Below are 144,179 nucleotides of genomic sequence, written 5' to 3' on the forward strand. Positions count from 1 at the left end.
TTCTTCTAGCCACGTTAAGCAGATTAAGTTTTAGGGTAGGAAAATGCAGACCAAACACTTTCAGCCTCTTAAATGAAGCTGTGCTAACACGATTTTTTGGAGGCTAGGGGTTTGTATGCCATCTGTCCAGCCATTGTCAACAGGCAGTGCTCTACATGCATCAAGAAAGAACTGAGTATTAAAGCATGAGATTTAGCCTGGGTAATCCTATTTGAAGTTCTTTTGAAGTTCTAGTGTCCAATTCACATGCATAAGTTAGGGGAAACTTCGGGGGTTTAACAGCTGCACAAGCTAAAACAATCCTAAACCAGAAAAATGCAGTTTGCTTGTTGACAGCTCTGCAGCTAATCCTCTTACTTAACAGATTGCTCAGAAAAGTAGATTTTGTCAGTGTCTGGGTTTAATGAGTGCTCTTTTCCTCTGTACAAGTGTCTCTCTCTTGCTGTAGATGTTGTGGATGCTCAACAGACCATCTAAAAGTCATGGTCTAGTTAGGGCAACTGCATTTGAAAATGTTGGCACAAGTGACTAGCTCAGAAGCATGTAAAATCTCACGGCAGAGGAGGGAAATGAGCACAGATTTCCAAGTGCTTTGCCTCCTGCTTTTGGGATAGAGTCCTTCCCCTCTTGAAATAAAACAAATGGTCTGAACTATTCACATCCTTTCTGTTTCCAGCCAAGTCTTGGTCAGCGTTTTTCAACCAGTTATTTTTTATCTAAACCATTCTACTCTACCTTATTCTTCCCCATTTTAATGTAAAATCTTTTTTCCATCCTTTTCACCATGCCAAAACCTCTTCTTTAGCTTTCAGCCAAGCGCTTTTCTGCTGTTGTCTCATACCCATCTCTATAGCTCAAAGACTGGACTCTTCTGTTATCCAAGTCTCCAATTGCTGTTCTGATCTTCAATTTTTCCAAACAGATCCACCCTAAACTCATTATAATTTTCTAAATCACTGGTATTTATGACTAAAGCTCTAAATGGACAGGTTTTAATTCCACCTCTTGCTGTTTTCCTCAATTAAATTTCATTTTCAGTGATGAAGAGGAAAGGTGCCAAGTTTTATGGCAGTTCATGTCACCTACTAATTTGAACCTGTCAAGTGTAGCACCACATGTTGACATAGATGTACCCCTGGGAAACTATTTGTCTGCTTATGTACTGAAGAGAAGACAAACAATAATGAAACCTATACTGTTGTCGAAGAGCTGTCATGGAAGTTCATCTATTAATTGTTTCCTTCCAGTACCTTCTGGAAAGCACTTTATTTTTTGCCAGACAAAACAACTAATGGGCTCCTGGATGGAAACAATTTCCTGATATCTGTACAGAAAGACCCTGATTACAAACATTCATATTCAAATATCACTATATTAAGGGCAACCATGTGAATGGAAAGTGCAATGAAGTATAAAACAGGTATCCAGGTTGTTTCCTATTTTTTGACCTCTCCAACTAACCAAAAGCCTCCTTATATTAACTTTTCCAAGAACATTGCTTAAGATAGCCATGAGTTATGGAAGGAGATACAGGCAGGCCAGACAAAAAGAAAGGAATGTCAGGGCAGCTTTCCTTCAGTGCTTGTTTCTCCTGAGTATAAAGGCAACTGTGGGAGTTAGTCCAGCAAATATGATTGTTCAGAGCAGCTACTGAGGAAAAGCCATAAAACATCTGACTACACCAAAAGCTGCAGCAAAGGTTTCCTTTTCAATCAAAATAATTAGTAGCAAAAGAAAAGCCCCAAGCCATTGCAGCGCAAAGTTTTTCATCTACCTTAATTACTTTCCATGGGGAAGACATTAGAAATCCAAATGGTCCTTGTCAGAGGGATACAGAATGATGGTGCAAGAGCCCCAGGCAGCGACATGTGAATGGTTATTCAAACACAGACTGATAAAGTGAGATGGGGCTTTTTGTCTCAAGCATTTTTCTTTGCTGTAGGTAGGTATGTGCTGTTGGATTTCACCCATGCACAGCCTTGGCATCTGCTTTCTGCAACAGGCAGGTTGTAATGAATTGAATTGGTACCTAAGAACTGAAACTTTCACTTTAAACAAAGTGTAAGCCCATCATCATTTCCAGAAGCTATACCTCGAAGAAAATGAGCCATTGAAATACATATTCTGATGAGGAGAAAATCCATCAATTTTCTGAAAATCTCCAAGGTGGTTATGAGCACCATGTATGAAACATTGAATTTGGCTTGTTTCGTGCTGTTCGAAAAGGGAAAAGCTCTTTGTAATTCCCAGTGATCCAAACATGCCTTTTCCTGAAAAGCATATTTTACTGCATAATGACAAGGGGTCATTGGAATGGCTTCACTGTCACAGTCAGAGCACATTGGAAGGGAAATCTTTCAAATGCAATTAAAATATCAAAGTTACTTAGAGTGAGTTTATAGCTTTCCAGAGCCAAGTAACTAAGGGACAGCAGGGATGGGATAGGATTACTTCACTGTGTTGCATCTAAATTGAGGAACTGTGGCTGTTCAAAGCAGAGGAGGGCAACGGAGAGCGTGGGATAATAAGAAACTGGTAGCTAAATCAGAGAAAATAGTTTAACATGAACTTTCAAAAGTGTCTGTGATGTCCCTTTTAATGGGGCCACCTGAGAGCGAAGCAGAGGCCAGAGGCAATCCTTGTGTCCTCTGTTTCCATGGGGCACTTACACACAAAAGTCAGGGAAGTGATATTTATTAATGCATTCTGTCTCCCTTGAACAGTGAGGTTATAGTACAGAGAAAGCTGCTGCTTATCCATTTCAAGTTGTAGAAGTAGTTAAGGTTACAGAACTGCCTCCCATGAACTATGAACATTGAGCTGGAGATGAGCTGAAATCTCTTAAGACCAGAAGAGAATTCTCCTAGAGTAAATGAGCCACTGCAGAAAATCTGTGGTACAAACCAAAGCCCTAATCCACATCTTGAATGATTGTTTTTATAATGATGCTTTCAAGAGATTGAGGAGAGCCTAAAAGCTTTAACTCTGCCATCAAGCCCTACTATGACCCCCCTTCTTTTACTTATTTTTTCCTGATAAAGAACGAAATCACTTATATTTCCTATGAACAATAGTTTAGACACATCCATCTGTTTATTGGCTTTGATGTACTTAAGTAAAAAAAAGAAACAAAGAAGCACCCAGAAACCCTATTCATAATAAGCCTACAACCATCTGTAGGTTATTTTTGTGTGCTTTGCTAATGATTCTGTTTATTTAGTAGACCAAAATATCTCCTTGCAGAGATTGTGTGTGTCTGTGTCTGAGGGCTGTGAAGATGGCAAACAACTTCTCTGACACAGGATGCTGTACAAGCATCAACATAAAATATGTCTCTCATTTATATCACTCTTTGGAACCATTGCACGTTGCAGCTATAAAGCAACTCATGCATTCTTATGCCACAAATTTTAACAAGTAAATGGATTATGAAATACTTATAGTTCTGAATCTATGTGCACCAGTTTATAAAATCCTTTAGCCAAGCACTTCTGTACCTGTTTGTGTCAATTTTGGCTCCTATCAGACTTCACCTTTAAATTAAAGATACCCTGATAATCTTCTCTATGTCAAGAATTAAACTGTATGATCAGTAAGTGCTAATTAAAACACAGTTTCCTCCTTGTTTTGGTACTTCTATGACTCTCTACTTCTGGTTTAATATCTCTGCAGGCTGTTGCTCTGTGAAAGGACAAACTGCTGGTTTTAATTTCTTGAAGAATAGAAGTGAACAGTGAAAATAAGTAAGTTTTAAGTAAGTAAAGATGCTAGTTTAAAATATGCCTGTTTCCTACAAAGACAGATACTGTGAACAGGAGCTGAGCTGGTGTGAGGAAGTCACCTGTTTTGGGATTATCAGTGAGCTGGTTTTAAGGTAATGGAAAGAGGCAACACCTGAAAACAGATAAATAGGAGAAATGACATCCCTGTAAAACAGGAGCCTGTGATTGGGCTCCAGGAAGCTGCTTCTATTGGGTTTGGCTTAGACCTCTTCAGATGGAGACAGCAGGAAACCTTGATAGTAGTAAGTATGGTCCATTCTTTCATAAAACACAGTATAACATGCTCTGTTCCACCACTCCATGGTTTTGATCATTTTTTCTCTGCTTGAACACTTCTTGTTGGTTTATTTTACAGTTCTCTTTATCAGTCTAATTTCCTCCCCAGGCTATTTTGGTCTGATGTACATTCTGCTATTTCATCATCTCTTTTCAGTCTTTCAAGTACATATGATTTCTCTGTAATTTTAATCTCATTCAGCAGCTATTTTTCCTTTCATGTATCCCCTCTTCCTTCTTTAATGAGATATTTTTAATGGTCATTTTAAGGTTTTCAGTTCAGATCCCCCTCCCTTTTCTTTGCACTCTACCAAGCATTCTTTTGCCCATGTGACTTTTTTCTCACCCCCAATTCTAGCATCTCACTTTTCTTCCCCCTGCATTGTGTGATTAATTTTGGTTTGTCTATACCTAGTTAATTTTAGTGCAATGAAACTCCCATATCTTCCATTATACACCATGACCATCTTAGGTAGAAACTGCATACAACAACTTAAAAGTTGTTTTGAATTCCACCTTGTTTGTCTATACTCTGTCCTTATATTTAGCCTATGCCATGATTAACAAGGAAGACATCAAAGTATCCTTCAGCTAGGAAATAGTTCTCCTCATACTCTTAAATCATGTTTCACTTCTGTGTCTCTCAACCTTACAGATAATCATGAAAAGACACTTGTGTGGCAACTCATTCAGGCTGTTTGTGAGATTAAGATTCTAAATTATCCTGGAGGGAGTTGAAGGAAGGTGAAACAAACTGGAAATTGTAGACAAATATTCAAGTGTATTTCTCAAGAATCAAAGGAAAAATGATGGTAAATGGGTTATGCTGCTCCCTACTGAATAACCACCCATATGTTGTCCACAGAGCAGTGGCTGTTGTCTACCTCATTTCAGCAAGGCTTTTGACACTGCCTGCCATTACATCCTCCTAGGTAAACACAGTGTGGATGAGTGGAAAGTGAGATGGATTAAGAACTGCCTGAATAGCAGAGCTTAGAGGGTTTTCATCAGTGGTGCAGAGTCCAAATGGAGGCCTGTAGCTAGTGGTGTTGCCCAGGGGTCAGTATTGGGTCCAATCTTGTTCAGCTTCCTCATCAATGAGCTGAATGAAGGGACAGAGTGTAACCATCAGCTGGGTTGCTGTTGATACAGAGCTCAGAGGAGTGACTGATACATCTGAAGACACTGCTGCCATTCAGTAAGACCTGGACAGGCTAGAGAGCTGGGTGGGGAGGAACCTGATGAAGTTCAGCAAAAGTTAAGTGTGGTCAAGTGGACAAGTTAACCATGAGCCAGCAGTGTGTCCTTGTGGCCAAGGGGGACAATGGTATCCTGGGGTGCACTGGTAGAACTGTGGCCAGCAGGTAGAGGGAGGTGATCCTCTCCCTCTAATCTGCCCTAGTGAGGCTGGATCTGGAGTTCTGTATTCAGTTCTGGGCTGCCCAGTTCAAGAAAGACAAGGAACTACTGGAGATGGTTTAGTGAAGTGATACAAAGATCCCTCAGAGGAAAGGCTGAGAGAGCTGGGCCTGTTTAGCCTGGAGAAGAGATGACTGAGAGTGGATCTGTGCAATGTGCTCTAGATGAAGCTGGTTAGCACAGGGGTTGGACTGGATGATGTCCAGAGGTGCCTTCCAACCACACCATTCTGTGCTTCTGTGAAAGTACCCCCACAACAATTTTGAGCTTTAATTGTCAGAAAAGAAAGATGGATTCTTATCTACTGGTCGACATGCAATGTGTGTTGGTTTGTTATGTGGTGCACAGCATACGAATATTTGTCAAGGAGAGCAAACATAGCAGTTCTCATCACTATATAGTTGGTGCACAAGAGTCTTGAGTTTAGTCAGAACTGAACAATGCACAGTTTCACTTCCAGCATGATGTTCCCTGTTGAGGCTGATCTTCTGCTAAACCAATTCTCCCTGACTCAGACTGTAATGTATCAATGCTTCACATTTTAGAGAGGTTAATGTAGAGTAAATACTCCAGAAAATTAGTAACAGTGGAAGAATCTCCACCAGCAAAATGAAAACTTTCTATAGTTGCTGCTCATTTATTTATGGGCAGGTCAATATTATAATTACAGTTCAGGCCAGGAGTGAACTTTTGGAGCAAATCAGAATTATCCCCCCCCTCCTACTTTTAAGTTTATCTTCTGGAGTGGTCTTGAAGTTCACAACTGTATTCTTTATGAATAAGAGAAATCAGAAGATGCACTAATACCACTAATAGATATTCAGTTTATTGGACCAGACCAGTCTAAAGCACTTAATGAAGTATGTAGAGTGAGAGCATCAGAACCTCAGACCAAACATTCGGTTCTGGTGACCATCTCCCACTTCACAACAACACTCACTGATGAAAACAGATCCTGTGCAAAAAAAAGCTGCATTCAACCTGAATCAGATACTGAGCTTACCAGTGAAAGGTGTTCTTTAGTCTTCCTGCTTTGCAGATATGAATTTGTACATGGTCAGTGTCTTGCATAACTTGCTGGGCAGCATGGGACAGTCATGTAAAGAACAGTTTCCAGCAGAAGCTATTTCCTGAGCAGCACGGTTTCCTATACAAAATAGTGGCTGTGAACTCTCATAGCCTGGGCTTTAAGCCTCCATACTGTGTTAGTTATCATCTTAAGATATGTACTAGGCACAAGGCTTCATGCCTGTTCTTCATCTGGCCTGTCCAGGCTGCGTGAGTGTGTGGAGCTTCTCCAAGGAACTTTGAACATTCCTTTCCAATTATCCCAAAGGCTCAAGCAAGTATGTTGTGTACTTCCTGTATCTGATCTGGGTAATAAGTATTTGGCTCAGGAAAGGGCTCAAAATTCCATTTAAATGATTGCAGACACTCACCCAGGGAAGCTGTGAATGCTCCATCCCTGGCAGTGTTCAAGGCCAGGTTCGGCAGAGCCTTGGGTGCCATGGTTTAGTGTGAGATGTCCCTGCCCATGGCAGGAGGCTGGAACTAGATGATCTTAAGGTCCTTTCCAACCCAAACTATTTTATGATTAAAGACCCTCCAGTGAAGTCATTAACTAAAGTTGAAATGCAAGAAATATTTTGATCCAAAGATGACAAAAACTAGAGGAGTCTGCAAGTGTTTTTTTGACATTTTTATAAATCGCTATCTGCCCTTTGGGTGATATCTTTGAAAAACCAATCTGACATATCTTCAGGAGTTAGGCAAGAAGGACTGGTGGGGCCATCTGCTCACCATTCCACAGCAAACTACAACATCCCCATGGCCTCCTCTGCCTTTGAGCTCTGCTGCTGGGAAGGTCGGTTGGCTATTGGGAATTTGCCAAAGCTTTGCAGTCCTCACTGAAATGATAACACATACAGGGCATTGCTCTTGTGGTTGGATTGCACCTTTAAGTTCCCATCACAGCAGTTCTGGAGTTTTAAGAGTCAGTACCTGAAAAAGTCATTCTCTGGCTTTAGAGCTACATAATCCCCAATGAATCTGTAATTCAGGGAATTGTATTGTAAAAAATATACTAAATTTCATAATGATATGATGAAAGAGGAAGCTTAAGTAATAAATTCCTATGGGTAACCTGTTTTACATTCAGTACTTCAAAGCACAGTATATTAACTTATGTCTTGTGTGCTCCTGGGACCTGCATAAATAATAACAATAATAGGTATTAAGGGAAACTATGGTAGTAAAGGTCATGTGTGTCTGAAATTAAAAGGTAATACATCAGCCTGCAGAGCAAGACAGTGTTTAAAGGCTGAAAGAATACATTGTTTTAAGAAAATTGCCCTGGAAGAAATGACAAAAATTAATCATTTTTGAATAAACCAGTGATATTTATAATACATCTTGTATGTAGGAAAGCTTGTAGCCTGCTCAAATGTTACAATAGTCACAGTGTTTGGATCTAGCTTGAGACTGATGGAGTAAGGATGCCTGTAGCCAGTGCTTTGTGGTGTGGGTCCTGATTTCTGGATGCAGATGATTATCATATTTTTTCCTGTTTACCAAATGAGACTTTCTCAGCTCTTTTATGTATATTCACAAGCTTATCTAAAGTGCTCTAGAGTCAATGGAAGTGTTCAGTAAGCATCAGATGAGACTCACTCAATGAGTCCTCAACTGTATTTGGGCATTTAATTCTTAGTGGGGCTTATTCTGCAAGCCAGACTTGGAAAATCAGCCTCATTTAAAACAGTTACTGCTTAACTCTCAGCTGAGACTCTAAAGTTCAACGTTGTATGCTTACATAGAATCATAGAATAGTTAGGGTTGGAAAGGACCTTAAGATAATCCAGTTCCAACCCCCCTGCCATGGGCAGGGACACCTCACACTAAACCATATCACCCAAGGCTTCATCTAACCTGGCCTTGAACACTACCAGGGATGGAGCATTCACAACCTCCCTGGACAACCCATTCCAGTGCCTCACCACCCTCACAGTAAAGAATTTCTTCCTTATATCCAATCTAAACATCTGCTGTTTAAGTTTCAACCCATAGGCTTTTAGATACCAAGCACAACTATACTTACTGCTAGTTTGCTAGTGCTGTCAAAGCCATGTAAAGAAATGAGCTCTGCAGTCAAGAAGCAGAAGAAATTCAGAGCACCCTGTGCTTTATGAGCACTTCTAAGCCCACTCATCAGTATAGTGCTATTGACATCCACAACCCACCAGACATGAAAGCACTTTTGAGAAAAGCTATAGCTGTGAGGACAAGGTTAATTGTCTCAGTTAAGCATCATGCTAATAGATACCACATTAGACTTAGGAGGGGCGGAAATGTATGTGTTTTGTTCCTTTCTGCTACATAATTCAATATGCAATTTCTGTCACTTCTCAATGTCATTTTTCAGCCCTTGCTGTCTGTGTCAATCTGAATGCAAGTTTTTTATGTGGTTGTCTTCAAAGATTGATTATGTTAGAAGTGTTGGAGTTTTTTCCCCTCTCTGGGGGAAATGTGCTGGTCAATGTTTACTTCTGTAGTGAATATATATTGGGTGTTTCTGTTAAGCAGAATGCCACCAGAGATATTATTGGCATGAGCTTTGTTAATTAGAAAATGCATTGAATGTTGACCTGGCTGACAAATTCTATTGACTCCTAATGTGATCGGAAGCAAGACATTTCATTAAGTACTAACAGTTAATGATTTGAATAATTGGCCTGAGAGAGGAAAAGAGATCAGTGTTGATACACAGAGAACTACACTGGTACTAGCTCTGTTAGAATGCCGTGGCGAAGATTCTTGTGTAACAGAAGATGTCCCTGTCTGCTTGTAACGTGAAAATATTTTGGAATATTGTGAACATTTTACTTTTAAATTTCAAATTTTGTCTGAACAGACAGGTTTGGGAGCTGTGTTAGGAAATCCCAGTTCCTTTTCCTTAACTAGCTGTGGCTCTAACTCACACCAGGGAAGCTTTTAGATGTGATCTAAAACTACATAGTAGAAATGAAGGTGACAGATAACACTCCCAGGTTACCACAGGCTGTCAGTAATTAGTATGACTCCTACGATTAAAAATCATAGCCCCAGCATCATGGCTTTGTCCTCATAAGTTTTGTCCTGCTGTAAATTTGAAGTTGTGCAGCTCCATCCAGCTCACCCATAGGTTTGTCCATTGCATGACTTGTCCTTGCTTGATCTCCATTCTTCTGCAGAATTTCACTGAATCTGGGGGTGAGCATGGAAGTATCTAGTCCAGAGCAAGATGCTGTACAAGGGGATAGCTACAGGGTCAGTGAGCTTCCAGAGAGATTTCTGCTTTGTTCATGGGGTGTCACATCTGGTTATGAACTAGGAAGTGCCACTGGTGAGAAAGTACAGAGAACACAGGACTGGAAGCAGAATTACTTGCTCATTTTATTATGTCCTTCTACTTGATAGTTGGGTTGTATCATAGGAAAGATGGGATGGGTTTCATTATTAGTAGCTGGTTTGGGATTGTTTTATGGCAAATTCTTTCTTACAGTCTGGTGTTCTTTATTAGCAATACTTCTGTGTAGTTGTTCATACAAGAGCCATTCTGGAGAGCTGAGATCCATAACTACCTCTGAGTAATTTTCTGCATGAATGATGTTGTGTAATTGATTATAGCTGCATGGGATATTGCTAAGAACCAGTCAGGATCTTCACAAGTTTCACTTCTCTGCATTAAACACTTGCATACTGAGCAGTGAACGTCGATTTTGTTATAATATCTCATTTTAGATTGTTCACAATCTTACACAATGTAATACTATGCTGATTGGAATCCCTTAACCTTTAAGTATAGTTTTCACTGGTTTTGTCTAGTTTATTATTCTTTTTAATGATTTTATATATTATTGGTTTGCAGTCCCTGCATACTCAGAAATACACAACTGAAGAACACTTGTATTAGTTTAATCTGCCAAGCATAAAAAGCTGATTAAAAAAAAATGTGTTTATTACAGTCCAAAAGTCTTATCAATTATTAAACCAATCCAAATATTTCTGCTTTACAGTGAAATCAGCAGAGCTTAAGTTATGCTTTTATAACTCTATTAAATTGGAGGTTATTATTCTTGTGAAAAAAGGTATTAACTAAGACAATTTGCAATGGAGTCCAAGAAGTAACCAACATCTGCAAGAAGCTATAAATACAGGCTTCCAGGCTGAATAAAAAGGGAGCCAGTTTGGAAACCTTCAAAACTAAGGGGCACATTGAGGTACCCAGGAGGTTTGGTAGACAGCAGGCTCAAGCCTTGCCGTGCTGCTCTGAAGTGGGTTTCTCTCTGTGTGTGACTTTGCTTCTGCAGAGGAAGGAAAAAGGCCAGCCCACCTGGTGTTTCTGAAGAAGGTGAGAGGCCAGACTAACAGAGCACACAGATATGCATATGGATTTCCCACTAAAATAGTGAACAAATCTCACTAGCTTCCTCTTTCCCACAAGCTCTCTTAATTCTTCTTCATTCTATTCACTCTCCTTTTCAGATAGCGCTGCAGGAATTTTTCCACCTTCTTCCCCTGTCTCCAAATACCTTTCCCTGCTCTCTCATATCCCCAGATCCCTCCGTTCTCTGAAACCAGCTTGTATGGTTGGGTTAGATCTATGCTTTTGCCCAGCTGCCTCCCTGCCTCTTGGGACAGACAGTGACTGATCTCCACCTTCCATATCTCCATGGCGTTCTAACAAGGTCTCTGTTCTCTCCAGCCACTGGATTTCCTGCTCTCTCTTCTGTCACCTATTCAGACATGAGTTTCCTTGTCCTGTCACAAGCAACAGGAAAGATAACTGACCAAGAGTACATCAGCTGGTTTGGCTGGCTTGGCTTCTTGAGGAAAGAGAGAAAATTTGGCCTATAAGTTTCAAGGCAGATAAAGAGTCCACAAGGCAAAGAGGTGGTAGCAGATAAAAGGAAATTAATGAATGCCTTTAGGGAATAACTAGGAGTCTTGAGGAAAAAGGCATCAAAGATCCAGCTGGTCACCACCAAACTGTGGAAGAAAATCTTCTCTGTGGAAAAAGGATTACATGAGGAATGATAATTGCTGTTACTTAGGCAAAAGCTTAATTTCTTCAGGTGGGGTGAGAGAGGATACATAGGGAGAAAAAAGGGGTTTACCATCATCCTAAAGATGAAAACAAGAATAGCAACATTCAGTGACCATATGTTGGAGGATTCATTATTTATAATGTTCTTGAGACAAAATGTAGAATAGTTCATGTTCTTCATTCACCCCTGTAATTTGAAGCAATGGGAATAAGCTTCCTTTTCCAATATGTTCAGGCTGTGCTAAGAAAAGTTAATGCTTCTGTAAAAGAATCTAGTAGAGCTGCATGATCATATGTTTTGCTTAAGTATGGGAAATAACAAATCATGCTGCGAATGCATAAGGGTAAGCAAATGCTGACCTACAATAAATCATCTTTCCAAACGGAATGCTTAGATAACAAGCATATGAATATACTAATATGGAGCCTACTATTTAATGGATGGATTTAGTTTGATTTTATGCAGCCCAAGGAAGAGGAGTAAATATCTGCTACCAAATTCTAGGTCATTATTGCATCCTTCTCTGACACATAGTTAGAGAAACTATGCACAGGAGTCAATGGCAACAACCTGTTTTGCTTTGCTGGAAATGTCTAACAACTTTGCTGTGTGGCAGCTGACAGCATCCTTTGGCTCACTGAACACATCGAGTCAATAAAAGCTGAGTAAGAGCTAAAACTGGTTTATATTGCTTGAGTGACTTTGTCTTAAACCATTTATGTTTTTTCTCTTCTTGAACCATCCCAGGATTGTTATATCAGTTACTCTTTAAAACATAAGTTAGTTCATGCAATTAAGGACTCCTTTCAAACAGTGAATGCATTCAAAGTACTTAGCCTACCCAAAACCCCATGCAGCTACTATTTTCAAGTGCTGTTAATTATTTGCTATGGTCAGTGTCCTGTGACCCTTGTGAAGGACATGAACAATTCACTTTTGTGTGTCTTGAAAATATTTTACTTGTTTTAGTCTGTCTAGCTCTAATAATTAACTCTTATCTACAGAATGCAGTCAGGACATACAATCTGTAAGTGAAGTATTTCATAGGAAACTGCCCTGGAACGAGCTGAGGCTGCACAAGTCCTACTTGTCAATGTGAAAAGATTCAGCCTAGGTTAGACTGTTGTGCTGAGTGGGTAGCTAGTGGGATGAGAAAATGAGGGGAGGGAGCTATAGTTAGATATAAAGTGACATATTTTGTCTAGTTTGATAAGAGACAGGTGGAGGTTTGTTGGATTAGGAAAATCAGGAAAGCTTAAAGGAAGCTTTGGCAGAGAGTATTAAGAGATGGGTAGCTGGGAGACTTGCAGACACTATAGATGAGGTCGTTACTCCTTGCCATGCTATAGGCTTGGTGAATAATCGGGGTGATTGCCCCATCTCAGTCCCTGTAGCTTAGGTCACCTTGCTCCTTAGCTCTCTTTATTCAGAGGAAGTCAGGAAAGACTTAGACTGAGCATCAGTGGAGCACATATAGCTTCTGGAAGGGCTGAGGAAAGCTAAGGGTTATGGTAGAGTGAATTTCTCATGTTTCTGGAGTGCACTAGCATTTTCCTATGCCGATTTACAGTCCTGGGATGTTGTAAGAGTTTTGTGTTATCCTGGTGCATGTCTAAACATTCAGGAAATTGCTGACACTCAGCATCTCACAGAGTCCAGTCCTACTGCTTGTAAGGTCAACATGTGACTGCTGTGGGAATGTCCCTTCAAGCCTCAGGCTTTTAAAAGGATGAGGTTTGCTACCATAAAACCGGTTATTTATCAAAGTGTAACACACTGGAAAAGCAATATGCTCCAGTATTTATTTTCACCAAACAAAAATCAAACAGTTCTAGAAGTTACTGAAAGGAAATAAGGGATTTAAAATATATTCTTCTTGGGTTATTAAATTACAGTAAAAACATTAGTCCTGCACAGATTGTTATTTTATTATTAGCTTAACATCACCAGTTAATAAGGGCTTCCAAGGAACATTCATGCAGCTATCACATATTTTGTTAGGCTACACACACCCATGGATAACAGATGCAATCAAAATGCTGCCAAAACCACAGCCTTGGCAACAAACCTTTGTAAGTGTCTATCAGAGCTCCAACAGCAAGTTTCTTTTGGTAGTGGAAAATAGTTTTAACTTTACTCGTATGGATATTTGTTACTCATTAACCCTAATTTTGCCCATAGCATCTAGGTAGGAAGTTTTCTGTCCTAATGATTTACTGTTCTTGCAGTACCATCCTGTCCTCTTACACATTTCAGGAAGGTGTATGTTTGACATATGCCACTGATAAGGAGGAGATGAGATGTATAGAAAAGGAATAAGTATCTAAATGATGGTAGTCCTCTAGCCAAATTATCATGCTAACTTTAAAATCTTTTTATAACCTCTTGAGGCTACAGTTTGTTTCAACAGCAGCAGTATCAGATTTCAAAATATACTGTCCACTTCTGCAAAATAAAGTTTTAGCAGCTTTCTATCAATATGTTTTTAGCCTTAAACTAAAGCATAGTTTAATCTTCTTTTATTTGATTTTAGGCAGGTTAAAACTCCTAGTGGAAAAGATATGAATTAATTAAGCAGAGCTATCTTTATTTGCTCCTTGGGACTGCTTCAGTAGATATCAAAGAGCTCCTTTCATTATTTAAAGAAAGGATAATCCCAATGAACTGGTTAACATTTACTCTGCTTTTTAATAGCACAGAATGGCACTGGTACAACATACCTGGAAAACAATGCCTGCTAGCTGCAGCTACTACTCGTCTGCTACCATTTGAGCATGGTGAAGTCCCCTGACACAAACTGTATAAAGAAATGTTAGTGGTAGTAAATCCCCATGGTCAGTAGAATAAAGAAAATGCCTAAGCACTAAAAAGGAGTTTACAACATTGCATCTTGGTTTGAATCTAAACTGTTTCAGAAATCCAAATCTGTTTGGTGTTCAGAATGGACTTCTCTTGAATATTCAAATTGAGATGAAATCACAGTGGGTACAAATTCAAGATAGGTACACATCTCCCATGGCTTTTAGCCAATGATTTGAATGACATTTTCACCTGTTACTCTTTTTCCTGATGATGTCCCTTCTGCAAAGAAGTTCATGAGTTTGCACTGGTGTTTATGGATGATGTCCTGCAAATACCTCGTTCTACCCTTTAGCAGCATTTGCAAATGTTTTCAGAAACAAGTTTCCTGGAGACCACTCAGAACCTGCTAGACATCATGGTATGAAATGAGAGGGTTTACATTCACACTCTTTGTATGTAAATTATTCTAAGTCACAACATGAGTATGTGTTGTCTTCAGTTTGTAGAATCCTTCTCCCATCTCTATCAGTGCTTCCAGCACAACGCTGAGACAGCACGGAGTGGAGAAGCTAACATCAATGTCCATATTCTCAATACAGTGCCATTCAGAAGGAACAGAATAGATTGGTTTTGAAAAACTTCAACCAAGCAATTTAATAAAGAAGCCTGTGCTGCTTGGGGATGTGCAACTGTTCTTTTGGTGAAAGGTTATGAAGCATTTCTAGAGAATGCAAAGGTTGGAACTAGATAATCTTAAGGTCCTTTCAAACTCTATTCTATGATTGTTGCTCATCCCTTATAAAATAAAATGGAGTGTTTTGGAATTGGCAGGTTAGAGAGCTGTTCCTTGAACTGTACCATCTATATGCAGGAGAGGAGATGGTGAGAGATGGGGGCTTCATATGTTCACTCCTACGCAGAGTGTGCGTTACTGTTCGCAGATAATTTATTACGTTCCCTGTTTGCACAGACCTTGAATAAGAGAAACTGTAGGCTCTCGGTGTTACCTGTGCCATTGCCTTGTAAGTATTTACTGCTCTCAGTGCAGGAGTGGGGGCCTGGAGATTGAGGCCACTGCCTGCTTTGATCCTCAGAAGTGCCAGAGGACAAACTGCGAAGGCAGACAGCCTGGAGTGGTTGTCATTAATTACCTACTGGCTGTGAATGTGTGGTCTGGTAGTGACAAGGAGAGGAACTCTCAGCCAGTTCACCTGAATTACCCCCTTGCAAATAATGTTTGGAGACTTCCAGCAGGTCATTTCAGAGAGAAAAAGAGGTTTTTTTTTTTGTTTTTCTTGAGATTCTTGTTATAATTAAATAAGTTTCTTCCTAATGTTCTTCCTAATTTAAATTGGCTCTTATGTCTTTAATGATGTGTGTGCCACACGGCCAGGACTACAAAATTGTGCTCTCCAGATTGGCAGATGCTTCTCATAATGAACCTAGTTTTTAGCCAAAGAAGGAAGCCAACAGTTTTCAGACTTGTGTACTGAAGACCTATAAATAAACACCATGTCAGGACAGTCTGTTTTCCAAAGGCAGGAAGCAAAACCTGTATCTTTAAATGTGACGGAAAATTAGGTCACTTGAACTCAGGAATCAGGTGTGGATTCGAGCACCTAACTAAGCAAATCAGCCTGAACAACTGCTCTTTCAGTTGGTAACAAAGGGCAGAGGAAAAGGTAACACAGCAACAGAATCAGTCGAGTGTACGTCTCAGCAGCACTGTGGTCAGTGTGGGACCATGCTCCTCACTTGTGAGGTTTCCTCATGCTGCAGTTGGTGTCAGGGCTCACAGTCCTGAGCTATACAAACTATGAAGGTCTTACCAGAGACCTTTGAAATGAAAAGCAGCAGTTCTGAATAGTTTCTTCCTCCATATTTGAAGTTCAGCAAATTACACAGACCAGGCACTAATACACTGTTGTGAAGTTTATGCTTGATTTTGTTTGAAAATCGCAACAAAAAGCATTGTTCATCAGTGGAATTTCTATTAGCATATTAAAGCAAACTCAGTGAGGTATAGCAATGTATTTTGATTTAAGTCAACTTAGTTTCTTAACCAGAATTCTGTATTCTACCAACAATGTATCTGAGTGGATTTTTATTGAGGGATTGCAACTGGGGAGCAACTACTCCTCAGGAATAGTAATAAATGCAAATGAAGAGCAAAACATCTCCAAGAATCTGGAAATGAGTCAGTTTTCTGAGATGATTAAAATACACAGTAGGAATCTTAGTTTTATTTATTGGTTTTGGAGGAATTTCAGATCTCCATCTATAAGAGAAGGGGCTTGCAAGGTTTTGGTGCTGGCTGTTGACAGTTCTTAGCACTTGCTCTAATTTATTCCTCAATGTAACACTATTTCAGCAGTCTGAGGAGAGAACTGGGTTCTTGGAAGGAAACTGGGATGTTTCAACTGAGTTAGCCACAAAGACATGTTGAGATGCTTTCCAGCTCTGTGTGAAAGTTAAAATACCTTGCACAACTTAAGTGAAGATAACGGCAGTTTCTGCAGTAGTGAGGATGCTCATATACCTTAAGAGAGACAGTGAAGAGGGACATTTTGATAAACTGATCTGTACTTTAGAGCAAATGTCAGGAGTTAGGTAAGTCTTGTCTAAAAATATAATCCAGTTGATGATTTTTAAGAATTTATAAATACAAACATGAGTGTCAAGACTGACATTTCACAGGGAATTCTTTTAGAAAAATAAGAAAGTTTGGGAACACTGAAAGTAACAGGACAATTTCTTCTCAAGTTTCTTCTCTATGTCACAACAGTGAAAAATCCAGGTTTTTTACCTAAAGGGGGTTAGAGGACTGTAACTGTTAGAGGACTTCATTTAACACCATAAACCCTGCCTAGGGAGAAGAGAGGATGTCTCACTGAGCAAATATCCTTGAAAGAGATTTGCTTTCTAGGCAAAAAAAGAGTATTTTTAAAGACATCCCAAGCTTCCTAAGCTTGTATTTCTTATAGCTTTCCAGTAGTACCTAGTGATCCCTAATCAAGAAGGCTATAGATATCAAAGTGTCTATAAAGACTACCTCAGCCCCAAAAATGCTATTCACCTGGCAGAGTTGAGGCATTTTCAGATATGTTCTGATGTGAAAATGTGATGGCTGACTTCTGGGGAAATATACTGCAATTAATAATTGAGGGTTGGAACTAGATGATCTTGAATGTCCCTTCCAACCCAAATAGTTCTATGATTCTATGACTAATATTGGAGTCAAGCCTAGGGCAGCACCCTTTGCTCTCCTTCCCACTCTAAGGGAATGATTTAACATGATTTAGCAAGTATCTTCACTTGTGAGAAGTCCACGAGAGGCTGTGGTTAAGAAAGATTGGTTTTCAGTTTTTGCACAAGCTGGAATCTTAAACTTTTCATCCCTCAAACCCAAGCAATTTCTGTCTGCCCAAAATGCCACTATCGTTTCTCTTTTCCACTTTCACAATAATCATCTAATTTATACTTCATATCTAACTTGGTATAGTTGCATTCAATTTCAGCAAAGGAGCATAATCTTGCAGTATGTAAGCATCAATTCATCAAATTCTCTCTGGCTGGAAAGACTTATTATATACATTTTTATTACAACAGTAAGAAAGAAATTGCAGGGTACTGTTACAGTGAGCTGCAGCTTGTTTCCTCTGTCTAATCATTTTGGTAAGACAGTTTCTTCCTACAACTCCACTTCTTGCAGCCTTTAGGGGCTGCAGAATTAAGGCATGCTTTTTAACCAACAGTAAGAACAAGTATGTTTTGGTGTTGTTTTTTTTTCATAATAGATGGTATTATAATAAGTAATATGTTTTCAGTACTCTCTTTAAAAACACATCAGTTTTATTAGTCCAAATTGACTGAGAATGAAACTACTCAGCATGCCTCTGGAATTTGCAGCACATTACTATATATCCTATCTATGACCTGAAAAGTTGATTGTTCTTTGATTAATCCCCTCAGTTTAGTTTTATAATGTAGATCAGTTTAGATGCATCTGTCACCCCCACTGTATCATTGATTAATTCCTCTTACAAGCTGCTTGTGCAGCTGGTACTGCTATCCTAGTATTAGGCAATAGCAGGATGTATAAGAGTGGGACAACAAATGAACACACATTTGCTGTGCTAGGAGCTAGAAGCCTGAATTCCTTAAAGTCCACAGAGACACTTGACAACTGTCAGAGACCTGCCACTGATTACATTAGATATTAGTAGGTCACATTTTGGTTATTATCTTTCATGCATTCTGGTGAATATATGCAATCATGCTAAGCCAAAAAAACTGTTGTGTCATGCCTCATGCTGATTGCATCCTTTTTCTACAGCCAGGCCAGACTTTTTTATTAAACCTCGTCACTTTGCATATACCTCAGATACAAAGTTAATTGTCAGAAGTTTGAAATTATTGGCATAAGTTCTGACTTTTGGGAAACTTACGGTAATAACAGGTGCTAATCTAAATGTTATATTTTTCAATGTAATGAAATGGAGAAATTGGTTAAGATTAATCAAAGATACTGTTTAATCCAGAGGGGAGCCTTTACCATTAGTGCTTTGGGCAATATTAGAATGAGATTTTTCTGTAACAGTTCATGCCCTGAAGGCTCTCTTATCTCCATCATTTCCTAGAACACTCTTTTCTGAGGTGCTGAGAAGACAGTTGTTTAGTTTGCATTCAGAACAGAGTCTGGTGTCTCCATCATTACGACTAATTATCCAGTTTTTAGCCTCAGGGCTAAGAAGTCCTGTGGCTTGAGAGGGTACCAAAGCAGATCCCCTCATCCCACATGGACCATAAACATGAGCTACAAACAGGAGATATCTGGGGACTCTGGTACTTCTCCTTAAAAGAAATAAGCTATTTCAAAGACCCAGTTAACAATTTCTTTAACAACAAAGTTGTCTGTGGAACAGAGAAAATGAATTGGAAATCATGAATATAAAACTAACATTTTTGCAGCATGTGTTGTGAAATGTACAAACAGAATATATTTTTAAACACAACAAAAAGAGACTTTAAATACCCAAACTTTTTAACTCTCAAGTGTTAAATAGTAACAGATGGCTAGTCCAGAAAACAGAACTTTTGCCCAAATGATTTACACTGATTACACAGGAAAATAGTCACTTGCTGACTTTATGGGTAAAATATAGCAGGGAAAACAACAGATATATTTAACCTAGCTTTTTAGATACCTTTGATTTATCACTACTAGATGTGACTGAAACCTCATTCTTTAGTCCTTTCTCTGTTCCTTTTCTTTCCATTTCTACTTCACTTCCAATTTCTGGTCTTTCTTTCCCTACTCTCTGACTTCTGGAAAAGATGAGATATATAAAAACATGAGAGCAATAGAGCATAACAAAACCCAAGTCAAGCAAATTGTCAAGCTAATTTCTAAACCTTTTTTTCTCAGCCATGAACTTGTGGGGATACATTTTTAATCTACTCAGAGCTGTTTGTTAATTAGAAGATGTCATTGCCTTTGAGGACTCCAGGTGGTACAATGAAAACTCCAAGACTCATCACATGCTTCTAGACGGCTTTGAAAACATCCCTACAGTGACCAAATGGATTAAAATATGTAAAAATAGAATAGCTACAAGGGGGTTCAATTGTTTAATCAAAGAGATGAATAGGAATTACAAATGTATGAGCAACCGCCTCTGGGAAAGGCTACGGTAAATATAGCAGAGCATTACATGCAAATCTGCTGACAAAATCCACTTTCCTGTAAGAGACAGGTCATCTCACGGGTGTAATCCATCATCTTCATAAAGGATGTAGGGTTGAACTTCTATATAGTTCATTTCCAAAATGAAATCTACATTTTCAATCTCAGCTCATGCCACCTTAGTAATTAGTTCCAGCATCTATTTGTGCCAGTCACTGCCAGTGTGATTTTTGCTAATTAAAACCCAGTCATTCCAAGGGAAAATTAAAAATTTAAATGCCTTCAAGTTTCACACCAGTTGCTGATGTGGAAATTTGGAAGCTCTGTTTGAAAAGGCAAAAATCTTTCACTGAAACAATTGGTTGTACTGTTATATTGCTCTTGCACTCTTTCAGCAGCGTAACAAGGTTGGGGTTACTCAATACAATAAGGTTATTTAATATGATAAATATCAACATGGAGGCTGAATTTCAGTAAGCCACAAGCAAAGGAACCAAATGCTGCTTCCAGGCAGCATCCCTTCCAATGAGAGAATGATTAGCCAAATGCATGTGGCACCACGCAGTTTGTGCGCAGCATCGACTCCGCTCTCATGGTATATGCAAAAAACCAGAAGAGCTAGAACAGCCTGTTTGCTTTCACGTGCCTTTTGCAGCTGTTTCTTCTCATAGCACCTGCTTTCTTCACTGCTATTAAGAAAGAAAAAAATGGATTAAATTCCTCCTTGCAGTGAATCCACTGATGTGAGCTCACATTACAAAACTTCATGGTTTTCAAAGGCAAAGTTATAGCAAGCATTGAGAAGGGGTTCTGTGTCACGTTAAGGCTTTGTGAAAAAGCCAGAATTCTCATACTTTATTAATGAGGATTTTCTTTTGACAGATGTACTTTCTATCCCGGTAGCTGCAAGTGCCTTCAGTGTTACTGTTATGGGAAACACCTGGGCTGGTTACAGCTAAACAGTGCTTTTCAAAGGAAAGTCGATCAGAAGTCCACAATCTATCAGTTAATGAGGAGTATTTGCTATGCAGCCTCCTACTGTTTGTGAATCCTTTTGAGGGAACACAGACAGGGCATCAGACTGGGACAACAGAGACTCACACTGTTCCTTGCTGCACCACCAGTTTATTGGATGACTTGGATGTGCCTCTTCATCTTCCTGTGTGAGTTTTTCCTGCAGCAAAATAAGCGTCATGATACTTCTTTCTTCCAGAAGGTGAGGAATGTCAAATGCACTACAACACATACATATCCTTATTACAATTATAAGATAAATCTTTTCTCTTTAAAGCAGATGACCATTGCTTTCTCTTTCTGTGAACACCTTTGCCAGGTCACTAGCACTGAGGGACACAGCAGCAAACACTTAAAAGGCCTAATTGCCACTGCCGTTACCGCAGTGAGGAATTGCAATTAGCCAGGAAAAAGCTTTCAGAACCCAGGATACCACTGAGTTTTGCTCAGTAAAAGCTTCTTTATGTAACTGAAAAACACAGTGTATGGGTAGCACAATTTTTCTATTCCTGCTTCATAGCTACTTACAGATAAACCCATCATCTTCCCACCCCCACATATTTACTAGTATTTTGTGATCTATCTGCAATCTGACAGTGTTGCCTCTTACTAAAACTTGTTGTAAACAAAAGAGTCTCAGACAGTGACTCACTGAACTGAACAGATACTGAAACACTGAAAATCGGATTGCTTTCAAGCTAATCAAAGATGCAACAACTCATATTGCCCAGTGGCCCTTCTGGGGACTGAGGAGATCAACACAAAAGGTGCAGGGAGGAAAGTTGTTGACTGTTAAGAGTAATGTAGTTGAACTTGAAATGAAATGAGGAATGCACTTAATTATACAATCCCAATGGTAATACCTGAAATAATCAGGTTTCTATTGGTTTCTTATTCCTCCTTGCCACTATCCCTGCTTAACTTCTAATCTTGCTAAAATAATTGTTATTCTGTCCAACATTTAATGCATAAATAAGAATATGAAGAGGGCTGGAACAATGTAAATATGTGCAGTGCCTGCATAATTAAGTCTCATCTATAGCAAAAAGTACTTTCCTGTGAGTCATTGGTCCTTCCATATTTTAAAACCTGGAAAATAAAGCAAAACTTGAAGAAATTGGATATCATTTAAAGGGAAAAATGGCTATAGATTTTTTTTTTATATAATTTTCTTTGTAAATGAGCAATTGTCCCTTAGTAAATTATAGCACGAATAGATTTCAAGGCCAGATTGGACAGGGCCTGAGCAACCTGATCTAGTGGGAGGTTTCCCTGCCTGTGACAGGGGGTTTGGAACTGGATGAGGTTTAAGTTCCCTTCCAACCCAAGCCATTCCATGATTCTATGATTCTATTGATTAGACATGCTTGTCAATACCATGTGAAAATCAAGCCCTGAGATTATTTGTTTTTAAATTGCTTTAGAAAAAATACAAAATATTATGGACAACAAGATTATGATTGAAAACAGGCTTTCTTCCCTAAAATTGTGTAAGCAATCATGACTGTTTGCCATGCAAGCCATCTGCATCTACCCAATCTGTTGACTTTAGATATCAATCAGCATTTCTACACTCTGGAAACTCAGGGGACTTAAAAGTCTTCTAGAATTTAAGATTTCATACTTAAAACAATTTTGACAAATACAAAACCTTATAGGTCTATGTCTGCCTAATTTCTATATGTGTTCAATAATATTGCATGTATAGCATGCAAAGAAGGTTCTTATATTCAAGCCAAATAAGAGGAAAATTAACTTCTTATATGTTCTCTCTTTCTAGAAGGTTCCTTCTGTCTTGTAGATGGAAGACAAACTACCTTGGCCACCTTTCCCCTTCCAGAGAGAAAGCAACTCTTGTTGTAGTGAAGAAATAATGGAGTGAATAGTCTTTGCACCTGATCTCTTTAAGTGGTAACCTCAGCACCCATGGGTAAGTAAGCCTTGAGAGGTTGATTGCTATGGACAGGAGGATTGCAGCTCCCATTACACTGAAAATGGCCCTGCAAGGGCTCTCACATTTTATATTTAACAAAACCAGTTCTTTATTAGAAAGCCTTAAAAATTCAGAATACTCACATTTTTGAAGCAAAAGAAACTTAAATGTAGACTGTGCTTTTAACCTGTTGAAATGCAAGGCAGAAGTTTTAAGCAGTACATGCTAACACTTTAAAGAGGCATTCTACAGAAAATTAGGAAGTTAGATATAGGAGCTTATGGGTTTATTGGAGAAATTATTTGTTAAGAGGTTAAGCATTTTTTGGTATCAAAACCAAGAATATTTTGCAAATATCAGCACTCTGACTTCAAATCTCCCTTGGTTTTAACATTGCATAACTCGCACTAAATATTTTTTCTATATATATTTCCTCCTCTGAAGCTTTCTGTGTGTGGGATTTGGTTCAGATTGATCATTCTATCTGAAAATCAGGGATATTTTATTTCAAAGTCTATGGAGAACGGGGAGCTAGAGAATTGTTTTATCATGGAAAACTCATCTACAATAATCCAATATATGAAAAACATCTGTATTCCCCAGTTACATTCAAAATATTGTAAAGAGACAAAGAGAAGGAACACGAAATTACAAGGATGAAGATGGAACAGGAGTGATAAGCAAGGAAAAGGATCTTGGGCCACACAGTTTTAGATCTGCTGATCTTGTCACTAAGAAAGTGGCTGTTCAGCTCATATTAAAACTGAATATCACATCTACTCTCATAGCAGAATTTCCAAAATTGCTGGAAGAAACAGCTTGCAGGGGAATAGGAAATAAAAGGAAGGAAGCCTTTCAAGAGTAGCTGAAGACTCAGTCTGTGAATCACAGAATCCCAGACTGGTTTGGTTAGAAGGGACCTTAAAGCTCATCCAGTTCCAACTGCTGCCACAGGCAGGGACACCTTCCACTACACACAAAAAAAACAAACCCAACTCTCTCCAGGTTTCCTGCAGCCCCTTTAGGCACTGGAGCTGCTCTCAGGTCTCCCCTTCAGGAGCCTTCTCTTGTCCAGGCTGCCCCAGCCCAGCTCTCTCAGCCTGGCTCCAGAGCAGAGCTGCTCCAGCCCTCACAGCATCTCCATGGCCTCCTCTGGACTCACCCTAACAGGTTCCACATCCTTCAAATATTATGTTTATGATAGATTCATGTTTCCTCTGGTTTGGTAGAAGCTGAGCTCTGCCATGTGCATCAGCATTGCTTTGTTGCTGTCTTACAGTCCTTCATCTTTCAAATTTCCCTGCTGTCTCTTGTATGACACTTCAGTAGGAGCTTGGGTTGTGGAGCTGGGCTTGTTGAGCTCTTACGTGCAAAGTTCTAACCAGGGACTAAGACATCAGCTTCATTTGGTAATGAAATGATGACTGAAAGGGACTCTTAGGCCACAGAGAACTGGCTCCCTATTAAATAAGACTGATAGGCCCCTTGGCAAAGAAAGAGCATTAGCATTTCTCTAAAATAGGGAATGAAACCCTCATTCTGATACTGCAGTAATCTTTTTACTTTGTAAAACAAAATAACTATACCACCGATCTTTGCTTAAAACAGGACAGATGCTCCTTGTGTGGCCAGGAGCATGTACAGAGAGAAATGCATGCCTTTGACTTTGAAGGGTCAGGGCACTCCATTGGTCCCAAATTACATGTGAAAAAACATCATCCCAGGACTGGAGAGAACTGCTCATCTCCCCGCAGTATGTAGGAAGCATTGGCATTCTGATATGTATGTCATTAACTTATCAAATATTGCTTAGATTAATGTGTGATAAAATGTTAGCAGATTTTTTTTCTTCTCAAATCCATCAAGCTTCCTTTCTTTCATGTTTTGTGCACATTGTCAAAGAGGAGAATAGATCAAGGTAGTCTCTGCTTCTTAAAAGTATGTGCTAAATGCTTCACATTGCACTGAGAGCAGCATGGAGAAATGTAATTCTTTCCACTGCTGCCACAGTCACCTGCTGTTTGCATCTGCCATGCATTAAAGTTTTGAAGATGGGAACTTTGGTGACATCAGATACTGTGCTTTTAGTACAGAAATAAGCTTCAAAACTTGCTGTTTTCCCCAAGTGAGTCCAAGAAATATTCTTCTTCCAACATCCATCAACAGCACTAAATCTCACAAAAGTAATTTGTCCTACACCAAAAGCCTCAAGTATACTGATGCCACATGGTCATCAATACAGATACTTATCAAATGATATGAATTCGGAATTAAAGAATCCTTAAATCCTTAAACGAAATGAATTTTGGCAGTAGTAATCTTTTCAATTACCTCCTTCTCAAAGGAAGATATATATATATTATGTCCCTAGTAAAAAAATATTCTGTCTTTCCATATTGAAGCTCTTGTGAAAATCCTATTACAAGGGATCTGGGGAGGGCTTAGCATACTGAAGAACAGAAATATTTTATCTAAACTTGCCAGTCTGGCAAAGTTTGCAGACAAATGTATCACAAAGTGAGACTAAACCAGACATAAGTGAACTGTGCATGTGTTTCATTAGGGAAAATATTCCCTTACCCCACAGAGGAAGAAAAACAGTCTTAATTTGTATTCCAACTACTGTCGGCACTCTCATTATGTAGGCAAACAAGCTGGAAGCTGAATGGGCAGGTTCTGGTGGTAGGGACCTCAGGAGTGGGATGCTCCTTTGAGCCTGCCCAAGTGTGCAGCACAAAGAGCACCTTCCCAATATGGAGGTACAGAAATTATCAACATAGATGCAAAATTTCAGCTGTAATTTGAATGGAAAAGGTACTTTCATTATCAGTCAGCACAGTCAGAATTGAAGATTTGGCTGAGAGTGAAATTAATTTTATTGTTTTATAGGACAAAGAAAGAGAAATTATTAGATAGGAACCTTTATTTCCAAACATTGTTATTACTCTCACAATTTATGTCCCATTGAGAACGCCAGTCACCAAGTATATTATTGTAGTTATGTCCTGAGATAACTGGCTTCAAAATGAATATATTCCTTTCTTCCTAGGTTCAGGGGAGTCCTACTTTGGAGAGGTGATGGAAATCTGAAACCATCCCCAGTATCTGCAGTACAGGAATAGAGTAACTGAAAATTCTGAAATCTGAAAATGTTTTGCAAAAAGAAAAAGAGGCAGATACATTTCCACACAAAAATGTAACAAAATCCCACTTAATGCCATAAATTCCGCAGCCACATTGCACTCTGGAAAAATCTGACTTCCTAAATTACCTTATGCAGTGTTGCTTTTTAAAGGTTATTTCCGCTTAAGTTTGTCTTGAAAAAGCAGTTGTCAGATGCTTCCAAATATTACTCGTGTGAAGAAATCACTATGCATTTGTGTGTTCCTGTATATATTGCCCTGTAAACTGAAGTTCCCACATGCGCTTCTTACAGCTCTGCTCTATGACCCCACAAAGAGGAAAGTTAAAAAAGAAGGCAGAAATTCTCAAGTAGTTTATCTTTTCTGAACTGTTTCAGCACTGATTGGGTCACTTCAGGCAAGCTTAACGAGGTGTGGAAGAACACTGTATCCTTGTGGAAGTCCCAGAGATGTCTTAGTCCTGCGTTACATCATAGGTCATCCTCGATCAGAGATCATATCTCTGAGGCATGAGATGTTCTTAAGTGATCAAACTCCTACAAAGGCTTTCATGACAAGCCCTGAAGGCATGGGGGTTTTGAGTTGTGTGGTTTGTGTGTGGTTGTGAGGGGGTTTTTGGTTGGTTGGTGGTTTTCAATCTGCCTTTGTTTTTCTTCTGTGCTGAAGAGCCAAAAGTCAGAAACTGAAAGGTAAATAAAATCAAGCACAGCAATACTGCCACAGTATGGAGGGCCTTAAATTCAATTTATCACACAGCTGAAGCCAGTCAAACTGTGTCTTGTACATATGAGAATGAACCAAAACAACAGCTATTATTATTTCCCTGACATCCATTGCGTGTTGGGAGAACAATTTTACATTTTAAGGGATCTTCTTTAAAGAGGATCTGAACATTTTAGGCAATCACTAACAAAGCAAAGACACAACTCTCTCCCTCCATTACTTTCAGTGAAGGCGAAAAAGATGAATACTATTGGTGCCACAGAATATAAACCAACATATATAGCTCAAACAGGACTGTGAAGGAATGCATTTTATTCCTAGCTGGTAAAGCAGGGGTCTGATCCCTATTGCAACGTCAGTATTTCTCTAAAATGGACCCTTCAGAGAATGATTTTCCTCTATATGGATACATGGTATTTGTCTGTTAATAGATACAGTATCTCAGCCAAGTCATTTTTCCCCTGCAGACATTCATAAGCACAGGACACTTTATATGTCAAACGTGATGGGCCTTGTGAGGATTTTTACCTCTACATTACCTTTATCAGTGATCATAAAACTTGCTTTTTCAGCACTATTTCGGTGTCAGATCAAATAATTACTATACTTATGGGAAACACTTACATAAGCTCTTTAAAATCCGAAATCTTAACAGTAACACATCACCATAGGAAAAGTACTAAGACTCACTTGATTTTTTTATTTTCAGTAGCTTAATGACATATGAAAAAGCAGTTTAACATGTGGAAAACAGCCATGGCAGCAGTCAGCCTTACTGAAGAGGAAGCCCCTGTGATCTGCCTTCGCTCTGCTGACCACACATTTTTCTCTTTCCTGCAGTTTCCAGACTCTCATCTAAACTAATTGCTATCAATGTCCATTTCTTACATGAGTGATGTTTCTGCAGAGCTGCTTTCTACATGCTCTGATGAGGTGGAGGCCATCCAAACCACACAGCTTCCCATAGCCAGTGCCCATACTTGTGGGTTGTTCACTACACTGGTTTGCTTTCAGAGCCCTTCCGGAGTCATTTTTCATCCCTTAACCAAGTCTCAAAGGCAGTTTGCTACTCCTTCCTCCCCTATGCACCAGTGCTCTTACCCTGCACGCCCAAGAGCCACAGTATATGAAGTTGCTTGTAAAGTATCATCAGTGAACCAGCTTCAGAAGCTGATTTTTAAATCATTTTTATTTAGTATCTGGATTCCAGCAGCTGTGTAGAAGTACTCTCACAAATCTGGGTATTTTATTATGCTGCCAATATAGAGATTGCAGAGATCATAACTTTACCCTGCCAGACTGCTGAGTGGTCTTCCAGTTCTTGCAGACTAGTTTGTATTGTGATCATTCTTTGCTTTATTTAAACTGGAAAACAGACAAACCCCAAATCAATCTGACTGGGAACTCTGGTGCTCTTAGACCTCGTGTTGCAAAAGGGCATCTTTTCTTCCTGCCTGTGATCAATTTATAATTACTCCAGATAAAAAGAAACCACAGAAAGCACAGCTAGAGGCAAGTCACAGGTATCACTGTGTCTAGTAAGAAGGAAAGCAAGTTTTGCACAGATTATTCCCAGAATTTTCCTGGAACTTCTATTTTTTGCTTCTGTTTCTCTGCAAGGTTTTGGTTCTCCACCTAACATATATCAGTAAATTAAACAGATCACAGCATTTTCCAGGATGCTTTTCATAAAGGAGCAGTGAGGTTCAACAAAGAACCCCAATCCCATAGCAAACCATTGTGTAACACTTTCATTTTATTGGGGTGGGGGGGGAAGAGCAATTACAAAGGTGCTACTGGGATTGAATATGTAATGCCTTATTCGAAACTACTACCTAAAGCCACTGATACCTCTCAGAGGAAATGGTGGGAATACATCCATAACTTGTAAAACAGCAGTCAAAAGACTGGTGGTGAAGTAACTTTCATGAGGACTGGAGGCCCATCAAATGTGAACAAAACCTTAATGTCACTATCTGCTTGTTAATGCCGTTTGTGTTTAAACAGGGACTTTATCTTTCACAGCCTGTCTTAGCCTTTTATTTGATACTTCAAATAGTAGTATCTCATCAAGTTTTACACATCCTCGGTATTGATAGAACTGATAAGCAGGAAAAGGTGTTTGGGGTTCATAGTTTTAGATCTGTTGATCTTGTCACTGAGAAAGTGGCTGTTTAATTTGTGTTAAAACTCAATATAATACCTCTTCACAGTGCAGAAATTCCAAAATTGCTGGAAAGAAAACCCAGTGTGCAGGGGCATAATAACATTGAGGAAGCCTTTTGAGAGAAGCTGAAGGGAGCCTGTGAATCACAGAGTCACAGAATGATTTGGGTTGCAAAGGACCTTAAAGCTCATGCAGCTCCAATTCCTTGCCATGGGCAGAGACACCTTCCATTAGAGCAGATTGCTCCAACCCCACCGAATATGGCCTTGAACACTGCCAGGGATGGAGCAGCCACAGCTTACTTTGTCCTGTCCCTACCTGCCCTTGTCCCAAGCCCCTCTCCAGCTTTCCTGCAGCCCCTTTAGGCACTGGAGCTGCTCTCAGGTCTCCCCTTCAGGAGCCTTCTCTTGTCCAGGCTGCCCCAGCCCAGCTCTCTCAGCCTGGCTCCAGAGCAGAGCTGCTCCAGCCCTTGCAGCATCTCCATGGCCTCCTCTGGAGTCGCTCCAACAAGTTCCTATCTATCTTATGTCATGGATTTTTATTTTTCCCTTAAGCTTATAAGAGGCTCAAAACTACATAGTATCAGTTAGTCATAAACCAGGCAAGACCACAGAATTCTTATTCCATTTTAAGGAGGAGAGATATAATGGTTCAAGGAGGCTATTTGTTCCCTTCCCACGTGCAGTTTGCACTGCCACATGTTGAACTATACACAATTATTTTGCACCATATTGTCATTTTCCATGGATGTCTTCCATCTGAACTTTTGAGGCAGGGTGATACTTTGACATCAACTGTCAAAATTCACTGGACACCAGAATCAGGCAAGTTCTAAGAATGTCAAAACCATTTAATGAAAGTGAAATTAGAATAACTGATGGTTTATGGTCTTATAGTTTTTGGGCTGTATCCAACCCAAATACTGGTGTGTAGGATATATTATTTGCAGCAATTAATAGCACTTTACTGGATTTACATGGCTATTGTGGTTTCTGGACATTTGAATTTCTGAATTTGGTTTTAAAAGAAAAAAAGCACAACCCAAAACATTGATAATATAGATTAAAACTTTTTCCACTCATTTAATATGCAATATACATGAGGACAGTTTTATTTCTTAACATACACTTTTATCAAGTTCAATAAATTACTGTGTTCACATTTTCATTAGCTGTAGTCATGGAGTTCCAGATGGCTCTTAAAAATCAGGCTTTGCTTCATTGTCCATGACTTTTTCATGAAGCATGTCTTCCTAGAGATTTCTTCCTCCTAAAACATTTATGTCATACCACACTGGGTTGTCAGGAACACTGATTGATTTATCAGCTTTCAGCATACTGCGTTATTTCACTTAGATTTCAAATCCCAGCTTCACCACACTGTTACTCTTATACTAGATCTTACAGTAAAATGCACTGATGCTGATAAATTACTTATTACCTACAAAAATATTACTTTATGTAGATACCTCATAAAATAGGAAACAGATGTTTTCTCAGACTGCCAGGACATTTTTAAAGCTCTGAAATATCCCAAACTTCTCTCCTTTTATCCATTCACTAGCTCATTTAGCAGCATGGACAGCTATTGCACAGTGCTGGTCATCCTGGGCACAAACTCTCCTGCTTATATAGAGCAGATATGTGTGCACAGAAGCTGAACTTTAGCAACAGCTGCCACTAAAAAAGCTCAGAGTTATGTTAGTTGAAATTCTGATTTCCCTTCTTAGGAAAAAAACCCTAATTTTTGAAGTCCAAATCAATCAAATTTGGGTGTGGGTATATGGGAGTAGCACTCTTGTTCCCTCTTTGTGAGTCATTATGCCCATGCTTCAGACCTACTTCTGTTTATCTGATGCATTTCTCAGGAGATTCTTCACACTGTAAGTGTACAGGCTATTATTACAGGATTGATGGGTGCACTGTTTTTCTTTTATCTTACGGTTTTCATATGTAGTCTGCAGCTTAACTTGGAACTTAAATGAATTCTGAGCAGAGGACACCGTACAAATGCAGAGTAACAGACAAAACCTTCCTCAACACCTCATAAAATGAATAGAGAAGTGGAAGAAGAAGTGCTTCCTTGTCTTGTATTGGGTGGGAAATTAGTCAAGATGTAGATCCAGATAAACTCACTCTTTCTGGGTACTGTTTAATGCATGGGGACTGCATGGATCAGCATTAGATAAGGTGGCATGATTTAGAGGTTGGCAAGTTCACAGTAGAACTAGACTGAGCTTTCAGTGCCATTCATTAGCCCTCTCTTTGTTTTATTTATGACTTCTCTGATGCTGTGTTTCAAAGTATTTAACTGTTACGACAGTCAAGGTTGATGCAGCAGTAATCTACCTGTTCAAGATTATTCAAGTTAACTATGCAATGGCACCAATGCTTGGAAGAGGTGTTGTCTGGGTAACAGAATAATCCTCTCTTCTTTTCACAAAAGCTTTAAACCTTTTATGTTCATTTCATCCCTCAGAGGATTAAGCCACCCTAATACTGTGGTCCAGCATCATTAAACTGCATGGTTCCAACTCCTAAGTACTTTTTGAGTTTTCCTTCGCAAAAGACTACCAAAACCAGACAGAAGAGGAGAATACATATGTCCACATTTAAAAGAGTTAGAGGACTCATGTTTTTTTTCTTACACACAAGCTCTCCAGCAACCACAGGCAGCAGGAGTCACACAAAACCACAAGCAATACAACCATAGGAGGCTCATCCTATTCCCTGCTCAATCTGCTCATGTTGACCACATGCCTGCTCTTGTTCCAGGTCTTCTCAGACACATACTGAGCCGCACAGTAAGAACAGATACCAATGGGGTGAGATTTCTGTGCCCCAAATGGCTAAAAGAAGCTTTGACAGAGGCTGCCAGAATCAGCCTTACCAGGCACAAGAGGATCAATACTGGTCAGGGGACTGTTCTCTTAACAGATCAGTGCTATTTCCTGAAATCACACCTGAAACACAGAGAATTAAATTTAATGAAGACTCTCTTTAACAATAGCAGAGTGCAAACCTACCCCAGATGTGAACCTGTAACCGTGATGCATTTCAGGCAGGTGTGTGAATGCTCAGCAGAAGTATTCAAAGAAAGGATGTAAAAGGAAATATAAGAGCCAGAGTCTCTCAGTGACTGTGATAGAGTAGTCACGGATACTTGAGGCTAGGATGAAAGCAAAAAGAAATGAAACAAAACTGGCACCACAGAAATTATGTTTAATTTGCAAATAAAAACAACTTGCTCCACATTTTATCATTTCTGGAGCCTTAGAAAAATGCTTAAGGAAAATATTTTTGGAGGAAAACAAAGGCCATTTGGTAAGTTTTTCCTCTGATGACACTTAGTCAAAACAAAGTGAGACTGCAGGCACTCATCAGAGCTTGCTTCACAGTTTGCTCCACTGCCTTTGAAAGTTTACATTTACACGTCCAGCAGGTTCAGTGGAACCGGGTTAGACCACACACGCTCCCTCGGAGGAGAGTTTCTGGATAATGTTTGAGCTTTTGTGCTGAAAGCTTTTGGGAAGGGTGACAAGTATTTGAGCCAGTGGTCAAAACCCGTGTGGTTTTGCATAAAACTTATAGGGTTGTAGGTGCCAAATATTTCCCACTCTGAAATCCACATCTTGATTTTATTTTTAGGTTTATTTTAGCAGAAATCTTAAGTCCCAGAAACAGAATCCCTATCATCAATACCTTTATTTCTTCCCTGGAAATACAAAGATCCCTGTTAGGATTACAAAATTAGGCTGTGATTAAATGAGTCTTGACTTCAGATCGTTCCCTTTGCAAACCCCCCCAAACCAAAACCCACTGGCTTGATTTTAAAAAAACAAAGGTATCCACACTAATGCTCAAAACAAGGGAGGGCACACTGAATTCCACCTGCATTCAGGGGTGCCTTGAGATGTTTCCATGCCCTTTCTTTGGTGCAGCTTTAGATACACTTGAAGTCCTTTGCTGCACAGCATGCTTTGCTGAATAACGATGTGATTGTTCATGCTTCTTTGCTCAAGAAGAGTTCTTCACTGAAAGAGGACCTAATTCTCTGCTGATTCTGAATGGAGACCTCTCATTCATCTTGAGTGAAAAACCAGTGCCATGTCAGGTCAAGAGATGAGGAGCATGGCTTTCTTGAGCAGCCTGTGATGTGACACGGCTGTAATGTACCTGCATTTACACCTGGAGATGTCAGGCTGAAGGTGCAGAAGCACAAGCTTGTTTCAGATGAGCACTCTGCCATTTCAAGAGGCAGAGGACATGGAATGAACTGGGGGTGTATAGGGTACACATACAGCTGTGTATCTATTACCATGGTACCATTAGGAATTTCTTCCTAATGTCTAATCTGAATCTCCCCTGTTCTGGCAGGTTCAAGCCATTCCCCTTGGCCTGTCCCTACAGGCCCTTATCCCAAGCCCCTCTCCAGGTTTCCTGCAGCCCCTTTAGGCACTGGAGCTGCTCTCAGGTCTCCCCTTCAGGAGCCTTCTCTTGTCCAGGCTGCCCCAGCCCAGCTCTCTCAGCCTGGCTCCAGAGCAGAGCTGCTCCAGCCCTCGCATCAGCTCCATGGCCTCCTCTGGACTCACTCCAACAGCTCCACATCCCTCTTGTGTTACGTTTACCATTTAAACCCAGCGAGCCCAACCCGTGCCCCAAGGCCGGGTGACTGTCCTGGGATCCCCACAGGCTCAGGGGGGCGGCTGACATCCGGACGCCCCAGCACGGAGCCCGAGGCGGCCGAAGCCGGCGGCCGCCGCACCGGGTGTGCCCTGCCCGGGGCAGGGTGGTACCGCTGCCTAGATCAAGCCTCCGAGCCACGGCAGCCGTGCTCGGCCCCGGAACTGCCGTTCCCGAGCCGCGGGGCCCCGGCGGACTCCGGCGCACGGACCGAGGCGGCGCTTCCTGCGCCGCAGCCCTGGGTAGGGCCGAGGTGCTCTCGGCCACCGGCTGCTTGCCCCACAGTGCCCGGCGCTCCGGCCTCGCCATGCAGCGCTTTACGGTCAACATCAAGCTGCCGGCGCGGACCCTGACGGGCGCCCTCAGCGCACCGAACAGGGGCGCGGCGGACTGGTGAGGGTCTCGGGACGGGAGAGGGGTGGCAGGGGTGTCCCGGGCCGCCCCGCGGCTCCTGCGCTTCAGCCGCTGCTGGGCTCCGCTCTCTCTGCTGTCCAGCTCTGGAGCAAGAGCAGAGCCGTGGATGAGCGTGGTCCGGTCCCTGCTGCCAGCTGCACTTGCTTCCATGGGCAGAGGTCTTGGTGGTGCAAGGAACGGCGGAGATCAGCGCAGCTGCTTCTGGTTTCTGTTCCTGTTATTTGTGAGGCTTGATGTAAAGCCAGTACATATGTGGGTTTATGCATTCATTGTTCTGAACGGCAAGTTCACCCAGCTGGCCATTATCCTAAGACTGCTGAGTCTTAAGGAGTGAAAATGATTTTATCATTGTATAAAATGAATGAGCTGAGCCAAGTAATTTTTAAAACCTGCGGCCTTTAGGTTTGTCTGCATTGTCTGTGAACATTGTAGGACTCAGAAGTGCTTCGTTTAAAACTTGTTTTTTTGCTTTTGACGGTTCCCCCTTGGTTGCTGTTCATTGCAGCTTTATAAGTGCCATTGGTGGCCTCAGTAACCTCTCCTCAAATCAGATGGGCCTCAGCTGATCTCCAGTATTACTGTAATCAGTGTTCACATGCTCCCTTTTTGGCTTTAAGAAAGAATAAATATGCAATTAATTATATAATTGCAAACATATTGCTTACCTGCATGCTCATCTAGAAAATCTGGGAATGCATTTCATGACTTTATACATTATGTCTTCAATTTGCACAAGAGGTTTATTGTAGATGGACACAAAGAGATGCTTTGTGGCCCATTAGGGTCCATCAGCAGTGAACAGCGTAGCAATGTCATTTTATACTGCTTTTCAGTTTTATGTTATTAAAGACTTGTTACTGTTTGATGTTTGTGTCATGTAACATGCATTCAATTTACAAAACAAGGAAAAAAGCCTCATTCTTGTAGTGAAGTGATTTTTTTGTTCTTCTTTGCTTGTTTGATGCTGATATGTGCTTTTCTAGGGGCTGGCAAGGGTTGATTGCATATGGATGTCATTCACTTGTGCTGGTAGTTGATGCCAATACCGCTCAGACTTTACAGGTTTTGGAAAGACACAAAGCTAGTGTTGTCAAGGTGAGATGTATGTGTTTTAAGGTATATTACTTGATTCTGGTGTATCTGTGTAAATGCTTCACATCATATTGCACTTGATTTTCACATAAAATTTGGTGTAAATTACCTGTATTTTGCATGCTCTCTTTTACAGCTAAATCAAACCATACATGCTGAAATTTGAGCTGGGGTTGGGGATCTATATTTATAGCAGGTATAGAATATATAGAAGGTATAGAATATATAGAAATGTTTTGTGGTGTACAGAACACGGAGAGATGCTTCTAAAAAAGCTCTTAACATGGTGGAAATTCAAAGGAACATTACAAAATATCAAGTGAATCTCTTTGCAGATCTTTCATGCTGGGGTAACCATTTCAAAGAATCATAGAATAGTTAGGGTTGGAAAGGACCTTAAAATCTTCTAGTTCCAACCCCCCTGCCATGGGCAGGGACACCTCACACTAAATTTGACTAGGAAGTTATTTTAAAGTTTTTATGTCTTTTTTTTTACTGTGTTTTTACTGTTCTTACCTATAGAAAAGGAACAGTAAGTAGATGAAACCAAGCATACATTTTAGCAATAAAAAATGGCTGAAATTTAAGCTAAATATAGGTTAATTGTACTTTCCTTTTGCAGGTCCTTGACTTGAAATTGCAAAGTTGGACTTCTGGTCAAGTGTAGAACAGACTGTGTGTCTTTGATACATCATTTGTTTGAGTGTGAAGAATGGCAGATTCAGTCAAGGTTTAGAGGCCTGTTTGACTGGCTGATGTAATGCTTGATAGTCCATGGCCCAAATGCTATATTAAAAAGGCAGTAATTTAAGAGGAAAAATAGACTTTTAGATGGGGCTCTTTTGGTGAGTTGTGTAGTAAAAAATTGACTGTGCCTTCTGGAAATTGCACGCTATTTTTTCCCATGTGTGATTTCCTTTAAATGGACCATCTTCTTATAGATACACTAATATAGCAGATATGGCAGCTCTAGTATTTTAAAATGAAACACAACTATATTTTCTTTGGGTTTGATAATGTATAACATTGTGGGCCATCATGTTCTGATGATGTCCTGTTCACTGAAGAGCTTCAGCTTTTTTGTTGAGTGATTTTGAAGTTTCAGTATATTCAGTGGTTACACAGCTGGTGGTGTTTATGTGTTTCTGTGCTGTATAATGTATTTCTGTGCTACAGAGTCAAGCTAAGTGTGTGCTTTTATAGTAATAAGTGAAGCGTTCAAATCCTGGAAGAAGATGTTGGGTATGACAGAACTGCTTCAGATCCATTCATGATTTTAGCCAAAAGCCATACAGATAATGAGATTGTAGCTTAGCTTTTAAAAATGATTGTAAAGTTTAGGAATTAGTTTTGCCTCATTAGAGAGAATTTTGAAACTGACTGGAAAAAGGAAGGTAGAAGTTTTTAAGGGGTTAGGTTTCAAAATAGATACTTCATGTTGTTTTTTTTGAGACTGGTGTACTGTGACATGTTTTAAAATGATACTAAAATGTCATAGAAGATCGAAAACTGTTTTTTTCCCAGCATATCCGTATATGTGCCCAAATTTTTCTGGGAGATTTGAGGATTCTCAGGTTTGCCTGAATGTTGCTTTCAGCTGAGAGCTTGTGCCACTCTTAGGAATAGTGCCTCTGGTGACAAATGTTAGGCAACTTGTCTGACTCACAGTAAGGAGAGGTTATTCCTCCTGTTATCTCAGAGCAAAGGTGTGTACTCGACAGCAACCACAGAGTCAGCATCACTCTGAATCAATACCTTTCCTTGCCTTTTAGCAACTTGTTTGGGGAAGCATACCCTTAGCCTCTGTTGTCTTCAGGCTGCCCTTTAAAGTGAATAAATCAATTCCAGTGTCTGTATTTGTGTAAAAGAAATAGAAAATGTGTTATGGAGGTAGCAGCTGTAATGATGATTCTGCTTTGAAATTTTCCCTTAGCTTAGATAACAAGTTGTAGCAAAATTAGGTTTTGATCCATGTAGTGACAGCATTTTAATGTACTTCAGTTACATTCATTAACTTTGTGCAGTAACATCATCTCAGTAGGAAACCAAATGCTGAAGTCCAAATAGTTTTTATGTAACTTGTGAGATAGATTTTCAAAGCCACTATCTGATACTTTATTAACAGAAACAGACTGTAAGAAGATGACTAGTTTATGAGAAGGAATGAAGATGAATTTTGTGGTACTTTAAGACATAGGCATTATGTGAGGAAAACATGAGGCCATGACCTTTGCAGATCCCCTAACATTTCTGAGAATTTTCTTCAATTCCTAACTTTTTTCCCCTAAAGAGTTTATAAATGCTAAAAGCATAAGTAAACTGAAGGGGATCTCTAAGAAGTCTGTTGTGTGTCTGAATTAAACTCTTTGTAGTAGAGATTCACACCTACAAAGTCAGGCTACACGACATCTTCTTGCCAAAACCCGATGCTTCAGTTTTGAAAATACCAAACCACAGCACTATTTGTAATAAAAAAGTGATTGTTTCACAATCCTTCTGCAGCCCACTTCAGTATATTTCTTTAAATACTTCCTGGCCTTTGGCTGTCATGGCTGTGTCTGGAATAGTTAATAATTGTTCCATATTAGACGTCCCTCTGCTCTTAAGGTGTTACTGATGACTTTTTATGGAGCAGATTATATCAGATTTTTTTTGGTAGCTTTACAAAGCGTACTTGAAAGAGTGGTTTTACAAAAGAAAATTTAATTACAGGAGGATTTTTTTGAGCTAGAGCAAGAAATGAGAGGATTGAAATGATGTTTGATAGGGATAATAGGGCTTCATAAATTAGGTGTGAAAATTAAACAGGAACCAGAGGTTACTTTTTTAATGTCCAGTGCTGCAGTATTTTGAAGTCAGGGTCAACAGGCAGTGACCAATACAGCATAGAAATAATTTCTTTTAGCAGAAACTCAGGCTATGTGTGGGGATTTGATTGAAGCGCTACTGCAATAAGAAAAGAGGGTTTACAATGCGAGTGTGCCACCTGAGCTCTGAGAGTGATTGTGCAAAGATCTCCTTTATGTTATTCAGAGCTTCAGGTGACAGCTTCTCCTGTGGGAAATTGTGTTTTCCAGACTTGGAAATTGCTTCTAACTAATATATATTTAACTAGGGAATAAATAGCTTTGTAGGTTCTACAATTACTTCTTTTAGTAGCTACGTGCAGGTAGACTCATGGGTAATTTTTATTGAACAGCAGGGAAGCAGGAATTGCAGAGCTGAAATTTGCAGGTAGAAGACAGTCTCCCAAGAATTTTTTGTTATTCTGATAGAAACATGCTCTGGGTTTATAGCCGGAGCTCTCTGAAGATTGTTTGTTGTGCATGTTTAATGTTTGTTTAACTTATTCAGCTAGACATTTGAGATCCATCCTGGTCACACCTCTGAGAATGGGTAGCACAGAGGTGGCTGCAGTGCTCTGAATACTTGTCCAAAACCTAATTTATGTTGCAAAGTTAATGGTGCCTCATGATAACTCTATTTCCATGTTTTTAATGCCATGCTTTCAATATCTGCAAAAAGCCTTGTGTTTGCCATCACCCTTTCTACTGTGACAGCACACATCTAGCTAACTGCAGTGTTATTTTTGTAGTAAATAAATTCCTATTAGCTTAGCATTTATGTTTCTTTATTCTATCAGTGTCTTCAGTCTCTCTTAGAGATGGAAGTTCACCTTATACCAGGTAGCAAAACAAATCCATATTGAACAGATAAGGAAGAAGTCAGTGTTATCTCTGTATAATCTTGGGAGACTCATAGAGAGAATGTTTCAAATTTGAAGACACATAGTTTTTGTAAGTATTGACAACTTGCAAGCCCCTGCAGCTTGAAATCCCAAACCAGAAAGTGGTATGTGGAAGTCAGAGGTGGCAACATGCCAAAAAGGACCAAAAAGATAGCAAATATTAGCAATAGCTTGACATGGGACAATGCGCAGATGAAAGACTAGCCTCCCTTCCTCCCCTATACTGTAATATATTTGGCAGATTAGGAAAATTACATGTTTTAGGATGTATATAAAGGTTAGATGGTAAGTTTTTAACTCTAATTTGTTTGGAAATCAGTGGGCTTGTAATTTTGGGGAAATTTGTGGATGCCCACAGAACCTTAAATATTGCCATTTAGTTTCTTATATATGTTAAAGTAGACTTTTTATGTACATAGCATGTATTTATGGATTGTTGTAGATAACATCAGGACTAAAGATTATAGATTTGTGTAATATCAGCCTTGCAGTCATGCAGCACAGTTGTGATACACCTTAAATTTGCACAGCTGATGGTAGCTTAATGGTATTCTTATTGGCATAAAGATGCTATTAATGTTAACTATTACTATGGTTTTTAATTGAGTTTATGATTTGTTTATCCATCTGAAGAATATAAAGCATGGTGTTATACGATTGCCTCCTTTGACCAATTTTTATCTGCATCTTTAGGTTAAATGGGCTAAAGAAAATTACCATCACAACATCGGCTCTCCATATTCTTTACGTTTAGCTTCTGCTGATGTTACTGGAAAAATAATTGTATGGGATGTGGCAACAGGAACAGCTCGTTGTGAAATACAAGAACATGCAAAACCGATTCAAGGTAATGAGAGTGCATGATGTTTGTGTAGACATTACTTTATGGAGCATCTGGCATGAATCCATCACCTAGGTTTTGTAAACTATGCTTGCTTCTGCCATTGTATTTTACTGTTGAGATTACTGCCCTTCTGTGTGTTTGCTTACTCATGTGTAAATGTAAGATTTACAGTCTCCCGGAAGGATACTATGAGATTGAATTTGCTGTAGTAATACTTTCCAAGATCTGACAACAAATTAGAATCTATTTTTATCTATGTTATTGATTGAAATAATCATATTTACAGTGTCAGGTACATCCTTCTGCTTTTGAATTAGGGATGTAGTGCAGTTTGCATTGCACCTGATTGTTAATGCCGTCTGTAGTGGTTCAGTATTTTAACAGTATTACTTTGCTGCAAATTAAGAGTTTTGCTTATGCGCATATACTTTGACGATTGCTTAGATAGGTCATTATATGGCTGCTTCTGATCAAATACACTAGTATGATAACATACATTTTCAGTATTACTAGGGAAAGAAGGGGGTTTTGAGTGTCTGTGCAGTTGTCAGATTCATAGCAGTAGGGCAGCTTTTCTATGCATAACAATATTAAGATGTGAAAAGTGAAATGGAGAAAGAATGAGATACTGTGTAATGTTTAGATCAGAAGACAGTTGTAAATAAGGTAGGTTTTGCATAGTGTTGGAGTTGGTAGTATGCAGTCTCCAAACTCAGTATGGCAAATTTGAATTAGGTTTCAAGTGTAGGCTTTAATGGTAGTCCAGTGCAGTGAAAAATACCCAATAAACTCTACCTGAATTATTCTGGATTCTTGAAGATTCTTTATCCCATGACCAGGAAAAAAAAAAAAAAGCTATGATCTCATTCAGGAATTTCAGAAATCTCTGGGGAAAGTAAAAACCCAAAGCAAACACCCAAAACAATCCCACAAAAAACACCAAGCCAACAGAAAAGCCTGGAGAAAAGAGCTATGCATTTATGATGATGTAAGCTTTAGAAGACTTATGTTTTCTTGTGCTAGAGGCAGGAATGTCTAGAAGCCTGGCACAGAGGTCAGTACTATCTTAATTGGTCTGATGAAGGACAGAGGACAGAAAATGTAGCCACTGGCCATGTCTAACATGATTAAGAGAATATATTGGAAAGGAATAATTGTCTTGATTCCTTGCTTTGTTTTGTGCTTGTCTATTAATAAGGTGTCATCCGTCAGATGCTCCCTTTCGTTAGTTAACATGTTGTACTACATCAATGAAGAAGTGAAGGTAGTGGTTAGAGCTCGAAAAGGGAATGAAAATGTCTATACTTCATTCCTTGGTGCATCAACAGTCAATATCATTTTTACTACTGTTTTAATAGATAGGTGCAGTTTGTAGTTGGTATTAATACTCTCCTACTATTGTACAATTCGGGGGTTTTGGTTCTAATTACTTGTGGTAGACACTTTTTGGTCTATTGGAATGACTCAGAGCAGAGCTGACCAGGAGCTGGCTGGAGCACTGGAACCTGATTAGCTTTGTGGCTGTGCTGCTCTGGCTGGTTTGCTTCCAGTACCTCGGCTGCTGCTGCCAGTGGACCACTTCTAGCATCAAACTGGCTTATTCAGAATGAGCTGGGGGCAATAACTGTGGAAGTACAGCAACAGCTATGTGCTGTGTTGCATGTTCTGCATTTCTGTTTATTGCTGCTGCTGCCCATCCTAGCAGTATGTCTGCAAATTATTTCTGAAGTGAAATTTAGAACACTTCCTCCTCCCCCCCAAGAAACTACCATAATGAGTTTCTAAGGATAATTTACATTTATTTGGACTGTTTTAAAAAATTGTGATGATGCTTGTGTTATACCTGTGTTTTATTTTGAATTCTCTTATATGAAAGCTCACTTATGAAACCAGGTTGTTTGGTTTTTGTTATTATTCTTTTTTTAATAAATCCTGTGAATATAGATACAATATTGTAAGTCTGATAGTGGGGCACTGAATATTCACTCTGTTCACTGCAGTTAATTTTATTAGGTTGATTTCTTTTAGTGTGTGTGCTATAAGTTGCATTTTATTTACTCCTGACACCAATTCACTGAATGTTTAGTGGAGTTCTGACTATGCCATTTGCAGGTTTCTCCACGTTTTCAGACCCAGTGAAGTCTTTCCAGTCTGTTGGGTGAGAAAAAAAGTTAACAAGCATCAGAATTAAAATTCTGTTGTCCTCAGTTCCTAATTTGATTAAGCAATAAGCTCAAACAAAAGCAGCTTCTTTTCCTTTCCAGCTGTTTCTGAGGCCTCTGGCTTTGTATGAGCCTGTAGAAAATGGTTCAGATAGAGACTGAGCACCAGAGTGATCTGCTGATTCTGTGTGTTATTTGCAAGAGCTTAGTAGGATAACAGCTAGAGCCTTGGTGCTTTGATAAGAGTGGTGCATCAGTGTAAGGCATTCTGCTTTATTTGCTACAAACTCTGCACTCAGCTGGGAAGGAGTTAACCTTTTGTTAACTTGCAGTGTAACTAATGAGGACACACATGGCTGGATTTATTTATTTTCCTCTGAAACCCACTGAAGAGCACTCAGCAGTGCTCTGAAAAAGCTGAATTGGTAGAAAAAGAGCTGAGGAAAGAAGTTTTTTGTGACATCTTGATATAAATGAACATGCTGTGGAGAAGTTGTGCCTTGATGAGGTCATGCTGTGAGTAGTAGGAGCTGGACTGTCTGCCCAACCCAATCTGTTGTCTAAAACACTGCCCTGTGGAGCATACAGGTAGCTCTCATGCAGCTCCTTTCAAGTAAGTTAGGCATCTCTCTGTTCTTATTGATAGAAAACAGAGTGTTTTATATCCATTTACTTTGAATGTTTAAATGACGCCCAGCCTTGATGACTGGCAACCATACCTCTTCAGACTAACCCAACACTTAAGAACTGTACTCATATTCTTGATTGTGTGTTAGTTGCATTTCACTCTTGAGCTTCAGACTCTCTGTTTTAAAAGTGTCTGAAGTAGAAAAGACATTTGTTTCCAGGTCCAGTACTGATACAATCCCAAGTATTAATTGAGATGATGTTACAGTTCATGGTATCATCCTAAGTATTAATTGAGATAGTGTGTGGTTCTTTTAATGTTGACTCTTCAGTGGTTCCATTGTATGTATATACAGTATGGTATGTTGTTTCATATACAAATTCACTGTCCAAAAAAAATCTGACTTCTTTAAATAGGTTGTAGATTGTGTACATGTGTAACCCTGTTTATTTCTGCTTGTTAAAACATACATTCAGGCCATAAAAGGAACTTATTTTTTACAACTGTGAAATAGAAGCATCTTGTTACTAATAAATCACTGTTAATTTCTTGAACAGCAAGGTATTGCAGAAGAAGAGTAGTTTTAAAACAGAACTTTTATTGGAAATTAATTTCACTGTCGTTCCTTCTGTCTTTGGCAGATATGCAGTGGTTGTGGAATCAGGATGCATCCAGAGATTTACTGCTTGCAGTTCATCCACCGAACTATATTGTACTGTGGAATGCAGACACAGGCACCAAACTCTGGAAGAAAAGTTATGCTGAAAATATCCTGTCTTTTTCGTTTGACCCCTTTGATCCATCACATTTGGCCTGTAAGTTTGTATGTATAAAATAGTGTGACCTGAATATGTGTGACCAGGAAAAATGTTAAGCTAAAATGTTAAGATTGAGATTAAAAATAATAAATTGGAGAGGATGAAGTCATAAATGCCAAGAAGTCTCAAAACAAAGATGGGAGCTTTTGGCCAGTGTGGAATCATCTAAAAGGAGATGTCATTTTGTGATGGGAGGGAACGAGTAGGCATCAGTAGAGAAGTTAGAGACTGAAAAGAAATGTTTGAGACTATAGGAAAGAAGGTGTAAAGGGTGTAGACAGGGAGCTGGAGGAAGACAGATACAGACAGCCCCGTTATACTGGCATAAAAAACTATAAAAGAATGGTTGCTGAGTGGACCAAGAATAGATGTTACTTTCAACAAAAAGGACTTTTTTTTTTTTAAGGAATACAGCGTGAGCATCAGTTTCAGAAGCAGTTCAGATGTCAAGGGGGATGTAGTGCAGATTTATTCACATTTTAGCAGAAAGAAACTAAGAGAAATAAAAGAGTCACTGTTTTAATCTTTAATTTAGCTTCCACACTCATGACCTGTAATGAAACAATGCACTTTCCAGGCTTTGTAGTTGTATTGGTTTTTATCTGCCATACCACTCAACCCTCCATAAGCATGTAGCTACATCTTTACAGCTTAGCTGAATCTTTATGCTCCAGCATAAATAATGTGAGTTAATGATTCTTTGAACCACGCTCTGCTTGAGAACACAAAATGATATCAGAGCTAACATGGGCAGATGACAGAGCTAGGTTATGTTTGCATTGTGAAGCTTAAAGGAAAATAGTTGAGGAGAGTGAATTAATTGCTCTGAACAACCAAGGGGTTTGTGCTATAAAACCCACAGTATTTTTTTTTACTATAGACTTAATATTGAAAAGTTGAGATTCATGGATATTAATTCTAATGGACCATTTGCTGCTCTTTTCAGTTGAAAGTGCCAGTTGTCTAGAATTCTGAGTTTTCTGCCTAATACAGTGTTCTTAAAGCTATTAGCATTTCTCCCCACCAAAATTTCATTAAAATGGAAACCCACAATCAAACTGGAGATTGCATTTTGCTATATTGACAATTGTTTTTCTTGGTACAGTGCTCACCAGCGAAGGAATAGTTTTCATCTCTGACTTCTCACCTTCCAAAGCTCCTGCCAGCTCAGGGAAGAAAGTTTACATCTCTAGTCCCCATTCCAGTCCTTCTCACAACAAGCTGGCTGCTGCTACAGGGGCCAAAAAGGCCCTTGATAAAGTAAAAATCTTAATCAGTAATGAAAAACCAAGGTAGGTTGCAAGTATTTCTCCTCAGATAAAGTATTCTATGCCTGTATATTTTATAGGTATTACTAACTTAAAGCCTGTAAGGTAAGTAGTTTAAAAAAGAGAATTTTTTTTGAGCTAGGCTGATAGATGGATATCCTAGATGAGGAATTATGTAAGAATACAACATTGACAGTCATTCATCCAGTTCTGTTGTAAAACCAGCCATATCATCCCAGCATGTTTTCTATAACTTAATAACAATGTTCTCTCTTTGCTAACACATTTTTGTGCATTATAGATTCAGAAAGATGTTTCTTAGAGGGGAAAAAGGATGAAAATGGGCTCATATAATTTATTTTCAATTGTGGAATGGGAAGAGGTGTAGTGACAGAGTAAAAATTATGTAAAGTACTGATACCTGGGAAAAGTTGTCATTCTGGTGTTGTACATGGTACTGCAGTAGAAGGCAATAGATTCGTTATAAGGAAGAAGTTCTTTACTGTAAGGGTGGTGAGGTACTGGAATGGATTACCCAGGGAAGTTGTGAATGCTCTATCCCTGGAGGTGTTCAAGGCCAAGTTGGACAGAGCCTTGGGTGCCATGCTTTAGTATGAGGTGTCCCTGCCCATGGAAGGGGGTTTGGAACTGGATGATCTTAAGGTCCTTTCCAACCCTAACTATTCTATGATTCTATAATGGTGTATGGACGAAAATGGAATTTATGCATACCTAATTGTGTATTTTCTTTTAAAACCAATTTGCGGTGTTTTGGGTTAGTTTATCTTCCTGTTAGAACTTATCTAGGCCACTCCTGTGTGGTGTAACTTTTCTTCCTTTTGTATTTTATATTTTAACAATAAAAGTATTTCTCTTAACCTCAAGCAAATGTGAGAACAAAGTAACCAGACTGTAGTATCAGTTAGCACCTGACAATAAAACTTACACTCTGCTTTAATAAGATGTTTAAATTGCAGACTTGGGAGAAAATGATGATACTTCCTCTAGTAATTATTTAAGAAATTGTGATTTTTATATAGAGCTAATAGGCATGATCTTGTCATACTGTGTTCCATAATGACTGATTTGCACTGCATCAGGCAGAACACCTGATTTGCAGATACTGAGACAGTACATATGCTGCTGCAGCCCTATGTACACTCTAATAACAGTAAATCAACAGAGATGCTGTTTTTGCATTCTCCTCATTGCAGGTTTAAGTTTTGTACAAATACTGCCAAAGGTATGGTAGTCTTCTCTTTTTTTTCCCTTCTTTTCTATCCAGAACACCTGAAAAGACTAGAATGGGGAAAAAGGGAAGAAAAATTGTAGCAGCACTGATTTATATGAGTTTAGAGAAACTTTGAGGAAAGAGAAACAGGAGCTTGTCAGGAAAGTGATTGGAGACAAAAGGGGATTCAGACGCCTGAAGCAAGGACTGAGATGCAAGAAGCGTGTAAGGCAGGCTTAGTCTGTGTTGGAAGAGGAGATTAAAACCAAACGCAACCTCTCAAAAGGGATGATACATTAAATGAGTTCAGAGGCTTTCAAAACTGAGCACAGTATGTGGATGATTTTCTTCAGTGCGGCTTAAGTACAGCTCGCTGGTTGCGTGTACCTAATGAGCCTTGCAGCCAGTCTTCTGTTAACATTCAACAAAATGATGAACTTTTCTGCTCTTTTACTACTTCCTCTGAGTTTTGAAGACTGTTATTTTTAATATGATATTCAGTTAATTTCAAACTAAAATAATGCTTTTAAATACTGTACATACACTGTAAATACTGTTCCAGCATTTAAAGGGTGGCTACAAAGATGGAGACTCTTTTTACAATGACTCACATGGAGAAGAGGCATAATGGGCACAGGTTACTCCTGGGAGATTCCAACTGGACACAAGAGGAGAATTTTTCATGATGAGAACAACCAGCCATTGGAATAATCTCCCCAGGAAAGCAGTGGACTCCCCAGTGTTGCATACTGTTAAGATTTGTCTGGGACATTTAGTCCAGGTCATGCTTTGCGTAGAAAGTTGAGCCAGATGATCCCTGAGGTCCCTTCCAACCTGGGATTCTGTGATTCTGATATGCATAATAGTATAAAAGTTGAAGGATGCAGTATGTTTAAGGGTAATTTCCCATGAATATCAGTAAATGGCAGCTGTCAGTGTTCATAATTGAATTATAGAATCATAGGTTAGGGTTGGAAAGGACCTTAAGATCATCTAGTTCCAACCCCCCTGCAATGGGCAGGGACACCTCACACTAAACCATATCATCCAAGGCTTCATCCAGCCAGGCCATGAACACTGCCAGCGATGGAGCATTCACAACTTCCCTGGACAACCCATTCCAGCACCTCACCACCCTTACAGTAAAGAATTTCTTCCTTATATCCAATCTAAACCTCCCCTGTTTAGTTTTTAACCCGTTACCCCTTGTCCTATCACTACAGTCCCTAATGAAGAGTCCCTCCCCAGCATCCCTGTAGGCCTCCTTCAGATACTGGAAGGCTGCTATGAGGTCTCCACGCAGCCTTCTCTTCTCCAGGCTGAACATCCCCAACTTTCTCAGCCTGTCTTCATACAGGAGGTGCTCCAGTCCCCTGATCATCCTTGTGGCCCTCCTTGCTCTCTGTTTGACATGTGCAGGAGTTTGAGATTGTTCCATTTGAATCACATACTATTTTAAAAATTACCCTATAATCTTATTTAGACAAAAGTCTCTTGACAGTGTCTTGTCTTTTGAAGGTCAGTGATGCTTTGCACTGCTGTAGCAATTACACACAAATATGCACTTGCCTACTGCTCAAATTAGGGAATACTCCAAATAATGTAGCTGCAAGACAATGTATACTGTTAATTTTGGTTTTGAACTTGAAGTATTTGTTGGCATGACTTGATTGAAGTCATATCTGATGTTTTACAGTGCTGAATCTGTAACACTTAATGACTGTCTTCAGTTGTCATATCTGCCTTCCAAAAGAAACTACATGCTGCTATTGTATCCCAGAGAAATTCTGATTCTTGACTTGGAGGTGAATCAGACAGTGGGTGTGATTGCAATTGAAAGAACAGGAGTGCCTTTCTTACAGGTAATGAAAATTTGGCTGGTTTCTGCTGTTGTAAAAGTTTATTAAGATCATATGTAAGTTTGTGATTTATTTAGAAGTTAGCTGATAGGGGAAAAAATGTTCTTGGAGCTGTTTAGTTTCTGATGTGTGCAGCAATCCCACTTCATTTTGTAGTGTTCAAAGTTACCAGTGTGGAAACAGTGCTGTGAAAAAAGGACTTTTCATTCTCTGATGATTAAGCTTCTTACACACAAATACTAGTTCTCTGATCATCTGCTTTGCTTAATGAGACAGTTAAGTCTAGTCTGATATCTTACTGAAGCATTTTTATTCTTTTGGAGTCATGAATTCTGGTACTAAAATGTGATAGCTAAAAAGAATATGTATGAGTACATCACCGTTTTAAGAAAACAAAAGCCAAACCAGCAAGGAATTCAAACAAAAGCTTTAAATACATTTCTCTTGACTTCCTTAGTCACAAGTACTGTAGCTAAAGAAATTCTTTGAAGTGTTGCTTTAATGGTAACATTTTTAGAGACTTCCTAATACATCAAGAATTGTATGTTCATTTGCAAGTGTACTTTGCAGAGGATAAAACATTGATACCATGATATAATGTACTATCTCTTTGCCTAGGTAATTCCTTGTTTTCAGCGTGATGGGTTATTTTGCCTCCATGAAAATGGTTGTATAACTTTAAGAGTTCGCAGATCTAATTGCAGTATAACTGGAACGCCAAATGAAGAGCCAGGTAACTTTTGTGTCGGAAATGTCCGGAAATGAACTCTGAGGCATTCTATTTAATACTGTAACACCAGTGTTTGCCATCATGCCTCATACAGAATAGTGAATTACAGCCCTTCTAGTGTTCTTGACTTCTCTGACATTTAATGCACAACATGAAATACTAACATCCTGAAAATAAATATTTATGAAGCAGCATAAGAGTCACATATATAAGAATGTTTGACATAAAAGATGGTTAGTATGTTCATTTTCTCTTTAAGAAAAAACATTTTTTCAGGCAAACACAAGCCTTTAGAAGTCATTTTTTCAGTTGGAAAAATTGATTATAGAACTGAGACATAAGCTTATATTTAGATTAAATTATTAAACCTTTGTCTCTTTTATGAAATCTTAGTAAGAGTGACCTTTTAAATATAATGGAGGAGACTGGAAAAAAGAAAGGAAAATATATTTCTGTAAATGTAAATATAATTTTGTTATAGTTTGTTTGGTCTGTTTTGGTTTTGGCTGTTTGGCAATTTCTAGTGAGCTACATTGCTTACTTCCAGGTTTACCAGTAAATCAAATGATTTACTTTCCTTTGGATTGTGGAGAGCAGATGTGCTTTTTACCCAGATATGAAACAGTCATTTTTGCAAGATTTGTATGGAATAAGATATTTTAATTACAAAGTTACATTTTGGAGAACTTCTCAGAGCTGTGTTGTGTACAGCAAGATGAACAGTATGTAGTTTTTGATTGGTTTTCCTGACTGTTGCACAGGGAACATGTGGATTTCAACCAAATAGCTCAGTCATACTGCACGTTTGCCTCTGTTGATTGATCATATCATGTGTTTTTCACTCTAATTGTTTGTCCTCTGTGGGACATTGATGTTACAGATCCAGACCCAGTTCAGGAGCTGATTTATGATTTAAGAAGTCAGTGTGATGCAATCAGGGTAACAAAAACAGTTCGACCCTTCAGTATGGTGTGTTGCCCAGTGAATGAGAATTCTGCAGCTCTCATAGTCAGTGATGGCAGGGTAATGATCTGGGAATTAAAATCCAGTATTGCTGGCAGAAATGTGCGTAACAGGTAATGGGATTTATTTTTCTTATCAAGCCTTCCATCTGTTACATTTGCAAGTGTCATGCAGTATTATTTAAATTCTAAAAGCAAGTGATTTCCTTGTGTAGCAGCATGCACATAAATGAAGGGAAAAGGAAGAAAATGCATCAGCCACATAGGTTAGATCCCTTGCTTTGGGCCAGTGAAGGAATTATATTTACTTTCTTTAGAAAATTATTCCATACTAGGTGTTTGGAATAAGGGAAATGAAAGCTAGAATGAATATCCACATTATTTTGGGGAAACATTTGGCTTTCTTCAGGCTATATAATTTTCCTCAGGAATGGATCCCTCACTTTCCAGTCACATGAAAGGACTTCAAAATGAGTGTGGGAAGGATGACATTTTTAGTAGGGGAAAGGTGTTCTGCTAGATTTGTGTGAATTTGACACAGAGCAACACGAGGCTGCACAACAGGTGGCTGGAATGTGATGGTACAAACAATGTTTTTATATACAAAGCCTTTAGAATTTTAGATTTTGAACACTGTCAAAAACTGCTATATGAAGTACTATGGTTCTTTTGAGCTTTCAGTGTATTAAGGTCATTTTGCTGCAATAAACCTTGAAAGTACTGTAGAATAAAACAACTTTTTACCATAAAAGAAATACAGAATTCTTAGCTCACTTTTAAATGTCAGTAGTGCCAGATTTTCAACATGGATTCTTTTGTTGCTCATAAGTGTTTAAATGTTTTTATTCTTGGTGTTCTCAAAAATGCTGTCAGATGAATTCTGTGATGCATATCCATCAGGATCCATATGTTGCTGGGTTTTACTTATTGTATTCATAGACTCATTTCTGAAACATTGATCTTTGTCATAATTATATAACCAGGAAAAAGTGGTAATAATAATAATAATAGAAGAACCACTGAGCCTAGAGGATTCTGGATATGGTTGCACTGTACTGAAAAGTGAAACATGTTTCTGGCTGGCACAGAGTCTTTAATGGATTTTGAAGACGTCTTCCTCCATTAGCTCTTTATCCTGCTGGATTTGATGGTCTTAATTAAAATTTGAACTCAGAGTCTGTTTAAGTGAGATTTTTAAAGGTTTTGTATGTGCCTTAAACTGCATTTTTATGTACAGCTCTGTGCAGACAGTAGTCTTTGGTCTTTGCATATGACATACACCTGCCATCAGCTCAGCAGGATATGATTGCTAGGGCTGCAAAGTACGCTTTGAGCCCTTTCTAGATGGAGCTTGCACTGGGACCTAGTGACAGTCATTGGGGAAAAAATAACACAAAAACCTGATGCATAGATACAAGACTGAATGTAGTTACTGAAGTTTCTGGTGTAGCTTTGTATATGCAGAAGCAATTGTGTTTTATATGTTTAAGTGAAAGGCTTTGCTTCACTTATGGGTTTTGTCATCTGGAACTTATGTAAGAAGTTTATCTAGGTTAGCAAAAAACATTCCTCAAGTTTGGGAAGTTGTTCTTAAATGTTGAAATATTTTATGGTTGGTGCTTAGCTGTATTCATTGACATAGCTCTACATATTAATACACAATGTATTTTAAAGCCTCCATTCAATGCTTGCTTCAGAAGTGATACATCCGCCTGTTTTTCTGTTCCTTAAAAATATCTCTGTAAGGAAGATGAAAGTTGTTTTGAGTTTTATACATTTTTCTGTGCATTATGTCCTGGTAGAGTTGTTTATGGAAGTCGGTGGTGGGAATAATCTCAGAATATTCTGCAAGTAAGAAGTGGTAGAAATACTGAAAGTACAGCCTGGGGTTAAAACAAAATTGAGGAACTAAGTCAACAGATGATCCAGTTTGTATTAGGAACATGTGTTCATTTTTTTTACAGCAGTTCAAGTGCATCACCTTTGTATTCCCCAGTCTCGTTCTGTGGGATTCCTGTAGGAGCATTCCAAAATAAACTTCCAGACCTCTCATTAGACAGCATGATTGGTAAGAATTTCTTTCACTAATATTACTGTTATTAATTTCTAGGATTTTTAATTCATTGTACATCTAGACATACTGTCCTGGGTTCAGCAGTAGCAGTCATTTTTTCCTCTTTCTTAGTAGCTGCTGCAGTGCTGTGTTTTTGACTTTCAGCCTGGGAACAGCGCTGATAACACTGATGTTTTTAGTTGTTGCTCAGTAATGTTTACTCTGATCAAGGACTTTGTGAGTCTCATGCTCTGCCAGGGAAGAGGGGAATCTGGGAGGAACAGGGACAGGACATCTGACCTAAACTAACCAAAAAGGTATTCCATACCACAGCACGTCATGCCCAGGGTGTTAAACTAGAGGCAGTTACCCAGAAGGGCTAGATCACTGCTCAGTCGGGCTGGGTATCGGTCGGCGGGTGGTGAGCAGTTGTATTCTCTTCCCGTGTTATTTCCCTCATCATTATTATTATTGGTGGTAGCAGTAGTGATCTGTGTTATACCTTAGTTACTGGACTGGTTTTACCTCAACCTATAGGAGTTACATTCTTTTGATTCTCCTCCCCATCCCTCCAGGAGTGGGGGTTGGTGGAAACGGGGGGGAGTGAGTGAGTGGCTGTGTGGTTCTGGATTGCTGGCTGGGCTCAAACCATGACACTTACTTAAGAACTATATATGTTAAAATTATTTTGTGTGCGATCTAAATAGTAATTCTGAAAGAAAGTAATTCCTGATCTCTAAAAGAATGATCAAATGAAGATTTTTGAGCATTTTATATTAAAGACCAATGTTCAAAGTACATGGTCTCTGAGGGGGAAAAAAATGTAATTTAAAATGGAATTTGGCCAAAACTCCTTCATTTTTTGGAAGTAATTGTAAATGGATGAAGAAAATTTATTTGATGCATCCCATCTTTGTGAAGTCTATATAGCAGCCAGCACTTCAATATTGAGAAATGTTCCCTAAAGATGGTTGTGTTGTAAAACTGATTTTTAGTGGAAAAGTAGAATTGTGCTTGGAGTTACAAAGGTGCAGATTTGGAAATGCTCTTGTTAAGAGTTGTCCGTATTATCTGATGCAGGCAGCATACCACTGGGGGAGGTTCTTTGCACTTATCTCAAAAGTTTAAAGATGACATTTTTTTTTCTTATGTGCATTTCCTGAATTCATTGACATAGCAGCTGTTGTTATTTTGGTATTACATCACTCAGACTGGTACAGCTGACTGCAGAAGGTATACAGCATAATTTTCATGTCCATATTAGAATTACAGGGTTGGAAAGGACCTTAAGGTCATCTAGTTCTAACCACCTTGCAATGGGCAGGGACACCTCACACTAAACCATGGCATCCAAGGCTCTGTACAACTTGGTCTTGAACACCTCCAGGAATGGAGCATTCACAGCTTCCCTGGGTAACCCATTCCAGTGCCTCACCACCCTTAAGTAAAGAACTGAGAAAATTCCCTATATTTCTAGTCGTAGATTGCACTCAGCTTTTACTGTTTGGAGTTATACCTCCCTAAATCTTTGAATTCATCTAACAGTTCTAAAATATTTGCAACTAACTTCCTTCTTAATGTTAGGAAAGAAAGTTAGTATTGGAGAAATCAGAAGTGCAAGCTTCCAAAAAGTTCACCCATGCATAGTTCACCAGGTAGGAATGCATCTTTAAATACTGCTACACTGCTGGTTTATATGTTAGCTTATTTGTAAGATTTATTTTGTCAACTCCTGTGTCTGATAACTTTCCATACCATCTCCAATAAGACTTAATAGTAATAAGAGCTGTAATTTTTAAGCAGGGCAAAGCACAATTGCTGGAGAAGAACAGTTAAAGAGTCCTTTTCTGCAAGAAGTGCACCTCAAATTTCTGCTGACTGGACTTCTGTCAGGACTGCCTCTGCCTCCCTTCGCTATCCGCATGTGCCCACCTCTTACGACAAAAAACATCAAACACTATGAGCCAATCCTTGCTGTTGGTAAGCACCTTGACTAGGTTATTAGTTGCTCTGCAATAAAGATATTCTGTATTAAATACAAATATAGTTACTAATACATAAAAAAGTAATATCTATGTTTTGTTCCTGTGTAACTAATGATAGATAGTGACCCTTGTATTAGTTTGCATCCATGATAGTTTTCAGATTCTTTTTTTCCTGCCTTGGCTTTAAGTAATGCTACCAGAAAAACTGAAATATATTTGCAAGTTTGTGTTTATCTTGTAATATGTTATGATCTTGGTCTGGTGATACACTTGGCTTTTTACACCCTGCTGTCACCTTAATCTAAACATCAATAAATGCAGACTTCTGCAGCACTGCATTCCTAGAATAAATGAACTTAGCAGAGACTTTATTTTTGTTCTGATACATGTACCTAAAAGTACACTTAAAGCATTTAATTTTTCTTGAATTAATCTATTCTGCCTTGCTACAAATTTGGTTAAACTTATCTAGATATTAGAATACTTGCTTGTAAGCACCTCATTTAAATAGGGAGAACTCTGAGATCTAAGATATTTTTGGGGATGTCTAAGTAAAGACTCTGCCTATTGCAAGTCAGAGTTGGGAGATTCTCATTTTTCTTAAGGTTGCATGTACTATAGAGTCTTCATAGATTTTTTTGATGGGATGAAGGGGATGTTGCATAGGTGAATGTTATGCAGGAGCTTACAAAGAGGATCTCCCTCAGGTAATGAAAACATTATAATAATTCATATATTTGTGTGCAGTTCTCATAATACTTCCATTATTACAGAGCCTCTAACTACCATCAGCAGTTGTGCTTTAAAACGTAGGCAAGCTATCATTACATGATGTTACTAAAATGTAACTTTTGATTTTACATAAGCTATAGCTGTTAAAAAAGATGAAAAATAAAAATTAGGAAACTAACAGGTAGGTATAAAATACATTTACAGCAAAGTCTGCAGCATTCTAGACGTAAAGTACCTTAACGGCTCTTTAGGTATCCATTATTGTATCAATAAAGTTGATCTGAGTATAAAGAAAAAAGAGAACAAGACTTCCCAGTGTCTTTAACAGATAATTGTAACTTCAGTGTTTCAGAAGGTTTTTGATCTGATTGATTGAAGCTAATAGCTACTAAGTTATTGATTTGTAATTTGAAAAAGGTCATTATTTCAGGGATGAGAAAGCAGAATTGCTTTAATGATTTGGTAACATCTACCCATGATTCTCCACTGGGATTACAATGAGATAACAGTTAATATTCTTCCTTAAGTCATTTACTCACCTTGAGTAATCAAAAGAAAAAGAAACATTCTTTTCTCCTGCAAGTAGGTATGTTGTGAAGATGCAAGAATAATGAAAAGATTTTGTACAAGCTCTACAAATAGATTCAGGAAAATGTTTTGATCCAAATGGATATCACTGGTTCCAGAGTACCTTGCAGGGTTTCATATTTGGGATTTAAACACTAGAAATCAAATACTTTTACTAAAAATGTAAAATATAATAGTTACAGGTAATAGAAAGAGAGAAATAGCTGTAAGTTCTGCATTTTCACTGAAGTATGGCAGAGAAGAATAAAATGGGTATGTATATATATATTTTTATAGGCACAAGTAATGGCTCTGTCCTGGTGTTTCATCTTACAAGTGGACTCTTACACAAAGAGTTAAGCATCCACTCCTGTGAAGTCAAGTAAGACCTTAATTTTAATTCCTACTATAATCCTCCTGGGAGACAAATAGTAAAACATGTAACTAATGCTGTACCAGCAGTGTGGGTGGGTGTCTTACTTCATTGTTAATGATGATCAAGAAAATTGCCTATTGAATATTCTACTCTATTTTTGCTATATATAAGGAGTTAATCAGGGTGAATATCGCCTTGAACTAAATATTTGAATTGTATGTGTGCCTGCCAATCTAAAGTACATACCAACTAATTCCAGTTTCTTTAGTGCATTGTAGTACAAAGAAGCCTTTTTAGGACAAGAAACTGTAATAAAGTGTCTTATTTATGTAACTGTTGTGACTCAGAGATCGTGTCCTTTGAAATAATTCTGGTTTGTACACCAAGATTTATTTCCTTTGCCTCTTTGGGACTGAAATTGCTGTTGAGGCAGTTTTAGTCCTAACTGCAGTAAAAAGAATTTTAGCATTAAAAGATTTTAAAGACCAAATACAAGACTCAGTATTTATCCAGCCTAAGGAGTTACAGAGTAAGTTTTAAAGCTCCTGTACTGTAGTTTTTGTGTACACAATGGTATAATTCTTTGCATAACTAATGGCAAACATATTCAAGATGGTGCTTGCTAGATAACATATTTCTGGATAAGCATTGAAAATAAGATAATTGTTTTTAATAGTAATATTAGTAAAAATTCCTATCAAAGTTGTGGCATGAAGCCTTCGTTAGATTAGGATCTTCATTATCCTGTTAATTCTATAGAAAGTTAAGACAAGTAGAGGTGACTTGAGAATAGTTAAAACTAAGAGTTCATTAGAGAAACCTGCTTTGAAGCTATCGCAGAAATGATGTAAGTGTATTTATCTTTGTGGTGTGATTAGTCGGCACTGTATGAATAGAATTCTCCTTTCTGTTCAAAACCTGAGGAGTTTTCTGGTTTCATACCATTAACTACTTAAAGAATTCTTTTTATTTTACAAGAACAAGAGCACACACCTTTAAGGTGATTATAAAGTGCAACATGAAACCTACTCCTAACATTTTACAGGTTAAATAAAAGTAATTTAAGAGGGGGAGACAAGAGGAAATATGCTTTTGAAGAAATATTTCTTTAGCTTTTATTTAGGCTTTGTATGTTATTGGAAGCATTGTCAATTTAGGCTTTTCAGTTTGTAAGGGATTTGCAACACTTGAAAAACTTCAAGAATCCATTGTCTTTCTAGCAGCTGTCCTCACACAAGTGGTATTTGTAATACAAAGTTAAAATGATTGTGTATTAGCCATAAGCTCTTATCTGGGTGAGTGTTTAATCATTGGTTTTAATTTCCTCAGTCCCACTCTAAATGGTCTGAGTGACTTTCCACATCATTTTTACAAGTTTAAGGAAATGCTATATGCAATGCAGAATAAGGCACAGGGATTTGGGGGGGGGGTGTAATTAATATTCATGGAGTGGAACAGTTTTTCTTTCAGTGGGAGTTCTTGCTTTACCTCTAAAATGCAGACAGATTGGTTAATGCCTCTATTTCAGTTTTGTCTGAAAATAGACTGCCAGCGAACACCGTTATTTTAGTATGCAATTGGGAATACCCTGAAATTGTAACTCAAGGCCAGCAGAATTTTCAGTGCTCTATAGTTTGAGAATGTGATGAAACTAAGGTCTTTGGAACAGCAACTGTCCTTTACGTATCAAGTGTGCTAAAATAATGGCCATTGAGTTGTCTAGGTACTAGCAATTGTGACATTTTTCAGTGATTAAAGTGCTCTTCTGTAGAAGCTACATATTCAGTGAAAGTGAACTAGGAGGTGCATTACAGGTACTCTATTAGCATGTCTTGAATTGCCTCATCGATTTTGCTTATTCTGAGAGATAACTGTGACTGGGGCAGTGCTTCTCATTCTTTTTCACTGAAACTCAGCAAGTTCAAGGTTGCAGTAGCTTTAATTTTTGAAATCAAAATCTCACCAACTGCAACAAAAATGTGTATGGCCTGCAGGCAAAACTTGAAAATCACTGCATTACACCCAAATTTTAGCGCTTTCAGCTGGTTTAGCAGTTTTGTTTAAGCTGATTCCCCTTTAGAAGACTGCTTTCCAAACATTCATCACCTCTTCAAGAAGCTTTCCTCACATACAGAAAGATGAATGAAAACTATTTGCCACTTCTGTTGTGCAGTCTTCCTGTGCTGGATTTATTTCTGTGTGTTAGTGAGTACATGTTAACTGACAAGCATAAGCAGCGTTGCAATGAAATCCTGTATATTCAGAATTGAATTCTCAAGTCGCCATTACAGGCTGTACATTGATCTCAAAAGTAGCATATTCAGCACTTAATTGTCATTTCTTTCTTAACCATCCTCTTCTTAAAAAGGAAAAACTTATTCTATTGCTGACATTCACTTTTGGCATGTAGAACGTACAAATACTTCAGAAAGTAGAAAGAAAATTCTTTTTTAAATACTAAAATTTGAGGCTGAGTATATTTTCTGATAATATGATTGAGATTTTAATACAGTTTGCTTTTAGATAAGGTTTTATTTCCACTTTTACCTTTCCCTTTTTCTTAGAAATCTTATAACTGGTTTGATTAGCAGCTGACTTGACATAGAGTTGCAGCAATCCATTCCCAACTGGAAGAGTAATTTGTGTTTTTAGCTGCTTCAGTACATTCAGCACAATTTCTTTGCATTGGAATCATTAATCAAAACTGAAATACCCTTGAACTAACTGAGACAAGTTGAATGTAAAGAATCCCTGAATTTGAGCAACCTTGTCTAGTGCGAGTTGTCCCTAGAACTAGATGATCTTGGAGGTCCCTTCCAACCCAAACCATTCTAGGTGTCTATGATCATTTCAGGTTTTAAAAGAGTGGTTGCAGACTGAGGAATAATTTACAGCTGGATGTAACCCTTAATTCTACTAGACAAAGATATCTTTTATGAGGAAATTTTGCAAATTGAGATATTTCAATAGGGAAGACATTACTTGTTTCCTTCATTAAAGCTTGCACCACTATCTTCAGATTCTTCATTTACATGCATGACAATGAAAACCCCATATTGTTTCAGGTGCCAGCAGTTAGCTATGCTAAGGTTTCCTTTTAATTATGAGTATCTTGTGTTTCTGTAGGTTTTTATTGGTATTGACAGACTGCCTCATAGCAGCAAAGAAAAAGGGCTTGTCCTGTTCAATCTGAGCTGATGAAAGAAGCATAGGAAATGCCTCAAGTCTTGAAAAGAGATCGGTGACTACTGCTGGCAATAACAGTGCATTAGGAGTATTCTGTGCTGTTTCCAAAAAACCATGGTAGAATAATAGATAAAAATTAGGTGTCAGAACTGATATTTCTTCCATTCCAGAAAGCTTCTTGTATTTAAGACCCTTTGGAGGCTTGCAGTGTCACACATTACTGCAGCTGTAGATTTCTGTTCAGTTATTCCTATAATGTTTCGATTAATAATTGAATATTTCTCATTTTGATTGAAATTATTCAGTGACTTAAAACTTAAAATATTCAGTAATTCAATTGAACTTTCATAGGTCCTGGTTGGAAAAAGGACTGGGCCCTAAATTTTTAACTTTACTTGAGGACTTAGGGAATAGTGGGAATAAAGGTTCCCATTTTCTTAAAACTTGAAGTAAAAAAAAGATAAATATGGCTGTAACATGTATGTGCAAAATATTATGGGAGTCCTTTTTGCTTTCACACATCTAAATTGCATTTAGGAAATTTCTGGTTAATACGACATGAGTTGGATTTACTGACAGTAAATCATACATACTGTTATTTATCTTTCTCATATTTCACATATGTTCATGCAAGAGAGATCATGACTCTTTCAATTGATGTAACAGAAGACTTGTCCTGGAAGTAGTTAAGTAATCTATGTTTGAAGGATTGGAGAAAAACCTAAATCCATTTATCTGTTAAAATGAACTTTTTTTGGGCCCATATGTATACATTAGAACAATCTCAATTTTTGTTTAAATCGGTTCCTTGATGTATTTTGCAGATAAACTACTCAGCCTTTTATGCTGGCACAAAGTGTGTGTGGGCAATAGGGAGGGAGGGTATCTGCTTTTAGAACAGTACCACCTAGTGCTGCTTCCCATTCTTTTGTGGCATGTGGTATATTTTAAGAATTTGATTAGAATCCATATGTGCTGGCAGTATGTTGTAACTTTACATCCTTGCCAGGCTTCAAGGTAATTTGGTTTTTGGCTGCCTTGGCATCATCTAAACCGACAAACGATATTACCATGTTTTCAGTTCTCTTCTGAAAGCCTTTCAAATCTGTTCAGCACTTCTCTTTTTTGCTAATCGGCTGTTTTTCCTCTCTCTGAACTGAAAGAATCAAGTCTATGCACACTGCTATCCATACGAATATTTTTCTACATGTGACAAATTCAAGTTACTTGATAGTTCTCATTTGGTAAACTACTGATTTAATCAGAGCAGTGCTTTTAATCTACTCTGCTGAGCATCTGTGAGGGAGTTTGTGCAAAAGTTTCCAATGTTTTTCTCACTGAAATTTTTCTTCCAACCAAACAAGTGTAGTCTGAAAAGAAAGATCTTTAATTTAATTTGCTAACTTCATATTTACATCATAGTTGTAAATGTGCAGCTTCTTTTTATGCTTAAATAGAGTGTTCCATAAAGTGTAAAAAATCACTTCCATGCTGTTTTCAAATTGAAGAATAAGCGTGAAAAAAAACTACTGTGCTTCAGTCCAGCTATTTGCTAAACCATCTAAGTATTTTGGCTCATATGCTCCATGTACTCTTTTGATGACAGGGGAATTGAGTGGATAAGCTTGACTGGGTTTATTTCCTTCGCCACATCAACACCTAACAATCTGGGACTAGTAAGGAATGAGTTGCAGCTTGTGGACTTACCAACAGGTTAGTACTTCCTGAGAAATCTGTACAAGAAGCTGACAGGTTTGCTGGGGAGTGACAAACATAAGTTCTTACTGCCTTTTTTCCCCCTTCTGTTGTCATGACAAAATAATAAAGAGGAGTTTTAACTTGTTCTGCTCCTCTTTGTGAAGCCACGTAATATGTTCCATCTGGTCCTCTATGACAAGCTTGAAACAACACCTTTGCAAAAATGCCTGTGGCTTGGATTATTAAACCAATAAGTATGTGTCTGCAGGAGGTTTAGAAGCATTGACAGAGTATAGTGGTGTGTTTTGTTCACAAAACGCGTGTATTTTCAAATGTGTTCTCATAGACACAACCCTTTGTTTTGTGTGCATCTGAAATGGTGTTGAGCTATTTATTGTGGTTTATATCAGCAATAGATAATCAACTTTAATGTGTAGCATAAAGTGGGGTTTTTTTAATCAGCTTTGTTTAAGCTTATGTTAGGCCAGGCATATGGCCAGAATTTGGGTGTGTGTATTAATATAAAAAGGGTATTTTAGTAATAATATAATTTTAGAAAGATTTGGAAAGGTTAAAAAATAAATAACAAACTTAACAGATGATGGGTGTTTTTTTTAGCTATTCTGCCCTTAAAATGAATGACACATACATTTATGATTGAATTCAGGAGTACAATACTAGGAGGTAAAATTTGGGAGATTAGACAGCCCAAAATAGGAAGCATTGAATGATTTTAAATTATTTCTGAATGTGAAAACCTGGAGCCATTTTAATTTCTAGCGAAGCGCCTGAATCTTGTAGCACTTGGGCTAATTCTAAATTGCTTTTTGTAGCATAAAGTGAATTTTTATTTTTTTGAAACTTATAAAAAAGACCCAGTTTCCTCACTTCCAGGGTGCTGCATAAAGAGACTGTTCTTTTAACACGACAGTATTGTCACTTTTTTTCTGTAGAATGTCTTTTGTTTGTTTAAAATCAAACCAAAAAAGGATCTGTACTTTGTAAAATTGATCTCATGTAAAATGGGATTTTGATTTTTCCCTTGTAAATCAGTATTGAAACATTTATAAGTATGAGGGGTAAAAGGTTCAGTAGTTCCTCAGGCAACCAAGTTTCAATTAAATGTGAATATCTGAGATCTTATGCATATGCTTTAAAGCATATGCTTTGCTTTGCTTAACTCTTTGATTGTTGGTTCTTCCATCACTATTTAGCACAACTTTCTATTTGAGGGCTAGGAAAACTGTGCTGACTTGTATTTACTTCATAAACATGTTGACAAAATTCTCATTTATGTTTCTGAATTAAAATAAGGAAGAAAATTCCTAAAATTATTCATCATTAATGAAGCAAATAGAGCTGAGAGGTTTCCTGTAGCCTGGCCTCTGACATGAGAGCTCTAACCAGCATCGCTGATAACTAGATGTATTCACAGGATTGGTGTAAGAAAAGTAATTTAGCTATGAGCAGCCACAAGAGTGGCTAAAGTTCAAAAACTTGACTTTTCCTTGAAAGTTAAGGTAAATGAAACTTGCACAGGAGATGCTGTGATGCCCTGGTGTTTGTACGTCGGTTATTTTAATTATATGTATATCACCTTTAATTCTTCAACACATTGTACAGGTGGGTGAAAATTCTGTTGGGGATAAGATTATAATGTCTTAGGGCTGTTTTTTTTAGCTGGAAAGAGAATGGTTCTGCTAAATGTAGAATGAGTACTTCACCATGGAAATGCTTTCAGACATAATTTATGTCAGAGTTCATTTCTCTTACAAAACTTGAAATCTATGCATGAATTTCCACCTTGGGGATTTTGGAGCAGATCTCATTGGCTTTGAGTGCAAAATAATAACTCTTTGAACTCTTTCTATATATTTATGTAATGCTGATGATGCATCGGTTTCAGTGCTCTGGAAGTGAGTGAGATTGTAAGTGCCTAAGAGTTTATAAGATATTTAGTCCTTTGAAATGCAGTAAAAGTTCAACAATAACAAGAGTAATAGCAAGTTACTTGGAGATATTCTTGTTTAGTTTGTAAGCTCTTTCTATTTACAGATGGAATAGTTAATAAACTAGTTTAGTAACTCTTTCTGTTTTCTCCCATGTTATTTTTGCATTCCAGGCAGAAGCATTGCATTTCGTGGGGAGCGAGGTAATGATGAGCCGGCTATTGAAATGATAAAGGTGTCTCATTTGAAGTAAGTGCATTAGCCTTGTGAAGCTTATAGATTTTACTTCACTGCATGAAGATCCTCACAACTTAAAGACATAATAGAAATTCCAGGAAAAAAACACTCCAGAGGGTACAGAAAAATGTGCAAAGCATGAAGAGAAAAATACTTTAGAATAGTAGTTCAAAGTACAAAAGCTGTAATGTTTGTGTGATTGACTCTCACTTCAGGATCCAAACACACTGCAAGATCAGTCATTAATATTTTAGGGTGTTTTAAGAATTTGGTTCACTGAGCAGACCTTTTGTTAATATTACAAAGAATAAAAGTGCTGAACAATTTCTTGTCAATTATAATTGTTATAACTTAATTCCATTTTCTATAACTTAAGGCATGCTTAAAACTAGAAGATTTGCATTAAAGATGGGATGATTTTTGCTGTATTCATCAAGTTTTCTAACTGCGTATTTCACACCTTTATAATAATTGTCTGCTGGAAAACCAGATGTGAGGTATTGTTGTTTGAGGAGTCAGCTGATAAATGACCACATTGTTTGCATCAAGTCCTGCTTATATTTGAGATAAGGCCTGTGACAGGAGTATCAAAAGTAATAACAGTAGTACTCTGTGAGATTGCTTTCCTGTGTAAATGAAATTAAAAATGTCGAGTTTAATATGGCACTGTCTAAATTTTAAAAGTGAGTGCATTTTTCTTTACAGTGGAGGGAAAAAAGTAATGTTCTCTAAGCTTGCATAGGTATATTTTTGGTAGTGAACCAGAATCGGAGGAGTTCAACCATAGCATGGTCTTATTAATGCATTAGAAATTAAGAACTGCTGTGAGCATAGTTGAAGAGACTAGAATGTTGAGAACAAGAAAGGATAGTTCATTTCAATGGAGACTAATGCAGTTATGAAGGGTATGTATAGCTGCAGAGCCTCTGTATTCTGAAGTTAAATGTGAAAAGTGGTAGATTGAAAGATTGAAAGTGGTGTACTCATCTAGCTCCACAGATGAAAGGTCTGAAGACATAACTGTGAAGTGGTTTAGTGCAAGAGGATTTTATGTTCGTTTATCAGTGGATTAGAGAAATGCCATGTGTCTGGATCAGATTAAAAATCTGTCCAACCTACAGTCTTACTATGTCTTTCTGATATCTTGTGCCGTCATCAACTCGGCTGACTATGGCTAAATTAGAGGAGCTGCTGCTTTCTCTGAATGAATTTGCTGGTCTCCTTTACAGTAACTGAGCAGCACCACATGATGGAGATTTCTAATTCTTCTAGCTTTGAAAGAGGACTCATCTTCAGACACTCTTTCGCACCTCAGCAACACAACAAAATTACAACCTTCAGAGTGGGTTTTCAGCCAAATTACTCTGTTTCCTTAGTTTTAGCGGGTTTCCACAGTGGTGCTATGAACAACACATGTGAAGTGAAATGCTCAAATTAATATGGAATGATTAATATTGATGTAATAAATTCTTACCTGTTTTAGGCAGTATCTAGCTGTGGTGTTTAAAGACAAACCACTGGAAATCTGGGATGTCAGAACATGCACTCTGCTCAGAGAAATGTCTAAAAACTTCCCTATAGCGACTGCTTTGGTAAGGAATAAAATCTGTTAGTTACTGTTTGTTAAATGTAGTATGTTGAGATAGTATCAAAACCTCTGAACAACTTTGCAGCAAAATGTTATTGTATCTGTAGCATAGAGATAAGTACTTTCATCCTTCTGTTTTCATCTGTCATCAAATAAGAGGGAAGAAAAAAGAGGTACTGGTGGAAAAATCAAGTCTGCTCCTTTGGGTGATGGAGAGAGGGATTATAGAAAGACAGTCTTCACTGAAATCATTAAAATTAACAGAAAAATCCCCAGTAAATTTGGGGAGTAAACGTTTTTCTTTCCCATTCTTTTTTTCACAGGAGTGGTCACCTTCTCACAACTTAAAAAGCCTGAGGAAGAAGCAGTTAGCAGCCCGTGAGGCCATGGCTCGGCAGACGGTTGCATCAGATACTGAAGTTAGCAGTGTAGAATCTTCTGTAATCAGGTATTTCTCATTCTAATATGATATTCTGCATTGGTTGTTTTTCCACCATGTGCCATTGTTCTACAGAACAAAATGTTTTGGAACTGATTCTCAAGTGCATACCACAGAGCAGCTTAATGGGCCTCCTTTTAGCTTTTAGATATGGAACTTTGATGTATTGCTGGATGAGAGAAATAGAGTACCTGTTTTTCAGGTGCAGCAGTCCAGAAGTTACCTGATGCTTGAAGTAAAACCATGAAAAGTTGCCCATGAAAGTTTCCACAAGTGTATAAATGAGTTAGCTGTTGCTCCTGGATAAATTGTTTCGAAGGATCCATTCATTTTTGTGCTGCCTCTATGCATTAGTTACGGAGAATTGACTTTGCAATTCTAATTTCAAGAAAGAAATACTTGTGTCTCATGGTGTTCTCTTTAAAGCTTATTACAGGAAGCCGAAAGTAAATCAGAGCTGAGCCAGAACATTTCTGCCAGAGAGCACTTTGTGTTTACAGGTGCTGATTGGCAGGTTTATCATCTCACTGTAGAAGGAAACTCAGTAAAAGACAGTGCAAGAATTCCTCCTGATGTGAGTTCAAATTTCCTGTACTGTTGATGCTTTAATTTCTTTTTCTTATCTGTTATTGCCAGAAAAAAGCAGGAATATGCCTTGTAGTGACAAGTGGGCATTAATGCAGTGGTTTGAAATATGTAATTAAAATTCCAACTTCAAAAGCCCTATTAATTCTGGTTTGCAATCTTAATTTTTCTGTTCAGTTTTCTGTTGGAATCAATGAATTCATTGATTGAGCACCTCCCATATGAAGACAGGCTGAGAAAGCTGGGACTGTTCAGCATGGAGAAGAGAAGGCTGCGTGGAGACCTCATAGCAGCCTTCCAGTATCTGAAGGGGGCCTATAAAGATGCTGTTTATTAGGGACTGTAGCGATAGGACAAGGAGCAATGGGTTAAAACTTAAACAGGGGAAGTTTAGATTGGATATAAGGAAGAAATTCTTTACTGTAAGGGTGCTGAGGCACTGGAATTCATTGTCCAGGGAAGTTGTGAATGCTTCATCCCTGGCAGTGTTCAAGGCCAGGCTGGACAGAGCCTTGGGTGCCATGGTTTAGTTTGAGGTGTCCCTGCCCATGGCAGGGGGGTTGGAACTGGATGATCTCAAGGTCCTTTCCAACCCTAACTTTTCTATGATTCTATTAATTTTTTTAGAATCTTCATAGGCCCTGACTTGCTTTCTGAATAAATTGTGCAACATATTTTTAAGAATTTTAATAAAGCATACACAAAAGCTTGAATAACAAAGAGGATGTTATTGAAGCATGACTGTGTTCTGTTAATGGATTTTATCTTGCATCATAAGGACTTGAGTGGGCCAGAGCATTCTTTTCTGCATTTTAAGTTGGCTTTGCTTCTCTTCATTATTCTGAAGAATAGTCTTTCTTTCAGTTGTTTTTGAAGGCTTTGATAAATTGAACTTACAAATAGGAATTCTTTTCTTTTTGTTTTCTTTTTTACTATATGCTAGTATTGTGATAAATGAGGTCTGTCATTTTGGTCTTTCCTTGCAACAAGAGATAAAGAACTGATTTCCATTGCCTTAAATCCAGAATTCCTCACAAGGAAATGTCTTCTGAAGCAAATATGACTGACGTGGTAAATGCTATATTTGATAGAATTGTTCCTGTTTTAACGGATAGAATTTGGTCTATCATGTCATAAAATATTTAAAAGAAGAAATGTTTGTTCCTGTGTTTGGCTCCATTAATCATGAGATGTTGTTCTGCTTTTTAAATATTTTCAGGGAAGTATGGGTAGCATTACATGTATTGCCTGGAAAGGAGATACCCTGGTTCTTGGAGATGTTGATGGAAACTTAAACTTCTGGGATTTAAAAGCTAGAGTATCCAGGTATGAATGCAAATTAAGTCTGACAAATGTGAGATAATGCATCTTAGAATGTTTCTCCCCACCTTCATTTTTGACTTCACTGCAGGATGTCATTTGTAGTGTTTGAAGGGAAAAATGCAAATATTCTGAAATACAGTTTCAGAAAATGCCTACTGTGATACAGTGCTCTGCATTTCATCTTTTGTGTTTTCAATTGGAGTAGCTTTTTGTCAGCATTTTTAAAGTAGCTAGGTAGAAATTTTCTGGCCTATAAGGATGCCAGAGAGGGACTCTTCACTAGGGGACAGTAGTGATAGAACAAGGGGTAATGGGCAAAACTTAAACAGGGGAAGTTTAGATTGGATATAGGGAAGAAATTCTTCACTGTGAGGGTGGTGAGGCACTGGAATGGGTTGCCCAGGGAGGTTGTGAATGCTCCATCCCTGGCAGTGTTCAAGCCCAAGTTGGACAGAGCCTTGGGTGATATGGTTTAGTGTGAGGTGTCCCTGCCCATGGCAGGGGGTTGTAACTGGATGATCATAAAGTCCTTTCCAACCCTAACTATTCTATGATTCTATGTTAAATCTGCAGTGGCATCTGATAAAACATTGAGTATTAGAACATTTATTTAAAGCATTTAACTTTTTAGGTTTTATAATTTGGATAGCCATTTATGTGTGTGTATGGATAGATAGATAGATTTTTCTCCTTCTCAATCTGTACAATATCAGGATCTACAACATTCATGGGTAGGGTTTAACTACCCGCAGTATTAGGTATAGGGTGATTAATACTAATTTTTGTGCTTTGCTTTTCTTAGGGGGATTCCTACACACCGAAGCTGGGTGAAAAAGATCCGTTTTGCCCCAGGCAAAGGAAATCAAAAACTTCTTGCAATGTACAACGATGGAGCAGAAATTTGGGATTCCAAAGAGGTGGGTGTCTGTTCTTGTGGTACGGGCTTCTTTGCAAAATGCACATACTGCTTCTGAAAATCAGGGCAAGTCAGTGGTTAAGTTTTAATTAGTGCTGATTTCTTGCTGGCAATTGTGTTTTAAATTTATATGGCTTTTAGTTCCTATAAAGCATTTTTAAGGTGTCATCAGTGAAAAGTTCCTTTCACACATAAAGCCGACAGTGTCTCTGAGATACTTTTTGTCATTCTTTTGTAATGTTTTTGAGGTAGACCTTGAAAATTTAAGAGGAATCCTCAATATTATAATTCAGTTTATGGACAAGAATATTTTTACTACAGGTTTCTTCACTTCTCTGCATAGTCAAGAGTATGGATTTGTCATTGCATGGATTCAATTTAGTAGGGAATACCAGGAAGAAACTTGTTAATTAACATTGACTAGCTTCTTCCTCAGAAATCCTTCTGTGTTTGCTTCGTGGGTCTTTCAAGGGATTATAGTACCATGGGGCAGGAAAGATAATTGTACTGTTTTAACTTAGCCCCCTAGAGTAAATTCGGGACAAGAGGGTATGAAATGAGAATTTATGTCTGTTTCTGTTCACTTTGCAATGAGCACCAGCTCTGAACTTACTTCAGCACGCGATTTGAGCAATGTGAAACTCTCTGATGATCAGAATTGCACAGCAGATACAACCAACACCTGTGAATTATGTAGGCACACTAGAATGTTATCCCATGAAGCACATTTAGTTTTGATAACACAGATACTTCTCCTCTAGTTGTTCCCTCTCTTTTTCTGGGACAAGGAAAAGAGTTTCCTTCATGAAAGCATTTATTATTAATTCATATTTTCAGCTAAAAATCTTTCAGAATATCTATAGAAATATTTTACTATTTTCCATGTAATCCTCTCCTGAGAACTTCATCTTTGCCTATGACCATTTACCAGTATTTCCACATTTTTCTCTAATTCTATCACAACTGAGAGTAATCATGCGCTATTGCTGTTGGACTTCTAATCTCTCTAACTCCACACTTTGCCCTAGAGTAACTGAAACAAAACAGCAGAATGTTGAGTGCAGCAGAGGCTTCATAAGTATTTCCTTATATTAACAATTATAATGATTGGTGATGCTACAGAAGGGTTACAAAATGCGTAACTACTGACCTGTGGTTAAAAGTGCAGTTTGGAACATTTTGCTTCTCCAGTGTGTTTGTGGACAATAAATCATCCTATTCCCATAATGTTATGTTAATAGTATGTCAAAATGTATTTCTGGACACGCTCATTATTTATCAGGAAAGTATATGTTTGTGAAGAGCATGATTTAATGAATGAGGCACTCACTTTAGCCTTGATGCATGTTGATCAGGGACTGGAATGGAAGAGTTTAACCAATTTACCATGGAGATATTACATTAGACAAAACATGTGATACAGCACCCACAAAAGGCATCTGTACAGCTGTGCTCGAAAGGATGTTTTCTCAGCTATCAGTTGGGAAGTCTTGTTTCAGGGCAACCATATGCCCTGCTCTAAGGTTTCTGAATTTCCTTGCTCTTCAGAAAAGATCAGCATTAAAATGATTTATGACTAACTTCACCTTTTACTGCAAATCCTGTGGTGTGCCTTATGGGTGTGTGACAGAGTCTTACACTGCGTGATGGAAAGCCTACTAAAAATGAAAAATAACTTCCCAAGGTACAAATGGTGAGCAGTTTAAGGAGTGGAAGGAACGTCAATTTCCGAATCTTGGATGTGGACTGGTGCACTTCAGACAAAGTGGTCTTGGCTTCAGATGATGGGTGCATTCGAGTTTTAGACTTGTCCATGAAACCGTCGTGTTTCCGAATGGATGAACAGGACTTAATAGGTATGTTGATTTCTTCCTGGCTGTTGACTGCTAGATACTTCACTTTGAAAGTCAGCCATAAAAGTGTTCCAACATTTCTATTAGAACAGAGACTTATCACATCTAGAAGATTAGGTGTCCCCATAGTAGGTTTTTTCATAGATGCAGATAAATTTTTTAGGCTTGGGTCATATAGGTGTGTTTTTCATGCACATTTAATCTCCTGAATAAACTATACTTTTTAATATCTTAATTGCAATATAAGATAACAAAATAAGAGGTTTTTGTACAGATTTCTAGCAAGTTGACCTAAAAATCCTGGATACATCAACTGAGTATCAGTACCTACATCACTTAAATTCATTACATGATTTTGAAAGATTTCTTAATGTGTGAAGATGTCTTTTCAGCTATTCCCAGATATCAAAGGCAGTTTGTAGACTGATCTGTTACTTTTCAAAGTAGATTTTCCTACTGAACTCTAAAATAGATATATTGGTGCTGTTTGACTGTTTTGGCTGTATCTTTAAGAAGGGAATTTAAATATTGAACTATTTAAATTGCTAGCTAAGCTACTTTTTTATTACTGATGTTCCAAATAACTGCCTTTATTTTCGTTATTTTTGGTCAATCATGCTTTCACTCATACAATTTCCTTAACATAAGACATATGTAATAAAGACATACATAATAAAATTACAATGTGGGGAGCTGTGGTGTGGGATGTTTGAGGAAACACATAGTTTATCACAGCTATTTTTATTATCAAATGGATTCTGTAATATTAAGCTATAAAAATTCATGTTCTAAACCCAAGCACACTGAAATTGGGATATGCCAGGGTTTAAGGCTGCGTGTGATTTAGCTGTCCTTCTGCCTCTATACCATGATGACCTTTTAATTACAAAATCACAATGAAAAGATTCCTTTATCATTCAGTGCATCTGAAGTACAGGGAATTGCTGGATATTTAATAAGGTAGCTGATTGATACTTGTTTTTCTCCCAAGTTAGTGGGTAATGTTTACTGTGCGTACCATCCAAACCTTTTACCGAATAGACTTACTGCCTTAAAGTTGTATGATTAGCATACAATTATATAGCACAGTTAGTGCTATAATTTTAATGTTATTTCTTTATTAATATAGACATGTATTAAACTTCACACCATTCTTATCAGATGGTGGGTATTTATCCTTGTATAATGCTGTAGAAACTACAATTGTAGACTAAAACTAGAACATGCATTGTGGTAGATTTTGGTATAGCTGTACTTACTCTGCAGCATGTCCTTGTGATAGCAATAATCATTGTATGCAGCCCTACTTAATGTATTCCAGGAATCTGGCTAAGCTTAATATGAAATGTCCTGAAACTCCCATTTGAGCATGCTTGATAACTCTCTACCTTCAATGAAATGTTTTTGCTTCTGTGTAAGGATAATCTTTTATGTCTAGTAAGCCATGCTGTGTATATGAAAAGACTGATTTAAGAGTTTCTTCTGGTGCTTGAAAACAAGGTGGTGCATTTTATGGTTACTGAACACAGTGTTACTGCACATTAGCTGCTCAACAATGAATCTTTTCTTTATTTCAGAACCTGTTTGGTGCCCCTATCTGCTTGTTCCAAGGGCTTCATTAGCTTTAAAAGCATTCTTGTTGCATCAGCCATGGAATGAGAAATACTCTCTAGATATTATAAACACGTAAGAAGAAATATGTATCTATATGTAAAATGATACTGTTGTTTCTAATCCTACATCTTTTGTTAGTCTTTCTGTGCAAATAACTGTTAGATATATACGTTTCATCACTCTTTGAGATGGTCAAGAAAATACTAGCTTCAGTATTTATTACTAAAAACAATTAAAAGAAAGAGCTTTAAGGTGAAGTATTTTATTTATTCTGGCTTTCAGTAGAACTTGGTTATTGAAAATTGCTCCCTAAGGTGCTGGCAAGATTTTTGTGTAAGCCTGGCTTTACTTCTAGGGAGCTGTGCTTCACACCATAGCTGGAGCACCTTTTTGTATCCTTTATTGTGTTTGTGGTGGTCACGTATCAATGGGTTTGGCATGGGCATTTTCATAAAATTCAAGGTTCATGAATAAAAGTGGTGAACGAAAGATTGGTGGCACTGACTGAAGCTGAGGGAAAGCAAACCAGGTTTTCACTGCTATTTTGGAACTAGTAACTAGACAAAGAATCTTGAATGGATGGCTTACCCTAAGAATATGATAGGTTATTTCTATATATGTGCTTATGTTTTTCTACTACCAGTAATACTCTTTAATTTCAGATAATTCTGTCATTTTTGGTAATATAGGAAACCTGTTCACGTCTTTTCTTTTTTTCTTTTATATCCAGTGATTACCCAGAGAATGAAAATATTAAAAGCCTCCTTCAAGAGCAGTTGAATTCATTGTCCAAGTAAGAATTTTCCTTATTAATATTTGAGTAAGCTAGGGTATTCAGAGAAGGCAAAACCCCTGAATTTATCAGTTAACAACTTAATGTAGAAAGAATGCTTTTTGCCTCTCTAAAGATAAGCTTGAGTAATGACAGCTTTTATTTTGAACACAGTTAAGTTTTATTTTTATGTAGTTCTTCAAGGTGGTGCTTTATTCATTTTATTGAAGATATTAATTTTTTATTTATTTTTTAATTAAATACACCATAATACAATCTGAACAATATATTTTTTTTAAATAAGACAACTGTCTCAAAATAGTTTGTTAAATACTGACTCAATGCTCAGAATGCATTATTCTGGATATATGTAAAGTGTGATGGAAATCAATATTGAATTTTTAACATGGATTTGCCATAGGAGTGGATGATTAAGAAGAGTTTTAAAGACACTGATTAGGGTTAGTATATAGTTTGTAACTGACCACTTAGCATTCATAATTCTATGACGGTACTTCTCAGGGATGCTTGGTTCTTTGATATTGGTCCAGACTTCATTGGACACTGCTGCTTATATACGCCAAGGTTTGTTATGATATTTAAACTCTGAGGAAGAAAAGACAAACAATTGTGAAAATCCTTTATTGGAGATATACTTCCAGAGTAATGTTTTTGCAAATTGTTCTGCTTACAATGAAAACAGATTTTAATATTCCATTTAACCTATGAAAAGTTTGGGTTGAATGTGGCTTTCAGCAACCTGCTCTGGTGGAAAGTGTCCCTGCCCATGGCAGGGGTTTGGAACTGAATGATCTTTAAGGTCCCTTCCAACCCAAACCAATTTTCCTTATGTTCTTTTATTTAGTAGGATGCAAAAGATAACTTAGCATATTTTTATTCAGCCCGAAACATGTAGAAAACCAGAATTCATGTACATGGATCTCTTGGACTGTGGCACTGCAGAGCTGCAAAATTATTTGTAATTGAATTAATTGTGTAATTTGTAGAATCACTGCAGGCTAATTTGTTGCTTTGTGTACACCCTTGTGGTCGCTCCCTTTATTACATGAATAATGGATTCCTGATGGACTCACTGTTCGCATTTAAACTCAATGACATGTCTCTTGAGATCAGTTATATTTCAGAGTATCTGCACTTCCTTGTTTTGATAGATGCATTTTTTCATTTCAGAAAAGAAAATGTGTATTTTGGGGTTTGATTTTTGTTTCAGTTTATTGGTGATACATCCTATTTCTGTTCAAAACCAACCAATAACAAAAACTTGCACAGCAGCATTTTACAGGTTGTTCATGACCTTCTCTTTATCTCTTTTTGCAGTGACATAAAGAAACTCTTGCTTGATCCAGATTTTACTCTCTTGCAAAGATGCCTCCTAGTTGCCAGGTAGTAAAGATTCAGATAACTGTATCGAATGTTTCCTAATAAGTCTTGATCCTATTAATGTATGTAAATGTGTTGATGTGTAAGTACTCAACTAACTCTCTTTTAACTTAGTCTAATTCCTAAACCACTTATTCCTGTATAGTGTTTTCAGGCCTAAGAATGGCGGTTATCTTACTGAAGCAATTTTGTTTTACTTGCTGCATGCAGAGAACTTCCTTGTGTCTTGGCAGTACTTGCACAAATGTGGTTCTTCTGCCTACATTACATTTAGTTTTACAATGTCCAAAAATGTGATTCAGAACTTCACAACATGTAATAGAATGTTTGCAAACAGGGAAAGGCCTAGTTTTTATTTCAGATGTGTTTCTTCTCTGTTGTTCTGCCTAAACTGTAGCTTATTTTAGTCTATATTCAGGGATGTTTTTCAGACTTAATCACTAATATTCTCTTTCAATTACAGGAAAGTTGCTAAGTGTAAAATATTAACAAAATATCAATTTCCACATATTTGTATGTTGAACATTCACTGAGTTTAATAGCTATTGTAACAATCTTCTGCACAGCCTCTTACTTACCTAGCTTGCTGACTGTCATTCCTTAATCTTATCTTGTAGTTTGTCCCATTGATAATGCAAAGTACTTGGGGTGTACACAAGAATGAATGGTCCTTGTAGAAAGATATTTTAACTGTATGATATTTTTATGCAACATATAAAAAATACCAATGTATTTCATGTCCTGATTTGCATCTTCTCAGACTGTATGGGGATGAATCTGAACTGCATTTCTGGACTGTTGCTGCCCACTATCTGCACAGCTTATCCCAAGAAAAACCAGCAAAACAAATAGACACAGCTATCCTTCAAGAACAGTTGGTTAATCCCTTGGATATATGCTATGATATACTGTGTGAAAATCACTACTTCCAGGTATTTTGAGGAATTAGAAAATATATGTAATAAGAACATCATCAGCATGATAAATGCTCAGCATTGAATCTTACTTACGAGCTTTTCCCTGTACGTATTTCACTGTCATTAGTAACATACCACTCTGGGTTAAATCACTCCTTGTTATTTAAAATTAAAGGGTGTTCCAAAAACTCTCCAGATACTTCCATATCTTCTAAATGCCTTTTATTTATTTATTTATTTATTTATTTCCTATGGTAATCTTACATTTCAAATATTTTTCCTTCGTGCAGAAATTTCAACTGGAAAGGGTAAATCTCCAGGAAGTGAAGAGATCCACATATGATCATACCAGGAAATGTGCTGATCAGCTTCTTCTCTTGGGCCAGGTTTGTGGGTAATATTTGAATTTTTTATTCTTCTTCTCTGTCCATTTTATGTACTTGCCCTGTTCAAGTAAAGCTTTGTCTAATTCATATGTACTGTTTCATACTTCTATTCACTCAGTGCACATTTTTTGCTGTCTTAGTACATTACTGCACTGCAGACTCTGTGTAGTGACACAATATATGGTAATATTTGTTGTTGCCTGCTTCTATTGGACTATTTCATTTTCTTGGGAACCCTAAAAAAAGTCCTTTCAGGTAACAGGGGATGAACCTAAGCTTTTGGCAGATCTGTACTGAGAAGTGAGACACTGTACAGAGCTGCTCACTGGCACGCTGCACAGTATAGCTCAGGAGCTGTTCCCTGCAAGTGCAGGTGTGCTGCATCCATTTCCAAAAATAGCTTTGGTATTGCTGGCTTGAACTTAATTGATTTCTATGTCACTTTGCATTTGAGTATGTCAACACATGTTACCAATAGAAGATGCCAGAAATACTTAGTCTGTAGATAGTAAGTTTAAAATGCCAGTTTCTTGAACTTCTAAAATGCCAGCTGATTGAATCACTGGGTTTTAATATGTATTTAATGGGGCTTGTCATTATTTCTGTAATTATCTAAGGCTTCAGTTTGACTGACCTCACTAAAAAGACCTCTCTAGAAGTTAGGCACCTCATTTTAGTAACATGCAGAGGTGACATTCCTGTAGTGATTCATTCCGTTTGGAGACAGGTGCCTGCAAGCAGTGTAATGAGCCCCACTGATTAGGTGCTCAGCTGTATGTTAGCTGTAACTAACATTTTAAATGGATGAATTCTACCTTTGTTTTAAAATAGCAGGAATTAAATCAGGCCTTGAGATCCTGTCCAGTTTCTGTGTCTTTACAGTTTTATTTTTCTCTGCCTATTTTAAATGCTTCTCTTCTTTTTATAACTCTACAAAAGTATATGTAAAGCAAGAAAATAAATACTGTTCTAGGAATGTTGGTCTGTGATTAAACATTATATTCATGATGGGGTTTTAAATGTTATCCTACTGCATATGTTTAATTAAAATAGAATCCTAATTATTACTATTCTGGTAGATATTTTTGCACTCTAATTTAGAATAACTTTCATTGGTATTTGTTCCATGTCTTTAAAAGGGTGAAAATATTAAGTCTTTAACCAAAAGTAAGTATGTTATGGTCAAAGTTACATTTTTGTTTCTCTTGCCAGACTGACAGAGCAGTGCAACTGCTGTTAGAAACAAGTTCAGAGAATGCACATTATTACTGTGATTCACTCAAAGCTTGTTTGGTCACAACCGTCACCTCATCAGGTCCATCTCAAAGTACCATTAAACTGGTAGCAACCAACATGATAGCTAATGGAAAGCTTGCAGGTAAAAGGCAACTTTAATTTTTCATTTGCTTATAAGCCAGTAATTTTGATCATTATTAAGGCTGCTAATGGAGATAGGAGAGAAGAAAGTCCTGTTGTAATAGATCTTACATGTTGCATATGTAATAGTATGTCCTACCTGGAGTAATTAACACAAAAATAATCACTAATTTAGTTGTAAAGTTCAACTTGTTTTGATTCATTTTCATTGGAAAGCGTATTTCTGGAGTAATTCTCATAGCAGTTGTTTGCACAAAAAGGGCCAAGCACATAGAACCATGTATTTTTACATTTCCTAATTAAAGATTTAATTAAAAATTGGTTTCTTATTACTGAAGTTTAAATATGGAGTTAGTTTCCAGTTCAGAATTTGTTTCAAAAAGTGTGTCTACTTGCACATAGAGGTTAATTTTGCTTAATGGAAGAGAAGTTCACCATATGATGATTAACTGAAATACTCAAAGACATGCAAAGAAAGTACAATTGTATGTACTTGCCTGAAGAAAATACTCTGTGGACAAGTAACAGTTTACTGATAATAATTACGCTATGGGCAACATTAAAATAAAGGATTAGTTGTAAAATCTGTTTATAAGATTTACAAACACCTTTATGATGAGAAGTCCAGCGAGCCCTTTGTCGTTTGTATTTAGGACAAAGATAAATGAGAGATTTTGAGGTCTAAGCCCTGTAGCCCAGAAAAAAACAGTAAAATCACTGACAGCCAGCTTATAGGGAGAGCTGGATGGTAGAAATTAGGGGTTTTCAACATCTTCATAGGCTAAGAAGGATATAATGATCATTTTCTGGGGAGGAATGATCTGCTCACATTTATATTGCAATTCTTTTTTTTTCCTTTAACTTATTATATAGTGTTTTTCTTATTTTCAGAGGGTGTACAGCTACTGTGTTTGATTGATAAGGCTGCTGATGCCTGTCGTTACTTGCAAACTTACGGCGAATGGAATCGTGCAGCGTGGCTTGCAAAGGTCTGCGATTTCCTCATTTTCAGTTTGCTCACAGAAATGACCTACTTAGTATATATAGGTGTGAAGCCTGATGAGGATGCTGAAGTTCTCCAAAGTTAGAAGCCTAAAAACCAATCTGAAATATCATCATCAGTTCTTTCCACGTGTTAAGCTATAAAAACCCAATCCATTCAGTAAGTGTTAGCAGGTTCTTCATCAGCCTTTTGACTACAGAAGTCTGCCTTGGTTGCCCAAATGACAGGATTTGGGCCTAATAATGGTTGGAATACTTAAATTTCTAATTTTTGAGCAGTGGTTTATGAAGTTGGATACAGCTGCAGCAGTACAGAATTCCTGCTAAAGTACAAAAAATCCCCATTCCTGGAAGTGAATAAGCAATTTGGCAGTGACATGCTGAGCTCCAGGTAGCCTGTGTGATGGCTTTAAAGTTAGCACCAACCACATAAATTTGCATCAATTTCTGTTTTGCTATGCAGTCATTATTGCAGTAGAAGTACCTAGAAACAGCATCAGTTCTCCAAATTAAAATGGACAGGAGTCAGTAAGCATGGTCTGCCTATACCCCTGAATTAAAGTGTCTGTTATGTTTCCTGCAGAAAGTATGGAAAAAGTCATGGTCAGATTTTGTAAATCAGTGAATCCTGCTCTTAAGCACAAAACATACTTAAGTCTTCAGTAAAAGATAAAGATTTCCAGCTTCTTGATGGCTGGGCTTTTAGAAAAGCCTTGTGGTAAAAATAGTGTTAATCACATGTAAATGTGGAGTAACCTGAGTGGAGTATTTTTATGCCTATATATTTCTAATTTTCCTTTATATTAGATTAATTCAAGGGATAAGTGTACTTTTGAAAACAAAACTGGTTCATTTCAGATGCTTTTACCTCTGCCCAGTGTTTCACTGAAAAAATTGAAACAGAAGCAGAATTCTCTCTAGTTAGCAGCTGAGAATTCATCACTGGCTTTCCCATCTTATAAAGGTTCGTCTGAACTCAGAGGAGTGTGCTGATGTCTTAAAGCGCTGGGTTGATCATCTCTGCTCTCCACAAGTCAACCAGAAGTCCAAAGCCATTCTTGTCCTCTTGTCACTTGGATGCTTTACAAAAGTTGCAGAGATGCTGCACAGGTAAAGATGAAACAGTGCATTCTGTACCTTCCCTTGGCCAAAGTTGTTATTTAAGCATTTCTAATGTGGGGAGGAAGAGGGTCTGCAGTTTCTGACATTTGTTTCTATTTTACCATGTTTTTGTTTAATGAACTCAGCAGTGCATCGTTTCTGTGTGCTGGAACTGATGTTTCTGCTGCAATTTCAGGAAATACACTGGCATTTAAATTTACTGCAGGCTTTAAGTTTGCTAGGACCCCACTGACCAAGCAGTAACAGTTTATAATAGCTATGATTATTTTTGAGTTGAGACTTGATCTTTCTAAGCTTTGCATTAAATGTCAGTTCCTTAAGTGCAGGGAGGAGGGGGAGATGTAAGAACTTGTGGAGAGGGCAGTGCCAGACTAACGGGTGCAGGAGGAACATAAGGCAGGACATGGGAGCAGTATGACCTGTTCCTATATACAGCCTGGGAGCAGCATAGCAACATTCACTGTCATGAGGAAATCACTCAGCACTGTCCTGATGTAGTGAAACCTTAAAGACTGTGAAGCATGAAGGTGCAGAGAGCAAAGTATAGCAGTGTTAGAAAATGAGAACAGTGCGTTCTGTGACAGTGTGAATATGTACCATAGAGGTGGCTAAATGGTGATACCGTTTAACTTTGGTGATGATCAGAAACCTGATCAGCTCTCAGTGCAGAAGAGATTTGCCACTCCACACCTAGGTGCAAAGTTTTAGGAAGCCTGTGTGCAAGTATTTTGATGCAGTGTCCTGAAATACATTTCTGTTTTGTGTCCTAACAAAGTATTCTTTCTTTTTTTTTTTCCATTTACCAGTATGAGATACTTTGATAGAGCAGCTTTATTTGTTGAAGCTTGTCTGAAGTATGGGGCATTTGAAGTTAATGATGATACAAATATCCTTTATTTGAAATTCTGGTTTTGCATCTATGTACTCATACACGGTGAGTATGCGTGAGCCAAGGTTAGTTGAATTCACCTGCACAGGAACAGGAGTTCCTACTTTTATTTTCCAAGTTATGTAGTTTGAATAAGTGTGAGGAAAGAAGTGAAAAGGAGTTATTTGCATAAACCCATAATGTTACCTCCTCCTGATGCTTTGTGAGGCCTGTGGCACTGGAAAACAAGCTAAAAGCAAAAACAGGAATCATAAGAGAGAAAAGAATGGATGATAAAATGTTCTTTGCAAAGCTTTGAAATTATTCTATTACTGCAGCCTGTGTAGTGAAATTGTAGAATCATATAATGGTTTGGGTTGGAAAGAACCTTAAGATCATCTAGTTCCAACCCCATGCCATGGGCAGGGGTGCCTCACACCAGACCATGTCACCCAAGGCTTTATCCAGCCTTGCTTTGTACACTGCCACTGATCTTTTCATTTATCTTTTAAACACTGTATCTCAGGTGAGAAATAATCCCTTAATTAAGCCCCTACATTAACATAGTATTGTAGTGATTGAAGTCCTTCGTGGAGGAGTCAGTTCTGAGGGAGTGAAAACAAAATTAAAGGTCAAGATCAGATAAGCTGAAAATGTCATAAGTATTTTAAAAAGTATCTGAAGTATCACTACAGTCTGCACATCCAGCCTGGTGTTCTGGAAGCTGGACAGTTGCTCCAACATTTTTATTGTAGGCAGTAAATAATAATGCATGTGTAAATAATACCTGGTAGGATTTTATAGAGCCATCACTGCTATCAACTTGTAAATAAAAGAAGGCACTAATAAGTCATTTAGATAACTCCAGATCTAATTAACACTTGTAGTGTGTAGTATGACCTTGTAGTCATACTTGTAGTATGTCCTTCTTAATTCCTTTTGCAAGTTATGACGTGATGCTATGGTAGGTAGTTATGGATATCTGAAATGCATCTGGTTTAGTTTATAGCACTCTGCATATTGCCTGATAAATTCTAATATGCATTCAATAATAGAACTTAAAGCAACTTTTGTCTTTATTCGTGCTGTAAAATATTGGATTAGCACAATTGGAAACAATGTTCAGCGTGACCTCATCAGTGTTTACAAATATGTAAAGGGTGGGTGTTAGGATGATGGAGCTAGGCTTTTTTCAGTGATATCCAGTGATAGGACAAGGGGCAATGGGTGTAAACTGGAGCATAGGAGGTTCCACATTAACATCAGGAAGAACTTCTTTACTGTAAGAGTGACAGAGCACTGGAACAGGTTGCCCAGGGGGGTTGTGGAGTCTCCTACATTGGAGATATTCAAGGCCTGCCTGGACAAGTTCCTGTGTGATGTACTCTAGGTTACCCTGCTCTTGCAGGGGGGTCGGACTAGATGATCTTTCGAGGTCCCTTCCAACCCTTGGGATTCTGGGATTCTGTGATTTTCAGCTGGGGGAAGCTAAGAAGTGGGAAGAAAAAACAAATATAGAGTTTTTTCTTTTTGATCTAATTTGTGTTTTCCTTAATGCTTCATTTACATAAACTGATCCATGCTATATATGCGGATTATGCCAGAAGCTTGAAGCTGCTGGGTTTTAAACAGGGAGCTCTTCTCTTTGCCTCAAAAGCAGGGGAAAGTGGTAAAGAGTTACTGACTGAGCTCAAGCAGCCTAAGGAAGAAGTGACACAAGAGTAAGAATTTCATGTTTCTGAGGAGATCTGGGTTATCTGTCAGACTGGGATTCTGCTGTGTGAAAGTACACTTTTCTCTCGGTTCACTGTAATAACTGATATGTGTGATTTGAGCAAATATTGTTAAATGTGGGTGGAGGTGAGATTAAGAACTGTTTCATGTTCATTTTTGTGTTGAAATTGTCTGCACTTTCACGAGAGGGGAAAGAAAACCATGATAAAATTACACAAGAATATTTCCAACCTTTTTAACTCTAGCAGAAATCAAACTGATAAATGTGCTGAAAGAGTTCTAGGCATGTGTAAAAGTATCGTCCATTTAAGTCTAAAAATCAAATCTTTATGGTTCTTTACTGTTGTATTTATATGTATAAATGAGTCAATCTGTACTATAAAAATATAAATATATTTAAAGAATAAAGGTAGATCCCAAACCACATAGTTCTTTCCTGGAACATTGTGTTTGCTCAATCTAATTTTCCTGTTTAAAATTACTGTTATGTTCAATCAGTTCAATGTATGTAATTTTTGTAACTTGTCTGTAATGGCACCCTAAAAGGTTTACTTATGGAACATTCCAAAACTCCATGAAACATAATGGGTTTGAATTCAATTAAAGTGTTGTTATATTCTGCGTTATTCTCAGATGTGCACTCCCTGCACTCTTTAGGGACTAAATTCTGCCTTGTGTTGAGTGGTGGATGGGAGAAAATCCTACTTCAAAAGCAAGGTAGGGGCCTGCAGAATATTCAGGAGACTTATGCTGTCTCCATTGTTAATTGTTCTCTTTGAATGTGTGACTAACCATAGGTAAAAAAAAGCCCAAATGCTGGCTTCTTAATTAGTTACTTTTTATGCTAACAATTTTATGGTCCAGTATTTAAGGATGACACCAATAATGTATTTTCTCATTTTTGTGCCAGTATTTAGGTTTTCATTTGCATTATTGTTTCTGATATCACATGTACCTTTGCTATTTATTACTGATTGAGTAATTTCACAGCTGAGGATTGGATGCTGATGTTAAATCCCCCTTGTAAACTGAAGACGCTGGCATGTGAAAATCTGTCTTGGCTAGAAAATAAAACTTGTTTTTTAAACCGAGTTGTTGGAGCTACTGAAGTTTAGTATGCAGTAGTGAAGAGTCGTATCATGTAAAAGGTCTTTCACTTGGGTATAATTCATGGGTTGTCTAGTTAGAGTCATAGTGCATTGGATCCTCCTTGTGTTCGAGTATTTGTGAATGCGTATTCTACACAAATGAGGAGCACCAGCATCAGGACATCTCTAACTCCATAAGCCTTTTAGTTCATATCTAGAATAGCATTTCTGATAAAAGTTGAAGTTAGGCTTTTCAATAATGATGTTTTTTATACAAATTGAAAATGTGAGTTTCGTCACTCTAAGCAAAAAGAGTTTTAACTCCAGTTTATCTTAGTTCTTTTTGCCACATCTTATGTATACCATAAAATCCTTTCTGTTCAATGCAGTATGGACAACAATTATGTAGTGACTTTTGCTCGGGCAAATAAGTCTACAATGAAGTTTGCCTTAAGTATCAACTGGTGATTAGCAGAGCAGAGCAAAATTAATTGTCATTAATAATGTCCTACATTCTGGCTCACTTTTGCTACTACAGAATTCCTCAATTCCTACTCTTATTACTGGTAGCTGTACTCATGGACAAAGTTACTACGTAGTTAATGTAAGCACACAAATCTTGTTCTTTGAGAGAGATCACATAGAATTGTTTGTCAGTGGGTCTCTGGAAAAAAGAAATCTGCTTTAATATACAGTTGGGTTTATAAATGTTTTTAAACACATTGCAAAGGCCTTTTGATACTGAATGTTTCTATAAACTTACATGTGAAGGTTGTAGAATATTGTGTGGCATTCCCAAATGAAGCCTTTGTGATGAATAGAGAATGTAAAAGTGATTGAAAAGTTTATTTGGATGATAATGCAGTCACACTAAATAAATAAAAACCCTTTAAAATCTCTTTGTGTCTTGATTTAATATGAAAATGTCATCTGTTGCACTGGGATTGAGCGCTCGCTTTGTAATTGTTGTTATTTTCCCTTCAGGACCAGAACAATGCTCAGAGCTGGTTTTAGTACATGGAGTTATTGTCCTTTATACACACTAGTCACATTTTCCATATTAGTACCAATGCAGCATTGGGTTTGAGGAGTATTAATTCCCGAGCTTAACTAACAAACATAAAAGGTCAAATCAGAGCAGGACATTGTCTGCACTTCCTGATTTTTAAAAGCATGGAAATTAAGTAAGGAAAGAAAATAATTTCCTTTCTGTTTTCATGCTACCCCACAGGCAGTAATAAAAGACTTTTCCTTCCTTCTCAGCTGATGCCAGCAAGCATTGCACATCCTGGTTTTGTCTGGGCAGTGTTCAAGGCCAGGTTGGATGGGGCTTGGAGCAACCTCCTCTAGTGGAAGGTGTCTCTGCCTGTGGCAGGGGGTTGGAACTGGATGAGCTTTAAAGTCTCTTCTGACCCAAACTGTTCTGTGATTCTCAAATATGTGAAACGTATTCAGCAATGCTCACTGTCAGCGAAGTCTCACTTTTCTCTTTCCTAGTTCATGTAATGTTCCTCTTGGCTCTTCAGATGCTTTTGTCACTTTGGTTTAGAAGTTGTTTAAAAAAGTACAGATAACTGTCTGTGTATAACTGGCTTGTAGTGAGTGAAATGTGAGAAGTTTCTCACTTGTATGTTTGAAGGACAAGCATGAGAGTTCGGAACATTTAAAGCATCTGTGATTTAAAAGTTTCCAATAAATACAATTTTATTCCTTCAAATCCCTTAGAAAATTCCTTCCTCAAACCACTGTGAATAGTTCAAGCGCAATGGAAGTTTGTAATCATATTTTCCAGGTTTTGCATTTGAAAGCTGCTGTCAACAGTGAAGTCTGTAATGCAGCCGTAATCCTGGAACCTGTGTTTGACCATTCTTGGCAATGAAGAAATGGTAGAATTGGGTTTTCAAGTCAATGTATAGAGTTTGTGTGTCCACTTGTCCTTCAACATGAGTCTTATATTAAGCGTAATGTCTGATTGTTGGAGCAGATTACTCAGTAGTTATTTGAAGACTCATTTGCAAAAGGCTTGGATATTTGTCCATAAATAAGGAGGGGTTTGGACATTTGCATTGTTTAGGTGAAGAACTTCTAGATGGAAAACATCTATACATAAAGAGAACCTAGTCCAGAATGTTGATGTCTTCAGTGTCTGAGTAAATCTAGGAGGTGAATCTCTGTAGCAGTTGACCCTAGAAACAGAAAATGATGATGATCACAGTTTCTTTAAGGGGAAATGGGTTGGGTTTGCAAAATATATCTAAATATATATATATCCCTCTGAAAATATATCAAGCAAATATATCAGAAATAGAGCATCTAGATTATTTTTAATTGTTTCTAAAAAGTCTGGAATTTCTTTGTGTTTAACTTGTTTGTTTTAAGATTTAAATAGCTTTTTAGCTTGGACATAACTGTGGAAGAAAAATGTGTATGCTTAGAGAAGGGAACCAGCTAACAGACTCACAATGCAATTGCAGAAGGTAAGTGGTGCCCCCCTATGTCTGCTGCAGGAAGGGAAGCTTAAGTTTGATTTCAGCCTTGAAAATCTTAGATAAGCAATTATATTCTTTACTGTAAGGGTGCTGAGGCACTGGAATGGGTTGTCCAGGGAATTTGTGAATACTCCATCCTTGGCAGTGTTCAGGGCCAGGTTGGACAGAGCCTTGGGTGCCATGGTTTAGTGTGAGGTGTCCCTGCCCATGGCAGGGGGGTTGGAACTGGATGATCTTAAGGTCCTTTCCAACCCTGACTATTCCACGGTTCTATGATACTAGGTTTATTTCCATGGTATTCATTGAAATTGTTGGTCCCCATTCCTAACATAAACTTCCTCCTCCACCTTCTTACTTTCTCCTTTACAAGTATTAATGCAACAGCAGCAGCAGGAGGAATCACGGATGATGGGCATTTGTGATTACACGGTATAGCATGGTTTATGAGCAGAGCAGCAATATTACAAGTAAATCGAGTTTGTCTGTTAGACTTCGGACTCAGGATGTGTTTAAACCATACTCGATGGTTTTCTTCCTGGGAATCTGGTCCATAAGTTGAACATACTTTCTTACCCCATGTCACTGTCACCACTGCTTTGTTTAGCAAATACTGCCTGCAGCGCAGTGCGGTTCCCACTGGCAAACTCCAGTTCAGTGACTGCTTTCCAGAGGGTTGCTGAGCAATACTATTATACAGTGTTCAAGCCAGATGACAACAGGTGCTTTAAAAAAAACCTTAGTGCTTTGTCATTGCTTTTCTCTCTAGTGTAGGAGGAGATAATAGGGTTGTATAAGACTTGCCCAGCTCCTGTTCCCCTTGCTGTCTCTAGTAAGAAGCTATAGGCAACAAATCTCAGTTGCAAAAGGAGGTTTGTCTATGCTTCTTTTTATAAGTGGTCATTTTCTTTCAGGCACTGGTCTCATTTTGGTGACCCTTTGAAAATGTTTTTCTCAGTATTGCTTGTGAATGAAATCTTACAGTAGCTTGTAAGAAGCAGTCATAGGTATTAACTAAAAAGAACCATGCACAGCATATGTCTTTACAAGTCACAGTTCCTTAGTAGTATAATGCATAACATTCCTGATTCCCTCTTGGTGAAGCTTCTAGCCTTTCACAGGGATGCTTTTTTACCACTGATGGTTGCAGGATCTGGAGTGTCACTGATACAAAGGCAAAGGTTACTGTATTTCTACATGCCCATCCTTTCTGAGTGTCTTTTTCAGTTGTCATCTCCAGGGTTGTTCCAATACACTGGGCTATTAGGAAGGCTTTCAGATTCTGTTCTTCATTCAGGGATGGCATCTCGGACTGCAGTCTGAACAGGAGGTGTGGGGTGTCTCTCCAGAAGGTGGACTGGTTCCCTCAGTGAACCTGTAGAACATGGTCCCTGTGTTATCTGGGAGTCAACAACTTCTCAAACAGTTTTCACCACAAAGTGCAGTACAGCACACCCAGCTTTGGAGATGTAATTCCAGTTTAATGCTACTATTAAACTTGCTATAATATTACCTCATTTCAGCACATTTGCAAATACTCAGGGTGTTCAGGGTCTGTATCTCTTGTCTGGATTTACTGTTTAATTCTTTTCTCTTGCTTCAGCTCTACCATTATCTTGTGTTATGAAGAACTAGCAAGATTGCTGCTGCAGGTGTCATTTTCCAAGAACCACAGCTCTGATCACATCACTGTGCTCTTGTGCCCCTTATTCACCATGTCAAAAAGTTGGTCTTAGAATCATAGAATCATGGAATAGTCAGGGTTGGAAAGAACCTTAAGATCATCCAGTTCCAAGCCCCCTGCCATGGGCAGGGACACCTCACACTTTCAGCCTCAGTTCTCAGGACCCCACCTCTGAAGAGTTGTTTTGATTTTTGTGGGGTTTTCTGTCATTTTCTTATGTTTCTTTTCCTTCCTCCCTTCCTTCCTTCTCCCCTTTATCTATAAAGAAGATGGTTTTCAGATGAAGAGCAAAATATGATGTTATGCACAGATGAATGGCAGCAAAATTACCCTGGCTTGCAATAGGCTGTTCTCTTTTAGTTCTGCCTCTGTGCTACCCTCCCATTTTTGCTCTTGTCCCTACTACTAAGCCATGACACTGAAGCACAGAAATTGCAGCAATAAATTAAACAAAGCAACCACCTCTTAAGCCAGGCTGCAACTATGGCATGGTGCTGTGGCAATAAAAGCACTGGGGAAATGAAGGAGAAGTGGAGGAGGAGGAGATGGAAACCTGGTTATACCAGGAGCACAACTGGCTGCTTTGACTTTCTCCCCACCTTGGTTTGCTCTGTTGCAGCTAAGGAAGCTTCTCTGCCATTACCACAGTGTTTAGTTCTGTGCACACAGAAAGGGTATTTCAGTACTTGTGACCTCCAGCTATAAAACACTTCTCAGATCACACTGGCTTACTCCATCAGTTGTATTCCACACTGTCCATTGCATCGTAGATTTGCAAGTTTTCTCATCATCTGAGCTAAAAGGAGCTCTTTTCATACTTTTTAGTCAGAACAGGTTTTATGCAATCTTCTAGGGCAATTTTCTTGATGAACTTCATTGTGCACTACTTGGTAGTTTGGAAGCAGCCACCTTTGCCGCAGGGGAAAACAGCCCTGGGAACAAGATGACATGTATGAAAGCAGTGGACATAGTGTTTGGAGAGCAACTGGGATCTCTGGGGATGGAAAACATAAGTTATTAAATAATAAGTTATTAAATAATAAGTTAATTTTTCCAATTTAAGAGAATTCGCCTGAGAAAATACTTGCAAAGAAGCTGCTTTAAATTAGTTTGTGGGTGATAGGGGCACTTTGGGCACTGGTACGCAGCTATGAATACAGCAGCTTTACACTCCTTTTTTGCACAGGATTTCCACTCCTTGTCCTGCCAGAGGAAGTGTCTTTGAAACCAGAGAATTACGCATGTCAAGAGCCATATGAACATTTTTTCATGTTTGGGCAATAATTTGATCTTTCCTCCTAATCAGAAGCACCTTTATAACTTCTGGATTAGTTTTGGCCTTTGCCAGCTGCAGACAAAGTCAGAAAGTCTTTTCTTGGCCTCTCGGGATGGCAAGGCATGTTTTTCCTTATTAAAGAGGTCAGTGGCTTTTGACCTTCTCTTGCTACTTACTGGTTGCTCTGCTCCCTAGTTTGGGGCTGAAGACAAACAGAGCTGAGCTGTGTTTTGGCTGGAGAGAGGAAACTTGGCAGAGCTGCCCTGGTTGGAAGGGTTTCAACCCATTGCTGAAGCCACATGCTGAAGAAAGGTTTCCATGAGCATCCACACCTCTGGATGGATGCTGACCAAGAACACCCTGACGTTACTCTGCAGTTTCTCCTGCACAAGTTGAGTGCTCCTGGATATGGGTAATATTACTTGGTCTTTTCCCTTGACTGATAGAATTCCCCCCAAAGCATTTCCTCTTCTGTTCTTAACTCTTTGAATAATCTGGTGTATCTTTGCAGCACCTTGGCTATTTCTAATGTCTTTTCAGGAAGAAAGGGGTGTGTACTGTCCATCCTCTCAGCTAGGAGCTAGGTGATTGCACAAACACAGGGCTAAGTCAGTCCCTGGTGAGCTAGGTCAGTAAGTGGTGTGCTCCCGTGCCCATGTTCACTTCCTGCACATCCATGCTCTTCTTCCTCTTATGCTGGTGCTTGTAGGACACAGCCACGAGAGAGGCTGAACAGGCTGGAAAATAATGGGGATTTGTTTGTTTAAAGGTGGTTTTAGGTTAGCATTTTGCTAGATCAGTTCTCTGGTCTGGTTCACTGAGCATTTACTAAGGCACAGAGATGTGTGTCTGATATTTGGGTAGCCTGGCTTCAGGTTGCTTGTGCAGAACATGAAACCAGGCTTTTGCTTTGAAGCCTCTGGGGAGAAAGAAATATGTGAGGGGTTTGGTTTTGATTTTGAATGACAAAATTTGACTTGTGACATCTGTATTTGAAGTTACGAACACAATCGTTTGCATTGGAGGTAGCACAGATCAGGTGTTGATGCTGTGTACCGTCAGTAGCTGGAAAATGTTAAGTCCTTAAAAATAAGAAATAACCCCAAAATACAAGCAATAACCCCCAACTAAAACCAAACAAAATCAAAACCCAAGGCATGAAGCTACAAATATCCAAGTCTCTTCTATCTTACCATGTTCTTATTTCAGTAGTTTCTTGCATCTGAAATACTAATTGGTATCTACAGTAACTGAAGTGCTGTATCTTGACCTGTAGTTGTTTGCATACAACACCACACAGAACAACTTCCTAATGTGGAGTACTTGTTTCTGTGTTTCTTGATTCCCAACACCCCAAAAGTTTTATTCCCATGACCATTTTGCAAATCATCACCATTTTACTTCCTGCTTTTTGTATCTTGCACAACTAAATAGGAATTTTCGCATGCAAAAGTACTGTACAAAGCAGCTAATTCTTCCTACATTTGGGAAAAGAAGGCAGACGTAGCCATTTTTCCAAACTGGAACAAAATGGAGTGTTTTCTTTCTCCCTTCCCTCTAGAAAAATAGTTCTTACATACTTATCAAGCCAAAGAGACTTTGCTTTGTGACTGTTTCTTCCAGTTCTATTCTGTGGTTTACCTCAGCATCTGCTTTCTTTTTCCACTCCACAAAGTTAAACCTGGTTTTGATTAAAAGCAAGCTGAAAGGCAGATTAATGCATTGCAAGAAAAAGCAACCTTGCTAATATGAAAACAGAGCAGGAAGGTAATTTGTCAGTGATCGCCTGGTCCTGATGTTTTCTGGTAGCAGCTTTTTTCTCGCAGTAGGACCAAGCCAATGTGTAGGGGACTTTATTATTATTCTATGCCACAACCATCCCATCAAAAAGCCAAGGCACATTCTTTGAACTGAAATCTTCTGTTTATCCTTTCTGACTGCTTTGCAGGCAAATTCCTCAGCCCCAGAATTATTTGAGAAGTACATTTTTTCTCTTTCCCCTTCCACCACATTTTCATTTCTGAGCTGTTAAAATGTTTGTGTTTCTGTGAAATTCCAGTACTTTGTGATAATATCTTATGGTATGTTACATGATATGGTGTGCTATTATTATATACTTGTGTTATATATATCTTATGCTATATGCTGTGATAATAACTTATGATATTATGACAAGGGGAATGGCTTTAGGCTGCCAGAACAGGGGAGACTGAGCTGAGCTCTTAGGCAGAAGCTGTTCCCTGTGAGGGTGCTGAGGCGCTGGCACAGGGTGCCCAGAGAAGCTGTGGCTGCCCCATCCCTGGCAGTGTTCAAGGCCAGGTTGGACACAGGGGCTTGGAGCAGCTGCTCCAGTGGAAGGTGTCCCTGCCCATGGCAGGGGTTGGAGCTGGATGAGCTTTAAGCTGCCTTCCTGGAGTTCTATATAACTTCAACTTTCAAACCCAATAGGTAATGTGAAAGCAGTCTTAAAAGTTATCCCAAGCAGATCTCCTGGGCAATCTAGTCCTTAGTTATGCCCCAGTTTTTATTCAGAGAAATTCAGAATGAGTTCAATAAGAACAGAAAAGGCAGACAGAATGAAAACCAGAAGCACAGTATATAGGGTGCAGGTCAGGGAGGAAAGAGTTGCTGAGAATGGAGGGGAGAAATAAAGATCAGCCTTCACAGGAGAGGAGAGAAGTGCACAGATCCTGTATGGAGAATAACATGGACATCTTTACTGTAACCTGAGTAAGCACAAATCTCATCTTCTACCACCTGGAGGCGATGGGAAGACTGAGCCATAGCTGGAGAATCTCCAAGGTGGGGAATGCACTGATCTGCACTTCAGCCTGACTCTATGGCTGCAGTAGGAAGTCAAAGCAGAAAACCAGCTACTCTTCTTCTCATGAGAGCAACAGACCATTTACCTGCTTATAAACACACTAGAGATAAGTTTACTGGTTTTAAACTTGTTTTTCTCTTGCTGGATATCTCCCTAACAGAGCCTTCAAATGCACATTAATACCTGTGTATATCTACTCTTAGTTGTTGTCATTACTATTATTGTTATTAACAGTTTTCTTCCTTACTCCATTCAGTCAGCTGTCCTGAGCACTTTGTCTCTTCAACATCAGTTTTCCCCCAACCCTGAAACTCCTGCCCCATCCCTTCGGGGTTTAAACAAGTCACCGTTAACAGCCTGGATAAAAGTGGCTTATTCATCCAAATCCTCGAAGGATTGTTTCCAGCTCCAGCAGGAGAGGGCACCAGAGATCAGCAAATGGAGAGGCTTGGGGGACCCTTTGCGCTGTGCAATAACGTGACCCGAAGGGTTGGGGTTTTAGTTTCCTTATGTTCAGTCCTTCAAAAGTGGCAGCTCCAAGGCACCAGCCAAGCAGGAGCAATCCCAGATATGGATTTTAGTGTCATTTTATAAATAACTGCAGGCTGCGTGGAAAGGAAAGAAGGAAATTCAGAGTATCCAGTTTTAAGGCAATAAGAAGTAGAAACATAGAATCATAGAATAGTCAGGGTTGGAAAGGACCTTAAGATCAGCCAGTTCCAACCCCCCTGCCATGGGCAGGGACACCTCACACTAAACCATGGCACCCAGGGCTTTGTCCAGCCTGGCCTTGAACAGTGCCAGGGATGGACTTAGGAAGTAGGAATTAGGGTTGTTATTAAACAGAAGGCTACAGCTCACCTGAAATCTGTTTTGATTTGGCAAGTCAGAAATGCTTGAAAATGCATTAATAAAAATGATTTCAAACGTTGTTTTGCATCTAATGCAGGAAGGGTAGGGTTTGCTTTAAAACTCAGCGGCTGGTAGTGGTCAAGTCTAGGTCTGTTTATTTCCACTTTATTTACAATAAAGGGGAGAATTGCTTTCTAGAACATGCTGGAAGCAGACCTGGTGCACACAGAAATAACAGCAAGAATCCTATGTTCAAGTGACAAACATAAACTGCTTCTGCATCTACCTGGAGGAAGAGGGGATGCTTGTGCCAGCAATCCCCAGTAAAGCACTGGCAGTGTTCCTCTGTGCCAGCAGAGATCACAGGAGCTCATTTGGTGTGTGTCTGTGTAGGAAGAAGAAAGGAGCAGGGAAAATTTACGACAGGAAAAGTTCTCTCTGATGGATTTCAAAGATCTGTATCTCGCCCCTTGCTGGAATGGGTGTTTCTGATGAGCACTGAATAGTCTGTGAACCTGAGTATGATTTTAGCATGCATAAGTAAACTGAAAGGTACCATGAGCACAGCCAACCAGAGGCACTGGTGTGTTTTGGAGAAACAGATATGATAAAGTAATCTTTGGTTATTGTTATTAGAGCTTATTAACTCTTCATCACACACTGAATACTCCTGTTGGCTTCAGGGCACCCCCTTTGGAGGAAACCAAACTGAACTATGTCATGGTGCTTACAGCCCTGCATGAATTCTGCACCCAGAGCAGTTTTGGTTCAGCAGGAGCCAATTCCTGCATTTTTCATCTGTAAAAGAGCAGTTGTGGGGTTTTTTTTGGTAGAAACATCTAATATTTGTAACTAGTGACAAGAGCATGTGGCAGCGCCGATTATTGAGGTCCAGTTCTGCAAAAGGCATGGTTTTCTTTGAATCCTGTGTGTATCCCTGTGGAGATTTAGGTGGCTGGCAAGTACAGGGAGGTTTGCTCTTGTGCCTAAAGCAAAGCATCTCACTACTTCAGCTAACATGGTCAAAAGTAGTAGGAAAACAAGGGGAGCAATGACTCTGATGTTGAAAGGACTGTCACCTTTACCCTGACAGCACTTTCAAGGAGCTTTGCCATCCTTTGACTTCTCCAGAACCCCTTCATTTCCTTGTTCTTTTCCTATTGCAGGCTCATGACTTAGATGGGTTTGGGGATCATCAATGCACATCATTCACACCATTCTCAGAGAAGATTGAAGCTTATCAGGAAGAAAATGCCCTGAAAAACCTGAAGACACAAACTGTTGCAATGTCTACAGAAGAACGATTTGCAGCCAACATGAAGGTAAATATTGCCTGATGCTTTCTTCAGATACAGATGATTTTATGGAGCAAGGAATTCTAGTTTAAAGTGCAGATCTGCTCATGTTCATGCCCTCAATCGAGGGATTTAAGGAAAGATTATATATAAGGAGCTCATAGTCCGTATTGAATTGTCCCCCTCCCAGGTTTAGCTCACTCTGGGGCCCTGTTTGCTGTCTGCCCAAGGACCAGGTGAAGGCAGCGTGTAAGAGCATCACTTGTCTGAGGGACAGCTGCTTTCTGTGGCTGTTGTCTGCAGCTGGCCCCATGGGGTGGGAGGAAAGGTGCCTCTTTGACCCATGGATTTGGACATGGATTTGTCTTGGCTCTTGGGAGGTTTGGACTTGTTCAACCAGGAGCTTGAGGAGGTAGTAAGATGCTCTGAGTCATGAGTGTTGCTGAGCCTTTCACTTGCATGTCTAGTGTGAAGCCAGCTCAGACAGACAGCAGTTGCACCCCAGGAGAGTGATAAATCGCTTACATAAATAAAGATGATGCAAACACTGGCAATGTCAGGGGAGCTCCCTCCCAAAGGCAATTCTGGGTTCACTGGTGCAGTCTGTGCTTCACTCTCCTGTTATAAGATGTCTGAGAAATGAACTTCCTTCTGCCAGCAGCAAAGTTGGGCAGCTGCATCAGTTCTCCTTATCTGAGCTCACAGGTCTGGCTGGCTTTGGCATTTATCCCCATATGAATCAGGAATACCTGCTCTGAACGAGTCTGTTTCCCTTTATGTTTAAAATGTCTATTTCTCATGGCTTCTTTGCTCTGTTGGGGAGAACTTCTAAAGAGGCTTTTTGGTAGATTTGTTCCCAGGTAAGTATAAATGTCGCAGTTCATTATGGAAAGGCCAGAGGCTCATAAAGACAAGCAGCCTGATTAAAAACCAGTGTACTGAGACATCCACAAAACCAATTAAACCAAGCTTGAACTCCATACCTAACTCTTGATGCATGGACACTTGAGCACTGTGTCTAATGCATGCATACATTGAATGAGACTGCAAGTTGTGACTCTGCAGAACAGCCCCATGGTGAAACACTGGGGGAGCTGGAGTTAGCAGAGGTAGGGCTGCCTGCAGACAGGGCATCAGGGTAGTTCCCCAGCATCAGCAGTGGTATGAAATGGAAGCTATGGAATGGTTTTGCCTCCTGATTTTGCCTCTCTGTGTCTCTAAGCCTATGGCAGAGGAAGTTGAAGCAATTCCTCTAAGGCTAACTTTTATCTTTGTTCTGCAGCCCTCATCATGATGGATATTCAGAGCAAGGCTGGTAATTGAACATCTCATCTCTTTAGGCAGCCTTCTGACGAGATCTATGCATGTAAGATGTATGCAGGTTTTTGTGGTGCAGTGCCACTGTGTGATGCTTTGCATTATAAAGTCATGGGAATGACTAGCAAATCCTGGACCCACCCAGATACCCTCACATAATATTCAGGATACTGAGAGTCAGAAAATGGAAAGAAAATAAAAAAGGGAAGAAAAATCTGCTAATATTTCTATCCTGTATGGATTTCTGGTGTTACTAGAGTAAGAACATTTTTCACGGTATCTAAATATAACATTCAGAAGGCTGCCTCTCTGTGTATCACGTACACACCTGTCTTCCAAATACAAAATTCAACTTGATGAGCAAAAAGGGGAAAAAGCCCCAGTTGTTTTGTTTTGAGATTCCAGCAATGACATAGGCTTGTAGAGATGTTTGGGTAGGTATGCAGTTGTTAAAAACATTTAAAATACATCAACAGAATTATCCGTGATAAGTATATCCCTTTGCCATATAAATTTTCTGTAAAAACTTAGGTCAAAACCTTCCTTATCATAGAATCACAGAACGGTTTGGGTTGGAAAGGACCTTAAGATCATCCAGTTCCAACCCCCTGCCATGGGCAGTGACACCTCACACTAAACCATGTCACTCAAGGCTCTGTTCAACCTGGCCTTGAACACTGCCAGGGATGGAGCATTCACAACCTCCCTGGGCAACCCATTCCAGTGCCTCAGCACCCTCACAGTAAAGAACCTCTTCCTTATATCTAACCTGAACTTCCCCTGTTTACTTTTTAACCCATCACCTCTTGTCCTATCACTACAGTCTAAAGAGTAAGTAAGCAGTAGGAAAGAACTATTGCACATGGACAATGGTTCATGCAATCAGTAACTAAGGAGTAAGCAGTCAGTAGGAAACAACTGTCATGCTTGGACTGGAGTGTTTTCCTGGGACAGCTACTGTTACTTTGTGGAATACCAATAGACTTCATTCTTCAGGGACTTGCAGCAATACTGCTATTGTGGAAAAGAGCACTGTGGAGACCTTTGCAAGTGTATTTATTTGTTGGTCCAAAGCTTCTTAGCCAGTACATAGAGAATGACAGTGATTTGAGGTACATTCAACCTTGTTTATATTAAAAAGCTTATGTCTTTTCCCCACTAGTACAAACCTAACCCAACATTTATGAAGCACGGCTATAGCAGGGACTGAACACTGCTTTGCTCCAAGAGTTGCTGTCATCCTTGGGTAAGCGCCAAGATAAGCATGACTGTCACTAAGGACAGTGACAGTTTTAATGTTGTGTATCTCAGAAACTATTCTAGCTCGAAGAACGGAGGAATCCCAATGCAAATCTTCATTTGTTTTCTTTATATTATAGCATTTCATGTGCCATGAGTAAGAAATCAGTAATTTCAGTTTTAATCACCTTTTCAAGACCCAGTTTTGTTGCTGTTCATTTACTTTACCCACTGGTTTCTTACTTCTAAGAGGAACTGCCTTTCTGCAAGCAGATCTTCCCCATGCTTTTCCTGTTTCAGTGTCTTCTAAATGATAACACGTTTTCACAAGGGAATGACTTATGCAGAAAGGTTCAATTCCTTCCACAATCTTTCCTTCTTTTCCCATCTCTGTAGGGTTTCACCCTTGCCAGCTCTTTTCTCAAGTTCTGTGCTGCTTACGTAGGTAACTTTTGAAGCTGGTTTTCTTGTCAGTGACTCTGTGGCAGAGGATTTTATGGCAGTAATTATGTCAGAGTGAATACTTTGTTGGGATTAAAGGTTTCAATTAATGCTCTTTTGGGGTTGTCTTTTTGAAAATGCTGCTGGTTCATTTTGTCTTCCAAACTTTTAATTAGTTAAAACTTTGCTGTTTTCTTTGACCAGCATTGTTACAGGTTCCCTGTGGGAGTCCAGTGCAGGACTCGGTCATAAAACTGAGTGAAGAGTTAATTGCTTGCGCTCAATCCCATACTATTGTCTGTTCTCTGACTCAATAGCTGAAATCCTCAAAATGAGATAGATGATGGGAACGGTTGCATTCATATGAGGTGAATAATCTCCAAGAGAGCTTTTCAGATTCACAGTGATGCATCTTCAGGATGTAACTGAGCACAGCTTTTCTGAAGCCAATTGTATACCAGTTGAGGATCTGCCCAAAGATTTCTGACGTACCACGCCTTCACTGGGTTCATTCATGCAAAGTTTTCACAGAGAGAAGGAAAACAAAGACCAGCAAAGCAAGTTCATATTTGCTTTGTAGAAAAGAGTTGGATTCTTTTCTGCAACTTTGGCAGGTTCTGATTCAGCTCTGGCAGTAATTATGCAGAGAAAAGATGGATTCTCTATGAGAGAGAAAATAGACATAATTCCCAGGGAGTCTTGACAGTCTATGAAATAAAATGATTTCTGACATCTCTGGACAGTGGGAAAGGATAGAAATTAAGTTTATGTCTGATATGCATGAATTCCTAAGGTAGAAAAGCCAGCTTGTCTTCCAAGATGCTGTGTGATTCTGCACCTGCCCCATGGTTGTTGGTTAGGCAGGAGGTCATCACTCAGATGCCCTCTACAGATTGAGAGTCTCATTTAAAATTACATCTTCCACTACAAAGCCCACGTGCTGTATTTGAACATTGAATTACTCCAGTTTCAGCTTCTAGCCATCCATCATGAAGTCAACTTGAAGGTGTTTCTCTATGTCAAAGCTGGAGAGCTGCTGGATGTCAGCCAGGTCTGAGCCCCAGCACAAGGCTGATGGCTCCTTCATGCTGCATTATTGGGGTTCATCAGCTCCCAATTCAAAGCAGGCTTGCTTTCTGCTATTCTATCATGTTGGCACAGTGGGATGTATACATGCCCCATGGTTTTCACTGCTGTCTCCCTCTGGTTCCACAGTTTAATCATTGCCCACTGAAGTTCTCAGACTACAAAGGGCTGTTTTCTAAGACAATGCAAAGAGTCAAATTCAGCATCTCTGGTGCCTTTGTGTAACATGGTTATTCTATTTCTCTCGAAGACCCCTGCTGAAACACTGCATGTGAGCTTTGCCAAATGGCCTGCTGATCTCCTTCCCACTTAGAAGTTCTTTCGTGAAAGCATCATTTTACCAATGCCTGTCTGAGAGCTGAATGCAGATTTGACTGTGATCAGGTTTCAGTTTCTGAACATCATTTCTGAGCTTCCCAGCGGCAGTGATTCCTTCAGCAAAGGCTTTCATCCAGCAGCCTTTTGTAATGTCAGGCAAGTTACCTGCCCAAAGCGGAAAAATCAATCCATGGATATGCTAAAAATATTTCCTATGCTGCTAATTGATGGAAGGTGATCGCTCTAATGTGTCCTTAGTCTCATATTCTGGTGATATTTCTAGACATAATTCATAGCTTGATCTCTCTATTTTTTCAGTGGGCTTCAGTTTTTATAAAGTAAGCTAAACTCAGGTCTATAGCATTGCTTTTCATTTCTGTGTGGTCTCCTAGGATGATGATCAGAAGCAGGAAGCCTTCATTGCTCCTTCTATGAGGCAGCAAATTAGGTGCACGTTCAACACGGCTGGTCATGGAATAAAACAGACTTTCCAGTGGCAGTTGTGACTGACATCTATAAGGAATATGACTCACTTCAAGTATTGTTTACAGACCACTTAATAGAGAGTCTAAAGTGCATCTGGCATGACGCGGCAAGGACTCACTTTGTTCCTTGCTATCAAGTGAAAACCAGAGCACAAATTCAAATTGAGTGGAAACACTGTAGAATCATTAGTGTTTGTTGATGGATTTGTTTGTTGGCTTGTTTTTTTTAAAGCAGAAGCTGTCATCTCTTCGTGCCAGTAACTCATCATCACTTCTTAGCTATCATATTTTCATGTCATATTTTCATGTTATGTATCAAGCAGGCTCTTTTTACCATGACCATCTTCCAAATTAAACTTTAAGATTCCAGGAAAATTGCAACAAATGTTTTAACTCAGTCATATGTGAAGCAAATGGAAGGGGAAAGCTGCTCTTCACTAAGCCTTCACTCCACAATTATACCCTATTGCAAGAGGAAACAGAAATAATCTCTTCTGCCAGGGGTGTCCATAGCATACTATGAGGTTTCCCAGTTATTACGGTAGCTGAAATATTGAGGGATGATTCTTGCCATCCACAGGTGTTTGATTTACAGTGTTGTTGTATACTTCATCTTCTAAGTTTAGGTATGACAGGAGTGTCCCTGCAGCATATTAGGAGTTTTGAAGAAGTCTATTCAGTGTAAAAAGTGTTTTTTTTCCATTGCAGTTTGCTAAGGAACCACAGATTTATTTGCCATCTTCTAAAAACAGTTTATTACCTCTTATATTATGCCCTGGAAAGTAGTCGTAACTTCTGATCAGTCTATGAGCCAGCATTTCTGTTGGCAGATGTTTGATCCTGTGACCCAGATAAGGAAGTCATCTTTCCTGTCACCAAACTTCACTTGGATCTGGTCAGAAGGTGAAAGCTGAAGAAAATGCTCTCACTAGAAAATGTTGACATGAAGAAAATGTTTTTCACTAGGAAATGCTATTTGTTTGGGCCAAAATGTTCATGGCGAAGTCTCAGGTTCCAGAACCAGACCTTATGGATAGGATTGTCATGGCTAAGATGGAGCTTGGTTAAAGGAAGGTATCAGAGTCAGATCAGCAGCCAAGAGGTCAAACATACCTGTGAGCACCTGAACAACGAATGAGTATCTGGCTACCAAGTAGTACTAAACCTCTGGAAGTGTTTACTCTCCCATTGCATTTGAGAGGGGGAAGAGGCAAAAATCCACATATCACCTTTGTTTTTCCATACTGCAGAATGCATTCCTCTCATTGTCTCACTCCTAATTCAATATCCCCTCCCTGAACTCTTTCTCCTCCCTCTTCCATTTCCTCCAACAGCCTCTCTGCAGCTGGTATGGAGACTCAGCCTTAAACCCCGTTACATCTTTGCTGACTCAGTATCTTTCAAAAGGCCTTTACAATGTCTGCTTGTGATCATGCAATAAGGTAACCAGATGAGCAGACTTGGAGCCAGCACTGGGACATGAAGTTAAAGTAGGGAGTACAAGACATTAGCCAATACTATTCTCATAATCTCCAAAAGTTTCTTCTGAAGTGGTTTATTCATATTCCAAACTGGATGAAGCCAAAAAGGGAGCGCTAGCTTTAAGGCATACACAATGTATACTTAATGAAAGGAAGCTTTCAAGAGAGGAATGTGTGAGCTAATGCAATCCTAGAGCAAGAGTAACTCATGCTTCAACAAGTTGTATGCATTTTTGTGTCTGTGGCTGATAACTTGCCCCTACTTGTCAATGTTAATACTATCTTACTAAATGAATCCTCAGCTCTTCGTGGTCAAGAGATCCAATGAACAACTTCTAAGCTGTCAGGGAATAGGTTTCCTCACATGTATGCTTTAATGAGGTAGCATGTAAACGTGTCTAGTAGCACAAGGTCAGTTTGAGTACAAGCTCTGGTTGGTTGATATACATGACAGAAAAAAATCAGACTAAAAAAGGGACACATTTCAACTAAAAATGAGAGAAAAACCCTCAGAACATGTGATAATTCAACATCTTCAAGTAAAGATTACTAAGGGAGATGATGGAATCTATACCAGATAAGGTTTGGTGTTAAGGAAACCAAGGTACAAATATGCTAAGAACAGCACTGGTTGATTGTCCAAAGGCAGAAGGTTAAGTGACTGCCTTCTCATGGTCTCCTACACTCTAGTTTTCTGTCTGCATAACATATTTTTGCTTCCTGTATAAATCACATTCTCCAGTTTAGCTTAAAAGATGTTGCCTCTTGAGTTTCAGTTGGCATTCAGGTACTCCAATGTGTTCAGCCATAAACTCCTCCACACAGATCAAACACTTGAATTATGAAGCTTTGTTAAGAGGGAAAAAGTATGCTTCTGAGCTATTGGAGAGTTCAGGAGGTGACAAACATTTCCTGCTTCTATAAATGATATGCTTGGAAATAAAGTGTTTCATTACAATGGTCACTTGGAAGCTGCAGCTGGCAGCTCTCACTCTGGGGGAAAAATGGTTATGGGTTTGACAGTAGCAAAATAATCGGTGTATGATGTGTGAGATTGCGAACAGTATTCATAAAGGTGTTATTCTGCTTTAAACTGGGCTTTCTTTAATGTCAGCAGGCTTATTGAAGAAAATATTAAGGCAAAAATGAAATTACTCTTAAAAAACCTTGGTTTGGGAGCAGATGGAAGACAAGGAAAGGAGAATGACTATTGAATACTCCAGGGTAATTCAGGCTGGAAGGGACCTCAGAAGAGGTCTAGTCCAACCTCCTGCTCTGGGCATGGTCAGCTCTGGGATCACACCAGATTGTGCAGGGTTTCCCAAAATCTGGTCTTGGAAGCCTCTAAGGATGCAGACCTCATAACCTCTTGGGGTAACATGTTCCAGTGGCCTTGTGAATGCAGGCTTTTCTATCAGTGTGTTAAGCCACTTGACTAGATATTAGAAATCATGAGACAGATGTGGCACTAATGGCCTTTGAGGCACTTCTCTTTCTATGAAAAGACAGGCAAATACACCACTGGTCTTTGGAGGCAGAGCTTCATTACTGAGCCTCTCTCTTTTGGGAGAGTACCCAATCTGTTCTGATAGAGCTCTTCCAATTAGTATAAGATACCCATCCCTGGCAGTGTTCAAGGCCAGGCTGGATAATCCTTGGGTGAAATGGTTTGGTGGGAGGTGCCCCTGCCCATGTCAGGAGGTTGGAACTGGGTGATCTTAAGGTCCTTTCCAACCCAAACTATTCTATGATTTCTAGGAGGTAAAGTGAATCTGTTGGTTGGGCCTTGTTGGAAGACAGCAGACAGGAATTCTTGCTGGTGTTTTGCTTTGCAGTGTTTCACTTTGGTTCTTACCTGGCAAGGGTGCTCTACTACTGCCTGTAAGATGGAGTCCATCAGGTAGGGTAGGAAAAAGAGAGTAGTCGATTCATGGTGCCAGGCAGAGCTTTTGCAGTGTTGTCCCTGTCTAGACTCAAGGAGCTTTTCCAGGGTTTTCAGGTGCCTTCAGCATTGCAGAACACTTGATCAGGGTTTCACAGCCTTTAATTCTGTGCTTTTGTGAGCTCCCAGATGTGAGTTTTCAGGTTAGGTTGTGGACCTCACTGTCCAGTCTGCAGGGGAAACAGCAGAGGAGAGTTTTGCTATTGGTTTCACCTCCTGTGCTCATTCAAAGATGAAGTGAAAGGACAGAAACTGCACTCAAGTTTCAACTTTAAACACCGAAAATAGTTGAAAAGCAGCAAAAGCATGCTCTGGAGTAGCAGTCTATAGAACTGAAGTGTTTGGCACACAGTTATGTGAAGTTTCAGTATGACTCCTCACACACTCCAGTTCAAGCATCTGTTTAACTATTTGGCTGACCAAAGCCAAGAACTCTGAATACTGTATTAACCACATCTCATGTTGATACCTGTTAAAGTATGCCTGTATTATTAATATTGGATGGCTGGAAGCAGTTTGAGTTTTGTTGATCAGCCCCCAGGGTTTTCATTTTCCTTTATTTACTCTTTTCTCAGGATTTAGCTTAATAGATGACTACAAATATCGATGTTTACTGTCATTGGGAATGTAGGAGGTAGGAATTCTGCGTTTATTTACTTGTTGATACTGACCTCTTTTGTGGCTTTCAAAATGGCATGTATATATCCAAAATATGATTCGCTTTTTAACACCTACCAGTTATTAAGTTCTAAGCTAAATTAGTTATTTACCAGTTATTAAACTCTAAGCTATTGATTAGTAAATACTTTAAGGAGGAGGTTTTTTAATGTAAAGTGTCACAATGTGGTGGTGTATTTCGATGCCATCTTCTGTGTGTAGTGTATATCAATTTGTATTATTTTTATTTTTGTAATTCTTATGATTTTTTTTATTTCTATATTTTTTATTATTTATTATTATATTATACAAAAATGACATTTGAAGAAATATTGTTGAAAAATCTAACTATTTACCAGGGTAATAGCTGTGTTTGTGAGTGGTCTTTATCTTTAAAGTTTTACTATTGTGGAGTGGAGATGGATGTTTTAAAAGGTGTTTTTCATATCAAATGTTATTGTAAATGGAAAATTTTAATTTGAAAGCTTTTAAGGGAATAACAGCAGGCTCTAAAGATGTGTACCCAAGTGAGTGGTCTTTACCTTCACAATCTGGTTACTGCAGATGAGACTACTCATATGAGTGATGGTTAAAGACTGGACTCAGAGTAAATACTTGATTTAGTGGGATAAAATTCCTAGTGCTTTGAAATGTTATTCAAAATGCTCTAAAGCATATTTATAATTTACTGGAAATGTTTGCTCTTCCCAACTTATTTTTCATTATGATGTATGCTTACTCTAGCTTCTAATAGCCCGGTGTATAACAGATATTTTCCGCTCATTCAGAACACTTTCAGGTTAAAATCCCAAAGATTAGAACATATTCTTTAAACAAAACAAAACTCAAAAATTCTATCTGTTTGAATTTCCTTTATCATAAAGGAAAGGCTGAGATTCAAGGATAAAATGTAAAACAAAAATATTGAAGTTCAGTCTGAGCCACAAAATGGATCCTGAGATGTTTGTGTCTGTATTTCCAAGGCATTTTGAAGACCCTTATGGCAAAATCTAGGGGGAAATTTACATACTTAAGATGACATATCACAGAATTCAGACACCTGTAACTAGAAAGTGATCCAGATGGTTTTGTTTTGTCTCTTGTGTCTTGTCCAGACACAAGGCTTTGAAAATAAAGTGCCCATCACCTGGCCTATCTACCTCCATGGAGACCTTGCCTCCTCCCAGGATGGTACCGTGCTGCTATAGCTGTGGATGCTGTCACTAATGCTCATCTTTTCCACGGCTTGCTCATGACTACAGTATCAGCTGAGAGGTGGGTGGACTGGTCTTTCTTGCCTCCACAGTTCTTACTTCTCCCAGAATTGTGCAGATCACTCCAGGCTCTTGGCTATTCTGTGTTGGGGTATTGTCCATCTCTCTTGTTGAAGCTGGCTTATTGTGCAGACAGAAACATAAGCCTCATACAACTGAAGAGAAAGGTGGAAGCAGTCAGGCTTGTAGTCAAGGAGAATTTGGGGTATAGTTGTTTGCTCCCCATCACTGTTGTTTCTGTCAGGTGAAGTCATAGAATCACAGAACAGGGACCCCTTCCACTGGAGCAGCTGCTCCAAGCCCCTGTGTCCAGCCTGGCCTTGAGCACTGCCAGGGATGGGGCAGCCACAGCTTCTCTGGGCACCCTGTGCCAGCGCCTCAGCACCCTCACAGGGAACAGCTTCTGCCTAAGAGCTCAGCTCGGTCTCCCCTGTTCTGGCAGGTTCAAGCCATTCCCCTTGGCCTGTCCCTACAGGCCCTAGTCCCAAGCCCCTCTCCAGCTTTCCTGCAGCCCCTTTAGGCACTGGAGCTGCTCTAAGGTCTCTTTATTATGTATGCATGTGATTAATGTGCTTGGGATATTTCTGCTTTTAACTGGACTGAGCCTGAGGTTACATATATTTCAAACAGGCTTTTCAAACAAAAGAGGAGGCTGATGTGGGGGAGAAGGCACAGGATCAGGCCCCTTACCTTACAGAAGCCTCCAGAGATTTATTTTGCTTTGACTGTGATGGTAAAAACAAATTCACTGCTCATGCAGGTAGAGATCTTGTCAGGCAAGCCTTAGCACAAAGCATATTTACATTCACACTATGAACCCTTGAGAGCAGAGGCTTATAAGGCCATTGCTGACAGTGTTTAGCATTGCAGTAGAGTTGATGGCAGCATGGTTGGTTAAAATGTTCTTGTTTTCAAGGCAAAGATTTGGATCTGTTTTTAAACAGTAATGTCTTGAAATAGAGGGAAAACATTTCTTACGATGAGTCATGAAAGTGCTTTAAAAATGCTATCAAGATTTAAGGCATAATGTAGATCCTATAAATCTCCTCTGCATTCTTTCACCAGGAATGACTGACTTTTATGAAAACTAGGGATTGTAAATCAGGAACCTAAATAAGAGGGTTTTTTTGACATGTAAATATAGCTTATACATTAGCTGAGCCCTGACTTGACTGCCTCCTGCTTCCAGGGGGGCACAAAAAGGTGTTTATTCTCTTGAGCAACAGCTTTGCCTTGTAAAAGCTGGTAAGCAAAAATATAGCTTATAGTTCCTCTGGGGACAAACTTTGTTCCTTATGAGTTAGGAAGGGGATTTGCTCGCTCTCAGTCTTGCTTCTCTGCCTCCCTGTTCATTCACCTATCTCTTGTTTAGGATGGTGTGTGTGCTTTGAGGAGGTGGCATTACTTCTGAAAGCACTCCTGAACACAAACATTAACTAGAAGGGTAAACCTCCCCCCATGCAAGTGAGCACACTCAGGCACACACGTACACTCATGCATACACCCTTTCCACTGTACACAGGGAGTGTTTGCTCTGAAGTTGTTATGAGAAGCTGCTTCCACGCCAAACTGTCTTTCAAAAGCCATTAAATGTCCTTAGGAAGTGCCAGCAGCCTTCCATTTTATCACAAATACATTTGACCATTCGCATCTTTGGCTTCTGCTTAATTTGGTTTTGCCTCGTAGCCTTGTCTCCACGCTGTAACTCACACGGTGCAATCTTGCCCAGTGAATACTCCCCTGCTCCTCCAGCTGCTTATCTGAGAAGAGAGCAGACCTGGCGCTCTCACAGCAGCCAGCTTACTTAACCTTATCTGCTTTACGCTTCTATATTTAAACAAGGAGGGCTCTTTGTCACTGAACTAATATAAAACATAACTTGACTAGATGCCTGACTTTTAGAGAAAGAGCATCTATCACTTTTATGTGGCATTTCAAAGCAAAAGGCATTTAATAACGCTGGAAGACAAAGAAGGGAGTCTGTCTCAATGTACAACTAGTTGTCTAATGATTAACTTCTCTTAATACTTAATCGGTTTATGGTAGAAAAAAGAACCCAACACAGTGCCATGGCACGGTTCAGCATTGTGTTAAGCAGTTTGATGTCTAAAGCGATACAAAACCTGTACACAGTTGGTGTACAAGAGTATGATACACCTAAAAATACATGCAAGCATTACTCAAAAGCATTAAAAACAGGAGATCAAGGACAGTCTCTTCACCCGAATAACAAGTGATAGGACAAGAGGTAACAGCCTCAAGCTGCACCAGTGGAGGTTTAGACTGGAGATTAGGAACAATTTATTCCCCAAAGGGTGCTCAGGCATTGGAACAGGCTGCCCAGGGCAGTGCTGGAGTCACCATCCCTGGTAGTGATCAGAAACTGTTTAGATGAGTGACATGGGTTAGTGGTCACCTTGGCAGTGTTGTGGAATGGTTGTACTTGGTGATCTTAAAGTTTGTTTCCAGTCTGGTTGTTTCTATGGTTCTATGACCCAAGTGAGCCACCACACTGCAGGAAGGAGCAATGGATGCATTCCATGAGGTCCTTGTGCTCCTGAGATGACTACATCAGGCTGTGCAACCTCCCTGGCCTCCCATCTCAAGATCTCACTTATCCCAACCCCACTGCAGACCCAGTGGAGAGATCCTGCTACCCTGAGCAGGGACCATCCAGCAGCTGCCAGTGCTGTCTGAAAGGAAAAAGGCTGCTTTTACCCCTGCCACACTGGCATGAGGCACTGCCCATGTGGGGAACTTCTACACTGAGAATACAGTGTGTGGTTAATACCTTTTTGATATGACTCTCTAAGCCAGCCTTATTGCAGATACCTCCTTGCATATATGTTGATTCATACAGGGTGATTGATAGTCTCTTTCCTTTCCATGCCTGCTTCCTGGAGAGCTAAGAACTTTATTTATGTTCTCTCTAACAGCTACAGAAGTTGCAGATAAGCTCACCTTCAGATATCTAAGGTTGGTTTGGGCAACTCCTCCCTCATAAGAGGAAAAGAAACCTGTCCAAGGTTTTTACATAAGGAAAAACTCAAGCGTTTTGCAGTTGTAGACTTAAAGTACATAAAAAAAACTGGGGGGGGAAGAAACTAGAAAATTATTACCATGCGTCTGACTTTTTAATTTATGGTGATTTTATGCTTTTCTTCTAAGAAGAAAAGTTTACACAAAGCAGCTCTCCCATTGTCTCTATTTGCATAAAATAGAAATAGAAATTACCTCTTTTTTTCTTCTGGCAAAAAGCCTTTCTTTCTTTTTTGTGAGTTTTACAGCTCAATTCTTGTGCCAAACCTGTCTGTACAGTGTAACAGCATGGAATAACATCCATTTAATTACTGCATTTGTCTGTATTTGTGAAAAGCACCTGCTGAATCTGTTTCACCCTCAGCTTAAAAGAGAGAGGCAAATTATTCATCCTCACTCTTCCTTCTCCAGAGGAAAACTGCCCGCATATACCCAGTTTCTTTTTATGAGGGAATACTGCAAATGAGGAAGAACAGAGTGTTGTGTCTTGCCAAAGTATTTCCAGTTAGTTGAAAGACCCCATGCTGGTTTCTCATGAGGATACTCGTTTTTAACTGGATATTCAATGGTGTTTTCAACTGTAATTACTTAAAATTGAGGTTGTTATGATAAAAAGTATTTGTCAACTGTAAAGAACTACACACAGTAACGTCGTGCCTGCAGATTATAATAGCAGTAGTACTCAGCATATACCTTATGATATAGTCATGATCCCACAAATTCAGTAGGCACAAAAACCAAAATGAAAACCTTTAGCGGAGTGCCCCTGGGTAGCAATCACTTAGTGGTGATTGGAATGGGTGTTCCTTTGATAGATGCCATCATGCACCTCCTGAGATCTGTTCACATCCCAAGCACACTGCATCGGTCACCCCAAAGGGCAGTTTGGACATACCCACCATGGATTTCCTGGGAGGGAGTCCCAGCTGTGTGCAGTCCCTGCTGCCATCTGAAGCTGAAGCTTGGCTCTGGCCCCTTACGTTTTGGCCTAAACCTTGTAAGAGGTGTGTGAACTTTCATGAACCCAGGCAGTGCTCAGGACACGGGGCTCTGATTATTAAACACTTTTTCAATGTCTGTAACAGCTTTCACCCAAAAACCTTAAGACACTTGAATGCACTCATGATTAACTGCACACCCTGCACTCTGTCCCAGTAGAAAACACCTGGGAAAGCCATGTCAGCTCTGGATATACTTCCCAAAATGAGGACATGGTAGAGAGGGACCTGGACTGAAATCTCCTTTAAAATACCTCAGACAGCCCAGCAGTTCTGCTTTTCAGCTCTGCATGTTGAGTGGCCCTTTTCTATAGTGTGATTTAAACCATGCTTTGGAATAAACACTTCCAAATTCTGGAAAAATACAGATGCCATATAGATCTATGCAACCAAATCTTTCTTGATGATTATACAGTGAGATGTAGGGCAGCCCCAGGTATACTCATACCTGGTGTATGATTTGAAAACCTGATTTCCAGCATTTTCCCATTACAGTATTTTAGCAGGAGAGAAGAAAACAGTTCTGCTTCTCTGTCTCATGCATATTGTTATTGCTTTATTGCAATAGGAATTGCTTTCCTACTATAGAAAGAATGCACTCAAGAGTGAGATCTGCCCCAGTGTAAGGGTAGTGGTGGCTAGGTAGGTGTTATAGATAACCCATGTTCAATCACTTCTATTGATTTACATGGCCACCTCAGCAGAGAGCTGGTACTGATTACATAGCTTGCACTAGCTCCCTTCCCTTGCTCTAGGGACTTTCTGCAGCACAGACAAGTGCTTGCCAACCTTTTGAACACCAAAGCTGTATCAGTCTCTCCTCCATACAGGTGGTGTTTAGAGGGAGCATGGTTTGCTTTTCTTTTTCCTTTATGGTTTCTTTTCAAAGCTGTATCTGTCCTACAACCCAAACTGCAGGTGAGTTTGTTGTCTGTGTGACTGGGTTTTGTGTCTTTGAAGATACCTGAAGATAAATGTCAGCACTGATCCCTAAAATCTGTCTACCTCCTTTCTGTCTTTCGGACTAAGCATAAAACCACAGAGGTGCACAGCCAAAGATTTCTGCCAGCTTTCCTACGTGGCTGGTATTTTATAGCGATATCACACGTAGGTGTGACTGACAATTCATAAAACCCCAGAAGTCTTAGGTGGAAAAGAGTGTTAGGTCACCAGCTCCACTTCCCTGCGCGGGTGGGATATGCCGCAGGTGTTTCTGCTCTAAGACTTGCAGAAGAGCTGTGCCAGTGTGGTTGCTGCTAATGACTCTGTTTGTGAGCCTTAGACTAAATCCTGGTGGTTCTGAACACCAACTTCTTACAGCAGTGGAGATCCCAATAGTTCAGTTCTCCTCCATCTGGGTACATCATGGTTCAAAACATGATATTCTGTGATCTTTTGTCAAGAAGAGTAGAGGATAATAAAGCATGTGGATAAACTGGGTTATTCACACATGACATGGTCTAGCATGAGGTGCCTCTGCCATGGCAGGGGATTGGAACAAGATGACCTTAAGGGCCTTCCCAACCAAAACCATTCTATGATTCTATGGCATAATTTCCATAGCTGTACCCATTCAGCATGATAACTTAGTCTGGCCTTGCCTGTTTTTAAGTCAGGAGAATTTCCTTTTGCTACAGGGTAGTTTGTTCACAGTTAAGTTTGCTCTTTCCCTCCTGAATAGTTTCATGCTGTGCAAATCACTGTGGTCTTTTATTATGACATTTTCTGCAAAGGATGTTTCAAGCTATTCATTTCTAGCTACATATTATTACAACATCTTGCTTGAACTTGTAGAAGCATGTCCTCTTTTTGTAGTTTTATTTTTTTAAGTCAGAATGAAATTCTTTTACTATTTTACAAGACTCTTAATGTATCTGACACAAAGAAAACAGATTTACAGCAAATAGTAACTCAGTTTATACCACAATATAGAATCCTGCTTGCTCTCTGATTGCACATCAAATGTTGACATTAACTAGCAGATATGCCACTTCCATGCCAGGGTTTCATTCTTGGAACATGAGATCAGGCTGATTCTGTGAAAATAAATAGTAAAGAAAACATGCTCATTAAAGTGCTCAGCTCATAAAGGCCCTGTGCTAGGAAACCTGGGCAGCTGCTGCCACCCCCATGGAGGCTTGCTCAGCTCTCTCTTTCCAAGATCTGCATTACAGTTGTGTTTTTGCAGGTAGCCAACATGATCCCGTTTCTGTTTAGAGTTACATGACTTCAGTTTCCAGTCTCCCCCCAGTGCTGTGTTCTGAATGAGCTCTTTTCTTAATGCTTCAAGTATCAGTTCTTTTACTATTTCTCAGCTGCTTCCGTTTCATGATAACCTGGCACTTCCTTGGCTTGTTTTGGAGCAAAGCACGAGGCTTGTTTTTTTAATGGTGTTTCCTTCTCTTTCCAAGCTTCCTCAAGTTCCAGACATGACCCTACAGTAAGGTCCAACATGTTGTGTGCCCACTCTTCCTTTGCAGCTGGACAGAAGTTAAATGTGGCACACGCTGTCCTTGCCTGATCTTCAGAAGATGTTAGGATATGACAAACTAATGTGTTAATAGGACACTGTCAGTGTTTACACTGAGCTGACACTCTTGGCTATAGAGCAAAGACTGGTTCTAGGTGAGTAAAGATTAGTAATCAACTACAGCCTTTGAATTTAGGTGGGAACAGTAACAGCCAAGTTAAATCAGCCTTTAGGTATCACTTTGGGCTATGTTAAGTCTAATGTAGTGGACGCAGCTTCCTCTTCCCTTTCACCTTAGTAGCTACTGAGGACTTCTGTCCCACTGCCATGTAGTAAACACCATATCATAGAATCCCAGGCTGGTTTGCTTTGGAAGGTACCTTAAAGCTCATTCAATTACAACCCCCTGCCACAGGCAGGGACACCTTCCACTAGAACAGGTTGCTTCAAGCTCATTGTGTCCAACCTGGCCTTGAACACTGCCAGGGATGGGGCATCTAATGACTTTTATATTAATTTTATATTAATTTTAATTTTATATTAATTTTATATTACTAGATCCTGGATGAGCAGAAGGTCCATAAAGCCAGTGTGCTGTGTCTGTGTATGCACTCCATCCTTTCTTTGAAGACTTCCCAAATGTAGAAGTTCCCTTCTGGGAGCTTCCCATGATGCTCCATGACTGTTGTGTGAACCAGCTCCTTTCAGGATGAGGGTCTGATGAAAGACTAGATGATCACAGGTAAGGGAGTAAATATCCAATATGAAGTAAAAGGAAAGGGAAATCCTCTTCCCTAGGGTCACATTTAGAGCTGAATAGGGAGTTCTAGGTTGAAAGGTTAGGGAGAGAAATAGCCTTTGTTTCAGGTGGAGCTCTGGTTGGAGGGGAGGTGTTGAAATGAGAGTGCTTTGGGGTTAAGAAAGTTTCTATGCTCAAGTAAGTGGTAGCTGAGAAATTACTTTAAATAATTTCAGTAAGAAACTAGCGAGCAGGGACATTAATTTCCTTTCAGACTGATGTGGTGGAAAGGCAAAGCCTTCGGGTACAGCTCAGACAAAAGGGAAAGGTAAACGCTTTACATTAAATTCCATGTGAGTTTCATGATTTTACAGCCATCTTTGAAATGTATAGTGTAGGTGCACTGGTTTGAAGTACAAGCTCACCTTGCCTGACCTCCCATATAACACAGGCCTTTGAGTCTGACCCTGTAATTTCTGCATCAGGCACCTCTCTCTCTGAGCTATAACACATCACTTAGATAGCCATCTAGTCTTGACTGGAGGACTGCAAATAAAGGGAATCCATCACATCCTTAGGTAGCTGTGTTTAAATCACAAAGATAAGCCTGTACATCTAAGGCTTTCCCTGAAGACAAGACAGCAACAAGAATTTGCTGAAGATGCCAGCACTCACAGGAGGGGAAGAGGCTGCAGGTCCACTTTCACAAAGCAGAGAAATGGGGAAAATGGAAATTGTTTTCTAGTTCCAAGGCAACTTTAAGTGTAACATTATTCTGCAGGGGACTTACTGTGAAACGTATTCTTCATAAGGTTAGAGGGCTTTGAAAGACCAACGGACTTCAGTTCATTTGTTTTCAAGGCTGACATTGGTTGGTGATAGTATTAATGCTATAGTGAGAACAAGTTAACTCTGGGAAAAGAAAGTGATGCCAACTGTGGAAACAACGCTGTTTACTTTTGTAGTACCTGAATACAGGTCATCTTTTCCTGTACCAACTGTTTCAAAAAGCATTTTGAATATATTTCACTTATGGTTTTGGCATTTGGAGAGCCAAATTTGGTGTCTATACCAAAGACTTTGGTGAAATATAAGCCCAATTTAAAAAGAACAAAGTGATGTTTTGTAACATCACATAGAATATTTTTGTTTCATGACCTCCAAATGATGTTGCTCTCCAGTAAGGATAAACAGGAATCCATTTCAGTTTTGTTCTTTCTAACAGTATTTGTCTAACACTATATTCACAGTTTCTCAGACCTGAGCATGAAGTTTCAACTGGACTGATTTCAGTAGCATATACAGTAAATATACTTACTATACTATTTAAGTGACAGGGTTTTAACCAAATTTGAACAAAGGTGCCAACAAATCAACCTTCCGATGGCTCTGTCTCTTTTTAATATAGGCCTTTGTATGTATTCTTAACATATCAGGGAGGTTTTCTCTCTTTCTGTGCCTTTTTCCCCTTCTTATCTACTAAATCTTTACTGTAAGCCTCTAATATTCTTACATTTTTCTTCATTCTTTTCCCATCTTCCATTTTCTTTAATACAAACCTCCTGTTCCTAGAGCCCATCAATGAAGCTAAATCCCAGACAAAAATAATCAGTCTGGGTGGCTCCTGGGTACAGGTAGAGCTGGGTGGCAGCTGCTCAAAGCAGAAGCTCCTTTGTGTGGAATGGATCTCAGCTGGTATCCATCATTGCTCCTTTGGTGGAACGTTGTTGCTTTGTTTTTGCTGCATTTCACTGAGAAGGGTTTCTGTACAGGGTGTGCTCATTCTGTGAAACAATGGGTGCCTCACTTAGAAATAACAATAGGATTTTCTTTCAGGGGTGTGTGTAAAAGTGTGCCCTTTTCAATGGCACCACCACCTTTGGATGCCTCATTTTACTTTGTAGTCAAACAGTGTTAACTTGTGTATTTCCCATTCAATTTTTTCATGTCTTGTCTTTTTGTTTCATTATTGAGATCTGTGGAGTTTAAAGCAGAGGATTTAAATCACCAGGCTTTAGAGTGAAGTTAGTTTCATCTTTTATTAGATTTGTTTTACCCAGGTTAGCCTTCCCACTGATAGTTCTTTACTTTCTTTTTCCAACTGCAGGCATCTAAATTGGATTTTGCAGTATTCAAGATGACCCAAGTAATACCTAGGTTGTATTATTCCTTGTGTTTCTCTGTTCATCTGTGTTTGCTTTCATGTTATAGAAGGAGCCATTCCATACTTTTAGTGTATCTTAAGACAGAATGACCAGTATTGTTCAGAAATGACAGCACAGGCGTCTGAAATCTACTCTGGTTAATTTAAGTACAGCAGTATAATGTATATGAAAGATATAAAGGAGCCTTTCTCAGATTCAGGAAAGTGTCTTTCAAGGTTAGCAAGATTCCTCTCCTGTGAAAGCTACTCAAACAAGCACTTTAGTGTTGTTTTTTTTCCCCTCATAGAAGTCTCTTAAGAAGGGGAGCAAGTGGTTCATCATCAGGTCAAGAGCCTTGTGTTATGAACGCTACCTTTCATTTGCTTGAACAGGTAAACCCATGGCCCTGCAGAACGTTTGGAACAGCCTTGTCTCACCGGTTGTAAGAAATGAGGTAACATGTTTGTGGATGGAGGTGTCAAGTGTGTGGTTCCATAGCCCAAATCTTTATACAGTGCATTATTTCTCCTTGCCCATCCAGACTTTCATTAACAGTGATAGGGAAAACTTTGTTAAGGAGCTAGAATGTGCTGGATTTGTTTAAGGGCAATTATTTCAAGTGCAGTCAACCTGTACTCTGTGGGTAAAAGAACAATTTTTAAAGCTTTTAAATAAGGGACTAAGAGAATGTATCTTATCATTAAAACTCTTGCTATGCCTGAGGTAAAAAAAGGAAAATAGAAGAAAGATGAAAACTGATTGGGTACCTGTGTCGTAAAGACCAAGGCATCTAAAGGGAAAAAGATGAATAAGAAAGTTTGGAAAGTAGAGTGTCATTCATTAATCTATCATCACCATGCATCAATGCTTTTGGACTTTAGAGAAATTATATAGGATGTTATCTGAGGATATACAAAATACTAAAATGCATAGGAAAGTTTACCTTTCAGATATATACTGTCATTAGCTATACATATTTAGTTAGTAGCCTAGTTTAAGGAATATGGACTAGACCCATGAGTCTGTGGTAGCTGCCTACACTAATTTAGCATGATTGAAAGAATTTTATCTGCTTAGAGTTGCTCATATGCAACTCTTCTGAAACTTCTATTATTACTACTACAATAATGGGAATCATAAAAGACTTCTTAGGACATTTCGGACTCCTATACATAACACACGGGTATATTAAAAGTCATCATTCTTAGGTCTCACTGCTGCTTAGAATTAACCAAACTGGAAGCAAATCAAATACATTTTTTTTTGCACAGAATAGCAGGAATGTGCTCTACAGAGAATTTGGGTACAAAGATGTACACTTCAAGGAACCTATTGTACCAAAAATATAAAGAGCTTCCTATTTTAGCAGGCAATGAGGAAGAAAGTGTGTAGATTACTGCCCTGTGGAAACTTTAGAGAATTGCTCTTCCAGGTCAGGAGCATGCTGGTAGATTTCTACAGTTACCAGTGCTATTTTCTGTGCAAAACTTTTCTGTACAAAAACTTTCTAAACTTCACAGTAGAAAGAGGATTTATTGCATCAGCCATTAACTGTTTCAAACTTAGGATCCTGTACCAGGCTGTCTAATTTAGGCAAAGGAAAGAAGTAGCAACTCTTCCCACCTGTTTGTTGATGGCTGGATAACCAAGTCCTCATTCATCTCTTTTCATGCATGAGAGGCAGAGGACCCACGATGTTGTTAGGCAGAGCATTGGAAATATGAAGTAAAATGTTTATTTTCCAAAAGCAATTAGGTGCTAGTGAGGTCCTGCCTATTTTGGGCACTGCTTCTAAAGGAACTGGCTGGAATTTGGCAAGTGCTGGCCTACCCTGTGAATGACGACGCTAAAACATAAAAGCATTGAATTTGGAAGGCAGCATCCTAATAACTCCCAGTGGTTTCTAAACCTTAGCTTGAAATGAACCCCAAGAACCTTGTGCTGCTTCTATAACAAAACTATCAAAGTGAAGTAAATTAATACTGTGCAATGTAACCCTCTGACTTCCAGGTCCCTTCCAGACTGCTTCACAAGTCCAACTTAGTTAGTGGCTCATGTTAAGAATCAGAAGTGATCAGTGTAGAGCCTCCATTGACCCTAGGCTAGATGTATTTTGGATGTGTTTTCCTATACCCTACTTTGATTGCTTGATAATTTTGATTGCTTCACAGGATATGAGTTATTATGGAAGAAAAATGAAATGAAATCAAAGTTATTCCAAAAGGTCATAGGTAGCATGGGCTCATAACATAGGAAACCTTACCAAATTCAAGTCAACTACCCAGCCTGTGACCACAGAAGTGTTTTAGGAAATTTTCTTTCATTTGTCTTAATTTTATGTATCATGGGGTGCTTAATAAGATGCCATGTGTAATGCTGAAGTGACCTGCTTCTACTTTACAAGTGCAATTACCTAAAGACAAACCAGGTTTTGTGCAGTTTTCTGCTGGGACATTGAGGAGACAGCAGGTGGTAAAGCAGTTGGTGCCAACTATTACAGCACTGCCCTTGTGGAAAGTGAGGTTGAGGTGAAAAATGTGACCACATCCCTGGGTCACCTTTCCCCTCTGAGCCTCCCACTCTGGAGGGAAGCCTCGCTGTTCAAAGGCTTGCATTGTACCCGTGGCCTTTCTGAATAACATAAAACACACTGGTTCGGTGTGGGTGGGCAGTTAAACCTAAGGTAAACAACCTGCATTGCCAAGCAGGATTTTTTCAAGCAGTAGGCAAGATGAGTTTCAAAAGGAGTAATCACAGAGATATGGGGAACACCTGCAAGCCTTTGTTGCATGGAACTGTCTACAGTGGGACGCAATGGGAGTGCAAAGCCCACCTGTAACTTCTCTGCAAAGCTGTTGAAACAACATCTGTAAAGCAGGGAGAAAAAGATGCAGCTATTGATCAGGCATGTGTTGCTTGTGAAACTGAGGGTGTATACACACAATAGTCATTGTAGATGTGAATGCAAATTGTCTCCCTGTTATTAGCGGCGTGGAGAAAGGGTCAAAGAGGGTGGTTGTCACCTCCAGAACAGGGTGGGATGACACACCTCCACCCAGGTGTATGATGTGGCACCGGCTGTTTACCCAGTGTTTTAAGATCTTAGCCTCAAGGCTGGCTCACTAACATCCCCGCAGGTACAGCTGTGACTCACAGATGTCAAGCTAACAGCACACTGTTTGTCAAACACACCTTGTCTTGGCAAGCTCATTTGATGTCTTGAAAATATCATCACCTTGGGTGGGGAAGAGATAAACTTGTTCTATAGGGACGAGTAACCTTCTATAACAAGTTTACAATTCCTAGATTAAGGCCAGAAGGGAATATTTGACTTACTATGTAGTAAAGACCAAACTGCATTATTCCACAGAAGGTTATATTTTAGAAAGTTGTCCACTTCTGTTTAAAACATGTAAGCAATGGAGAACCCATGCATGATTTCTTGCAGTGATTGACTGCGATCAAGTACAAGTTGTCACTCTATTTCCAATATGAATTTATGTAGCTTCAGCTTCCAGTCTTTCAGTCTTGGCAAGTGTTTATTTGTTACATTTCATAAAAATCCTCTTATGTCAGGAATTCTTTTATCCATTTCACTCTAGATTAGGGAATAGATAGTGGTGGGTCCCCTTTGGAAGTTTAAATAGATCTAGTGTCTAAAATGATTCCAAACCTTTTAGGAGTCATGTTATTCTTTCATCTGTCTTTTGGCCCATCTCCAGTGTTTCAGTAACAGAAGCAATTCACACAAATCTTTCACATTAGGTCTTTAAATTTCTTATTCCCCTCTACATTTCATTATAAACTTGCCCTTTGGTTGTAACATGGTTGACACCTTCCCAGCTGATGGACTGCTGTGTGGAGCAGCATGTGTGGCAAGGCAGCCCCATGCTCAAGGAGAAATTAAAGGAAAGCCCTGGGTGTCCTGATGCTCATGATCACAGCCAAAAGTACAGCAAATTATAATAAATGGGATCACACTGAAGGAGACCTGTGCCCACAAAGCAGGACTAGTGCTATGAGAAGGTTTGACTAAATTCATCTCCATCTGTAACAACTTAAGAAAATACCATGGTTGTATACTAGACTAGTTAATGTCATTGCATCCCTATAAAAACCATCACAGCAGTGGTCTGAAGTCATGGCAGTAATACAGCTTGGAGCTGTAGAGGTCTCAGACCACATAGTGTGTTTGTTTTGTCAAAAACCTTTTCCTGGATACTAGCTGCAGTGTCTAGCTTGTATTTGCATCATATTTTACTAGCATGCATGGCTTCTTCCCCCCCACCCCGATCCAAACAAACAGGAGGTTATGTAGCCATGATTGGTATGGGAATAATTCTAAGGGGAAAAAGCTACAGAGAGACTGGGATAGAGGTGGAATTGGGTTATATTTGCCTGCAAAGCCACTATGTGGTCATGTCCCCCAAGAATAAAAGATTATCGGATGTACTAAAATATCACTGCCCTGTGTTGCCTGAGGCTAATCTGCATCTTTATAGGCTTAAACAAACACCTGGTAGAAAGACGCTTGTTGGATGAGCCCCAGCTAGGGCCTCTTGACAAAAACCTACTGTACAGATTTTGCCATTATAGAATCATAGAATCATTCAGGTTGAAAAATACCCTTAAGATCATCAAATCCAACCATTAACCTAGTACTAAGTCCACTACTAAACCATCTACATCATCTACCATGCCACATCTACATGCCTTTTGAAATACCTCCAGGGGTGGTGAACTTACCACTTTCCAGGTCAGCCTGTTCCAGTGCTTGACAACCCTTTTGGTGAAGAAACTTTTCCTAATATCCAATCTATATCTCTCCTGGTACAATCAAATGTCACTGATCTGTTTCCTGTGTCTACTTAAACTCAGATCTATGTACTTTGGTCTTTAAATAACCCATTGTTACTCTTCAGGGGTGTTTCTCAGTCCTGTAGAAGGCAAAGCTAACTGGGTTTCTGGCTCACATACTGTGAGTGAGGTTTTTCAATGTTCTCATTATAAGATCTTTTCAGAGAGTATGACCCAGAAAATATCAGGCTTTACCTTTGTTGAGTTCTTAGTGACCAGCAGTAGCAAACCCATCCTTTCAGTGCTAAACTGGAGAGGTTTGATCGAGAAATAATTGCAAGGTAAGAAATAGGGAATCCTAGGATGCAATATTTACAAGTTTGCTTTTCACAGAAGAAAACTGTAACGCATATCATGGAGTTTGTGCTGTTTTACATCTGTTTTCTCAGCAAAAGAAAGATCCCCTCCATCTATTTTAATATATCAAAAATAAAGGAGAGATCATTTGAGGCTGATGGGAGATTTACAAACCTTAGGATTTGGGTAGGTCTTTAAAAAATGACAATCAAATGTCTAACCATTTGAAGTTTTCATCCATGGTTTTTCATAGGGAAAAATAGGTTAGGATGGCTCTATATTGATATTTCATTGTAAGAAAGGAAAAACAGGGTCTATATCTGTCTCCTATTCTAGGACATAAGTTTAAGTCTTATATTGTGATTTGTTCAAATATTTTCACTGTCCTGCAGGAGTAAGAGAATTTTTCTTATCAAAGCTTGGACCCTCAGGCATCTTTCTCACTTCTGTTATATTGCAGAAGGTGTGCAGTGCTATGCATCTATGTCCTGTAAGACACTACTCATTAGACTAATCTCTCAGGTGCCAGAGGTGAATTTATTGTCCCAGCAGTAATGGGACATTACTCTTCTCTTGCTGTCACACCTGGAATGATGTAACTATAGGCAGGGTTACAGTCAGTGCGATACACCACAACAAAGGCACATCAGAAAAGAACAGTCATTCTAAAAGCATGGTGGAAAGGAAATAAGAGGATTAAACAATTTCTTTGTCTCTGGTTTCAGCAGGTTGTTCACAAACTGTAGTCAGTGACACGATAAAGATCCACTCTGTCAGGAATAAGAAAGACTTACAGGGGACAGTGCTCTGGGGAAATGTTGCTTTGCTTAAGAAGCACTAATGGTGTATTAACAAAATTCTTAAAGTTTAATGGCCATTCTCCTGCTTTAAGTGCTGAGGACTTATTTTGGTTTAGAAGACTGTAGAAATGTCAGATTTGTGCTTTTCATACTGCTGATAGCAGAGAAGCTACTTAAAACGTTTTCTAAACTCATCTTGTCTGACAGGTAACTGATTACTCTTTTGGATTAATGAACATCAATACAGGATGCCCCTGCAGGCTCTGGTTTTGTTTCTTCCCTACTGGCAAGTTGTAGCACGATTCAAGTATGCAAGTGCCAAAAGTGCCTTTTCCATCTTTCTCGGTGTCATGCAGTGAAGTACTGGAATGCCAAACAAACAAAACACGTCCCATTGCTGTCAAAAGCCTGTCATGCTGGTACTAAACTCTGGAACTATAAAAAGGAAAGGTCATTTCTATCTTTTTGCACAGAAACTTTGTTATGTTTAACAAAGGCATGAAAATATCCTGATCCATAACTGGAGCTGAAATATAAAAGAATACTGAAATGACACCAGCACCGATGTAAGATAGCCAACTAACTTCACATTGGGTTTTGAATCTTACTTGGTGAAGGTCTAGTTTTCTAATAACCTGTGTCTGGGGCTCATTGGAAGTCACGCATGGAGACCACTTGCCTTTTTCCCTACCAGCAATGCTTCTCTTCTTTCAAGGATGACAGGCCAATAGCATCCCAGGGCGTGCTGAGCGAATGCCAGCAGTATTTCTCCTTTGTGGATCAAATAGCAGCAATTGGAATGAGCCTTCCTCAAATTCTCTTTCAGGATCTCCTCCAGGCAAAACTTTGAGGTTTGCATAACTCTGAAAAGTAATCTGACTTTACTTTGGCAATGAAAGAGAAGCCTCTTATTTGTGCCAAGCAAAAATGTATTTCTTCTTAGTAGCATTTTTCATCGCTAATATGTCATTTCTACCTTCCCTGATTTTTTTTATCTGTTACTGTGATTTTCCCATCTTAAGGACATTTTTACACATACTGTGTCAGGCATGCTGAGACAGGACTAAGCTATTTGCAGTAGTTTATCAGAATGCATGAATCTGATGTGGTGAAACAAAACATGTCAGTTAGTGGTCTGAATGTGTTGTTGAAAACTGAAGGATGATATGAATAAATGGAAAAATCAATTCTCCTTTGTGTCTTGAAGTACTCCCAGAAGCCTCAATAAGGACAATAAAAAAACCCCAGAAAGTCACTTTGCAATTATCAGATCAAAAGTGTTTTTAATACAGTGTGATACATAGCCAGAATAAAAGTAAAGCATCATTTTCATTTTAGATCAAAGCAAAAAATTTCTGTGACACTTTTCATTTTCTCATATAAATTACTGTTTTCAGCTTGGAGCCAAGTCCAGCCACAGAGACGTCAAAACATGGTACCTTCTGCTGTGAGAGCTTTGTGCTAGCAGTTATAAGAAAGCTTAGTTCAGAGCCTACAGGATCCTTTGGGAAGTTTCAAGAGACAGCTTGTGTCTCAAAGGTAGATATGTATTTATTCAGAAAGGTAAAAAGCAAGATGCGTTTGTGTTTTCTCAGTGATACAGCTGTGGCTGCTTCATGCAACAGTTCTTGTGGTGAGCTCTTGAAATTCTTGAACGTAACAAGCTCTATAATGATAATCTCAAATTCCCAGTGATTTTCTAATGTTCTGGTGTGTTTTGAAATAGCACAGATATACCCTGCCTTTAAACCATCACGTTCCTCTCGTTCATCCTTTCATCTTTTTGGAAGAAGGAAGAGAAAACAGTGGAGCTGTATATTGTGTATTTAAATCAAGAAATGTCAGAGGAGCCATACCAAGAGGGGAGCTGCTAAGACAGGTTGGTAAGAGGTCAGGCTGGATCACATCGATCACTAGTTACAGCTTAAACTACAGAGAGGAAGATCACCAAGGCACAACATGGGCAATGCACAGCTTTCATTGCACCTTTGTCAGCTCTGCGGGTGATGGACTACAGGTTGTAAGTCCTTGATGTTAAATATGGTAATGCCCTGTGGAGCTGAAGTTAATAATAAAGAGAGGAACAAGGGAGCACAGTGTTGAACAAAAAGGGCAGGTTGAAGTGATTTATTGGGAGGGCTGAATTTCTCATTACTATGTGATGGAGAAAAAGTTTTTCAAACACCAGAAGTTTTTAGGCTTTCTATGGCTAGAGAGGAGTGCCTTGCAGTAAGATAAGTAGGCAGAGGATGTCTTACAACACATAGTTGTTCAGTGGTGAAAAGCACCTAGTCTATTCTATATACTCTCCTCAAGCATCTACACTCGAATCCTCCTTATAAATTAAGAGACAGTAATCACCTACTGCTTTTCAAAGTTTCCTGTTTGATGTCATTGTGCTTAATTCATCCTTTACACCAGGGTTAAGCCTGGCTTTTCTTTTGTAGTGCTGCCCCTATTTAATCTTTTCAGTTTATGTGATGTGCTGATATTTGTTGAGAACTCTAAAATAGATATAAATAGTCAAATGGAGACATCACTGAAGCTAAGAAAACCTCTGTTAATAAGAAGTGAAAAGTAATCTGTCTAAGGCCGTCCCATTCATGAAGAGGGACTGTGCAAAGAGGAAAGAGTTCATTTTATGTTAGATTGTTTCTTAATGAGGAAATGGAACCCAAGAACAGATTGTTTAGGTTTTATATCACAAATACAAAACTCCATACAAAGAAGTGATATGATCTAGAACATCTTTGTACTATTAGCTTTCATTGTTTTGTTTTCTATAAAGAGTATGTTTTCAGAAGCAAAACATGCATCATTTATTGACCACACAAGACAAAACAGTCCATCAATTTTAAGTCTCCAACCCATAACAACATTAACTAAATTAAAGATAGCACTTAAAAATAACTTTTCTATATTTCCCTGCAACCTGGCAGACCTTAGGATGGGCAGTTGTATCCATTTTTGAGAAGGTGATGGCAGAAGGTAAATGCACAACCCATTCAAGGTCAATCTTGTTAAGTCTTAGTGTAATCCAAGTTTGTGACAAACCCAGCAGGACTCCTCTGGAACCTAATTTAAGTATAATGTTACAGAATAGTGGCAGTAGAAGAAAATGATGTAACAGGGTTGACCTTGACCATGAAATGGATTTCTGTTGGTGTGTAAGAAATTCCAGCTTCTGATTTAAACGATCCTCTCTAGCATACAGAAGTTGTTTGTCGCACCGGTGGCTTTTTGTCTTGTGATCCCAGTGTGGTTGTCACATAGGAGCATGTCTGCATTCCTGAAATTAGTGCCTTTTTGCTTACTCAGTGCCTACATATACATACCTTTGGTGTTTAATAAGATCGCAGAAGATGTTTTGTCACCTGCTTAACATCACTGCATCTGAATTTACAGTCAGCTGTGGGTAAGATTTATCATTTGCTATTTCTCAGCTGGTCTTCCCATCTGAAAGACAAAAAACCTTAGTCTAAACAAGATCAATTTATAGGCTTATAAGGGTTATATGGGTTACAACTCATTTTATGAGTTATACTGATGAGTTCTAAAACTCTATCCCAGTAAAACAGGCTAATTGTTCCATCTCTTCTAGATCATGATTGCCAACTAAATTCACTGTAACTGTTCAGATTAAGGAGATGTTTTAGATCTGCAGTAAATTTAGTTTTCTTGATTGGAAGCATTGTTCACTGTTGTGCCTTTAGGTAACAAGAAAAGGGGATATATCAGTTAAACTTATCAGCAGTATTGTTGGGAGAAATGGCAGAATAATATCCCTCTACAGAGGATTCTCAGATGAAATAAATGAAACTGCCAGAAGTGTGGGGTTTGCTACAATGATTGCACTGATTTTTAGTTACTGGTCAACTAAGATTTGCTGATTAGTCATGGATTTCTTGTCTCTCTTCCTAAGCAATAAAATTATGCTGGCAAAACTTCTAAGTCACATTTCAGGAATACAGTGATTCAGGTGTTTCAGGTACGTTGCACACCCCAAGTGGAAAAGCCTCCCACAGCCTTTTGTCAAAACCATATGGAGATAATATAGTGGGAAGTAGAATGATTAACACTAATCAGCTTGTTTCAGCTCCTTCGAGAGTGATACCAGATTCCTCCCCCACTGGAGCTATTCAGATCACGACGGACAGACTGTCTGATCTGTGATCCCATTGAATCATTTAGTGATGTAAATCCTCAGCTGTCCTGAAACCCACTATGTTTTGCAGTTATTTGGATGTTAAATTCCTCATGCGTGAGTTATGTGCCTGGTTTTGTTCTCCAGAGAAGCCACTCTTTTGGAAGTGGCTCATGTCTGTGGTGTAAGTCATCCTGCCCATTAACCCAGACACTATTTGGAAGAGTCTTCCCTTTCCTATGATTCTGGTAGATTGGCTCTTGCCTTCTCATCAGCTTTCTCACATTCAATAATCAGACCACAGCAGGACCTCCTTTCTTCTTCTAACACTAAAAACGAGGTGTTATTCCCAAACCTTTCCCACTTCATTCGTGTTTTCTCAAAGCCATATCTCCTTCTGTAAACTTCCCTTTCCACATGAATTTGCTTGAAACCTGGGACCTGTCTCTTACCTGGGACTGTGTTGCTGCCTCTTACATAAGGAACTCCCTGTGCTTTGGAGCAGAATTTTATCCTAGGGATGGAAAAACACAGCAGGGCCTGAAGAACAAGCTTCATCTGCTGGTTGGCTGCAGAAACCCCCACTGAGCTGGTGTCCCCTGGGCTGCTTGCCTTGGTATAATGGTATTTCTAGGCAGCCTTATGTCCACTCCTCCCCAATTTTATGCTCAGGGACTGTCGCCAGGGCCAGATGGGCTGGTCAGCTCCTGGCTCATTCTTGGTGTGAACCCCTCAGGGCTGTTGAAACAGACCACAACTGTGCTGGCTTCACTGTGATGTTCACAGTAAGCATCTCAACTACAGCCAATGGCTCTGATTGCTTCCTCTGGGCATTTTGTGCCTAACACTTTGTAATAGTGGCTCCTCAATAAAGGCTTAAATTTAAATTAGCATGTCTAGTGTTAGACTGAGTGTATTTATCTTAGGCTAACATGGCCACAGTTAATAATCATGCTGTAATTGAAACTTGCCTTGACATCACCTCCCGACTAATTGGATTGTGTCTTGTTATTCCCTCGCTGTTTTTTTCTGTCTCTAATGATCAGACTGAAAGGTAACTCCCCAGCAGTATTAAACTAAAGCCAAATTGACCTGTCACAGAAACAAAGGCACGAGTTCATTTTTTAGACTAGAGAACTTCCTGAACAAGTTAAGCAAATGAGATAAAGGTTTGTGCTTTGGTGCAACGTCGAGCTCAGTGACTTCTTCTGTCACCCAGGATTCTGGAAGTCAGTTTTGTTGTTGCTTTGCTTTCATCATAATTATTTCCATCAAGACAATATGGGTGTTAGAGGCTTCCAAGTTTGAATGTTAACATTATATTCTCTCACCATATGTAAATGAACATGTGAATTGTGGAATATTAAAATTATGTTCTTGGGGTAGTTTAGAGCATATAACACACCCTTCATAATGCTATTTATAAACATGGAGAAAGAAGTGAATGTTTCAGTTAAAACAACCAGCTGACTATGTGGCTTACAACATATAAAGCACTTTCCTCATAATGTTTGCATTTGTGGGAATATTTCTTTTTCCTACACTTTGTCATGCACTGATTTCAAATGACTGATCTCTTGCACGATAGCCTATGTGGCTGTGATACAGCTGGCAGGCAACCTAAGGCATTCTTTAATTTTTAAGTAAATAAGCTAAAATAACAGTGATTGAAACTGTGGCTGCTATATTAAACTTGATATAAATAATCCAGCTTATATAGAGACAGCTATAACTTTATAACTTGAATTCACCTACAGATTCTGTATCACTTCATCCGTTATTCTAGAAACATGTCTAGGGAAAACATACCAGCTGAATACCCATGATTTTTCTTGGAAGGGCAGAAGGGACTTTTTTGTCTTTGAAGTCACCTGTTAATTTCTTCAGACTAAAGAGCAACAGGTCATCACATTACTCTATATACACAGAGACTACCTGAATAATACCGAAAGCAGTTGCAATGTTGCGTTTATTTTTTCCACTAGGAGAAGCACATAATATGTCCACTAAATGCCTGTATAAATTCACAGCTGGTGTAAATCAGCAAATTTCCATTGACTCCTTTTTTGGTGCAGTGTAACTTTAGGAATTGCCTGGCACTGTTATCAAAAGGGTATACAAGAAAGGATCAGACGGAATCCTCAGACACAACTAACTCCCTGTAACTGCAGTAGAGCAGCATCATACACACTGCAGAAACTTTGTGTGAACACCATGAAGTGTGGGGGGTTTTTTTCCCTTACTCCAGAAATGTATAGCCATGTTATACATGGTTGAGAAAAGAAAATATTTATCATCTAAGTAATATATATTACTTAACACGAGTGCTATTCCAAACATGCTGCATAAATCTGTGCTCCTTGTCTTAGCAGCTGAACCAATCCCAGTTCTCCTGGGAGAAATGGAAGTCTTGGCTAACCCTACTGTGTCCTTCACCTCCCACTCCCACCCTTGGAGTGGGGTGAAAGGATTTAGGAGAGATTTACTGTGGCAACAAGCCTAATTCTATCTGTTTAATTCCAGAGCTATTTTCCCTTTATGCAAAAGGAAAGCACACAGCCTTTCTTTGTGCACCACATTGTGGTGTAAAACTTCTCTTAATTAAAGCACTGTACAAAGGCAAGACTTTTGTACCCGTGTTCATTGACTGTTATGCTGATGGTTCATCTGCTATCATGCTATGATCTTAAAGGCTTTCCATCATGTGATATATTTGGGTGCTGTTAGATTTATATCTGAGTTTGTTTCAGGTTGAATTTTTTCATATTGTTTTAGGGAGTAGGATGCCAAATTCCCACCACACTGGTGAGAAAGTAACCTTTCCCATTCAAAAAAGGTTCATGCGTCTCAGTTGAAGGATTTCACTCACATTAGCTAAAAGCTTCTCAGTGCAGAGACTGTTAATATGTTTACATGTGACGGTTACTGATCAGATGCTGATAAAGATCAGATGCTAGTGAACGGGATAAAAATAGGTGATAAAGTTCCTTTATTGTGATCAGTATGTGAAGAATGGCTTGAGAAAGAATGATAAATTCCTTTGAGTGCTGTAGGGCCCTTCCCAGCACCAGCTGCCCTTCTGTAGGTAAGAAACTATACAACAAAGGTCCATGGGCTCTATCTTCTAAATCATGTTGATTTCTGTCTCCTAAAACAAGCTTAATACTTGGCTGAAAAATCACCTCTGTTAATAATATTCTTTGTAAAAAGAAACCCAACCAACTGGGCTTACGTGCATGTTCTCTGGTTTGAGTGGAAAACTGTAAATTTGGTCTGTCTGTGTTTCTTTCCATCAAACTTATTTCCTCTCTCCTCCATGTTTTCATGCAGGTTTTGGAATCCCTAAAGACTCCATGTCTTAACTGCAGCAGGTAAATACAGTTTCTTCCCTTAATCCCCGAAGCTCAGCCACAATGTTGTTTCAAGCACCTGGAAGGCAAGAACAGATGTTGTCAGTTTTCTTCAGCATAATTTATTCTTTTCAGAGTTATTTATAACTAGAATGGAGATTTTCATCCTTCTCTTCTGGTTTGTTTCAGAGCTTCCAATAGGTCCCAAATTATGTGAAGCTTCAAGAGGGTCTCTTGTTTCTTCCATGAAGGCAGGGCTGGAGACATAGAAAAGCAAATCCAGAAGCTGTAAGGTTGAACCTGTAGCCAGATGGGATAAAAGTTGGCTATATTTTTTCAAGGCTCTCTTGGGTAAAAGAGGAAAGGAAGAGAACTAAAGCTTGGCCTCAGATGCGTCTTCAACCTGCTGCCTATGAGGCTTTGAAAAGTATGATTTACTGACCTCATTGTAAGAACCTGCCCTAACATTTGCTCCTGTATAGCGGAACTAATATGTGCATAAACAATGCAGCTACTTTCATCACCTAATAAGAGTAATTTATAGGTTAGGACCTGTAGATGACTTTATTATACAGTCACCAGCTTCATGAAGTAGAACCTGCTTTGAATAACCATGATCATTCCATGGAGACATCTCACCGAGTGATCATTAAAACTCCTGGTACCATGCCAGTTGCCATAAAAGTTCTTTGTCACACAATAGGACTATGGTGCTGTGTAACTATGCAGATGAAGGCTTGTTTTCTACATGATTTTCACTGTTCTGTTGCCTTTGTCAAGTATGCTGCTGACTGCACACCTACAATTTTTATTAGAACTTGATAGGCAAAATCTGTTTCATGCTCATCTAATCTATGACATGATTAGTATTTACAAAAACAGTACATGCCAGGAATGAGTTAATGTTTGCATAGAAAGATATAAGTTAATCAGAACTAGGCAAATTCAAGGCTACCAAACTGCCTTGGCTTATTGACAGCCTGTTAATGTAAAAAGCAGACCATGTTAATTGTTAAATATGCTGGTCATTCTTTCCAATTCTCATCAAACTAAATCCAACTTTAGGGTAAAGAAATTAATTCAACCTTGTCTTAGATGTCTCTACTCTCATTTTAATATGTGCATATTTGTCATCTCCCTCTCTCCCTTCTTATCATTTGTATATACTCCTCCATTCTCCTTGAGACTGTAAATGTATGAAGCATAACAGTGCACGCTGACTACTGGTCCTGCTTGGCTCTGCACTGTGTGTGATCTCTGTTCTATGTTGTATGATCTTTTAGCATGTTTCCCTAAAACTGCAAAGAGATATCCCTTTTCTGTAATACTTCTAGGAAGTCATTCTCTAATTCCTCTTATTATTTGGGTTTTAATACTTAAAGGATCTCAAAGTTCATTGCACTGAACATAGCAGCCTATATTACTATAAATTCCATGAAATTCACAATAACAGCAGATGCAGTTAAATATTTGGATACTTGATAATTTGCTACATCTGAGTTTAGAACATACACCTTAGTGTAAATCTGTTGATATAATGGTAGGGACTTATTTAGTTATAGGTACATAGAGATATTCTTTTTTGGACTACAGATGTTAATAGTGATTGCAAAAAACTAAGTCATGTCTTTAATTTGTTGTAAAAATAAAACACTCTTCCCTACCTTTAAATAACATGATACCCTGTGCTCTTTCCAAAGTTCTATAAATAGCCTTAAAAAGAAAACGCTGAATCTATGAAATGTGGCGGGCCCATTTAACATCTGGAAGTACTCTCGTGGCTGTCTTCACTTGCTTTCAAGACAGTAAAGAACTAGGCTGTATGATTTCTTGATATTCATACAAGGAGTACCTAGTAGCATCATTGTGAGTAAATAAAAGACTAAATTTGCTGCACTGGAGATTGATGTTTAAAAGTTTGGGTTTGGGCATTTCCTGAGGGCCTTTTACTAATGCAGAACATTAAGAGGTATGTGGGTTTACTTTGTAACTAGAGGAGGCAATCTAATCCTCATTAGGTAATCTTTATTGGACCATCTCTGTTGCATTTATACTGAACAGTACCCTTATTACACACTTAGTTCCATTTATTTCATCCGTTAAAATCACATACTTCCCCTGTATTCAAAAAGCATCCATGTTCTTGGCTTTCAGGCCTAGAATTTGAAGCTAACTATTAGAAACTGTTTCTAAAGTAACTTTTGGTACATTTTACTATTCCTATCTCTTCTGTTCAGGAGGAAGTGTTCACAGTGTCTGTGGTACTGGTCCCCCACATGGGAAGTCAAGGGAAAAGAACGTAGTGACAACTATGATTTTAAATAAGGTACAACCCCTCCAACAAATAGATAAGAAAGTAAACCTTTGAACATTGAATTTTGTGTTATAAAATATGGAGATTATAAAGCTCTATGTTTACAGGGTCCTTTGCATGTTCCCTTTAATAGTGTTAGGGGTATATTTGCTGGCTTTGACTTGAGAGAGAAAGAAAAGAAAGGAAGCTGTTCTGGGCATTTAAAACAGTTTAATCCCCTCTTTTGACATTTGCCATGTCCTCCTTGGATTTACAGACCACTCTTTCAAAGTGCTTTAGTGAAATACCAGCTGTACAGAAGAAATAGGACATTAGTGTGGTCACAGCTATGTGGCTTGAAGACATGGCTGGAAAAAGCAAAGCACTTTCAGTGAAATATGTGACAAAAACAAATAATTATTCAGACACCTTTATGTACAAAATGTCCAGAGATTTACACAGAAGGCACTGAAAAACACTGTTTGTGCCCTTTTTGTTAAATTCAGGTTTTAAATGTCTGTTTTGCATTTTTCTGCTAAAGTAATAAATAGAGAATAAAAGTGAAAATGTTCTGTCTCTGCAGGCATTTCAGGGCAAAAACCTTTGCATTTTAATAGATGTGCTGCATTCACAGAGCACACAGCCTACAATGTCAGCCTTGGCTCAGCGGCAGTGACTGGCATTTTCTAGGGGCTCCTTTTCACATGCATCATTCATATTGATATCAGCTCTACTTGTCACAGGTAAAATGTTGATCTAAACCTCTTGGGTTTTGCTAGGCCAAACTCAAGAGTACAGTGTTCAATGATTTACATACTCCTCGAAATGGACCGAGATTAAATCAGTGAACTAGACAATACTGAAGCATAGAAAGAATACCATGGGCATAAAGCAAGCTTTCAGATGGACTTGACCTCCGTACCTAAAACCCCCTGCTGAGGCAGGCTGCTGGACACGTTAGAAATGGGGCAATGCCCCTCAGATGGTTTCACCAGGGCCGTCAGATCCAGCTGATGTTCTTGTGTTATAGTTTAACTAGTGACCTGAAGATGGCAGTCTCCATGTTGCATGAGCAACATCGAACTAGCAGAAACTTCCTATTTATCTGTGAAGAGTTACTGCTTTTTCTCTACCGAGCTTGTTTTCTCCTGAGGGAACTACAATGAGCAGATACAGTGGTGCTGTGTGTAAACCCTACAGTCAGCTGGAAACCTCTCCATACTGTCAAATACAACAGGCTTCACCAAGGTTATGAGGAATTTCTTCCTGGAATTCCTCCCAAAATGGAACTAATGGTTCAGGATCTCATGACCTACGCTGTGAACTTAACTCATATCATTACTGAAAGAAGTTTGTTTGTGGAGATCGTTTTTGTGTTTACTATTCCAAACAAAGGAAATTCTTTGTGAGTTTCTTTCATTGCAAAACTTTCTTGGAAGATCCTTTTGTATATTTTTACTTTCTTCTTGTTTGTCTGTTCTCTACAAGGCACGGAAGAAATCTCAAAACAATGTCTGAACCAGGCTTTTCCTTCTCCATGCAGCACGCTGGTCTTCAAGGCTCTCATGTATGTGCATTTGGGATTGTATTTTTAAGCTAGAAACCATTGGTAGCAGCTGCAGACTCAGGGCTCATGAGTGTTGGGGACTCCCATTTGATTCAGGTGGTTTGGGTTATCTGATGTTATTTATTCATGTCCTTAGCATTTTCTTTGCTAAAATCTTCTGAGCACAGTTATTTAGTATAGAAAATACTGTCACACCAGTATAGCTTTATCCTTTCCAGGTACAACATGCTAGATTATCTCAAAAGTGAGTTAGTTATTAGTTATTTTGACATGTTCTCATGGCAGTTCTGTATTTTGACATTCTGGTGAGGGCTAACAACATAAAACTTACAGAAGCTTCCCTAAACATTCAGAAAACCCTGGCAAGGGAGTCTCTAGTGATTTCTCTGTTCATTCTTGAATATGATGATACAAATCCAGCGTTTCAGAGCAATATATGGGATATGCGTATGATAAAAGTTTTTCCCAGTGCTCCCAGGTCACTGTATGTGTCATACAGTGGTATGGAAGGGATTTAGATCCTTTACCACAGGCAGCCACTGCAGGGTTTTATAAAGCAGTTCAACTTTGACTATGGATGTAAATGTTCTCCCCAAATTCATGTTTAAATGAAGATTTTGGACAGAAATTAGATGAGCTAATCCTTAAGTTATAACATATGCCATTCCTCATTAAAACTTTGGAAGCCCATTAAGATCCATGACATTTTAACGCAATTTAAGTTTTTGAAACAAGATTCCTCATTTATGAACTAACAGTCAATTCAGCTTTTCCAGCATCCTACCTGTGCGTAATGGAATCACCCATCAGCATGACTAAAGATCATCCAGGGTTAAGGAAGAAGGTTCTAGCAATTATAATCCTAATTTGGGAGCAAACAGGCATACTTCAGGATAGCCCTGCTCTAGCTTTCTAACACACCAGATATCCCTACACAGAGAGATATAATTAACAACCCATAGCCCAAGACACTGGTGCACAGATACCTGAGCTGACACCAGTCAGAAAGCTGATTTGTGTCCATTTCATTCCACTCTGACCCACTAGTGAAATCTGCTCAGCTTCCAAAGGGAATTAGAAATTAACTGGGGGGGAAAGGGGGTGGCTTTTGGTTTTTTAAACTCTTAGGTGGTAAAGTGGAAGGGTACTGTACACAGGAAGGGTAAGGAAGAAGAAGCATCTTGGAAGGGCACAGCCCTGAAGTGAATAGAAGAATGGGGCAGAAGGAACGTGACTGTGTTACGGTTTTGTGATACCTATATATCCCTTATACTGATGTATTACAATGCAATTGGCTGTGGGGACTTCCCATAGTTGCTGTCTCTGAAGGGCTTAACTACAGGATAACCTAAAAAATAGAAATATGGGAGAAGGGTCTTTGACATAATAGTAGCATCTTGATTTTGGTCTTTGGTTTTTGCTTATTTGGGTTTTTTATCCCCCCAGTCCTGAAGCTCTACAACATTGGGGTGAGATCTCTGAGGAGCAGATACCGAACAGAGGATGATTGCAAAGGAGTACGACTGCAACAATGTGCCAGAGAAACACAAGAGAAAGAACACTGGAGTCTGCAAGTGTTGAAGAAGAAGAAGACATAAAAACTTATCAAGGTGGACCACAGACACATCATCCTGGTTTGTGACATTCAGCTCCAGGTATAATGCGATGTCCTTTTTTAACCTGATACTGCTATCTAGACAGTGAATAGAGTTCAGCAGCTTTTTAAGGTGTGTGCAACAGAATGGTAGAGTCAGACACAGGTGAAACTGATCTCAGCTCACCATCTCACCCAGCTTGATGAAGAGAGATTCAGTTTTTGTATACTCAGTGGGCTGTGAACAGGATTGAACTCATACATGTATAACTTTTAATGTATCAAGTACAATTCTCCAAAATAACAGATGTGCTCATTACAAGTGCATCCTATTTAACTAAACTATTAGCAATTCATTATTTATATAGCATCATTCACCAATTCCAGGATGTCCTGTTCTACTGCATTTTTCCTTGCAGTGAGAATAGGAGCAGTTTACCCCAGCAGTGCACTTGATAATGGTGGCAGGTTCAGAGGGTGATCTCCCAGATGGCCTAACCACGACCCACTTTGGTTGCTGAGGCACCATCACAAAATCCCTTGCCATTTCCCACCTGCTGTAAGTGACATTAAAGGCAGAGCTGATACAACAATTTATTAAAAAACATAATTACAGGTCCATTTTTCTTCATTAGATTCATGTTAAATGTAATCTATTACAGAGGAATGGATGGTAAATGCAAGGTAATACAGATACAGATTAAACAATATTGGCAACAGCTAATACATTTGCTCAAAGCACAGAACTAGCAGGTGCTAAGTGTTCTTTAAAACTAAGATTAAATCATGGAAAACAAAATCCTTTCCTAGATTTGCTTTTAAATTTCTTCAATGAAGCTAAACAGTAAAAGGGTCCTAAGACTTCTGTCTATGAAACTACAAAATCCACTTTATTAAATGTTTTGAAGATTTTAGTGCAATTTGTGGTTATACTGAGTTATGAAATCAAACAAATAAATTGCTTCAATAGGAAGTCAAATGGGTTAGATGAAAAGAATTAAAGCTGAGGTGTCTGGGCTTTTCCAGTGGGAGGAACTGCTGTCTTAGGAATAGCACAGAAAGATTTTGTTTGCCTGAGGAGAAAACCCAAAGGATTCAGCTTCCACATGCTAAAATGAATACTGCTGCATGAAGCAACATGTTCCCCACACCACAGGTAAGCATCTAACCACAACCTGCATCAAAATCCTTCCTTCTTCACATTGCTGATATCTGCTGAGTAGCCATTTAGTTTCTTATGGTACCCATAGCCTCCATCAATATAAGATCAACCAAAACTCTGTTGCCGTTCCCATGGGGCTGGATGAGGCTGGTAAGGATCTAGTCCCAGGGATTTTAGCAGTTTACTACCACCTTGTAAGAGAATTACTAGAAAAGGGAGAACAGAAAAGCTCCCCTCCCTCCCCCTTTTTTGGCTTGATAAGAAAGTGACATAAATTCTCACGTTAAAATCTTGATTTTTCCTTTATGTTGAAACGTTATTCAAGGGAATTTCCACACTTCTTTACTGTAGAAAAAACAGACTCAGCCAACATACTGTCTGCAAGACCCTACTTCTGTGCTTGCCACTGGCAGTGGGAGACAGTGGGGCTGTGTGGGACTGGACCATGATGTCCACAGTCATCTGTTAGGTAGCTGGATCTTCCCAAGTGCTATTTGGGAACTGTCATTTCAACCTCCCTTGAAAACATCACAAATGTGAGACAAAGAGCAGCAGTGACTCTAAGGGGAAGCTTGCTTCTTCTGGTTTTTAATTCCTTTCGTCTGCTCCCCTCATTTTCTCTTTGTTCTCTCTCATTTCCCTGTCTTTCTGTGTCTGTGCTTTCAGGTATGCAAATATATATAAGTATATTTATATAAGCAAGCAAAACCTCTTGCTTTGAAAATATCAAGCATTCAAATAGCTAGGGAATAAAAGCCGGTGAGTGGATGCTATGCACTAAAACAAAATAAAGCAAGACAAAGGAACTCTAGATTTATTACAACACTAAAAACCCAGTGCCTGCAAAACAATTTGCTTTAAGTGCGGTAATAACTCCTTCAGGCAGATTATATGAGCCCCTTACACATGAGTTACACTTCAACGGTGAAATGCAACTCAGTCTAGCAAGGAGATAGAGCTCCAATATTTGTAGTGAGTAGGCTCTGGCTAGAAAATGCACCTTTTGGAGTCCCTGCAGAGTCTAGCAGTGTTACTGTGCAACTTTTCGACTACACAAGGTCAAGGACTTTTCACTTACATTCATGTTTTGGAGTTAAGGATGAGATGCCACATTCTTAGAGGAATATATAGATGGTATTTTCCAAAATACCTACAAATGTTCTGTGCCTTGATTCAGGGAATGCACCCGGGTGTAATCTAATCCCTAAGGAAAAATATTTGGAGTTTAGCTAGCTTTGCTCTCTGATCTCTGTTGCACAGCATGACCACAGGCGTTCACAGACAGAGGTGCACGTAGCAGGGTAGCCGGGTCACACTGAACCACTGTTGAGTTACTATGAAGATTCCAACTCAAAGTATTTTCCTACCCCGTTTTAATTCTCTCCTTTTCCTTCTCCAGTTTGTGAAAGCCCTGCTTGAAACTTCTTACAATCCATTTTTCTTAGGTGAGTTTTCTTATACATATAACATTGAACTGTTACAAATAATAAATTCTTTCCCTTCCTTAACAGCCTCTAGCACATATAATTTTGGCTAGCAGCTTGAATAAACACGTCCCTTCCCATCAAGGCTGCATAAACATATTGGGTGCTGCCTGATCCAAGACACCTTTACTCTTTCTTAGGCATTTGTACAGTCTACTGCAAGATGCCTTGGAAACTTCATTTTCAGCTTAAGTGAAAGTGCTAACTCCAGATATTTAATGTATGAATGCTTTTTCTTTCACAATCTCTCTCTCTCTCATGTTCCACTTGGAAAGCGATGTCACCACCATTTATTTTATGTAAGCCCCACTTTAGAATGCAAGAGAGCTATCATTCTCTTTGTTTATTTGTTCCTGTCTCATCTTTGTTTTCTGTGCTCTTGGAAGGCTGTTTGTCATGTTTTCCCACTTGGCATGGATTCAGTAATGTATTTTTTTTCAGTTGCCTTCAAGGCTACAACGCTAAAAGGCCCCAGAGGAATTGGGTACTTGACTGGAAAGACCGCAGCAATGTGGAGGCCCTAATCCTCCTTGTTAGTTAGCACAAATCTGTTTGCTGGGGTTTTCAGGAATATATGGGTTGTGGGCACCATCTTCCTATCTCTAATTGCTTCACTTCCTTTGAAAACCCTAACATATGCATTCATCTCACTTAGACTTTGCCGTAAGTGTTCCATGACTAATTGTAGAAGTCTAAAAGACAGCTTGTGATACAGCTTTGCTCGTAAGACATGATGCTGTTTGCTAATCTTGCTGTGTTCATGAGCTGTGGGAACAGGGACACTTGGCCATTGCCAACATCTTCTAACAACCACCAGTAGGAATGTGCAGTGTTGCTCTGGGAAACATAGTCCTAAATAGAAGAACTGTTATTATTTAAATTATACTAGAATTAATCAAATAAATTGGCCAGATCTTCTAATATATTGCTTACAAGAGTAAATCTAGCAATGGAGCAATCAGATTTGATCAGGTTTGATCCCAGAAGCTCTGTTCCTGTAAACATGTGTTACCCCAGTCCTTAGAGAAAACCTACACCAAGCACAGCAGAGATGGGACCTAGAGGTGTCTATGATTACAGGTCAGATGAAATAAGCAAAATGAGGAGACCATGTAAACTGTCTTATCAATGTATTGCCTTTGAACTGTAAAAAGACCAAGAATTTAGGGCAGAATTGCGTCAGAATTTAGCCAACAGCTTACTTACATTATTATTAATGGTAACTTTAAAAGGACAGTCACACCCCAAATGAGCTTTGCACTATACACACATATAGAAAGACAAGTCCCTGCCCAAATAGCAAACAACTGGAAAGAGTTTATTTCCTTGTCTATTTTTGACAAGGTGAGCATTTCATGTAGAGACATGGAAGATTTAATTCCAGTCTCCAGTGCTACCTTCCATATTGACATGTACCTTTCAGTATAATTCCTGCTTTATGAAACATAAGAAAACATTTTAGATTTATTGTTACCTGAAAAACTACAGATAACACACTGACACAAATAATTCATTTTGCTGTCTGTCTTAATAACTTCTCTAAATTTTTATGTCAATAGCTTTCATTCTGTTTGCATCACTATTTGAATTTATATGTTGCAGTGACAGCATGTATCATAAAGTCTGAGCCATGAAAATTTCTGCCTACTGGGAAACGCTTCCCATTGTCTTGATTTTACTTAATCTATTCCAGTTTGTACATTTCAGTAGATTCTATTCAAATTTATCTGAAATTATCTGAAAACAGGATTCTGATTTCTTTTTAAGATATTCCAAGAATAGATACTCATAGTTCATAGCCCAAGAGCTCTTGCCAGCTGTTGCAAGTACCTTAGCTGCCTCCTGTCTTTCAGGCACAGTTTGTTTTGAGGTATTGGCCTGATAATAGTTTATGTTAGTTAAGAGCAAAGCCGTTTATATAATACATTAGAAAAAATCAATCATAGAATCCCAGACTGGTTTGTGTTTGAAGGGACCTTAAAGCTCATCCAGTTCCAGCTCCTGCCACGGGCAGGGACACCTTCCACTGGAGCAGCTGCTCCAAGCCCCTGTGTCCAACCTGGCCTTGAGCACTGCCAGGGATGGAGCAGCCACAGCTTCTCTGGGCACCCTGTGCCAGCGCCTCAGCACCCTCACAGGGAACAGCTTCTAAGAGCTCATCTCAGTCTCCCCTGTTCTGGCAGGTTCAAGCCATTCCCCTTGGCCTGTCCCTACAGGCCCTTGTCCCAAGCCCCTCTCCAGCTTTCCTGCAGCCCCTTTAGGCACTGGAGCTGCTCTCAGGTCTCCCCTTCAGGAGCCTTCTCTTGTCCAGGCTGCCCCAGCCCAGCTCTCTCAGCCTGGCTCCAGAGCAGAGCTGCTCCAGCCCTCGCAGCATCTCCGTGGCCTCCTCTGGACAGCTCCACATCCCTCTTGTGTTGGGGGCTCTAGAGCCGAACACAGTACTACACCAGTGAAGCTACAAACCCCTTCTAGCTAAACACAACTACATAGAGCCAGTGAACATATTTCTCCAAGAAACTTCTTTTTCCTTTGAATTAACACTGATTGCTTTTAAAAGTGATTTCTACAGGAGTTATTTGTTCCATGGCAATATTTTTTACCCACAGCTTCTGAGTGTCATGCTCATTTTATGTATTCAGAACTTCCTGTGTATGGAGCACCAGCTGAAAGCAGGAGCAGCATAGCGAGCAGCCGTACTTGAAGCAGTCTTATGCTGTTGCACACTTGAGGAGGGAGTAGTGCTGGGCAAAGGCTGCACCCTCCATCCCATTGAGCTTTGTTGACTCAGAAGCATGTGCACAGTAGTCCTGTGGCAGGTCCACAAGTTGATACAGAGACAAATTACCTTACCCAGTCAGCTCCCAAACTAAAACCTGAGACTGGCAGTACATCAAGTACCAGAATTTGTTCCAGATTTAAGCAAATGCATAATGGCAGGTGTACAATGGAATTTAGGTCAGCCAGGGAAGAGAGATCAACAGCACAATGCCACAGGCTCTAATTCTAACTAATCGAGATACTGGCCAGAGGTTTAGTCCTGGCAATTGAAGTGGCAAACTGGGAATAATTGCATGTTTGGGAAAACATCCCCTTGGGCATTCATAGTCAGCCCAGATCACTAGAGAAGATTGTGAGAAAAAGCATAATGAAATAACGAGGTTGGCTGGTAGCAGCCAAAACATCTATGGCAATAATCATAACCCAGGTTTTGCAGAAAGGTTTTGGAGGAAGACTAGAGGATTAATCAAGGGCCAATGTGTGGGGAAATGCAGCTGTTATTTGGGAAACTACACATTTTTAAAGAATCCCATATAAGAAAAGAGTGCAATCTGAAACATTGGATTTAGCAGAGCGCTCAGTGATAAATTTCTTCATTTCTATGACTGATGTCAAATATTTAAACATACCTGTTTAGAAATCACTGTTTATTTTAGGCAGGTGTTCAATGCAGCCTTTGTAGGTGCATGAAGATGTCTGCAGAAATCTAAAGCACATAAATTCAAGGATATACCCTTCGGGTTAAGAAGTAGGATGTAATGTAAATTATTCATAGCTGGAAATTAGTAATTAGTCATTCAGTGACAGAGGAGACAGGAAGCTGAGACAAAGTGTTCATTAAGAGGTTCTAGGCCTTTTTTCAGGCAGGCTGCAAAGTGATAACTAGAGCCACTGGCCAAAGGAAAGCCCACAACACACCCAATTAAGAAGAGGTTTTCTTGTGGGAGCAGATTGCAAGTCACAGCCTTACAGCTGTGTGAACAAAGCTGTGCTCTCTATGGACCCAGATGAATGTTAAATTAAAAGATGAAGACATTACCCATAGGTGAGCTGCCAAACTATTGTCCAATGAACAGGGAATCATCTACCCAAAAATGACAAAAACATTTAAGTGATGTTGGTCTGCATTTATGTAGTGTTAACCAGTGATGAGCTTTGCTTCCTCAAGCATCCAGATGGGTCTTCACCCATCCATAGAGAAGTGCAAGGGAAAGAACTCTATATGAGGGCTGTGAGCATTTTTATGCCATGGGACTTAATTATGGCCTTGTGTTGCAATTTGTGTTTATTTTGTAGAAAAGCAAGCCATACAAATCCTTCTTAATATGTTATGTATAGACTGTCTACATGTTATACAGAAGAAAAGAAAATGCATACAAGGTCAAGGGTAAGTAGAGTACATAAAGAAATGGTGGTGAATTAGAGCATATATCTAGGTCAAGAAAGGGCTTCAATGGAGTGGAAAAAGAGAAAGAAGATTTAAGAGACACAAATAATTATTAAGTGACTTTTTGGCAAGTGGACACTCTCTAGACAGAGTCAGTCAAATAGCTCTTTGAACTCAAGTTGGACGGTTTTTGCTATATGACCAGCATAGCAATGAGGATCATTTTTACAGGCCAGAGGGAGGAAATGAGAAGATTACATATAAATCAACAGAATTGGAAAAATGTAATAATACAGATTCTGACAAATACTGGTTTAAAATACGGTCACTTGTTTAAAAGCCCTCACCAAAGCTGCATATAAACTCATAAGCTACCAAGAGTCTGAACAAGAGACTCTGGGGTTTTACTCATAAAAATGTGCTGACATGGTTGGGTCAAACTCTTTTCTATTAAGTTTAATGGTAGAATCAGAATGTACACCCATGCATGTCTTGGAAAGAAAAATGTCCTATTTGTGAAGTCTGGTACCAGCCGGTGAATGAGATTAGGAAAATGAGAACTTAACACAGGGAAAAGCTCCTGTTTTTCTCCTATAAAACTGAGTGATCATACTGTCATCAGCAAATGTGATGCTATTCTAGTGGACGCTAGAACTAGCTCTTTGTATTTACTACGGCAATGCATAGTTGTTGACAAAGATGCCCATATTTCCTTCCTCATGACTTTATTTTCTTTACTGTCTTTATTTCTCTTAACAAAGCTGATGCTTACAAATAGCAAAAATGAAATGGAATAACAATGAAGGAATTAACCAGGGTCAGGCACCTCAAATTAGCCATTTTCTGCTTTTTTTTTGGTATAATGGTTGCGAAATACTAATTTGATTTTAGTTACCCTAGAAGACATAAAGATACCTTATAGATACAAAGAGTTGGAGTAGTGGTTCTGACCCACTCATACCCTTTACTTCAAGCTCTCTTTAAAACATGTGTGCAAGTCTAAACAAGTGCAGACATTCATGTTTGTTCCACCCTGAGACCTACCTGACTAGACACAAGCCTGCTTTAGACCAAAACCTGGGTAGCCACATTAAAGCCATCACTTTTCCTTGAGTTTATATTAGTACATCTACATTATTTCCAAAGAAGATGTGGTTTATGGCTGGCTAGGTCAGAAGGTAGTCCAAACCATGACTGTCTGCATCAGTTTGTGTAGTCTCACTTCTAACAGGACATATTGATGAGATCCATTATTTGGCAGGTTTACAGCCTTTAGTTTCTTTATAGCCTTGTGCTAATTTAAAATGTTTTTATTCTTTTTAAAGTAGAAGGAAAAAAATAGCAAGTTTTACAGCAAGTATCTGAGACTGCACACACTGCTCTAAGGACAGACTTTGAGCAATTAAAACAAACTTTCAGCCCAGCTTTAAACATGGGAGTATAATTATGATATCCAAAGTCCTCAGTAAGTTGATCAAAAAATATGATTTAGTTGTGTAAATAATGGTCATGTGAAGAGTAAATGAGCACTTGGGCAGTTGGATTCCATGTATGTCTACAGAACAGCATGTGGTCAAGGGGACAGAACCGTTATCAGCTCCAGCAACTCATACTTTGTGTAATCCATTTGTTCCTGAAGGCAGTTATACTGATAGTACATCTTACGATATCTTATCAGAACTACAGTAAAAAGTAGATGTTATTATCTGAGAATGATCTCTCTATTGGGTCTGATAACCAAAAAGCCCCTAAAACACTGGCATAGTAAAAAGTAATTTTCCAGAAGTTGCTTTCTCAATCCTGTAAACATTGTACATACCAAAATAGATCATTCTTCTGATGGCTGAGACATTCATGGAGTGGCAATTTAAAGTTCAATACACTCAGTCTAACCATTATATCATGTAGGACCTAGAAAGCTTGATAAAAAGTTGCTTCAGGATTATTATGGATTGATCATATCCATGTAAGATAATCATATATCTCCCATTTCCCAGCACAGAATAATTCACATGGGAAAATTGCTATATGATTTAGTATTCTGGTCACCTGTGACATTTCTTCTTTATGTAGCTGGAAACAATTTGAAGAATGACAAAGTGGCAATCACTCTCAGCTGCCCCACTGGAAACCACCAAATCAACCAGTACTCTTCCAGAGGAGAGGCAGCCAACAAAGGTAATGATGAGGTCTATAAAATCATGAATGATGATACTGTAGATGCTAAAGTTTTAAGAGGAAATTGGACAAACTCATGGAATAGAAATCCACTGAGGGTTATTAAATCATGGAAACCATGTTTGAAGCTAAAAGTGTTCAGAAGCAGGGAAGGCTTGTGTGGGGAAATCATCTGTGCTTGTTCTGTTCTTGTTCTATGGATGTTGTCTGAGAGCAATGTTCCATCCCTGGCATTGTTCAAAGGCCAGGTTGGACAAAGCCTTGGGTGACGTTTAGTGGAAGGTGGAACTAGATGATCTTAAGGTCCCTTCGAACCCAAACTATTCTATGATTCTATGAGAGAGTGGACTGAGGTATTGAGACCTTCCATGTGATCAGATCACTGTTTTCATACTTTTATGTAATGAAACCTGTGGAAATTGGCATCTGTTGAAGTCTACATGACTCATGTGACTCCTGTGGACACAAAGTACTATACAGACTCCTTTTGTGTATTAGAGATATCATACCTGAATGGGCATTTGAATAAATAAGTAAAAGTCAAATCTTTTATTTTTAATGTCCAATATTATAATTTTATTAGAACTGTTTTTCAATTGCCAAAAGAGAAAATATTTCAGTGAGTTTGTCTAAATCAGTGAAAGCAGGCCTGAGATTTGCATATTTTGCTGTCTGTAGAGTTTCCTACTTTTTCCTACTTTTCCTTCTTCAGTCCCTGAAAAGGTTCAACTTTTGCTATTCAGAATTAGGACAATGGAAAAACCTGGTTTTGTGGTAATTCAGTTATGTCCTCACCAGTTCCAAATATCCTCAGACAAGCCCATGGAGAGGCTTGAATCTTCAGACAATAAACCAGTAGAAACCCTCACTGTAGACACACAGCACAGTGAATCCAAACCCAAAGCACACACTGTTGCATGGTATGAAATGCACATTTGCTCCTGCTCTCACCATGATCAATACCACCATCTTCAGAGGTGCACATCACCATCCATGTGCAAATGCCTTGACATGGGTAAGGTGACTGCATAGCCCTGGGACATGACAGACATGAGGAGGAGAGCTGATTTTAACCTTTGATTTTAACCATCTACCCACGCAAACCCAACTAATAAGGAATTACATTGGAGAAGTTACTTTCACTCCAAACACAATAGCAGATAAGATGAGATGAAAGTTAATCCTTTACTAGGGAGGGAAGCTAATGAATTAAACCACCAGATAACACCAATAAAATATTGGCTTCAGGAAAATCCAGTGGGTGGGCCAACTGCTTACCAATAACAAAATTAAGCACAAATATTTAAAACCAGTATCATTGGGACATTATAGACACAAAACAGCAACTTAAGAAAAGATAATTTGTACCAAGATAGTGACAGGGGTGGAAAAGCCTTTATGACTGTTCTCATCAGAGGTATAAAATGCAAATGTTGTGCACACATGTGTTTGCCATCTGCAGAGCCTGGCAGCCCACAGGCTGGCTGTATGGGCAATCAAATGTTCACATTATGAATGATAAGAAAGCAATACAGTGGCAGTGGTAGCTCCTGATGTGCTCTACCATGCAGGTGGTGTTTACAGATAAGCTCCTTTTTGGAATGAACACTTGAGGTCAAAATAATCCAGGGAGTTGTTTGAGCAGGGAAGCAAACAAGATTAAAATAAATATGAGCTCATTGTAACCCTTACTGCTTAGGCCGTTGTGTTTATGGCAGGGTTCCCAAACAGAGCACTTTCCCTTTGTAGTCATGCAATGCACCTGCCACTTTTACAGGGCAAGCTCACACCTTTGTTTTCATACTGGTAATCTATCTGCTGCCCTCCTTGGCTTACAGGTTGCGTAGTCAAAGAAACAAGCATTCAGATTCTCCCCTTAATGTTGTTGTAATGAATTGCGTCATGCAGAAGTGGATTGAAATAAGCACCTTGTACAGGTGGAAAAGAACTTGCAAGAAAATAAAGCACTGTGTGTTCATGACAAAGAGTAGCATACACTGAACAGTTCATAGCTTCTTAGAATGATAAAAAAGGCACTTCATATTCCATCTCAGCTTTCAGACGCAGTTATGTTCCAAGTTGTGCTATTCACTATGGTTTCAAGAAGACAGTCACTACAAAGATGAATTAGAATACACAAAATTAGGTGATATCTACACTGCAGTGTTATAACTCAGTTTAAATACATGCGCAATGTATAGAGTTGAATCAAATCATACCAGCTAAAGAGCTGCCTAAGTGGAAGATCTTGACTCTGGATATGTGATTTAATGCTGGTTTAGAAGTGTAATATGCAGTAATATTCAGGTACCAGAGGGTGGGCCCTGGTCCATTAACAATGATCAGAACCTAGTCCTTCTAATAGCAAATTATTTTGTGAGAGTATTTTCTCCTGTTTAGTTCTGTGCTACAATAAGCAATAGCTTGTATTACTAGTTTCAGTGCAAGCAGAAAGCATTCCTGGCTCTTATATTTTCTGAAATGCATCCATCTTTCCAGTTACTTGTTCCATTTGGTTGTGGGATTTGATGTGTTAACCAAATTCAGCCCTATAGTGTTGCGTCTCTCTACAAGCTGTGTTTACAAAGTTCTCTGAGCAAAGAAACCTTGTAGAAAAGACTTATTTGGGAAAACTAATGCTTGTTTTCTGAATCCAACAGAAAAATGAAAAGTGAAAGCCTAAAAATTTGAAGCTTTCATCATTACTTTTAAAGAGCCAAATGCTTAGTACTAGGAGGGATTGTTACTCTGGTCCCTGTAGTTGAGTGCAAAGATCTGGCTCAGCCCAATATAGAGATCAGTAAGAAAATAGCTTATCTGCTCAAACTACTGTTAAAAATGGCAAAACCATACTGGACATTTTAAAATACCTATAAAAAAATAAGTGCAGGAGAAAGATGCACAGTAAATGATAAGAAAGATTTCAGTTGTCTTTTTACAGAATCCAAAGCAGAACTGTGTGTAGCTGATGGTCACTTTTGGCAAACATGTTTGATTGATCAATATTAGGGAACCTTTAATACTTTTCTGTTTGGAGGCAGTAGGGTAAGAAAAATGCACTGGCAGCTTTTTTTAGTGATGCTAGATCCCTAAAGCTGTTTTTTAACACAGATGGTACAGAGGTGGAACAGAATCTCATATTTCTTCCTAATAATAGCTATCATTCGTAGGGAATTGTATTTCTCAGAGTACTTATCAGCTTCTCATATACACACATTTGCATATATATACACATATATTAAAAACCCCCTACATTTATGTATATAAAAAAGATCATTTAAGACAGAGTGTATCTATCTCTACAGTATCTCCTTTAGTGGGCTTCCTAGGGCTGCATGCCATGCTGCAGGACAGAGCGTGTGGTACGCTGCCTTAGGGATTTATTCCAACTTGCGTGACAATCTACTGTGAAATTCTGATTTTTCAGTGCTGAGTGGCTGTTCCCAGCAGGAAATGAGGTTTATGAATGCTAATAATATATGGTTGGAGCCCACCACGCAGCTCTTTTCCCTCTTTTGCAGAAGAAAGGTCACCAGCTCTGTGCCAGCATCACGCATCTCCTTCCCCTCTCTGCACCATAGGTTTTGGAGAAAGTACCCACGCCTGTATAGGATTACCCTTGGGAACAGCAATCTATGGAGCCTACTGAAATGGAAATTGATCCCTCCACCCCAAATGCATCAGCACAGCATGGTCTAAGCCACTCACAGTAAGTTTGCCTTTGCAAGAACAACTTGAGTGAAGGCACCAGGAGGGAATGGGGGACCAACCAGCCTTGGTTTGTGGTTCTCCTTTGTAAGAAAGCATGGTGGTGGTGAGCAATGCTGCTGGAATTCAGCTCATCTCCCCAGGACAACCTTTTCAAACAGACAGACATGCATGAGGGGGGGATCCTGTATTAGAATATGGCCAGGAGAAGCCTGGGCTGCTAAGTCAAACCTTAGAAGAGGGTCTCAGCACCAAATAAAGTTGAGTAAAGGGAATCTAACCATCTCTGCTCCCACCCAGGCATAAAACCTGCCACAATATATATAGAGACTTGGACCATTAACACCCTACCTGCAGAGGGATGGGTGCTGGATTCAAGTGAAAGCACCAATGTACCAAATTTGTTTAGTTTTCCACCTGAGTCTGATCAGCAAAGTGGTGCCAGCAGACTACAAACATACAGCAGATGAACAGGTGAAAAGCTTGAGATTATGATAGGAAGACCTTGACCTTAGATGTCAATGGTGTTACACTTGGCTGGGATTAGCTATCATCTGCCATGCCCAGGCACTTGTGAGTGCACCCTCAGGAGGAAAATAAATACAGCACTTGTGAATTCAGCCAAGAAGGAAGGAAATGTAGGGAAAAAAGTCAAACCCTGGCAGAATCCTTTGGGTAAAGCTGTGTTCAGTCTAGTGCTAATGGCTTTTCATGAATATGTCATATACTTATTAACCTTACCTTACAAAGTTTACCTGGTTTTTGACTGTGTATTTATGAAGTCTTGGATATAAAGAGAAAGAGAGATCTATTTTTCTTTTCCTTCTTTTTTTACTAAATTATTCAAGTAAGGCTCACCCTCAGGAAGTACCCTTGGGAACAGGGATTCCTGTTGACCTAAATCAGCTCTGCAGATCTTCTCAGGGGACATTGAGATTCAGTTTGGTGATCCCTTATTTTCTTCCAAGTGGTTTTGCAAACCAGTGGAACAGACTAATCACTTGCACGTCCAGCATTTCAGAAGCACTGGTTTGGGAATATCAGACATTAGAGTGCCCCAGGACTGGAAGGGCAAGCATGTCATGTAGCCTTTAGCACAGATGAAGGTAGGTCTGTGCTACATCCTGCACTCCCTGGTCCTCAGGGCTGATACCTTGCTCTGCAGGCAGTATTTAGCTATTTCTCATCTCCCCTCAGCTTCTAATAATGCCTGAAAGCATTATGTGGATTGCTGAAGCATGGCACATCCCAGGTGCCTTTGTCCAGAATATCCCTCTTCCATGTCCTGAGTTGTGA

The 144,179-nt window shown here is 39.1% G+C and overlaps 1 protein-coding gene across 2 annotated transcripts; it reads left to right on the forward strand.

The window, feature by feature from the left end:
• The first annotated feature begins 33,994 nt into the window (after positions 1-33,994).
• Positions 33,995-82,136, forward strand: WDR11 (WD repeat domain 11). Of its 2 annotated transcripts, none has more exons than XM_034062446.1 (29): positions 33,995-34,106; positions 35,111-35,222; positions 39,661-39,814; positions 43,243-43,416; positions 44,525-44,711; positions 47,615-47,780; positions 48,396-48,510; positions 49,388-49,583; positions 51,434-51,537; positions 53,323-53,502; positions 55,104-55,188; positions 59,975-60,081; positions 62,189-62,264; positions 63,736-63,844; positions 64,164-64,288; positions 64,706-64,853; positions 66,084-66,190; positions 66,990-67,104; positions 68,788-68,959; positions 70,534-70,642; positions 71,301-71,363; positions 72,681-72,746; positions 73,504-73,675; positions 73,951-74,046; positions 75,259-75,424; positions 76,315-76,412; positions 77,390-77,535; positions 78,354-78,433; positions 79,983-82,136. In XM_034062446.1, exons 1-29 carry the CDS (start codon positions 34,021-34,023, stop codon positions 80,138-80,140), a joined length of 3,672 nt encoding a protein of 1,223 aa, XP_033918337.1. In that variant the 5' UTR covers positions 33,995-34,020; the 3' UTR covers positions 80,141-82,136. The 2 variants fall into 2 exon arrangements, with proteins under 2 accessions (XP_033918337.1, XP_033918338.1); XM_034062447.1 differs by having other exon boundaries at positions 53,326-53,502.
• Positions 82,137-144,179: the final 62,043 nt, after the last annotated feature.

Source organism: Melopsittacus undulatus, chromosome 4 (genome assembly GCF_012275295.1).
Source record: "Melopsittacus undulatus isolate bMelUnd1 chromosome 4, bMelUnd1.mat.Z, whole genome shotgun sequence".
In the NCBI taxonomy this organism is placed as follows: domain Eukaryota; kingdom Metazoa; phylum Chordata; class Aves; order Psittaciformes; family Psittaculidae; genus Melopsittacus; species Melopsittacus undulatus.

Bases quoted from the DNA above. Each gene is read 5' to 3' on its own strand.
- WDR11 (XM_034062446.1), top strand. From the start codon at position 34,021: ATGCAGCGCTTTACGGTCAACATCAAGCTGCCGGCGCGGACCCTGACG. The intron at 70,643-71,300 runs GTAAGAAGAAAT...TTTTATATCCAG, and splicing joins TCTCTAGATATTATAAACAC to TGATTACCCAGAGAATGAAA. The intron at 78,434-79,982 runs ATATCCTTTATT...TGCTTCATTTAC, and splicing joins TGAAGTTAATGATGATACAA to ATAAACTGATCCATGCTATA.